Below are 144,179 nucleotides of genomic sequence, written 5' to 3'. Positions count from 1 at the left end.
ATCATCTGTGGCAAAATAAATGTTGCTTCATTTTTGCTATGTGAACTATTTCCTGTAAGTCAGAATATGAGCTTCAGAGCTATTGCCTGAAGTTCACACTTAAAGCTTGGTGTGATTAAAGCTACAGGGGGTTGCTTGACACAAGCGGAAGGGCTGCCTTCAACATTCACTGTTTCATGAAAAAACAGCTTGAGGGAAGAGAAATGACATCTTGCAGCCACAGGGCAAAGGCATTTCACTAGAAGCAAAGTCAGACACATTTTCCCTAACAGATAAATTTTAATATATATTGTATTGAAGAATAATGAATTTGGTCATCAGAACTCATTGTTAAGATGTTTTGTCTAAGCCAGCCTGAACAGGGCTGTTCATCTATTTCTGATTAGTAGTTTGATCTTTTTTTAGCAGGGTTTAAAAAGATACACAAACATCTGAGTTCACTTCTGGCCTACCTGTCATAGTGGAAAGCCCTGGAGCAGTAGGATAGGTGGACAAGACAATATTTAAGCTTCTCCTACAGGCTTGCTTGCCTGCTGCATAATTTTTTCTTGCATATAAACTAATTGATGTGCCCAGTTAAAAGCCACATTGTTCACGATGAGAGAAAACACAAAACTAGAATCATTCTCTAAGTTATTCTCAGTTGTAGAATACACTAAAATTGCATTAAAATAACAGTATTACACAGCATAAGCACTGCTTCAGGGCTTGGGATATTTACGGACTGCCATGCAGTAGGTCCCTCATTCTTACTTCAACTTCACATCTTCTTTGGGAAGAATACTGCTGTAGGCACTGCATAGACAGACAGGCAGCTGCCTTCTGGGATTCTGCCACACAGTTTGCTTTCATCACCAGAGTCAGCAGCTTGAAGAGAGAGCAGTCAGGATTAGACATGGCTCTGAATAACATCACTTCCAGCTAAACAGAATCTCTGCCTGATTGCAGTAAGAAGCTGGAACTTTTCCCCAAAACAGAAGCTTCATACAGTGGCTCGCATTGGGAGTTTCATATCTTTCTTTGATCATTCCCCCTACGAAGCTGAACGAGGATTTGTTCCAATGTTTATAAGCATCTGCTGTGAAGCAGATACTCATTTAACTACTTAACCCTGGATGTACGCCTAGAAACAATCATATTTTCATTTCTTCCAAGAATATTATGTCTCAGCCTTTCATATTTTCCCAACAGAACTAATGAGATCATAAATCATCTTCCTGGCCCTCTAACATTACTTAAAATATCTCACCATTTTATTTTGTGACATCCAAGCACCATCGGTTAGCCTTGCATGCAACTCTAGTTTAAGTTTGCTTCTTTCATTTCTGCTTACTTGTTTCCAACATAAAATGAGAACAATTATTTCAAACAGCAGAAATCAGCATAAACTCAAGCAACAGACATCATTACTATCATTCAAGTGCTGGTTGAGCAGAAGGGAGTTTCTTATTTGTGACTCAGGTCCTATAAGGATATGAGTTCTTATCAGGCTTATGATCACAGTCAGTCTAAATCAAAATTGTCAGAGCTGCCCATTTAAGGCATAAGAGGTACTATGCTAATTGGATCATATTCTGTGAGCTACAATGCATGGTATTGTTACATGAAAGTACTTCTGCCAATCTGAGGAAGAGATAAAACCACACCTTCTATCTTAGGAGTCCATAAATTGACCACATCGCTAAAAAGAGAGCTAGAATAAGAGTAGCATGACCATTCACTTCCTCCCCCCACCAAGCAAGATTTCTCTTTTGGCAGGCTGTTCAACACAGACACAGGTATTCAAAATGTCCCTTTATTTATTTATTTTTAAAGTAACTCATTGTAACTAGGCCAATAGTCCCTTATGGGGACTTGATACACCTTGAGAAGTACTTATTACTGTTGGGACATTGCTGAAGGCTTTTGCAATGTTACCCTCTTCCTTTCTAACTCTTTAAAGTTAGTTCATTTGCAGAGAACAACCTATGGTAACAAATACAGAACGCCTATACAACAAATACAAAAGATACCAGTCTTATGTAGGACCAAGTCCTTTTCAAGCAGCTGCCTTCCAATCAGTATATTCTACATTATTTTTAAATCAATTGAGTGCATATTCTTTGTTAGGTTTAGTTACATTTTTCCAATCAGACACTTCAGCTGAATATCTGATATCTGTGTGTCTACAGATGAGTAACACTGATGTTGCCCCAGTGCAGGAAGAGCATTTGAGAAAGGTGCAGTCATTAACACCTGCAGTGAACTCAGGGCAAACACACCTATCTTTCCTTGTGCTGCTTGGCAGACTCAAGCAAATGTTACCTGACATTAGATTGTCATGGCCTCTCTCCCCAAGGAGATTTCTATAAAAAGGCAAGGCTTGTGTTCTTCAAGGTATAACATTCATAATTAAAGCAAAATCAGGCTGCAGAGAGTGCAGTTTCAGTACCATTGGTACCTTGAGAGGCAAAGACTACAAAGGATTCTTCACATTCAAGTTTTAAAGTGGTAACTCTTCCCTCTGTCTCAACTAATCACAACCAACAGCTCTCCAAATAGCCCAAGGCAATTTAGAAGTACCCAAGGGGCCCTCTGCTTTGCTACAGCTATGTAGATCTTAACAAGTCTGGAAGAAAGATGGGCACATGCAAAGGATTTTGTTTAAAAAGCTCCTGCATAAGCCAGAGACACATCCTAGTTTCCCACATTAATTTCTCCAAGAAAGATTCATTCACAAGCAGGCTCTCCTAACACCACCCACTTACAGGAAGCCTATAATCTCACACTTTGGGCACTGCCTGAACAGGGTGGGATTTGGAAAGTGCCTGGCTGGCACTTGGAAAGGAGAGGCATTGCTCTCTAGTTGTGCAGGATGAATGCCACTGAAGAACCAAGGTCACAAGTGGTCAGGTCCAACGCATGGCACTGAGCACTGGGACAGTGACACTGCTCTGACAAGTGTCAGATAGGGACACTGTGGCTTCATCTTTGAACACGTGACACATTGGCAGCTTCCAGGAAATACAAAATCCAAGAATTTCAATAGTTACCTGCATGCCCCTGAGGCAAACGTAGAAGAGTAAAACAAGAGATTCCAAGTTTCACCTAATATTTTGAGCTCCTCAGGCATAGTGTTCATATTGTCTGACAAGTATTTAGTGCTACAGGCTTTCAGAAAAACACTTTATTTGTAGCAAGAACCAAACAGACAGCAATTCTTATCCTGGTGCACTTCATTAGGAAAATCCAAACAGCATTGACAGCTGTGGTCAACAGGAAAAGGAAAAAGCACTAAAAAACATTTCAAGGTAGAGATAGAAAAATATTGTTTTCCATTTTGAACATAGCCCCAAAAAACAGCATTCCCTACTCAGAAAAGATAAGGGGTCATGAATAAAGCAAAACATTTACCTTTCAAATGACAAACAGTTTAAAAATCAAAATATTTTAATAAGCAGTAAATGGGAAACATCTCCTTACTTGTTTACTTTGTTTTGACTAAACTCTTCTACAGAGGAATGACCAGCTTAAAATTTTGTGTAACTTTTCAACCTTGCAATATACAGAGTTATATATCCTTATACTATAGTTCCAGCAACAGATACAACACTGCAAAAAAATCTAGAAGATTTAAGAGCCCTGTGTTTCCACAATGTATTATGTAAGCAAATTACATGCTTATACAGAAAACCAGCACCATGGAAACACTGCTTCATTCTGCAGTGTATGCAGACCAATACACTTAAACTGCTAGCTGAAGAAGATTACACAAGTAATTGAGTAAAAATAGTTTTGCATTTATGTGCTAAATTAATACAGTGTTGTATAAAGCTGGCTATGGATGTTACATTGATTTTTTTGTAACTGAGAAACATAATTTGCGTAAAATGCATTCAATCTTAATGTCTTTTCATCCAGATGAAAATAAATGCATGTTCAAGAACAAAGTAAAAGCTCTTAATAAATGGTTTGCAGAATTTATTAGGCCTTTTTAATACACTCAGTACTTAATGAAGCTAGTTGCATATAAAATGATCTCCACCATATACAATTTCTGTGCATCATCTAAAAAAAAAAAAAAAAAAAAAAAAAAGTCAAATAGTATTTTACAGATTAGCTAGCTTCAAATTAACCTGGAAGTGAATCTTTCTGTAGTTTGAGACATTAAAACTCACACCGCTTCTAACTGCAATATTTCAATTATGTTTCACTGCAAACTTAACCCGCACTGGAATAACAAAGAGATTACTGTCATCTCAACTCTTCCATTTCTACAGTTCAGCATCTCAACACTGAAAGAATTTATTGTGGCATCTACTCCAAATAAGGAAACAGAACATGAGATTTCCTTTACAACAAAGCCTGCTCAGCAGAACACACGTTTCAATAAACTCTTTTAGTGAAAGGAATTTGCTCAAATTTGTGACTGGAACAGACATTTTAGGTTCATCTTGCTTACTGCTTGGAGATAAAAAGCAAAACCAGCAAGCACATCAGGAAAACTACTGCTGGATATAACTTAAAGCAAAGAAAATGACAAAACTGCAGGTTCTACCTGGAACAAACGTCTCCCAGTTTAGAACAAAATTTAAGAGGAACTCATACAGATAATTCACAAATAGGCTTTCCGATGCCTTTATATAACGCTGTTTTACTGGCCAGGCACATCTGTTGCAACTATTAAAAGGAATTCCAGGTGTTGCACTTTGCACTGCCTTTAAATAATCTAACATAACAAAGGTGGGTAGGACACAGGAAAAAACATTTAACTGCTAATATAAATATATTAAAATCTCAGCCAGAAATGTAGGAGTCCATGCACACAAGACAGTAAATTGAAAAAAACACTTGAGACTTGCCTTTTCCTTTCAACAGCACTGACACTCAAATTCTGCTAAGTTAACAATTTACACAGTATCTTACAATGGTCTTCTCCACAATCTGTATGTACTGAATCATACTGACATTACACAGCACATGACAAGCAGCAGATGCATCAAGGGAACCAGGGCTACATGCATCAAGTGGCCTGCCCAGCTAGAGGCAAACATCAGAAAATCGTTTCTGATGTATGCAGAGATACAATCAATGCAGTTAATTGTATACCCGTCATTTTGAGAGTTAATTCACAGCAAGGGGAAAGGAGGTCTTTAGATAAAATTATATACCCAGCCTCAGAAGTGACGTTAGCAGAGATTTATCTTCCAACAACTGAGTCCGTTCTGGACTGGCCTTGATGCACATGCAGCATGGTTGCTTTCAAAATGCGAGATTAATTGGGAATGTCTGCACTAGTGTTTCTATTTCCGTATTTGTGATGGATGATCAGCAATACAACTCCTAAGAAGAAGCATATGGACCCAACAGTGATGTATGCAATTCCCAGAAAGGGGTTTTTGCCTCCCATCCATGAGATGGTGCTTAGGATCATTCTTTTTCGTCCATCAAAACTGTGCACGGGATAATCTGAGAGAAAACAAGGAGTATAGGAAAACAAGAAACATGAAGTGCATTTCCAAACCTAGCCTAGTCATGCACATTAACATGCTGGATCATCTCACTCAGGCTCCCAATACAAACATCATTCTTTGAATATTCAAAGTGTAAACACTGAAAATTTTGATGACCTTTTAAGCAAAGACTAACCTGGGCACCATCAACTACTCCAAGAAAAATGCCCCAGATGTTATGCATTTTCTCTTCTCCTACAAAGAGGATAGTTTCATGGGTTTTTGAAAGCACCTCCAATAAAACAAAGGAAATACGCTCAAGAACTGAAATTTGTATTTGAGTTTTTCTTTGTGACTTTATGTTGACTCCATTTTACATACACTCCCTGCTGTTTTGAAAGGAAGAAAAATACTGCTGTAGCTCTTCAAATGATCTTCAGGAGCTTTCAAGTTTTAAGAATTCAGTAATCATGACAACCTGCCTCCTTTACTTTCCTACATAACTACCTCATCTTTTGTCTGCCCAAAAAGGAATGGCAGATGTGCACCTGACCCACAGCTCTGGACTTATTTTCACCTCTAAATTCTGCCTGCCCTAGGTTACATACTGTCATTACACCCTAAAGAGTACAGGTTTAGAATGTATACTCAAATTTCTAAGCTACCAAGTCTTCCATTCTTTCTTGTGCTGTATTTTTCTCTCAATTTCTTTACAGCATCGAAGACATGAAACTTCTCTCTCATTGTGAAGCAAGCAATTTAACTTTATGCACAGATTTGAGCAATCACTCAGCAAAAGGTTGCTGTGGAGCAAGTCTACAAATAGAGTGATCTGACAACAGCACACAAAGCCACAGGAAGAGGCAAAGTAGGCCCCAACTCCTGAATGAATGCTAAATTTCTGCGCCCCTGAGAAATTTCTCCCCTTGTATTCAATCCCCTTCAGTGTCAAAGCACTCCACAGAAAAGCAAAAGATGAGCAGCACATATACTGAAAAGTAAAAATGTACACTGCATTTGACTGTGCTACCAGCCTGAGTGTAAATGAAGTATGACCATACAGCATTTTACAAACTAAAAATAAAACCTGTGACTTAGGTCAAGTAACAGCTTTCAAAAAGACTTATCAGCTCAAGCATCACCTGAACTATGGCTATGGTGCATCTTCCTGTTAGTCTGTCTGCATTTGTATCTGCCCAAAAGTTATCACATGAAAACGCTCCCATTCAGAAACTTCAGTCTCAATCTCTCGAAGCAGTCAGCAGGGACTGCAGGGACCCACATATGTGAACAAGCTGTGCGAGACCAGGGGTGATTGAGACTGACCATACCCCTCTAAGCACTCAAGCATACTGAGAAGACACTAGTGTCCTTCAAAATTTTGCTTACTGGGCAAATTTTACACTGAAATCTTCCCCATGATTAACATGTCTTCTCACAGTGCCTCTTCAGAAGAGTGAGGTGGTATTTTTTTTTGTCCCGTTTTGTCTTCAAAAACTGAAAGAGCAACAAAAAAATCCACAGAATATTTTCATTCTTATTGAATACATAATGTAGTTCTATGTGAACTACACAATAGTTTAAGATCATGATTAAAATGTTACAAACATTAAAGAATATAAGCCTAATTCCAAGTGAAAAAAAAAAAAAAACCTTGCAATAAGACTACAAATTTACAAATCATTCCTATATTAGATTGTGTCTGAAGATCCAGCTGTCTCCACAGCATTGTGTTTTCCTCCCTCTACCCTCTTGATCAGGCAGGAGAAAATCATACACTTCTAGAAGAGTAATACCCTCCAAAAGATACTCTTAACTAGTTCAGACAACTCCACGCTTCAGATGGTGATTCTGAAGTCAAACTGACCCAGTCATTTCCTCTTATGAAGCTATGGAACTGAATTTCATGATCTTAACAGAACAAACACAGGTTAGTTCTATAAACTATACTTAGATGACAGTAATTATAAAGCTTTGTTTGATTTTAACTTCATCGGAAGTATACCCATGTAACCCACCCAATGCTCTAAGGAGTTTTTAAGGGCATTTTCAAAGGATACTGTACGTGATATCCAAAGAGTATTTTCCAGCCTGTAAGGTAGGCTGTAAGTTACTCTTCCTTTCAATGAGACGATACAGCTTACGAAATGTTGGCAGAGCAGCAGTGCGCATCCACACGATAAAGTCTTCATTGATAAAGCCATTGTTGTCAGGCTCAGAGTCCAGCATATACACTGGTTTGGGCCAGTTTACTGGTTTTGTTGTACCTAAGTTGAAACAAAAACAATAAAGCATTTCAAACACAGGACTAAATGAAGCACTAGATCACCAAAATTAATTCTAGTATCATAAAAAACATACATTAAATCCTAAGTAATATGAAGAGCCAGGCTGGTTCACTGCAAGATTACTGTTTAGATTCTAAACAGAATTCAGAAGATCACTGTTCAGGAACTTTTTATTTTCATAGAATGGCTGAGAGCGGAAGGGACTTCAGTTGGCCCAACCCCCACCCAAGCAAAGACACCCTAGGGCACTGTGCTGAGGACCATGTCCAGGCAGTTTCTGAAATTATGTGAAGAGGGAGACTTAGCAACCACTCTTATAGGGGAGTCAACTCCTTGAAAAGGTAGATAATAGCAGGACAAGGGGAAATGGTTTTAAGTTGAGGGAGGAAAGATTTAGGTTGGATATCAGTGGAAAGTTCTTTACAGAGAGCGCGGTGAGGTGCTGGAACAGGCTGCCCCGAGAGGTTGTGGATGCCCCGTGCCTGGAGGTGTTCAAGTCCAGGCTGGATGGGGCCCTCAGCAGCCTGGCCTAGTATTAAATGTGGAGGTTGGTAGCCCTGCCTGTGGTGAGACGGCTGGAGCTTCATAATCCCTGAGGTCCCTTCCAACCCAAGCCATTCTATGATACTCTGAGCAATCTATCCATTCCTCTATCACCTGCAGAGTTTCCAGTTTAAACAGCAGTGTATATCCGTTTACTCACACAACAGCACTGTCTATGGCTAAAACAAGTTTGCCCACTCTATACATTTATATAGACAGGAAGCCTTATCAAAATATTACTCTACTGTTGTGAGATAATTCTCCATTATGATCATAGCTCTTCTGCTCTACTACTTTCTGGACCATGAGCAAATAAAATTACATACAGTACTTTAGATGATGTCACAGCAGTGCTTTTGCTAACTACTGGAAATACAATTCTACACTGTATTAGAGTATGGTATCTGCCTTTCCAAGGGTAATGTCACTTTGCTAAGGTCACTTGGCTGTGACTAAGCAAGAAACACACATGCTAAACCTAAAGCTATTTTCTATCTTACATATACACACAGACCCTAAAGCCCAAAAGGAAAACTGCTTTAAGACTTTATCAGACTGTATTTAATTACATTTAACCTTACAAATGAGAGAAATCAGTCAATTTATTCACAAATAATCAGATTTTAAACAGTACTGCAAGATCTATCAGAAGAAACATTAAAAAAAAACACACCGTTTGGTTAAATAATCACAGGATTTCTTCTCAAGTTAAAGCCATGTATTACAGCAATGCACTTACTAAGATTTTCTCAGTGTTCAAGGCATAAAAATTTATCAAAAAAAAAAAAAAAAGTGATTTGATATTTGATATCCCAAACAGCAAGTTATTGAAACATCACTTAAAACCAGGAATCTTTTCCGCATCTTAACAAATTGGATTAGCTGCCAAAGCAAAACTAATCTGATGCCGAGCAACTGACAGAAAGAGCTTTTATGAAACTTCAGAAAGATTAAAAAGGAAATAACCCCAGGTTCTGTTTTACATGTTGAATGACTACAGTGAAATGAGAAAAAACAAAAATACTTCCGCATTAAGTTTGCAACATCCACTGTTAACAGACAACTTTTCCAGACCGCAGAATAGCCCTTAGCTTGGACTTCTACATAGAACAATATTTTTAATTAGTATGTTCACTACAATGTTGTCATTGAGGTAAAAATCCATGGCAATCAATGTGTTTGAAATCTTTTCTTCTTAAAATTTCACATATTTCTTACCTTGGAAGAGTGCAGTTAAATTATTTCCATCTCCTGTAGGGTTCCTGAACTTCACATTTTTATCTGTCCACCACGCAATGCCTTTTTTAATCAAAGTAATAGCAGTCCTTGTGTCATTTTCAATGTGGTATAATTCCAATGTATCTATGGAGAAAATCAAATTGGAAAACTAGGTAAGAGTGACTTTTATTAGATAACGATCCTGATAGGCAGTAAAACATCTCCAGGAAAAACAAAAACTGCCACAATCAAAAACTGTTCTGTGAGAATCCACGCAGGTTCCATAGCAATGCGTTATACCTACATACACCTATTACATCTATTCCATAGCCATAACAGCCGCTCACAACAGATGTTTCAATCCCTTGTGTGCTATCAGATTAAATTCACTGTGATAGCTATTAAAAAAAATGGTATTTTATTCTGAACATTCCAAACAATTAAGGTGTGTAAATTCAAAACAAAACAATCCACAATAACAGCCAGGATAAAGCAACAGCACAAAGCATACATAACAACACAAAAACATCTAAATGCTAAACTTAGAAGTATTACCATACCATTAAACATACTGTTGGCAATAGCCCCACAGGGAGCAATGGGTTTATCCTCGTTTGTGCGGTAGGGCTCACATTCCTTACTTGGATTCTGATAGTTAGAAAGAAAAAGGGCAGATCAGTCTGTGCTAGTTTATGCTTCAGTACTTCAGCGTGCACAGCTTACACTTACTACAAAAATCTTCTCATGAGTAAGCTTATTTACAATATTTCAGTATTCACTGCTAATCAATATGATTGATTTTTTTTTCTTTACAAGCAGGAATATAATCTAGATAAAATATGAATAAAATCAAAAATCCCATGATGGTCATTCTAAAATTAAGACCGCTTGGAAACTGTTGAAAGGAAAAAAAAAAAAGTTCTAACTGAAACATGAAGTACTCCAGCATTCTTTTAATAAAGTTCCCCTCCCCCCCAAACTCCCTGTATGCACCAGTGGTAGAGATAACAGATTGCAGTAAGTAACAAAGCTCAGCATAAAATAATAAGGTTGTAAGCACACAAACATCATGCCAAAAACAAGTGACCTGAAATCCAATGTCAGTCATCAGCTGTAACTTCCTGAAACTCTGCTTTTTTTTCCAATTTACATGCAAAAAAGGGGGAATACTTTTTGCAGGAGCAAGAATCCACATGTATTTCCACTCCCTGCCAAAACTAGGAGGAAAAGCAATCTGACTCTATGCAGTACTTTGAGCAGAATACAGAGCACTGACATTTTCCAGTAATGCTGATGCTCAGTATCAAACCTGATTCTATAGAAACAAATGCATTTAGCTGCAACATCCAAACCAAGTGTTAGGTAACAGTATTTTATACTGAAAATGAATGGGTACACATACGTACTATCATCTGAAAGTAAAAAGTTTAAAGCTATTCAATTTTCAGATGTGTTTGAGGTACTGCACTGCTGTCCACTGAACAAACAACTGCCATGAAATTACAGCATTTTACATTTTGTCATAAAAAGTATGGAATTCCTTACTGTTGTTTTCCGGAATACAAAAATTCTACAGCTTCATTATTATTAAACTCCATATTCTGCCCTGTGATAACTTATGCAAGTCAGTTGTTCATTGCCTATTAATATCAAAGCTTGAATACCTACAAGTAATGAGCTGTTGTCTCCGTTTAGTTGGCTGTCATCTCGAGATTTCACATAGCGACGGTGGTTTTGATAGAAGTTGGAAAGTCCATAATACATGAATACATTACTCTATAAGAGGGGTTTGAATTCACATAACAGATCAATAAAACACACAAGGATGCTAGTTAACTGAAAGCTGGAACTTTAACCTCTTAAATTGAGTTTACTTTATAGTAACACTCAAAGACTCAACTCTGTTCATACTGAGTACACAATACTATCCCAACAAAAGCTGGCAACCTGAAGTCAAACAATATCAACGTGCCATAAACCAGCAGCATGATATTCATCAGTACTATCCCAATACTTATCTTGTTATTATTTTGGGGGTTGAAACTAGGTGATCATTGTGGTCCTTTTCAACCCAGGCCATTCCATGATTTGCCTCCAGTTTGCAAAAAAGCACGCACCTGGTGTTGTCACTTCCTGCTGAATTCAGTTGAAGTTGTGCAGGAATAGCTCATCTACATGTCAAGTACATGAAATCCAACTAGGACACAGTAAATCCAGATGTGTAAAAGGTATCCCACTTAACACTGTGCAATTCTAGGCAAAGAGAGGCATTAAAAACCATCTCATCCCTGCTTCTGAGAAGATACACAGCCATCATATCCATGTTCATAGAAATACTAGAAACAATCCTTTAAGATAGAAACAAAGTAAGGCTGTGGGAATGCAGCTTTCCTATCACTTAGGAAATAAACCACGTTAGCAGTTCTCATTTCACTTTGCATGCAAGGTTACATACCTCAAATGAATGCTCCAGTGTGAAATTGATTGTGCAAGTACAAGGCGGTGTGCTATCCCAGGACACATTTAAACATTTGTTGCAAGGACTGGAAGGCTCTATTCCTGTATAATCAATCTATAACAGAAAAAAATATTCACATTAGTTTACAGTGGGAAAACAAAGAAAATTGATTAATAAGCCAGAGAATCAGTGTGGCATTTATTTTGCAACCTTACTGCATCTCAGTTCCAAAAGCCCTATTTGATGATCTCATGGTCCCTTCTAACCCAAACTATTTTGTGATTCTGACTACATACCATGTTTCAGCCTCAAACAAATCTGGCACCAGTGTGGGCCATTAACGCTGGGGAAGAGAAAAAAAACAAACAAACAAAAAAACCCCACCAAAACACACAGAGCAGATACTCAAGGTACCACACCATTTCCAAACACACTTCATATATAACAAGCAGATCTAAGCTGCTACACGCCTTCCAGAGAAGTCTAGTTTTTAAAAGCCTACCTAGATATTTCATAAGAAAGAAGTTCTGCATAAGAAAACTTTCAGTGCTTAAACCTAGACAGCAAAGAATCAGCTAGAAGATTTTTCAAAGACCACTTAATGCTCAAAAGCTCTCCTTAAACAAGGAAGATGAAGACACTAATGCCAAGAATAGTAAAATGCCAGATGAAAAAGAAAGATGATTGCTGTTAATGCAGCTTATCAAGTATCTGTCTTTAATAGTCTAGCAACAAGAACAAGAAAAATTACCTGAAACCTGCACATTCAGGCTACCTTTACAACACACATAATGTATCCTGAGCACCTGGGCACTCATTCTATGGCCCCCTGACAACAGAAGTCCTTGACTGCATTTCGTTGCTCTCTCCTGCATGGCTTCAGGATGCAAACAAGAGGAAATAACTGCATTGGGTTCAGCAGGTCAGCTCCATGAGTAGGACAAAGATTCCATCTGCCTATGAACTAGTATTCCTACACTTAAAAGATGCTACTTAGAATTAGAAACTCAGATCAGCACAACACATGACAAGTTATCAAAACAAAGTGCTCTGAACTACAAATCCTGCTCAGTTTTATGAAGACTGCTGCAAATGGTTTGTTCTGATTTATGGTTGTAGTCAAACATTACTGAGAATGATTTATGATCTGTCCTAAAATCCATATTAAGGTTAAATAAAACAAGCAGTTTCAAGGTTTAAGGAACAATTGAAGCCCATTTCCCTCTGGATCTTCTTCAAGGTCTCTCTCCCCATAAATTGTTTGCTATCTGTTAAGAGCTGCAGCTCTTTCTTCAGCAAAGGCGCTTTAGTAGCCTGTGTTCTGCTACCAGGCTTCTGACAGATGATACCTTCCTCTGACAAGCTCAGCTGAAACAAATCAGATTCAGGAGCTGTGAGGTGGGGGAAAGGCTTGCATCATTTTTGCCTCTCATTAAATGAGATACTGAATTTATGCATAAGTAGCTCTGCCTCTGCAGTCCTTCAAGGCTCGGTCCAGCTGCAGCACAAGGACCAGCAAGATTTAAAAATTTCACTTACATGAAGAACACCTTACATGTTCCACTGACAGCTTAGCTAAAGTAATACAGATATGTTTTCATCTCTTGACAAATAATGAAACCACTGCTTCAAGAACACAAGAACTAATGCACGGAGCCAAGGTAGAAATCCACATGACCCAGCACCAGGGCTCCAGAGAGCAATAGCAACAAGAGACCACAGACCCACATGGAGCTGGTATCTCCTGGCCCAACAGCCGGTCAGTTTGTTGATGTCCTTCTCAGCTCGCTTGTTTTTGTAGTGCAGAAATAACACAGCTATTGTGCATATGAATTCTCCAAACCATCTGTGCTCTTTGTAGGCTTCACATGCTGTTACAAATGGATGCTACTGAAGAATCATAGAATATCCTGAGTTGGAGGGACCCATAATGATCACTAAGTCCAACTCCCAGCTCCACACAGCACACAAAATCAAACCCTGTGTCTGAGAGAGCTCAAAATGCTCCATAAACTCTGACAGCTCAGGCCTGTGTCCACTGCCCTATGCAGCCTGTGCCATGCCAACCCATCCTGTGGTGCAACACCTGTCCCTAACCCCCAGCTGCCCCTCCCTTGACGCAGCCCCATGCCATTCCCTCAGGCCCTGCCGCTGTCACACAGAGCAGAGCACAGCGCTGCCCTTCGCTCCCTGCAAGGAGCTGCAGCCTCCATGAGGCCTCCCCTCAGCTCCTCTGCTCTGGACCAGCAATTACTGTCCCTAGCCACTTCTTGTATAAAAGGCATCCAATCAGTCTGGTTTGGCTTTTTTTTTTTTTCCTATATCCATCTCTGCAGATTTCACTAAGTTCTGCATCATTTTGGTGATGGGGTCACAAGAACCACACGCAGCACTGAAGATGCACACAATAGTCAGGCACCTCATCTCAGTTCCTCATTCCTAGCAGTGCCTTTGGGTCTGGTTTTAACTACTGTTAAGCAATTCACAAGTAGCAGTCGCAGCACCGGGATGTGCTTCCTGTTCAATGAGTGTCCTGGACATTGCTCAATTTGTATCACATTTTAATGTGCTGTCAGCAGTTCTTTATCCATTCTAAAAATAAAAATAGGACCACATTGGCCTTTAATAATATAGGGCAGAAAATAGACATTTCTGAAGCTTTTTCCTCATATTTCTCTCAAATGAACAATTTCCCATGATGGACATTTTTGAAACTGAGAAAAGATAGAGAAAAACCAGCGTGCACACACACACACACACACACCAATCCATAATCCTCATACACTTAAGATTCTGGACATCTTCCACATTTAAATTCAAGAGAGCTTCTAAAGGAAATCAATGGAAAGGCCACATCTCACTGCTTGCACCCACGTAAGAACAGTGCAGTTCTCAGAAACTGCAGCATCAATTTCCAGAACAGGCCTAGGGATAATATGAACTGTACACAAATATGTATTTGGGGACATCAATCATACATCCTGTTCAGTTACAATACAGCAAGCTTTCAGGCTGCTATACACACACACAGAGACACCTCATGAGGAGGCTACTGTCTGAGGTGTGTGTAAATAAGCAGCTCTGCTTCCTCCCCTAATTACATTTCTAAATGAGCCCAGTCACCACAACTCGCTTTTAGAAGCCTTGTCTCCCAAAGTTATATCAGTGGCTCTTTGGGAGTAACATCTGGAGGTTACTAAGAAAAGCCAGAGCACCAGGCAAAGACCTTTTGATGTGCAGTGGTAGCTGTGCATGCTCCCCCTCTGCACAATTTTTGCACTAAAACACTTTATAGAAAAGCATTAGAATCAAAGAACAGAACATAAAGTTCCTCCTTTTACTTGCATACCTGAACTGTTTGATCACAACATCAGACTCACAGAACTCACAAACCCTATCCCCAGAAAAATAAAATCTGACCAAACTCCAGGGGGAGGTGGCAACACAAATGATAAACACACTTGATAAAAAACTAGGAACATTTTTACCTATCTTTAATACCTTGAATCTAGAAGAGACCGAAGACTACCACCTGCTATCTCATTTCCAAATATAAGTGGCCAACACTGCTTCATAGATGCAGTCTGTCTGTGTAGGGTAGTGTTAGTTGCACTAACTGTATGTGTCAGAAGGGAACAGATGCCTTGTGGCTCCTGCTTGAGCTTTACAGCAGTACATAAGTAACTGCTAACCAGACACAGCCTTTAACATTTCATAGAATCATAGAATGGCCTGGGTTGAAAAGGATCTCAAGGATCATCTAGTCTCAACCCTGCTTTTGTATGCAAGGTCACCAACCACCAGACCAGGCTGCCCAGAGCCACATCCAGCCTGGCCTTGAATGCCTCCAAGGATGTGGCATCCACAACCTCCCTGGGCAACCTGCTCCAGTGAATACACACACAGCAGGAATCTATCTACAAGGAGTCACAGAACTTCCAGCGCCTGACCATCCTTATGAAGAAGTTCTTCCTAACATCCAACCTGAATGTAATTTACAGTTCTGGACTCAGAGGAAACTGATGAAGTTCTCATCCTTAAGGATCAACCCAGATCCAATCAGAATGAAAAGATATGGTAAATATAACTGGATAAACATACATCTCTCATAACATCAGCATAAGAATGCATGTTACTTTAATAAATAAACGTCTGTTCTAAACAAAACCATCATAAAAAGTGTTAGCCAGCTTTTTTTTTTTTTTTTTTAATGTTTCTCAGCATAGTATCCTGTTGAAAACAGGCATCTGCATCACCTTCAAAAGGGCTGTAAGGTGGCATCGATAGTCGGTGTGTCAAGAACAGAGCAGAGTGCTCTGAAGTAGCTGTGCCAACTTCCAGATGCGCATGCCCCCACAGTTCCAGGCAAGAAGCTTAAATGCAGCATCCAGACGCGGCACAACGGGCTTCAAGCTCCTATTTCCCCCTCCACTTCAGCCTTTCATTGACAGGAATTTTAGTCCCTCGGACTCTGTTTCCCAACCTCCTCCCGACACAGCCGTCACCTTGGCTTCCTTCTTTCCTTCCCCCCGCCCGGCCCGGCCCCCCATGCCCAGAGCTGAGGGGAGGCCCGATCCCCGCGCACCTCGTACTCGCGGATGTTGTTGGAGGTGACAAAGATGCCGATACCGATGGGGATGAAGATGAGGCCGATAATGAAGAAGGCCGGCAGCACTGTGCCCGCAGTCAGGATGGGCTGCCAGGCGGGCAGGCGCTGCTGCTTGAACGCCGTGTTGTCCGGCTTGCGAGTCTTCACCGCTCCACCACCGCCGGCCGCGGCCCCGCCGCCAGGCCCGCCGCCCGCAGGGTGCCCGTCCGCCTCCTCCTTAGCGCTGTAGTTGACCGCCATGACGCCGCCCGCCGACACCGCCGGCCGCCCCGCCCGCGAACCCACCACGTGACCGACGGACGCCGCGCCTGCGCTCTCGCGGGACGGCGCGCGGTTGATGACATAACCTTCGCGTCCCGGCGGAAAGAGATCGCCGAGACGAAGCTGCGCATGCTCAGAGCAAGAGCGGTGTCTGCGCAACGGCAGGACACAATCTGTGCGCTCATTGTCTCCTTCCGCCTGCTCGGAGCGGAAAGCGCATGCGTAATGTCAGCGGGCGCCTTTCTCTATTCACCGTCCATTCTGTTTCTGCGCATGCTCATGTCCTGCGCTGCTGGTTTTGAGTCCGGTGGTTGGAATCACAGAATGGCCTGGGTTGAAAAGAACCACAATGACCATTGAGTTTCAACCCCCCTGCTGTGTGCTGGGTCGCCAACCACCAAGCTGCCCAGAGCCACATCCAGCCTGGCCTTGAATGCCTCCAGGGATGGGGCATCCACAAGCTCCTTGGGCAACCTGTTCCAGTGCGTCACCACCCTCTGTGTGAAAAGCTTCCTCCTAATATCTAACCTAAACCTCCCCTGGCTCGGCTTAAGACCATTCCCCTTGTCCTGTCACTATCAACCCTTGTGTGCGCGTGTATTTCTGAGCAACTGCTTTGTCCAGAGGGGCACAGCTCAAGGCAACGCAATGTTGAAACTGTGTATTTCTCCTTCTGCTGGTGCTTTCCTTTTAGAGTTCATTTAGCGAGGGCAGGGGTGGTCAGCGTGGCCAAAACCTGGCTGTCAGCAAGCAATGATGTTTCTTTGTGATTTTAGAAAAATGTAATGCAATGAGTTTCTGAGCAGCCGGATCTAACGGTGTCCCTTGCAGTGCTGTTGGACTAGGTGACCTTCAAGGGTCCCTTCCAATTCAACTGATTTTATAGTTCTATGGATTTCATGTGTAATCAATGCTCTTTGGCTGCAGACGGGAATAGTTTCCCAAAAATGAAGTGGGATAATCAAATACACCAACAGGGAGCGCCGGGGAGGCAGGCGTCTGGTGAAGAGCGGCGCCGTGGGGCTGTGCAGGCTCCTGCCTCTCCACGGGCAGCACAGGAAGCTCAGAAGCACTATTTTTTATTTATTTATTTTGAAGCATCTAAAATTTGGGCTCTAATGACTTTGGGCTCTAAGCAGTTATCTAGGGCTCTCATGTGAGACACTTCCCTTGTATGTGCTGCAGCTGTATCTCATTCCTGATGTATCCCTCTGAGCTTCAGGCAGCGAAGCCCCTTCCCCTGTTATAACCCTTTTCTCTATTATCTTTTGTCTTCTGTCATCAAGCCTGGCGACTTGTGCTGCCTCAGCCTCCCAGAAAATCCAGTGAGGGATCAGTGAGTGTAAACCTGTGGCTGTGAGGTGACAAGAAGTTTCCTTGGATGCTGCCAGGTTCAAGAGGGTCCTTTTGTCCTCTGCATTTTATTGACTACTCATAGAAAAGCATCATGTTCCCTCCATGCCACTCTGTCACCTCCTGGACACTCAGCTTCTTCATGGACATTCAGCTTCATCCATCAATGAAAGATCACCTCAGTGCAGCCATCACAGTAGCCCGATGGAAAGGCATCCCTTCATCTATGCAAAGACACAGAGGACACCACAGGTCACCATGTTTTGCAGTCCTAATTGGGTTGGTGCTGGGAACTTTGGCACGAGGTTCATCACGTGGGGCCTGCTGTCATGTGGCGTGAGAACCAAATACACCTTCTTCTTCTGTGTGCAGGTAGATACACTGGGCACAAGCTGTCAACCCTTGGGGAATCTTACTTCCATTCTTTAGAGAAATAAAGAACATCAGCTTGAATACTTTGATATTTAAGGGCAACTAAGCTGGTGAGGATTCTGGAGCACAAGTCTCACAGGGAGCAGCTGAGGGAACTGGGAGGCTCAGAAAAAGACCTTATTGCTCTCTACAGTCACCTGGAAGGATGTTGTGCCAAGGAGCTCGGTAGCTTCTTCTTCCAGGCAATAGCAATAGAATGAGAGTTAACGTTGCCTATTAGGAAGAATTTTTTTTCAGGAAGAGTGGATTGAACTGCATTGGAACATGCTGCCCAGGGAAGTGGTGAAGTCACTGTTCCTGGAGGTGTTTAAGGAAAGGGTAAATGTGGTGCTTGGGGACTCGGTTTAGTGGGTGATACTGGTGGTAGGTGAATGGTTGTACTAGGTGATCTTAGAGGTCTTTTCCAACATTAGTGATTCTGTGATTCTGTTATATCTCTGTTTTACTTTATTGCCTGTAAGCTAAGGTCTTGGTTGAATATTATTGCATAGGTTTATGCTAAGGCAAATTCATTTAAATCCAAGCAAGTACAACCTACAAAGTTCACACTCATGAATTTTTACACTGAGGTGCTGTGCAATATAGTGCACTTCAGATTGATTTGTGTGCATTCGTAAGAAAAACAGGTACAGAACAAAAATTACTAACAAAAATATACATTCATAGTGATCCTTCTTAGTATGTGGGAAGGTAATCTAATTTATTAGGTCTTCATTTTGGCAGCTGCGTTGGTGGTATAGTGGTGAGCATAGCTGCCTTCCAAGCAGTTGACCCGGGTTCGATTCCCGGCCAACGCATACGAAATTTTTGCAGGCAGTGTTCTCTTCAATCCTACTTGGAGAACGGGGATCCAGGCAGACAGAGAAGAACAGACCAGTTGAATGAATTGAATGGATGCATGATTGATGTCATGCCCAGGGCTTTGGGTTCTGTGATCTAGGACAAACCTTAAGCAGGATAGGACACAACTGGCCAGGAGGGGTAGAAATATACTTGGCAGCAAGCTGGTACGGCTTATCACCAGGATTTTAAACTAGATTTGGTGGGGATGTACTGCTGAGCAACAGAGAAGACTCAGGGAACACTGTCACTTTAGAAAGCAGTGGGGGGGATAACCTTGGATTTGTCCCAGAAGTTTTTGGGAGGGCTCTGCCCAGAAGGTAACGTGGCCAAAAGCCCTGCTGAAGTGCCTCTGTATCAATGTACAACGTGGGAAATAAGCAAGAGGAATTGCACTATGGTGAAATTGGAAAACTACTATCTTATTGCTATCATGGAAACATGGTGGGATGAATCACATAACTGCAATGCCATGACTGAGGGCTATGAGCTTTTTAGAAGGGATAGGTGAGGTAGGAGGGGTGGGAAGAAGTGGAGTAGAAGTGCAAGGAGCTGCCTCTGAGAAACAGTCATAAACAAGTTGAGAGCTTGTGGGTTAAAGTTAGAGACTGGACTAATAAAGGGCATCTGGTGGTCAAGATCTACTACAGGCCACCTGATTGAGGCCCCCTTCTTGCTTCATCTGCAAGAGACGTCATGCTCACAGGCTCTCATTCTGGTAGGGAAATTTGCTGATGACACCAAGCTGAGTGGTGCAGTTTACACAATACAAGGGAGGAACCTGGACAAGCTCTAAAGGCAGGAACATGAGAACCTAATGAGGTTCAGCAAGGCCAAGTGCATGGTGTTACACTTGGGTTGAGGCAATACCAGATACGAGTACAGACTGGGAGAACTCATTGAGAGCAGCCTTGCAGAGAAAGACTTGAGGGCCCTGATAGACAAAAAGCTGATTTCAAGCATATTAAATCCACACAAATGTTACAAAAATGACTGTAATGTAATTAATCTAAAAGGCCATCAATTGGCATTTACTTTTTAATTGTATTTCATTAACTCTCCCTGAACGATCTTCTTCTGGCACTTACTCTATCACATTGTCTTCTTATTTCTAGGAAAATGATGCTCTTTAAAATAAAATTTAAAGAAATAAAACTTCATGCTGTTATAACCACTAATGCAGAGAGTAGTCAAGTAAGGCAAATAAAAGTGTCAAACAGATTCATTCAGTCAGCCAATCTACATAGGTATAAACAAGCATTACGTGTAAAGCATTCAACATAGAACTAAATGTTGCTGTTCAGAGAAAAGAGCTAAAACTGAGCATTTTCACAGTAGAAAGTGGAGTGTTCAGGGCAGTAACCTCCATTTTCTATTTCTACCATCTTTTCTACATTACAGATTGTTCTACAAAACAGAAGATTTTATCTCCTCTTTGTATCCAACTGTTTTTCACAATGAGGCAAATGGAAAGCACAGTGTAGAAGAGTCTTTTTCTAGAAGCCAAAGTATGTCAGATTTTTTAATAGAAGTCGTATCTTATCACCTGTATTTATACTAAAATAGGGCTTTGAAACCCCTATAGGCAATTACAGTATTTTAAAGGAAACGCAGATCCTTCACTGATTTTCCATTGCTCAAAAGTTACTGCTCTCTGAGGTCCAAAGTGGCTTCTGCTTTGTCTTATCGTGAAAGCACTTCATGATCACTTCCTTTTTAACGGTAATGATTGTAGAAATTCATCCCATTTTTAATCTACATTATTACATTTCTTCCTGAGTGCCCCCAGAATATCAACCAATTATGTGGCTAATGCACTTCCTTAATTTGTTTTAGATGCAAATCCAGATTTGGTAATGTGCAAAATGGCCAGGAACATAAATACATAAGATGAAATACACCTGTCAGAGCACCCTTTGCATTTGTGAACTTGACTGACTGGATGCCTTAGTGAAATACTTTGCTGCCTGCAAAATACCAGAAGAGAATTTATTATTCTATCTGCATAAAACAGCATTGTTGATGCCATAGTGTATGTCAGCAATGATCATTTGTGACCAGGGTTGCTATTATTCTTTAGAGTGCTGCAGTTCATTATCATACATTAAAATCTAAATGATTTCAAGTACACCACGACTGTATTAATGCTTTAAACAAATCTTTATTTTTTAAAAGCTTAAAAACTTAATGCATTTGCGAAGCCGTAAATGTCTGTGTATTTGTTTAGGGATCATAAAACAACAGAGGACAGCTTATGCATACACTCATACTGAATCAGCTTTATATTAAAATCCAGACAAGGAAAAATACTTTATTCCTTGATTGGGACTTTTCAAATCCAGACTCAACTTTGAAGTATGATTGTACTTAGATTTTACCCATATGTAAAAGTTCACGTCAGGCTTGTCAGTGTCACTTTCAAATACAGGGCAGTTTCATTCCAGGTGAACTCATGGATAGTTCTTGATTCACAGGTGGTGTTTTGAAAATAGGAGATCTGGGGTCAGTACTACATTCATTCTACTGCACCGCAAATTGAAATGTGGCACACGCTTAAACATGCTCTGAATTCATTACTCTATGAAAGCCGGAATATTGAACTCACTCTAAAATACTGCTTACAGACACAGCTATGTTTATTGGCACACATTATCAGGTGTAATTAAAACAAAACAAAACAAAACAAAAAAAAAAAAACAAAAACAAAACAACAAAAAAAAAAAACCAAAAAAACACCACAAGCCTCCTTAACAAACTTGGTGTACCAGCTGAAGCTTTGGTGTAGTGAAAAGCTATACCAGGAAATGAGTTTTGCAAGCAGAAACAGCATTTGTTTTGTTTAGATTATCCAGTAGCTCCCTTGCATATCAGCTAACTCTTCCCAGTGCAGGTCAGCTCCACAAAAGTCCATCCAGGTCCCAGATTGTCCTGGTTCTCTAGAATTTCAGTACTAAGTGCAGAGCTCATATCAAGAGGAGCCAACAGCTCCCATGGTTGGCAAGCAAACCAAACCACAAAGATCAAATTGACTACATACTGCTGCATTATTTCAGCTTCAAAGGTAACTGGCCTACTCTTCTCAGTAGGACACTGAGTTAATGCACTTTTTCTGGCATCCCACATTGCATCTCCTGCAAGCAATACTGTTTTCTCTTCTAAAAAACAGTTTATCCCAGTAGCATTTACAATTTAAATAAGTAGCATTTTAAATATGTGCCAACAACTTGATTAAAAACAATTAATTATGAACTGTATAAGAAAAAAACTCACCCCACAAGGGTTTTATCCAGCTTTACGTGTAGTTCATTCAAACACCATTTTAAGTATAGCTGCCACAGAGCTCTCTGGGTGCTATTTGAAAAGCTGCCAGTGTAAAATGCACAGTTCACCACATGGCATCTCATTTATACAGTTCCATTAGTCTTGCACTGAACAATCTGATCATGTCAAGCAAATGTATCTGCCAATGCAGTGAGAGTACCAGGTTAGAAACAATGATGTCATTAAGCACTTGGTGACAGATCCCTCTTTGTATCACAAACAATATTAGAACCAGTTTTACTACGCACATCACTGTGAGACCGCAGTGGAAAGCAGTCAGAAAAATTAACTTCCAAAGCTGTACATTCTGTCCCTACACACAAAGACACACAAATACTGCCAACTTTAGAAAATTAATTTAAAATTGAAACACTTGATTACATTTGCATAGTTGTGAAAATTTATTAGTTACAGTGTAATGAAAATCAACTTTTTTTTTTTGGTACAGGCATAAGTAAAAACATACATTATATAGAAAAAAATCACAGCTTTAAAAACTGGCTTACATCGTCTAAAATGAGTAAATCTAGTTGTATTTCAAGGCATTGGACTTTATACTTAATTTTATGCCAAACCATCACACAGTGCAAGACATATTCTGCAATAGTAGAAATTCCATACAGCAGTCATCAGAGTATTTAGTCTCACAGAATCGTATGGTAGCAAAAAATTGCGCCGAGTATTTTTCCATTTAAACAGAAAATACTGTTGAAATTATTTTTTCATTTCTTTACATTCTCTCCTCTACAAAAATATCAAATTGCAAATTTAACAGTGTATTCTACAAACAAATGCACCACGGACAACAGGAATTGCAACTTTGGGACAGTTACTTTACAAAGTGTATTAAAAAAATAAATTATATGGCAAACAAAATCAAGCACGTGCCTCAGGCTTTGCAAATAAAAGTGAAATTCAGCTGGCAGAAAGACTGCTTATCTCCCTCTGGCTGTATCAAAATACCGTTCTTAAAGCTCTACCAAGAATACATAAAATCTAATGGAAGCAGTAAATACTCCCATGAATAATCAGTAGCACAAGTGACCCTGGTGTTGATGGTAGAGGGCTTCTACAGTGATCCGTCCAACTGGTAAGGAGGGTAGTGCACACAGAGAGAATACTGGGGTGCTGGTAGCTCATCTAGAGCTCATGCGTAACTGGTGAATGATGACACTCTCTAAAAGAAAAGAGAGCAAAACATTTGGTTTTATGAAACTGGAAATAAATTACAAGTTACTATCATGAAGAACAATTACATTAGCAAAGTGCTTTTTTTTTTTTTTTCTGGAAATACCTTGCAGCCTTTCTCTAACGTCACTGTCTGATAAAAAATGCTCTGTTTAAATGCTGCAATGGGAAACCTAACTAGTACCATGCTAGGGCTCTGGAGCCCTTGGCTCCCACTTCACTGTCAAATCCATCACTTGGAAAAAAAGAATAATACAGCTGAATAAATTGAACCACAGGAACACTAAGGCTCAGCCCCACACCTGAATCCTGTGGAGGACAATTTGGGTATCTTGAATCCTATCTGAGCAAAATCATCAAAAACCTGCTGGCGATTCTGAAGTGGGGTTAAGAAAGAGGTACGTGGGCATTTGTTTTTATCTGAATTTTCCTTAGAATCTGATGCTGCTTTTATTCAGCAAGTCTGCGGAATTTTGCTATTGCCTGGAATATAAATTCCAGCCATATTATGCAAAAGGAAGTATTTGCCTTGTTTTTGAAAGGCCCAATTTAATTTTGTCCTGAGTGTAACACAAGAGCTCTCTGATTAATTTCGAGGTTCTTTTGAAATGCTGGCTCACAGCTTGGCCTTCAGCTTTTCTGTTTAAGTACACTGCTCCAACAGGCAATTTTTAATAGAAGAATTTAGCTATCAGCCAATGACATTATCTCTGAAAATAGGTATTTTGCACACTTCAAATAATATAACTGCACCGATGCTAGCTAGAAGTACAGTAACATGTTTTCATTAATACTCATTTTTTAATTGAAATGTTGTTGGTTTTTTAAGATTCTTTCCTCTCTTAATAGCCTGAAGACTTTTCAGAAAGTATGCAGCCCAAGAAATTGTACTAACCGTGCCATTATCCCCTTAGACATTTCTGTTGACTTTGTCTGCTAATACCTGAAAGGTGCTTAAGTAAGTTACATTAAAAGAAAGGTCACTGCTTTTTGTGTACTCGTTATGCCAGAATGTTGCCACTAGATGGCAGGTTCCAGTTAGGTTTTTTATGTGTGTTGACCGAGAAAAGCACAGCTAAGGCAACATCCAAGGAAATAAGGTGTGGCAAATGAAGTAATAGATTTTCCTACATGAAAGCATTTCATTTTTATATAATTTACATTCAGAAATGATTTTCAGGAATATGTGTGTGCTTATTCTCAGAAATTTGAGCAATTAATATTAAAGAACCGCAAACTATGGCAAGAAAAAATTACAGGCAGAGCTGTTCTCTAACTTCATGCTCTTGAGGAATATTATGCAAAAAGCTGCATTTAATGTCAGATTATAACGTCGAATGAAACCTCCCATTCGTGTCAATGGGAGTCACGTGAATTCTATAGGAAACACTTTTTCTTAATAATCAATTTATTCATAGTTTAATAACGAAATTCTAAAAACTAAATGGACTGTAGAAAATATCATTTTCCTTGTGAATGCTCAATACTGAATGAACAGCAAAAATACAGTTCGTTTCTGAGTCAGCTGTCCTGCAGACTAAACATAATGATTTTTTAAAAAGTCAGAAAAATATTTAAAAAAATATTTTCCAGTTCTAGTATTTACTTGTTCATTTTTTTTTCTCACACTCATTTATATGTATGGACCGGGTTTTTTTTGTTTGTTTGGTTGGTTGGTTGGTTGGTTTTTTTTTCCTAACAATTTATTTTGCATTAAATTGTTACATATAATATGTATATGTATGCATTATGTACACAGAGTCATAGAGAGGTATGGGTTGGAAAGGACATTTAAGACCATTTAGTTCCAACCCTCTTCTATAGGCAGGGACACCTCCCTCTGGACCAGGTTGCTCAAACTACTACATACTACATACTACATACTACATACTACATACTACATACTACATACTGTAGTTACTAGAAGAGGTATTCAAACAGTTATTAAACCGAAACTACAGTAGGGTAGATTTTGTCACAGTTCTGTAGGAGTAACCTCTGTAGGAATATGGTATCTGTAGGATATAATTACATACATTTTTCTAGGCTTTTAGGTCTGAATATTTCAAGGAGCTATCAATTCACTTAAACGCAAATGAAGTTATTTTAATGACAGGAAAAGAGAACAAAGATACATAATAAAAAGGATCAGTCTGATTTCCGTCTCCCCAGTGTAAGCTGGAATATCTCAGAGAAACACAGCATTAGCAACTGGCCTATCAAAAATACCAACTCTCATAATGAAGCACATCAACTGACATTTTAATGTATGTTTAATGTATGCATGTAAGTTTAATTTTTTCTTACAATATATACAAACAAAAAACACCAAATGATACAGAAAGTTGCGCATCCAAGTGACAAAACTAAATCATCTGTCAGTATTTCTATTTTTATAATCCCGTTGAAAAAGAGTTTTTAAAGTGAGGAACCATTCATACCTGAATGATTTGTACCTGAACGATTTGTACCTGAATTTCAGAGCTGACAGCTCTGAATTTGAAAGTAGTTAATCCTCACTGCATCTTCCAAAAAGCTTTGTAAGGGCAGCATAGGTAGTAATGGAGATCAGAAGTTAACATCTTCAGTGAGAAATGTTGAATAGAGGTCTGTCAGAGTATGCTCAGTCAGAATTAAGGGAAAGAAGGTAACTCACACTGATGAAGGGGAGAAAAACATTCCCCTAAGAAAAACATTCCCCTAAATGAAAACAAGTTCAAAAGATGAGCTCATTGAATCTTCTGTCAGCAAACTGCAGGTTTCAAACAGATTCAATGAAGTTGGCCATTGATAGGAACATATAATTGGTCTGAAAATTGTCTTGACTGCTGCAGATTATGCCAAGCACCTGAAACACCACAGGATGGTAGATTGCTTCTTTAAAGACATGACTTTCAGCTTCTGATCAGAATCACAAAATGTTCATGTAAATATTGAACATGTTTTAGAACACGTAGCACATTTCAAGCAGTAACATGATTTGGCATCTAACTGGCATGAATCAGCATATTCATGTGACTTCTGAGAGTACTCAAATGCAACTAATTGCTATGGTGATGTATATTCTATGGGCATATTAAGAAAAGTAACAAAAGTGTTTTGTGCTTTTTGAGGAACCACATTAATGGGTGTCACAAAAAGGAAAAAAAAGTGGGCAAAATAAATAAGAATCTGTTTTTCTTCTACTGTTTACTTAGTATGTTTAACAATATGAGAAAGCTCCTCTAAAACATTAGAGATGAAGTTTTGTGCTCCCTCATTTTCAGTCATACTTTGACTGAAAGAGCAAACATTGCTCTGCTCATGACCACATTAGCAATACTCATCCAGTAACAGCATTCAGGTGACAGGATCTAATCTTGAAAATGCAGCAGAAAACTTTGTGGTGGGTCTAGAACCAAAATCTCACACATCAGTGCATGCTGATCTGTATCTTGTCATGGATGCGTTGGCTCCTCTCCTGTTCTCCTGTCGCTCTACCTAAGCCTTATGGGCTGGGTATGGCTATGTCAGCCAGAACAAATAATTTCTCCACTTCTTATTGAAGCATAACCAAAATAAAAATGTTCATCTGTTCCTAGTGAGTCTGAACTTCGACCGTTTTAGCACTAGCATGGGTACAAGGGAAAAAGCTGATGTCAGAATTTAGGTGCATGCTAACCTTTTTTTATGTTGCAAATATGGATGTAGATTAGTTAACATCTATTACTGACTTATTTTCTGATTTAAAGAGATGAGGACAGAGATTGCAGCAAGAGATGTTCAGATTAGATACGGTATGTTGAGCAGGAATGCAGAGTACAGTGCTGTAACTTCTGAATCCCGCCGTTCCTCTGCGCATTAGGTGTCTTGCTAAGCCTTGCCAGAAGCTCCTTCCTCTTTTTGGCACTCACAAAGCAGCAGCCATCTCATGAAAAGAGTAGCAGATCAGGCCCTTTCTCTCAATATCCTGAAAATATTTGAAATGCTTAAAAGTCAATGAAAGAAATGGAAATTTTCATTTGCACAGATAGTCCATGTTAAGAGCAGTATTTCGTAATGTGGGCGCTATGGGTTGAGATTTTGCTTGTGTCTGATGGGATTCAAATCTGTACTTCCTCTCTTTCAAACAGCACTGTATTTATCATTGTTATTCTGAGTGCATTTTGCTATTGAAACTCTTCCACTTCACTGAAAAAATCAATACAGGGAAAAAGGAAAGGGAGAGAAAGAATGAGCATCAGTAATTCCTGGTGATCACCTGGGCAGAGGAAGCTGGTTTTCTGCACTGTAACCCAGTCATGGTAAAATACGCATAAAGAAACCCCGTAAATAAAGGCCCGATTAATTTCCTATGGATTTATGTCTGACAGTTTGATTCTTTGGTGCTTAGTAAAATCTGAGGTCTGAAAAAAGCTTGTCCTTGTGGCATTTCTGACATCACTCTCTTGTGTTTGTTCTTTGATGTTGCTTGAAGGTGAGCTCATGCTGCATTCTTTCACACAGTGGGGTTCTGCTAAGGTCTTGCTCCTCTTCTCAGTCACCCTTTTCATTAAACGTGAAGAACTTCTTATTCTGGGGACCTCTGTTGCTTTGTCAGGTTTGGCCAAAACTGGTGGATGTGTTCAATGTCATTCATTGACAGAGGACAGATGGAGGGATGGATAAACACAGACATTTCATCTTAGAAGCCTTCTTTTCACAGAAGGCCAGGCTTAAAAGCAGCCTTTGGATCAGGGACCTGAATCTAGGGGAACTTCCCCCATACTTCAATATCCTGATCACTCAACCACTCTTTTGTTTCTGCTCAATGAATACGGAACTCCTCCATGCAGAACAGCACAGCCTTTACAGAAGGGAACGAGAATGCCATCGTCAGTCTCTCAACTGTCAGTGCTTGCTGAATTTGGTGGAGCTGATTGGAATTACCTCAGGAACTGCTGAGAAGAGGGTCCTGACTCATGCCTTTGAAGGACAGGTTCAATCAAAAGCTTGTTAAAATAAGTAGCACTACTACATATCCCTGTGGTATGTGATCTATTAGGAGATTAATGATTCTACAACCACTTTAAAACAGCTACTGGTTTCCCACACCTTCTCCCTTTCTTTTTCTGGCCCAAGAGCTTGCATTTAGGCTAGGTTAAAATTAGACTTCATGTCTGTTGCTAGATTCCTTTTAGTTCAGATCAGTTCTCCAGGCAAGTTGAAACACTTGTGACAACTCATGGGTCAACCAGATGGAAGTCAGTATTATCTCGGGTTGGAATTGCCAAGGACAAGACTACAACTTCTGACTCTGGTGGTTGGTTATGTCCTGACTTTGAATGACCATGAAATTGTGGCTTTATTGTTGATTTTATGTCCTAAAAGGACATGAATACCTAGAATCTGGATTTCAGTTAGGTTCGGAGATTGCGCTTCTAGGGCCACAACACTGGTAGGCAAGTGCAGCAGCAGAACGTCAGGTAGATCTTCAGCATGTCTCTGGTGCTCAGACAATACAAGGAAAGCTGGGAGCTGAACTGGAGCATTATGGACTCTATTTAGACTTGGTTGTCTAAATCACCCTTTGGAGCTGACCTACTGAACAGAGAACCTTACTATAGTCACTAAAAATAGTCTTCAGATTCAGAAGAAATTCAAATAAAATAAAGACAGTTAAGTTTCAACTTTGAAGACTTCTGAACTACAGGCTTTCCTTTTTTTAAAAATAATAATAATAATAAAAGTATCATTACCTTACATTCTTTCTGCCTTTACAAAACAAGAATCTCAGCTCAGTCAAAACATGTTAGAAATGCTGAATACAACAAAATACATATCTGTAGCTAACAGTCAAACTAGTTGCCTGATTCCAACTCTTCAATTCTGCTGGGTTGGCTATGGAGCAAACGTTCTTTTTTTTTTTTTTTTTTTTTTTTTTTTTTGTTCCCAGGAAAAATAACAGCATTCTTGGTCTGACCTGTCTGGAATTTCTCAAATCTGTCTCATATAATCCTTCTGACTCCATAGAGCAGTTCCTAGCTTGTGTCTGCAGTACTGGTTCAGCTGTGCTAATTTGTGTGTGTCTTGGATTTCAGGTACTGTAAGTCTGGCTTATTTCTTCAGGTGAATTAGTTTCTCAGATCTTAGGCAAAACAAACCATTTTTTCAACCACAGGCACACTTAGAACATTGCCCTGGGTAAGGCAATGTTAAGTTAACTAAGGAATAGCTCGTTTCTTTGAAAAAAGGATATGAAAAGGAAGGCTTAAGCCAGCTGTAGTTCATCACTGTAACCACATTAGCTTGGGGCTCATGTTTGCAGCATTATTTAAATGATTGTTTTGAACTAAAGATTTGTTTGAGTGCCAGTGTTTAGAGGGTCTATCCAGCTAAAAGCTCTTAATAAGTTTTCTTCAAACATCTGCTTAAAAGTCTCTGTTACAAATAGAACAGTAAGATCTCAGTAACCATTTACTGTCAGACTGAGGCTTTTAACCTATAACAATTAGTTGAGAGGGTCTGATGCACTTCTGGAATGGTAACTCATATCGCTTGATAATTCCAGTTTCCAAGTTTTATCTGAAATAGTGAGAATTGAGTGCTATGAAAAATTTGAATCTGATTTCCAGGTGCCATAGGAAACAGAGCCTTAAAATTAGCAGGTACTGAAGGTGCTGCACAGATGGAGAAAAGGAAGTCTATTTCTTTTTCTATGTGACAGCAGCTTTCGTATCACAGACAAAATGTCCTTCACGTTAATAATAAAATGTCAGCTGTATTCTGGGATAATGGCCATATCTGGATCTTAAATTGGAGAGCACTGCAAAGTGCAGACTGAAGATTAAGCACTGTTTGGATTGAATATAATTTTGTCGACCTTTTGTGGCAGATTCTTCTATCAAATTTCTTCTCTCAGACAGAAAGCTATTTAATATTTCACACACTGGTGCATTTTCCTTTCCGTGAATTGTATTTATTATTTATTGGTAGTCTTCCTGCTTTTCCTTCTGAAAGCTATTCCTAACCAGTCCTTTACAGCTTTCTGTAGTGGTTGAGGTAAACAAGCTTTAAAACCAAAATTTATCAGTCTGCTCAGTTTCTTTTTTTTGCAACTTTCTTCTGTGCAAATTGATCACTTAAAGGAAATGCCCTTTAATAACTTTAGCGTTATTAAATAAATCACTGTAACAATCATCAGTATCCACACCATTTCCATGCTGGAACAATTCCTTAAAACATGCTTAAAAATGCAAACATACAAATGAAGAAACCAAAAAGAGAGAAGAAGAAAGATGAATCTCCATGGTACTCTGAGGCAGTCTGTACTTAACACAAAATACTTCAAACAAGTGAGAACTGACCATAAAGGAGATCATAGAGACCTTTTTTCTTTCCCTGACCATACTTGGAGTATCTCTTTAGGTAGCAACTGCTACCATCAGTAATCTGTGTTGACACTCCCTCTAACACATAAGGATGCTTGACAGCTCAAGTTTATCTACAGAGCACAAGTCCATCTAACAAGAAAAACTGCAAGCCCAGTGATGTCAACTAAATAGCTTCATAGATTTTCATGGTTTTTGGAGCATGCACAAATGGACTGTATTGACTGTAGTCAGATCAATGTTCCTCTAAGGTTTTTTTTTTAAAGACTAAACACCTTTAGGCCTACTTCCTTCATCTAACCCCAGAGCTGGCAGTCTAAGCCACAGAAGAGAGACTCAGCTGTAAGCACTAACTACAAGTGTATTAAAGGTCTTGAAGAAATACATAGCTGTTTAGTGCTGCTGCTGCCTAAATTGTGCAACCTCCCCATTCCCCTGAATTTTGTCACTGCCTTGAAAAAGAAGCACAGGTGAGAAAAGCTGATCTACAGGAGAAATTCCTAGATACAAGGCTGGTCACAACCTGTGGTCCCTTCTTTCTGCCTCTGCTGTATGTGAGACGCTAGCTTTTATTGAAATAAAAGCTCAGGTCCCTAGGTACCACAGCATCTAAAAAATGTGGTTATAAGCAGGTGCTCCACACAGAAGCCAGGACAGAAAGTGATCTGTTATGATGGAAGACAGTTATTTAAAAGTGATCTTCCTTCAGTCCATTAAAAAGTTACCAAGTCAAGCATTAAGAATTCCTAGGCTGGATTAATAACTTGGTGAAGTTGCCCATTCTCACTTCCCAGGCTGAATGTATTCCTGATGTACACTGCCTTTTCGATGGTTCTTTTCCTCCTTCAATAAGAAAACAAAAGGATGTTGTTTACTCAAGTAAGTAAAGGATGTTGATTACTCAAGTAGTCATCACACACACTCATTAGTTGGTTGTGAGTGACAGGTGAAGGGCTTCGTTAGTATGGACAATCATGAACAACTCCACAGACAGGGGGCTGTAGTTCATGGTAGCAGTAACAGCTGCAGAACATACCCCCTGAACCTGCCATCAGCCCTGACCCCCGCCCAGGGAGCCAGAGCCACTGGCTGAAGATTTCTTCAGTTCTATTTTCATAGACTGAGTCTCGGCACGAGGCTCGAATTTTGTCACATTTCCTGCTCCTGAGGCTGCCACTACTGGCTTTCCTGCTTTCATACCTTTTGACACGGGAATACGGGTGGGTGTAGGTCTCAGGGATGACCCATCCTGTGCTGTCTGCAAAAGAGTCACACAGAGAGAGAAATGACATGAACTGAGGACTTCCTCTTCTCACATATTCTCATATATTACACTTTTTACAGTTTCTTCATTTACTACTCAAGAAACAATGTCCTAAATCATGCCTATCGGCAAATGAACGTTCACATTTGAAATGTATCTGCAGCAAATACCACTAGAGCAGGGCCAAAGGTAGAAAATCAGAGTTAAACTAGTCTTCCAGAGCGGGGGACCAGCATTTTAGATCAAGATGTCATAAGGATGAGAATCCCTGCAAATCTCTGATTCTGCAGCACACCACAATGCAGGGCTCTGAGCCAAGGCCAAGCTGTCAGACAGGCACAAGATTAGCATCACACGCGCACACTGATGAGCACAGGCCCTCAAAATAGAATAGCCACATAAGGCTAATTTGCTAATTGCCATATTTTCAGAGCTGGGACAAACTCTCTCAGTCACATAAATAAAATTGAACTTTGCTTCCCCTAGTTCAGTGGGCCATGGCTGGGGCTGGTTGTTTCTGCACTGGGAAGTACAGGGGTAGAAGGAAGCAAATAGGGTCAAAACAGAGCCAAGATTTGGATTTCCCTTTCCTGTTGCTGTAGGAGAAAGGATGTGGGAAAGAATTCTCCTTCGGGAGTCACAGCCACAGCTTGCTGACCTCTGGCAAAGGCAAAGCTTGCCAGGGCTACCTCAAGGCAGGGCAGACACAGCCATTCTACCAGCTCAGTCTTGGCAACAACCTCCCTAGCACTCTTATACTCAAGTTTGTGCACTTCAGAAGAATAAACCAGAGCTCAAAACAATTTTAATGTTTCTTTATTTTGGAGAGAAGCCAGCTGAGGACCCAGTCCCCTGCCTGGAGCTGGCAGATCTAACACCATGCCAGCCACAGATCTGTGCCCAGCTAGAGTTCCAGTCACAGGCCATGAGGCCTCCTACAGCTCTGGGAATGGCAACCCATATCCATGTTTAGGCAACTGAATTTCACTCTGTAAAGATACAAGGAGCACTAGGATGGGACAAAAAGATTCAAAGAAGATAACACATCTTTTCTGTCCAGATAATGTTGGCCAGAACTGGAAGCTACTCCTTACAGACCATGATCTAAAAGAAATACTTGTAATTATGACAGTTCCGAGAGAAAAATGTCTTTTACCTTCTGCAGCATGCAATATAGACACAAATGTTAACAGTGAAAACTTGTGCATCTCTGTTGCAAGTCAAGTTTGTCTTTTTAATTTTCAGATAATCAATAAAGACCTTTCTCATTTCTCACAAATGAGAACACCTTTCATAAGATTCAGAAATCCTAGCTAGAACTACCTGATAAATGACTAAACCTTGCAACTTACAGCATATAAACAAAATAAATTTCTGAAGAAAATTGGATTAGAGGACCAGATCGATTCCAACACATATTCATTTACTTTAGAGTGTTTTTTAAAAACGCTCCACAAAAAAGCATTCTCTCTCACAGTATTTCCAGCCGGTAGCATCAGAGCCGTCTGTCTGCACCCTGAGTATTCAAAGGAAAACTATTCCTTAATCTTCTAAGAACAGTTCAAACCCCTATGTGTACACACACACACAAAAAAAAACACAATTGGAAAACTTGAATGCTGTCTGCCTGGCAGGCAGGAAGCCATTTTCAATAACTAAAAGCAACATTTACAATAGTAGTCTGAAGGCTAATATGGAACTCACATGTAGATGTCAAAACAAGTTAGGCCCATACAATTCTGTAGGGCAAAACATGCAAATGCATTCCATCAGCCTTGGAAAATATGTCAACATCCCAGGGAACCCAAATGACAAACATCTTGTGCTCCCTGAAAGAACTCCACAGTCTGTAAACATGAGGCAATCAAATGAAGTAGCTGGAATCCCAGGCATTTCTTCAGCTTTATTCGCATGTAAATTATTAACGAAGGATTTGGGTGCTTTCAAGTTACTCATTTCAAGCCTAAATCGCTGGAAATCACTGTGAAAAGAACTCCAACTGGCTTTAATTTTTTTTTAGTTTCCTTCATTATGGCATACAAACATGTTGATTCTATGGAAGCTAATGCCCACTTTGCAGACAGCTGCAAGAGCATTTTGTGTTTGTTAAGCCAAGGAAAACAGCACAAATGTAGCTCTTCTGCAAGTCGTCTCCTTTGGCAGAGTAGCAGTGGAAGCAGGCAAGGGACACGTTTCTCTACAGCAACGTCTGAGGCAGAAAACACATACAAACGTCTGCCTCTTGGTGATTCCTCCCAAGAGCCAACCTGCAAGCAATCCCCTCCAGCCCCGTGTGTTCTTAGGCTGTATCTTTTCTTCTGGTTGATGCAGGAGTGCTCTCAATTCTGATGCAGCCAGCAGGGATCGCTTCACAGGAAGGCAGGGTGAAGTTACCAGGCTCAGAGCTGGCTATATGTGCTACTGGAACACTACAGTCGGCTTTACTGTACTTGATGGATACACAGAAGGAGAGAGAGTATTAATGTATGTGATCGCTTTTGGAATATTTTGATAACAAAGGTGTGTTTTCAGCATTTGTTCTTGATCAGATCAGAGACCAGCTTGCCCTAGACAGAAACAGTCCAATTCCCTGGCTGACATAAAAGCATCTACTGCAACTTGAGATGCTGTGGGCTATTCAAGCTATCTGCACAGGGCCAGGTGATATAAGGGGATGTAATGAGACCTCTGATAAAGCAGCGGGAAGCTAGGTAGGGTACTTGAGAGTGCTTAAAATAACACAAAGGAAGTATGTTTAGGTGACTAAATCATGAAAGGCAGTTACCAACAACTGGAAGCTTAGGGGTAGGTTTGGGTTTTGAAATCCAAGTGGCTATGGTTATATGTTAAACACTGAATTCAGTCTAACTGGGGTAGCCTCCATCACATCAGCATGGGACTGAAGGATGCAACAGAACTCCTGCCTTGGAGGTCCAGGGAATCTAAACAGAGGCTGTAAGAAGGGGACAGACTCTTCAGTGGAGTCTGTTGTGATAGGAAAATGGGTAATGGCTTCAAAAGAGAGCCTCTAAAAGAGAGGAGCATATGAAGAAAAGGTTTTTTACAGTAAAGGTGATGAGGCATTAGAACAAGTTGCCCCAAGATGTGGTGGGTGCCCCATCCTTGAAGACATTTAAGGCAAGACCAGGCTCTGAGCAACCCGATTTATCTGTAGATATCCCTGTTTATTACAGGGCAGTTGGACTAGATGAAATTTAAGGGTCCTTTCCAGCTCAAATGAGACTGTTATTCTATGAAGTACCCCAAAACATTGAGGCCCTACTCAGAGAAGCCAGTGAGTTCAGATGCCAGGGGAGACAGTCACAGAGAGGTACCTCTTTTGATTGATCTTTTTGGTTGACTGCTCAAAATCTTTCCAACTTACTTTCAGGTGCCTGGTATTTCTTTGGACTGTGGTCCCCTTTTCTCTATGTCAAAACTGTCACAGACAGAAGGCCTAACTAAGAGAGACAGAAAACTGCAGCTACTCTACCGTACAGTTTGCTGTTAATCAACAGTAGTATCCCTCAACTTCCCATCTGCTCCACCATGAAGCCGCTGTCTCTGGTTTTGGATTTTTGGGCACAGACACCACAGGCTGAACCTTGAACAGCACCACATGTGCACTCTAGAATTACTTTCACCTGCAGTACTAAAGATAACTCTATAAATTAAAATTGGAAAATGAGTTAAATGTTTTCAAATATAAAAATAGTAACTCCAAACTTGTAGTGACAGATGAGAGCTAGAAATTTCAGAATTCCCCTTTGTACTGAATTAGGATATTGTAAAAGCTACCTTGTAAGAGAAGAGGTAAGAAAAAAAAGCAAAAGCAATGAGCTGAGAATGCAGCTTTGTTTCAGTTTGTCTTCTTTGATTTTATGAGTTCATACCCTCAAAACATTACCAATGTTGGTTTCTTCGAAGGTCAGTAAGTGATTACACCTTGTTTTTCCTGACCAGGGGTGTTGCAGGTGTTTATAAATCAGCCATTTGCAAAACAGATGGTGAATCTACAACTTCTGTTTTTTTCAGAGGTTAAGGAGGAAAAAGTACAGTTGAGTTTGTTAGAAGTTCCCTGTTAATCTGACATGGGCCTTAAAATACAAAGGAAAGCATAAGATAAAATAAATCATATGGTTGAGCCATTCCCTTACATTCCAAATCAGGGATGAAGTGATGAAAGAAACTATTTTAGCCAGATGAAAACAAAAGAAAAAATGTTTTGTCTGCCACAGTCCAGTGCATCACCACAGAAGAGTCAACCATCTAGTAAAAAAGAATGGGGAATTCTCAAAAAAAGGTTTTCCAAACTTCTGAGAGACAAAGGAGTTTATAAGTGAATTAACTTGAGACTTTAAAAAATGAGCAGTTGGTTGTAGTATACAGAAGTCCCTGTAAAACATCTCCAATGTTGAGCAGAGATTGCACATGCAATCCCAAATAGATCAGCATGGCAAATGCAGGTTTCTATGAGTCATTGGCCTTAAATGGGAATGGCAGCATCTCTCTAGAAGCGTAGAAGTGCTTCCGTATCTTTGAAGGTACTTTAAATACATTTTGACATTTCAGCTTGGACTGAGATGACTAAAGCATATGTTACCTGAGTCTACTCCTCAATGACATGGGCAAATGAACAGGGCATGACTGTTCAGTATTTGTCAAGCTAAAAGAAAGAGACTGTAACCAACTAAGGTATTGCAATAAAAGGTAACAAACAAAAAACCAGCATTTTTCTACAGCCCACAGAGAAATTCACTGCCCTATGATCTTGTGGAAACAACAGAATAAGCAAGTTCAAAACACAGAATAGATAGAAGAAAACTCTACCACAGTCTGTTAAACACAAAGGTGGCTACAGGCTCTGGTTCAGAAAGAAATACTCACCTACTGCCAAAAACTGGGAACAGACACTGGGGAAAACATTACTCTCTGTTTATCCACTTAAAATAATCTTACCCTAACTGCTACAGGCAGCTAAATAAGCTTTTGGATTAATACAGTACTGCTGCTTTTGTATGTTGGTCAAATTCTTCTTTCCCAACTAAAACATTGCAAAATGATGTTGAAGTCCTAGTAAATCTTAAGGGAGGGACAGGACTATCAAAAAAGGGAACCAACATAGACAGAAAGCAGCAAAAAATGTGGTAGTGAAAGCACTTAGAAAAGCTGGTAACGTTGATGGGACAGAAAGAACTTTGGTATTCACTGGCAAGAGACTTGGAGCACAAAACAATGGTACCAGGTCTGGCTGTTCATTTCTACAGAGTCCAGTATTACAGCAGATGTTAATTAAGTTATAAATGTAATTATATTCTACCAAAGAAATATCAGCCTGCACTATTAGATGCTAAGGACTTTCCAGCTGGGCCAAAAACCACTAAGAGTATTATCAGAAGTCAGAATTTGTACTTAGCAGAAATTGCTGTCATCTTTATCATTCTTTGTCTATTTCTCACTTGGAATTTTACAGGACTTCCATTATATTCAGTAGCTTTGCATGGACTTCCTTTCAAAGTTATTCTTTTGGGAGCTAATGCCAAAAGTATATTTAGGGGCACTTATAAACAGGAAGAAGCCCAAATTTTTACATGAGCAGATAGTGATAGGACAACATGGAACAGTTTAGAACTAAAAGAGGTAAGATTTAGGTTAGATAATAGGGAGAAATTCTTTACTCAGAGGGTAGCAAGGTGCTGGAACTGGTTGCCCAGAGAAGCATTAAAAGCCAGGATGGGTCCCTGAGCAGCCTGATCTGGTGGGGGCAGCTCTGCCCACAGCATGGGGTTGGAACCAAGTGGTCTTTAAAGTCCCTTCCAAACCAAGCCATTCTGTGATTCTGTATCATTGTCCAATGCTGGCATAAAATTACCCATTTCCATCATAGGCAAATTCAGATCTTATAGCTAAGCTTATATCTGAAACACATGTATGGCAGCCTAGAGTTTCTCCTCTTCCCACTCATGCTTTCCCTTTTGGTGTCTTAATCCCAAACTATGCTCTCCCTTCTCCTGACCATGAAGGTTACAAAATGGGACTGTGCTGCTTACCACGGACTGCGTTCCTCGTGTGGAGGACGTAGTTACAGGTGTTATAGTGATAGTACTTGTCACCTTGCTTGCTGCAGGCCGCGAGGACAGGTTGTTCCTGGGTGACCGTAGGACAGTACCAGTGACAACTTCTTTTTCAGCTGCTATGTTCACTGGTCGGACTGTTATCACAGGACTTGCACCATCTGGTGCAGCACCAGGAGAGCGCTTAAACTGGGAACCCAAATGGATGTGGATTTTGTTGTCTTCTGTTGTAATAATATTGGCGTTGGTGTTGTATTTACGGATTGGAGATGGGACAGTTTGCTTTTCTGGTGTTACTTTGAAAACAGCCCTTCCCATGGTCATGTCTTGTGACTGCGGAGAAACAGAGATTTCTGCTGGTGCTGCGGATGTTGATACTGTCATAATCTGAATTGGTGATGTGGGTCTGTCAACGAAAGGTACTCTACCTCCCTCTGGAGACTTTTCTCTGGAGAATGTCGTTATAGTGACTGGAGACATGGAACGGTCAGGGCCCAATGGACTTTCACTGCCTTTTCCTTTTGAAGGCATAATATTTGGAGAGGGAATGATGGTTATCCGTGGCTTCTGATTTCCCAAAGTAGGAATGACAGTGGTACTTGAAAAGAATTCCTCTGAGGTTGGGCTGGTTATTTCCAAAGTAGCTGTGCTGTTCTCATGGTCTGGTGTCACCCGAATATGAAGAGGCTGACCCTGCTTTGGTGAAAGGACAACCTCCCCGGGATGTGCTGTGCCACTGTGGGCTCGGGCTCCTTTGTCTGGAGTTGCCTGAGCCCCATGTTCCCTCTTTCTCATCCACGGTATCCAAGATTTCCTCATCGCAAGTTCATTTGCTGCTGGAGGGTATCTCTCAAGAACTGAAGAACGCTCCATGGGTTTTTTCAGACCCACCTGTCGCAGATTGCTCATTATGTGGTTCTCCTCCTGGAAGGATTTCTGTATAAACACAGCTGGAGTTTCTTCTTCTGCTGCTTCACTGCTCACAGCATCTGTTTGCACACCTGTGGATGTCACAGGAACATCAACCATTCTTCGTCCATTTATGCTGGGCCTCAGAGCGCGGCTGTAACGCTTAGAAAGTTCTAACTCTCTCGTTAAATTCAGAACTTCCTGCCCCATGCTCTTGTTTTTATTTTCTTCTTCTATAAACCTTTGCTGCAAAACTGAATAATCCACTTGGAGCTGAGAAAGCTGGTCTTCTTTGTTCATCAGTTCATGAATTTTTTCCTTAAGAGCTTGAACTTCTGCTTTCAAATCTCTGCTTTTAGCCTCTTCCAGACGAAACCTGTGCCTCAACTCTGCCTCCTGGCTCACTGCTTCACCTTTTTCTATTGCTTTGTTTTTGGCAATCTGGAGCTTCATCTCTTCCAGCTGTTGAGAAAGTAAGTTAGCTTTATCTTGCTCAGTCCTAAATTTCTGCTCTAGCTGATCGTATTCATCTTCTGTCTTCATCAAATCTCCTTCAACCACTTCCAATTGTTTGAGCCGTTTTTTCAGTCTTTCAATTTCAATAGTGAGTTCCTTAATCTTGTTGTCCTCCTGACAGCCATGCTCTGGTCCTTTTCTGGCTCGACCTCTTGTAATTTCTCTCTCCACTTCCTCCATACCATCAATTCTTTTCTTTAACAGATCAAATCGACAGCTCAGTTCTGAGGACTTTTCTTCTTCACTTTTCAGTTTAACAACTAACTCATCCCTTTCTTTCGTCAAAACAGACACCTTTTCCTCCATTTCTGATTTCAGTTTCAAAAATTTCTTACTTTCTTCTATCAGTTTCTCTGTTACATCCATAACTTTCCCTTGTTCAACTTTAAAATTCTTGTTTAGACCCTCAACTCTTTTTTCTTCCTGCTTTATTTTTTCCATCATATTTTTCCGTTCATCAACCAACATTACAGTAAATGACTTCAGCTTTGTTAGGTCATCTTTTAAGCTTATTTCAGCTTTTTCCAACTTGCTTTCTGATGCCTCAAGGTCTTTCACTCGAGTCTTCACCAGTTCCAATTCATTTATCAAATCCTTAGTTAAATTCTTCTCTTTCTCCAAGTTTAAGTGTAGCTGAGTGCATTCAGACTTACTTTTACTGAAAGCCTCTTCCAGTTTCTCTAGTTCTGACATTCTCTTCTGCAACTTTTCCACTTCAAGTTTCAACTCTTTGTTATGGTGCTCTTCCTCTTGCAGTTTATTTTTCAGCTCTTTACACTGGGATTCGGTTTTTGTGATCTCTTCATCTTTTCCCTCCATTTCAAGTACACGCTTGCGGAGGTTTTCAACTTCTGCCATTAAACTAGAGTTCCCACATTCCCCTTTTGCTATTTTATCTCTTAGTTCCTGAAGTTCCTCCTCAGCTTTTTGAAGACTTCTGTTTGTTTCCTCTAGCTCCTCTATTCTGCGAGTCAACCCAACCAATTTGAGCCTTAGCTGTCTGTTATGTGACTCCTGATTAGCCAGTTTAGCAGTCATCTCCTCATGTTCCTGAGAAAATGACGATGTTTTGTGTTCAAGTTCCGTTTCTAACCGCATCAGCTTTTGTCCATCTTCTTTTGCTTTTGCAGTAACAATTTTAAGCTTTTCTTCTTCTTCCTTTAGTTTTTGATTTAAATCTTGTATTTTCTGGCTTTGTTGATCAAGTTGTTCAATATGCATTTGTCTCTCATCCACCAGCATGAGTGCAAATGATTTGAGCTTGACTAGTTCTTCTCTTAGTTTATTGAGTCTCTTTGTGTGTTCTTTCTCCTTTCGGGCTTGATAGATCTTCTCCTGCTCAAGAAGTTTCTTCAATCTGAAACAAGTTAGAACAAATGGATTAAACTACAATATGTGTGTATTTGGTACATTTCTCAATTTGGTGTAATTCTCTATTTTTAATTCACTTTCACCAAGATTCTTTTTATATCCATCAATAACCTCTGTCACCTTTCAGCATGTAACAACCTACCACATTCACATTCCCCAGCCAAAATATCTTAAATCAGAAAATTAACTGAAAACTGTATCAAATCATCATGAATTCAGACACTGAAATTTTATACATGTCTAGACAGGAGAGACATCAGTTTTTAATTCCTTTGCATTTATTTCTCATTTAGGATGACGTTGGTAAGGATGTATCATATCCTATCAGGATAGGTATTATCTACTCACCAATCCATTTTACTCACTTTTTTTTGCATGATGGCTTCCTCATAAATGTCTCACATATATAAAAGTGTGAAAATAAGATAAAAAAGGAAAACCAATTGCTATATGTAACCGTACACAAATGCTTATAAATGCTAATGATAAATATAGCAGCTGGACAGAAGATTATGCTAGCACATGACTGATAACCATCTGGGCATCAAAGGCATAAGAAATTAGCAGTAAGAGAAATTTGCCGGCACAGTGATAACAGATGTTAAAAGGTTTGTTCTCCTTGTCACACTGCCATTTACAGTAGCAGATGTTGTTGACTACAAGAGTCATCAAACCTTTGGCTACAACTAACCTTCGTATTTCAAGAAATACAAAAGCACAGATCAGATCAATCCTCAGAAAGATAATACAGACCTACATTTTCCAGCATGGAAAATTGCATTAGCCATTACCCATGCAACATTTCAGTAGGGAAATGAAGCACACTTCCTATTTTATATCTGTTCATATTGCAGATACACTGACATAAAAAATAAAGAGTGACAAGTAACAGAGGGATATATTCCTTACTAGTGCATTAATGCAAAAGCAGCAGTATGATTTTAAAAAGAAGACAGATATGTATGGTGAATTTACTGTGAAATGACACATTTTTCAAACCACTGTCAAAGCACCAACTTTGGTATAAGGAAGTGTAATGTAATGATTCAAATCCACTTGCTTTGCTCACCCATTCATGAAACAAATTTCTTTGTAACTGTAACTCACAGTGAAGTGATAACAGCAGAGCAATTCACCACCGCAGTTTCAGTGGTAGCAACTGAAACCCCCAAGTTTCAGCAAAGACCAACTTTATCAGGAGTGAACTCCTGCCCTGTAAGTGGTAGTGGCTGAAGCACGGGTACATATTCGCTCTGCTGCCCCAGGAATTAAGTGCTGCAGAGAGCTCTGGGACACAATATGTGCACCAGGGATATCTCCTGAACTCACCTGAACTCTAAGCTCATAAAGCCAGACAGCTATTAATGTTTCACTCCTCATCCCTCAGGGACCAGAGGGAACAGGAACTGGAATGAAAAGCTATGAGAAAAGAGAAGGAAGCCAGAAAGCAGAACATGATACACTAGGTAGGGAAGGAGAGGGCTGAAGAATGCGTTTGAAAACAAATCAGATAGGATGTGGGAGTAAGAGAATAGTAGGAACCAGCAGGAGAGTGAAAAACAAACAAACCTTGCAGCCACCCTTACTGGTCACAAAAAAATCTCTTTAGTTTTGGCAGCTCTTTGGAAGGGACTGAAAAGACATGCTGGTCTATGTATGCCTCATTATGGGTCACGTTGGAGTATCAAAAGCTAAAAAAAAACTGCTGCTATTCACAAAGCACTCACTTTTCACACTCAAGGACAAACTTTATTAGCATGCAATATATTCCCTAGCTACTTTATCACACTGCTCTATGCAAAAGTCTCTGCCAAGAACTCTCCCTATCTCTCCTAGGCTACATTTTTAAAGTAGGACACATCCTCTCACAAAATAATTTTTGCCATAACAGAACAGTGGGAGCTAGCCTCATGAGGCCCTGAGCAACCCATCTCCCAGTCATTAACTTATAAATGAGAATATGAGATCTCATAAAAAGAGAAAATTTGAAGGTGGACCCTATCAATTAAAACAAACAAACAAACAAACAACAACAACAACAACAGAAGACATCTTTGTTTTCTTTTTAAAGATTTTCCCATTTGAAAGCCTATCTGGAGATGCTGAGATCATTGCCTATGATTCTGAATTGCCAGGCTGTTCATAGGGGATGTGTGCAATTTTACCTAGCAGTACAGGTAGCCAGGATGCTATGCAGAGTGCAAAGCAATTCACTTCCCAGCAGCCACCTGTGAGCCTATAGGGCTGAGAAAGCCCATCCCTGGAAAACAAAAGAAATACCTGTTTGTTAATCTGAGACAAAGAAATGCCAGGGATGAAGCTGAGCAACACCAGAAGAAAGCACATCAGCACTGTCACCATGCTGTGCCTATCAGGAGGCTCAGAAGTGTGGAATAACTGGATCTGCAGTGTGGGAAAAGCAAAAATAAACTATCATAGCTGTGACAATACAACCTGGTAACGTAGCTTACACGTGCATATTGAACAGGGTAGGAAGCACCATGGAGTATTTTATGTGCCTCAGCTTTTAGAGGGTGGAACCAGACTGCACAGGGTCTGAGAAGAGAGCTTTCACAGAAGCCTGATGCTTGATGGCACTTCTCTTTTCCACATCCAGGAAAACTACTTCTTTAAGGGATGGATGGGGCACATCTACATCTGCACAGGTGCCAAATGAATCAACAAAATCTGTGCATTTTCAGTGTTATTTCTAGCCACTAAAAATAATGCTGAGTTGAAGCTTGCTCCTGCTTTTCTGTCTCCTGTCTAACTCTTATACCTCAGCAGCTAAACCAGAATTTCAGCAGGACTGCAAAGTGGTATTGCCTCATCCTGACCCTCACAAACGGTTTGTTATCGGGCTTCTCATCTCACTGCTGCTGCTGTTTGCTAAGTGACATCGGCCTGCGTGGGCTCTGCTAAAGGCTGAGAGCACTGCAGAGACTCACAGCACGCGTCCTTAATGTGTCATCTAGAGCATTAACTGCATTCCAGGTTGTCAGGAGGTTGAAAGCACCTGCATTTAGAGTCAAAACAAGCAAAAAGGAAAAAGGGGGGGGAGGGGGAGGAACTCACAACACAACACTTTAGTAATGAAATGTGAGCTAGTGAAAACAATGACAAGACAATAGTTAGGCACTCTGATCCCAGTGCCTGCATTTGCTGTCTTGGTTTGCTTATCTTTTTTTAGAGATGAACATAACTATTTGGATAAAGTTATATAATCTATAGCCATCAGTATCAGTCTCATGGGCTGAGCATCCAGCCCACAGTGGGGGTGAAGGCAGATCCGCTTAGTGCTTTGTGACAGCAGATCTTAACTGCTGCTTGTCAGTGGAAAGCGTTGATGATATCAGCACAGCACTCTCCTTTTCCCACAAGTTTCTCAACTCTTTACAAGGGTAGATAATGGCAGGACAAGGGGCAATGGTTTTAAATTGAAGGAGGGAAGATTTAGGTTGGATGTCAGGGGGAAGTTCTTTACTGTGAGAGTGGTGAGGTGCTGGAACAGGCTGCCCAGAGAGGTTGTGGATGCCCCGTCCCTGGAGGTGTTCAAGGCAAGATTAGATGGGGTCCTGGGCAGCCTGGTCTAGTATTAAATGGGGAGGTTGGTGGCCCTGCATGTGGCAGGGGGGTTGGAGCTTTATGATCCTTGAGGTCCCTTCCCACACAGGCCATCCTGTGATTTTGTGATTCTGTGATTCCCTACCTATTATATCAAAGCATACAGTTCAAGTCACATGTTGAATGCAAGACCTTCTGCTGCCGTGAGGGTCCAGGTGCTCTTCCCTCTCCTTCCTTTCTTTTGCTGTCAGCAGAAGGAAAGCTGGTGGGAGTGCTGCAGTGGGGTTAAGGACATGGAGACACCTGTAGATCAGTCAGCTTGAAGAACAGGAAGACACAGTAGTGAGGAGAGAGCAGCTAAAGACTTGGCTTTAACCTTCATGAGCAGTGTGCTAGAAACTGCCAGCAAGGGTGAAGAGGTGAGTGGAAAGGTACCAGCCCTCCGTGTCCCCCTTCCTGAGGGTTTGAGGCTGAAGGGCCTTTTTGCTTCCCCTTCCCTCCTAGAAGCTTCAAATGGGCTGGGATACCAACAGCTGCTGAACACTCCAGAGAAGTGGCCCTGCTACTGTTGTCGAGCTTATGCGCCTAAGTTCTGTCCTACCAGTCCTGAATGACTTGCTCAGGCTGGGGCTGATCACTCTGTCAGGTCTAGAAGGCATTTTTTCCATAAAGGAAACCTGGCCAAAACCATACAGTTTCCCCCCTCAGCTACATGCTTGCTGCCAGCAAGTCTGGCTATTATGTCAGTGTGTTTGTAAGAGACAGTACTGGATTACAGTGCAGACTTGGTTTGTAACACCAGCACATCGGCTGTGCTGGGGAGGTGTCCAACATCTCTTCTATGGTTACAGACTTAATTTAACCACATGCATTGTTTTTCCTGCTTTACTTCAGTGTATGTCAAATTCATTCACTGAGGCGCATAGGAGGAACCCCACAGTATCATCTTCACAGCATCTGTCCTAAGACTAGAATGAGACTTCACCATGAACTACAGCTTACAGGTGGAGAATGATGCCGTGGTGGCTCATAAAGACAATAACTTCATACAAGAAGAGCTTTGGTGGGTTTTACTGAATTTTAGATGGGACTTAGTTTATCTGTAAACAGTAAAAGATGTGGGAGCAGCAAGAGCTTAACCAAAATCAAGCATTAGGTGTTGTCTACATTTGCAAAAGAAATTACAAGCAGTGATAAGTAAGCACTGTCTTGCTTTCTAATATACTTCATGAAAACATTTGAAATACAACTTAGGAAACTGGGAAGTGCTGCCTAGTGCTGGCTGGTAAGAGCCCTCCTTATCTGGATGAGGAGCTACAAGATATGGTTTAGTGGCTTGTAGTAGCAAGGGTAATGAGAGGATGGTTGGACTAGATGATCTTGTAGGCTCTTTCCAACCTTATGATTCTATGATTCTTCAAGGTGGCACACAGTATTTTAAGAAAATATAATGAAGTTTCAAGTTACTTAGAGTAAGATGCTCAATGATTTCCAAAAACTGTGCATGACCTGGTACAGGAACATTTAGATCCCACTGTGCAAGAAGGCTGAGGTGAGCTTCCAAGAGATCTCCAGGTATTTAGCGAAGAACCCACAATAGATGTAGAGTGATCCAGAGTGATGTGAAGAACCTACCGTCTCCTACCATCGATTCTCCTACCATCGAGACAGTGACAGCAGAGTGGGAAGAGGCTGGAAAGCAGGTGAGACCTTTGGGGCACCTTTTAACTGAACTCTTATACAGCCCCAAGGTCCACAGAAATCCAGCACAAAACCAGATCAGAGATACTACTCCTATAGTACCCTCTTCTACCATTACAACTCCCACACATTTCTTCTGATGGGATGCCATGACTTCCACCCTGCTTTGTGGGCTGTTGAGACGGTAAGAGAAGCAGCCTGATGAGAGTGGGATGGGCTGGCTGGCAGCTGGTGGGGGCAGCTACCCATCACCTGAGCCAGTCTGCAGTCACTCACTGTCCTGTGTGAGCCCTGGGAGGCCTTCCCTCATACCCACCTCATGCCCACCTTATACTCGCCTCATGCCCACCTCAGACCCACCCTATAGCCACTTCACACCCAACTTCATGCCCTTCTCCTATCCATCTCATGCCCACTTCATACCCAGTGGCAGAGAGAAGATGGGTGACATCAGGTCCTAGGGCAGGGAAAGTCATTTGTTTTGCTTTCTCCTTCCTATCCACCAAAACTTAAAGCCAGCTAGCAAAGAAACATGTGCTTGAATTGCTGTGGAACTTGCTACGGAACTTCTCAAGCTGTTTGATAGTTTATCTGACATCAGAATCTATCAACGCTGAAAACAAATAAAACTTGTAAAAAGAACAGTTGTATATCTGGTGAACCTAAGGAGAAATTTTTGTGGCTATCCTCCATGCAAAATTAAAGTGCAAAAAAAAATCACACGCTCTTCACTGCTGAATGAACTTCTGAGATGTGACTGTATCAAAGCATATCAAAAGCAAATCAACACTCTTGCTGCTTCAGAACTACATGACAGTTCCCAAATGATACCACGGGAAACATTTTCTCGATCTAAGAGTATGCACAGCTTGTCTTACATTGTAATTTCTTCTCCTCTTTGCCAATTTCTAGCGCTGACGTTGTACAAACGGAAATTTTTCCACCTCCCCGACATCCCCACCCTGCTCCAAATCAAGCCATCCACACTGACGCCCGCCTTGCTCAACCTGCGGCTCTCGGAGCCCGAGAGTTCCCGGTGCACCTGCGGGCTGCATCCCCACCTCGGCACGGTCCCTGCAGCTCTCCCGGCCCGGCCCGGCCCGGCCCCCGCTCCCCGCTGCTGCCCGCATCCCGCAGGCGGGCGGAGCGCGCAGGTACGAGAGCGCCCGGCACCGCTCACGGTAAACACAGCGAAACGACAGCAAAGATGGTAAAAGTAATGGAAAGGAAAAGTATGAAAGGAAAAGTAATAAAAATGAAAAATAACAACAACAACACAAAGGAAAATAAACAACAAAAACGAAAATAATGGGAAATGATGATTAAAAAAAATAGTACGTATTAAAGATAAAAACAATACAATAAATCGCAATGATCTTACCTTATAATTGGGCTTTTTTTTTTTTTTTTTTTTTTTTAAAGCTACCAAAATAAATCACCTGCAGCCACCGGGCAGCCCCCGACGGAGGGACGGAGCCGTGGCTCAGGTCTCCCCGTGTCCCCGCCGCGTCCCCGCCGTGCCGCTTGCGGAGGGCCGCGGCGCCGGCCGGGGCAGAGAAGGGGTGGAGCGGGGAGGCGGCGGCCGTGCCGCGGGGCCGGGGCGGCGGCCGCGGGGCGACGGCGGGAGCAGGGGGGCTGCGAGGGGAGGGGGCCGCCCTGCCCGCCCCCATGGTGGGCTCCGGGCGGGCTGCGGGCGGCACGGCGGCGGGCGTGTGGAGGAGCCCGCCTGGGGCCGGGGCTGAGCTCGGGGCCGCCCGTAGCAACGCGGGCCGCGCTCCAGGCCCCCCTGCCAGAAGTCTGTGCGGAGGAGTTCGCAGCCCCGCCGGACGGGCAGGTCGTAGGCGAGCGATGGAAAAGCGCTCATGTGATGTCGGAGGGTGCTGCTTGCCCCGAGCTGAGCTACTACGCACAGGAGAGGTTCCTCGATTCAGTCCACGCGTTCCATCGGAACGGGGCTGAGCTGCAGAGCAGGTGATGGAGGCACGGAGGCATGAAGAAACCCTCTGGGGATTTGGTGCACGTGCATATTTGGTTTGGGAAAATCGTGCATAGCAGCAAGGCCAACCGAGATTGTGTATGAGGTCTGAAAGCACCATTCTGCCAGATCCCTGTGATAAAATGTCTTCAATCGCCCTTTTTGTTCCCAAAGTGACACAAAGGGATTTGGGGATTCCCTCAGTTTTCCTGATAGCTCCATCCATTGGCCACGGTCACCTGTCCAGCCTCAGCAGGAGAACTGGAAACCACTATGCTCTTCTCACCCCCCTTCTCCTTCTCTTTTATTTTTCACTCTTCCCCTTCTCACTGCTCACCCCCTACTCTTGGGAAGCCTCTGCTACCCCAAACCGCTTAAAGCATATCACATCATATACAATTATCCACAAAAATGGGCCAGCGTGCACTTACAATTTGGGGAAACTATTCAATTCCTTTCACTACTTTTCCTTAGGACCCTTGCCCTTGTCAGTATGCTGGCTGAGCAGCGTTCATTTGCAAAGCAGGTGCTTGACAATTGATTCTATGCTCACAGTTCGAGGCCCTATTTTCCGCATGCCCATCAGGCTGCTGGGCACAGTTGCAGGTTTCTGAGTAGGAAACAGAAACTCCACGGGGTGGGGGCTGGTGGGGACACTGGCTGCAGGGTACTTAGGACATGACAGTTGGGTCCCAGCCCTGTCTGCCTCTGAACCCTGGCACATCCAAGCCCCAGCTCCAGCAAGCTGCCAAAAATGGGAGTTATGCTCAGCGTAAAAACGTCATTATCCATGCAAATCAGCTTCGTGTGACTTTACAAGTGCCATGGAGGAAATGTGTCACATGAGCTCAACAGGGGTCAGGTCACATTTTCCAGGGAAACACACATCAGCCTGAATCACGCTCTCCCTTTCCATTCTCCCCTAATTTCATGAACTAAACACTTTCTAGAATGAAGCAACTTTCTAGAATCTCTGCTACAGAGAAATTGACACCTCCTGTATGCAAAACTGATGCATCCCAAGATATTTCTGTCACTTTAGTGTCACAGGAAAGTTTCTGCACAATACCCACATTTGATTATATAATTAGAAATTACCACAACCTACATGCCTCAAGCAGACAAATGTTCTGCTTAATCTACTTACCCTGTCCTTACATGTTTGCTTTTGCAGACCTACTAACTGTTCTGGTAGAGCTACACATTATTTAACAAGGGAAAACTACACATACACAATGAAAAACACTAAAATAAATATTCACTATTGAAATAGAACAATGTGGCATGTAGAGGGATCACAGTTTTTTGACCCTGTAGATCACCTACATAAAAGTCTGTGGCACGAGTTTCAAAATAATTGACAGCAGTAGCAGGAGGGCAGCCTCAAGGCAACCTGCTCCCAGAAGCACTGTGCACTCTGCAAGCAGGTTTCAGAGCCAGCTACCTGCTGGCAGAGGATTTGCTCCGCTGCTGCTGCTCCTGGCTCAGACCCAGACCTGGCTGGCTGCAGTCTCTTCACTCCCTGCACAACTGTCACAGTCCTGCAGCACCTACTGCTCAGTCCTGGCCTCCTCCTCACCACTCTACTCCATTTCCAGCCCTCACTTCTTCCAAATTCACAGCCTTCATAGATGTCCCTTTCTGTCTGCCCTAGCTCTTCTTTCTTCCATTCCAGGGATGTCAAGAGGATTCTTACTCAATATTTGTATTAACAGAGGAGCTGTGTGTCCATAGCAGCCAGTTTTGTACAGATATGACTTAAAGATGGGAAAGCCACTGCAGGTTCAGATCATCTTAAAAAATCTGACCACTCACAGCAGCCATTTGACTCCTGTCTGTACCACACACCTCAAGGTGTTATCTTTATCTGTCACCAATTTGGCAGCAAAAATCAGCAGCCAGAACAATAGTATGCTATAAGAAGATCAGAAGGTGATTGAAGGCACTACTAACGTCCTTACTAGGCAATCTAGTAAGGGACACATTAAAGGTAATACCCAGAGTATGGCTCAAAGCCTGTTCCAGTCTAAGCCACATCACCCTGGTGTAAGCAGAGTCACAAGGACACCAATGATGGTGCCAAATTCTAAAACTGACTGATTGAGGTCAGAGTGGACTCTGGAGATGTCTAATCCAGGCATGGGCTGAGAGCAGGCTCAGTCAGAGCAGCTGGCACACAGCCTGCTCCACTTGAGTCTTAAAGACCTTTGTGGATGTGGCATCAAAGACTCTCTGGGCAATCTGTTTAGGGCCTGATCAGCTTCATGCTGAAAGAGATCTTGATTAGGTCAGATCACAGAGACAAGGTGACGTACACCATACATGTTGCTTCAAGGTAGTCACCACTGACACCTGTGACCATCAGCAATCCTGAGAAGGCACTTAGGACTGACCACCAGCTTCTCCAGCTTACTCTCTAACTCAGAAATAAAAGCACATGAAATGAGATGCAGACACAGAAGTTGTCTGGATGTGAGCCGACAGTGCAAGACAGTGCAGAGAAAGCAGAGCACAGTAGTGGCATACCTACAGTCTGCACTAGCTATGTTTGCATCGTCACCAGGCCAACCCCTTCTGGTACCCAAGACAACGGCAGCACTTGAGGTACAGAAGACATCTTGTAGGATGTCACAGTGAAGGCCAGCTAGACCTTCAACCTCCACAGCTTTTTTTTTCACTGGGAAGACACTGTCCAAGAACTGCGTTCCCGAATAAAGCAGTAATTGTAACATTGTAGGACCAGATAAGAAAATCACAAAAAATAAATGCAGGAGATTGAATAGATAGGAATTCCAAATTCCCGCTCAGCCCCGAAAGTCAGAAATTGCACTGTGCATCTCTGAAAGTCAGAAATTGCACTGTGCATCTGGCTCTCTGCTATAAAGGAGAGTAACTGGGAAGCAAAAGATGGAATTGGTTTAACTATTTAATGATGCGCTAATAGCCTACACATTTCTTTGACACGTTGCGCTCTTTAAAATGCACTGAACTGTGCACAGCAATGGATTTTTCTTGTAGATTGTAGAGGCTTGTAACCAATGATAGCCTTATTATAAAATTTTCTGTAAGTGGGGCTTTGTAATCCTTCCAGGGACTCCCCTATTCTCTGTTGGCTCTTTATCTTCAGTGTAGCAACATATGTAACATTTATGAGGAAGGCAGCCTTTGCAACTCCCTCCAAGTTTTCTAATATGTTGCAAAAAGTCCAAATATTTCTGTTTGTGCAAAACAAAACACCTGGTTTGTGCTTACACACACAGAAAAGTACCCTCTGCAGCTTGCCAGACTGAAATTTTTGTTTATGAAACCCCAAACTGAAAACTTTCCATCACTTCTCACTTTTTCATTTTGGTAAGTCAAACTCATCTGGTTAAGTCAAACCTGTCCTCCACTTTCTATTTATGCAATTGCCTGCTCTGAGCTTAAGAGATACAAATTCAGTGCCATTTTGATAGAACGTGAAAACTCCAAATATTGACGGAGAGCAGAGGCTGATATTAATTTGCTGCTAAAGATGATACCTTGTGCCTTCTGAACACAAATAAATAATGAAGATAGAGGTAACAAATTCTTGAAACATGACTTTGTGGGAAAAGCCTGAGAAAAAAGATTTCGAGTTGGACTCCGTGCTGTTATATCTCAAGCAATATATTTTATACGGCTTACGTCATGCACACTAAGAACTTAATTTGGTGAGCTACACTGACAAGTGGCTTTGTTCACCTTTGTTCTTATTTAAAACAGGTTGTTCCATGCAGCTGTTAAAAAAGCCATGCACGCACACACATGCACACACATTCACACACGGGCTTTTTTATTACTCCCCAGATCTTTCTAAATATGTAATGCTGCTTAGATTTAAAATTCTTTTTCTCTTTGCAGCACGAGAATTGCCCTACACCAGGATTTGCTGCCTTTTATGGAAGCATGATCCAAAAGTTTAACAAAAGCGATTCTGGCTTTGTTTTTCTTTTGCACATTTTTTGTCTTCTGCTTTTCTACTGTTCATCATATTTGTGTGTATCATCTTGGAATCTGGGAAAGATCAGTATCTCCAATATTGCACATGTGACTCAGATATTTTACTAAATAAACAGAGAAAAATTAACTACTTTAACTATTGTATGATCATTTGGTGCAAACCAGTTCTGGGAAGACCCAGTGCCTATGTAATACTGTGCCAAACAACATGATTGATACGATGACTTCTGCTTTATTTTTGCTACATCTTTAGATAAGATTTTTTTCCATCCTTACCTCTTCATCATCTTCCTTCCATCTGCTGTCCACCCATCAATCCCTACTGCACTCTACCTTCCCCAATACCTGGTAGTAGTGTCTGGAGTCACTGTGACAGGAGCTTATGCATAGGAGTGTTTACAAGTAAACAAGTGGAGAGGCTTAAAAATCTAGATTTAAGAAGCATAATCGTCCATGTAATTGCATGCACTGTGCTAGCCAGGTTTGGTCTCAGGCTGCACTGTACAGCAGCCAGGTGGCCTGAGAACAAGAGTTTGCTCAAGTGGAGTCAGTAGAAAGGATCTCTCCTTCAGTGCAGGGTCTCAGATTTTCTTAGAAATGCAGGCACTGCTTGCAATATTTTGTATTACATTTTGCCACCTTAATCACAGTTTGACACAAGGATAAAGCAACATGCGCTTATAATAACACACAGAAATAAATCATCTCATAAAGATTCCTTTCTGATTTTTAAACATGAGCTCCTGTGAGCTCCATAATCACTGATTTATCAAATAATGAGTCCTCAGTAGAAATTTCAGATGCTGTGCAAGAGAGTAGTTGGCTGCTGCTCTTAGGACTTAAACTGAGACTGATAGATTTTAACATCAGCACTGAGTAATCCCAGCTGTCACCACATCTTAATATGCCATGTCCCAACTGTCAGTCTGAAGAGCTATGAAGGTATTTCTGATACCATTCATGTCAGGACCCTCAGCTTTTGCCCTGAACACAAAGGAGAACACACCTGCCCCCCATATCTGTCTCACAACCACAGCTTTATTCATGCTTTTTGCCCCTGTGTTCTGGAGTTACACCACAAATAGGGAGGTAGGGGAGAAGTATAACACAAAATTCCTTAATCTATACAAAATTTCTCTAGTGCCACATAGCTAAATCACACAGCTCATGCATTTGTTAGGTTTGCTGCTTGCATCGTGTCTACTGAGAGGCAATTATAGCAGAGAAGGAAAGATGAGAAACCCTACATGTAAATCTGATCTAGGGACAAATCTATATTTTGGTCACCCTAATTTGCTTGCTTCCTACCCTTGGAAGATCTGTCATCTTACCTGAGTTCCACATCTCCATTACAGGTTATCTGGGATGCCTGGTAACACTTTTTTACCAGACAACAGTATGGGGAGGCGTATTCTGGGAACCAAGGAGACATGAGCTGACCACAGTGCTTGTTTATGGATGGGAGCCATAGCGCTTCCACTGGAAGGAAGAGTTGCAAGGGACTGCCTCTAGAACCAGCACTTGCTAGCTGCATTAATGGCCCAAGAAGTGGCACACCTGATTTTATTCTTTTCTGCATTGCTTTCCGTGCTGCTTTAAAGTGTTACTGGATCAGGCAAGCATACTGGTAAGCCTGTGAGTCTGGATGCATAGAACCCATGGGCCTCCCATCACTCTAGACCTACTGGTCTACAGCAATGTTAGAAATCTATGTTCATGATGGCACAGCAGTCCAGTGACAAACACGGGCAAGATGTTTTCCCTCAACTTCTCCACAGCCCATACGCCCTCCCCAGGACCTTCTTCACACCTCAGGGCAGCTGAATGACACCTGGCAGGGAAGGTGGCATTGCAAGATAGGAGGTCAATCTCATATAATAAGCCTGGATCATAAGCTGCTGCTCCTCACAGAATCACAGAATTGCAGGGTCAGAAGGGACCTCATGAGATCATCAAGTCCAACCCCTCTGCTAAAGCAGATACCCTACAGTAGGTTGCACAGGTAGGCATCTAGATGGGTCTTGAATATCTCCATAGAAGGAGACTCCACAACCTTTTGGGGCAACCTGTTTCAGCGCTCCATCACCCTTACCCTAAAGAAGTTCTTCTACATGTTAGTACAGAACTTCCTATGTTCAAGTGTTAGGCCATTACTCCTTGTGCTATCAGTACACACCTCATAGAAGAGCCTGGCCTCATCCATTTGCCTCCCACTTCCCTTCAGATATTTATAAATATTTATCAGATCCCCCCTCTGTCTTCTTTTCCCCAGGCTGAACAGACATAGGTTACTCAGCCCTTCATACAGAAGATGCTCTAGGCCTTTTATCATCCTGCCTGTACTTGCCTTACAACTTTTTTTCCATCACCTCTGCATCACTCTCTGAATAACTGCACCACTGATGTGTCCTGGTCTCACTGATTGTGTTTATTGACTTTTGACTTCCACTGAGCATCCTTGCTTACAAATTGGTGTTATTTTTCAAAATGCTGCAGTGGTGCAAGTACAAATGATGCCTCACATAACAAGAGAGGCAGCGGTTTGGAAAAGCTTACAGCCTCCTTGGTAGAATCACTAGACAACACTGACCAAAAAATGATTCAAAATAATTCAAAATACGTATAAAGACATCATTTGTCTATAGAAAATGTGATAAAATAAGATTGTCATAAATGCTTATCACCATAAACAAATGGAGACAGGAGTTATATAAAAACATAAAAGAAATAAATATTGTTGATGATTTATTTTGCTGAAGAGCAAACTCTTATTCAAAAGACATAATTCCACTGAAGAAATCGTAGTATGTAATATATTCACATATATATAATATTACATATTTCTAACTGTATACTTTTGTGGATATGTGCAGACACGCACAACATTTTTAGAGTTCTTACTCGGAGTCTCATTTAACCCACTGATCAAAAGGAGCTCTACTGACTTCAAAGGAATTGCACCACTCCCAGCTTTGTGCTCATGGAATCCAGACACAGGTCGGTGCTTTTATGGATTAGTTACTTTCTAAGAGCCAAAGAAGCTGGATGGAGAGAGCTCAGTGTGCTAATGATGGGCACAACGCAATAGTGCCTGCCAGCAACAGCAAGTTGTTCCATTGGGCTGTCAGGTGAGGACATGAGCCAGTCACACCAGGACATGGGTGTCTCTACTGAAGGATTAACACAAAGCATGAGCTCTGCAACAACTGTAAGCAGTAGCACTTTATTCCCCCTTCCACCAGAAAGGACGGTGTTCTGACCCTCTATTTTTGGAAACCAGGGTTGTATTCCATTCAATCATTTGCAAAATGAAAAAATGTTGAAAGCTATGCATCATTCTAAAATGAATTAAGTCACCAGGAAAAGCCTGATATTGAAATGATGAAAAAGAATACTTCTATCCATTTCTAATTCCTCTGAAAATAAACATTCTAAATGGAACTGTAAAGGAACTTTCATCTGTGATATACATACTTGTCATCAAGAGACAGTTTTTCACCTATGACATAATTGCTATCATCACAGAAGCACTGCTGTCACTCTGCCATAGTTTAGCTTCATTTTCTGCTAATTTCTTTGTCTCCTCTCATTAAGGCATTTCATATGTAGCTACGTTATTATCAATCGTTCCCTAGCATAAGCAACTGGATAATAGAACTGTGTGAATAATTGATTTTTCAATTCCATAGCTGAACCAAAAATTCAATAAGTAATTATCAAAGAAAAAGAAGGGAAAAAAAGCTTTATTTTTCTCTCTAATTCGAGTGAAAAAAATGTTTCATATGGATTTCAGTGAAACATTTGCTCATCTTGAATGAGACTTTTCCTTCCATCTCTGTCATTTTAAGAAAAGCAGCAGACTAAGAGAAAATTAGCACCACTCACCAAACCAACAAGTGAGATGTCTTCCCTTTCCAGGAAATGCAGAGCCCTGACTCTGTAACTTCCTGTGTCTGGGAAATGTGAATGCCCAGGCACTGACCTGCCAGGACATTCTCACCCCTTGTATGGAAAGAACTCAAAAGTATGTAAGCAATTTGTAAAAGGTTACCTGGGAAGAGTGGGAACACATCTCCTTAGGAGACCAGAGGAGGCAGTGTGACTGGGATGGCATCCTCCAAGAGCTGAGTTCAGATTCCATCAGGGTTTGGATCCCCCAGTCCAAGTGAGCTGCACAATCACAGCATCATTTGATATGCTCTTTGAATAGTCACCAGATTTTCTTTGGCACTGTTTGTAACAATCTTCTTATAACTAAAAGGGCCTTTGTAAAATAATTTTTTAAAAAATAGTCTGAACACAAACCATGGCAATACAGTATTATCATCATAGGTGCTTTATAAATATGAGCTGAATTATACGTTTTGTGTTCTACATTCCTTTTTCCTCACATTTGCTTTGGAAATTTCACAGGAAAGTCTAGTTTGGATTTTTGCATCTCCTTGTTTGTTTTTTTTTCAATTTGGCATTAAGATTTTTCTTCATATAAGCCTTAAAAGGAAATGAAATTGAAATGGTGCAAGTATAAAACTAATTACTGCTAGCCTTCACCGTTGTTGCTGTGCCTATAATCTACCAGCCATTATTTGTCAGTGTTTTCCAGAGGTCTTAAATAACGTTATTGCCTCATGGTACTTGGCACTTAAACTCATAAGTAGAAAGGACTTCTGCCAAAAATCTCTTATGGCTGACTTACATAGATATGAGAACACACCAGGAGCTATGCTGCGTCAGACTGGGCCTGTTCATTCCCAATATTGTGTCTTTAATTATGGCTGGGGAGATGAGACCACAGAAAGGACTAAGGCAGGGTCCTGCCTGTGGCTTCAGCTCACCCTAGCTGCCCCAACTTCCTCCCAGGTAACTGGGATTAATTCAAAGTCATGGAGCCTCATTCAAAGCCTCTATTGATTATCTCCACTGTTCAGAATCCACACTTCTGTGTGAAAGGAGGACTAATATGGCATGAAGAGGTAAAATCACTTGTTCAGGTATCCAACAGCAGTACTATCATTAAGATTTCAGTTTTAATTAAGAATTAAGTTTTAATTAATTTCAGTTTTAATTTAATTTTTGATCTTACTAACTCCTCAGGTGAGACCTTGAGTCAGTTTCTGTTTCCATTAATGATCTCTGTCAGTAGCCCTGTCAATTATGCCAAACTCACAGAGATTCACTTGAATCCATTTCTCTCCTAGTTCTCTTCTTTCTACCTCCTCTTCACCACTGCTCTTGGTTATGTTCTACTATTTCAGCAAAATTCTCACAACTGCAAGGAAAAGGTACTTGAGACCCGCCTTTGAATGACAAAAAAAGATGTAAAAAGCATTGCATCTGTTTAGGGATAGGAAAGCTCCTGTATAGGCCTACCGAGTAAGAACAGCCTGCAAAATCAGGTGTAAAATTAAGGTACTTCATGCGAGTTAATGGAAGTTGTTTAACTGTGAGCAAGCCTTGAATGTCTGTAGGACATTAATTTACATTATATGACATATTCTTTGCTAGTCATTCTGCATATCTCTGAGCAGATAAACTTCCATTTAAACACAAAGCAAATGTTCAACATGTTCAAGCCCAAATACCATTCTAGCATATATTTATACTTGTAAATAAGTGGTATCTGTATAAAAAGTTTTAAATTTCAGTGAAACTTAGCATGTCCACTGAAATCTGTTTCTAATATCTCTGAATGAGGAAGCAATTTTCCTAACATGACCCTAATTCAGATTTTGTTTTCTTTGCCTAAAAAAATAACAACCTAAAAAGATGGCCTCAATGGAGCTGTGAGCTGATATTTATTTCAGCAGTATAACTCTGAAAAATGCCAAAGGCCCCTTAAATGTTGAAACTGTTACCTATTGCACCCTGGACAGCGTTCGGGTCCATGAGCAGATTTTGAGTGAAGCAATTTCTCCCCTCCCCCCGTCTGACCCTGAGAGCATTTGAATCGATGCTTTTAGCAAGCAAACTTGCTAGCAATAATGAACTACATATAGTTTTGTATAATAATTCTCTCTCAAGGGCTGTGAAGCTGGTGCCTACTTAGTAATAATTTTGGAAGAATAGCTGAAACAACACATAATGCTTTTTTATATAATTCCAGAAGTGACTGAAAGACTGGACAGTTTTGAGGACTATCCAAGTGTGAAGAGATGGATTTGGACTACTCCCAGCTCATGGCAAGCCTTGCATTGTGTAAGACTCAAAATACTTTCCCATTGTTTCTTCACAGTTGAATGTGGCTGTTTGTTCTCTCATTTTTAAATTACCTTTGGAGCCATTTTGCTGGAGCCTGGGACAAAATTCATTGGTCAAAACACAAACTTTGAGTAAGTCTCAAGAAATAACAGCTGCTGCCTTGCAGTCAGCTAGAGCTGTAAAACAGGACCTGTAAAATGGACGACCTTCACATTTACTTAACTGTGTAGAAATGGTATTTGTCAGTGCCAGTTTCTTTTTCATTTATTTCTTCTAATAGACTACCACAGGATCTGTAATCTGTGATCCTAAGAATATATTGCAAGGAAAAGAATAAAAAGTGTTTATCTCTGTTATTAAACTGTTTTCCCTACCTTATAAGATTAAAAGTTTAGAAATGCAATTACTGAAAAGTAGACAGAGAGTGACTCAGTGCTTTACCACAGCCAGCACTGTGCGGTAAGATGAGTAACTACTGTAGGCAGTGGTGAATTCCCACAGTCCCATTGGGCTGGCTTTCCCTTTTTTTGGGTCACAATTTGGAAACCAGGACAGAGAAATAACCAACAGATGAGAAAATCTAGTCAGAGTATGAACATGGCTAAGAATTCTTGGAAAAAAAAAAATAGCACTGAAATAAGAATTTTTTTTGGTAAATAAAATTAATTTCCAGACTTTAAAGGAACAAATTGCACAGTTGCAGGTTAGAGTCTGTGCTGTCTGTTTTCACTATGTACCTCACCCTAATATCTCTGTATGGGGCTACTCTTATCATAGAGTTTGGCCTTAAGCTGATAATCTGTAGAGATTTATTAGCCTTGAACACTTCATACCTTTGACTTGATTTTTCTTTAAACAAGTAATTGACTGATGGATGTTCTGTTCTGTTGTTTTTCTGCCAGCTTCATTATTTCAGTCTCAATAAAAATCAAGAGAAAATGCAAACTGGAAAGGTAATACACACAAAATCTCCAAGTGATTCCACACCCCAGCCTCTCTGCTTGCTTGGGTCCAGTAAATAAAGGGAAGCAAAAATGCCCAAGTGCTCCACGGAGAAAGGCTTGGTGCTGCCGTCTCGTGGGAAAAGGGAGAAGGGACACTTGGGCAATAAAAGCAGAAATGTAAAAAGGGAAAACAAAAGAGGATTTTCTAAAACTTGCTAACATCAACAGTCCCATTTTTTGTTTAAAGACGGCTGTGCGCTTTATTGCTTGCGGATCGCTTTCCTTTGCAGGTGATGCGGGCCCAGAATTACATCACCAGTGGAGCAGCCAAGAGCATCCTGGTGCCAGGATGACTGAAGCTGAGAGGAATGTATTATCACAGACCGCAGAGGGACTCGCCAGTGCATTCCTTGCTGGGGGTGCTGCGATGGGGGAGGCAGAGAGGAGATGATTTTACGCAAAGGCTGAAAGGAAACTTTGTAGAGGAAAGATCTGGGGTCATAGTCCTGCTGTCTCCTCTAAGCAGATCTAATTATGGCTGTGTACTTCAAAAAGAGGGTTTGACTAAAACCAGATTTAGCAGGGCACTGCTCAGGGAGCACAGAACGAGTCCTCTCAGTTCTGCCTTTGAGGAAAACGCAGAATGCCTCAGTGCACTGGGAGCGCAGACACTTTGGTTGTAAAGAAAGACTTGAAGCCACAGCAGGAGAAGCAAGAATGAACTTAAAATCATCACTGCTTATGTGAACAAGTGATATCAATGCATTCATACAAACAATGCTAATGTTAGACATCAGGTGTACATTTACTGACAGATTGTGGGATGTAGTAGAAGACTCAGCAGTTTCAAGGACAATGCAGGAAATCATCAAATCATAGAATCACAGAACGGCTTGGGTTGGAAGGCATCTTAATGACCACCCAGTTCCAACACTCTCCTTTGTGCAGGGCTGACCTCCACCAGCTCAGGCTGCCCAGGGTCCCATCCCACCTGGCCTTGAGTGCCTCCAGGGATGGGGCATCCATAGCTTCTCTTGGCAGTTGTGCCAGGGTCTCATCGCTCTCTGAGTAAAACATTACTTCCTAACACCTAACCTAAATTTCTCCTCTTTCAGTTTAAAACCATTCTCCTTGTTCTATCACTACTAGACTGTAAAAACGTGGTGCCTTTTCCACTTATAAGCTCAAGTACTGGAAGGCCACAATGAACTGTTGCACACAGCACCCTCAATAAGTTCCAGCAAGGCTTTGTTGCCACATGTCACCATGGCTGTGACAAGCAATGTCCCATGCCTCCAAAAGAAACTCCCTCTTCCCTGATGTCAGAAGGCTTGCAGACTTTCTGCTGTCCCACAACATTGCTGAGGCCGTCCCGACCACAGGCCTCTTTCTTTGCCACTAAAAATCAAGAGGAATTTTTCAGTGCTTTTATTAGGAACAAAATAAGCTGTCAACAAACTGGATTAAAAAAAGACTACAAGATGAATTGCTCAAAGCTAGGCACCTGACTGTCTTTTAGAGTACAGCCTTAGAGCCACACTGTTTCAGTTTTCAATACTTACAAAAATGCAGAGGAATCCTAAACTCTGTGCGCACCTAGCAAGCAAAGGTGAAGAGTAGAGGTGGTTCAAGACTATACACTAGTGAGTAGTTTCCAATCTTCCCTGGCTTTTCTATCCTGGTGTGTGGACATGGGACAGAGGGAGGAGGACATGGGAGGAGGACCCTAAGGAGAGAGGAACGTGCGCACTTGGTTTTTTGCATTTTGCCACATGCCATCTTCTTTCTCCTTGGTCACTACTAAGCTTAATGTGATTTTTCCCAACTAGTGCATTGAACAACATGGATTAAGTAGCAAACATCAGGTTTCTATTGTCACTCGGCATAAACCAGAGGCACTGCAATTCTTCACCTACAGTACAGAGGGAACGGCAACTAAAGCTGGGGGACTTGGATGCTCTTAAAGATCTGCTTTCAATACAAGTTTAAACTCAAATTCTCCTTTTCATTCCTGTTTTTCCAAAAAGAAAAGTAGGGTGTGGGAAAACTGGAGTTTAAAAGACACAAAAGAGCAGTAAGAGTATAAAAAAAAAGCCCCTGGGGATAGGACTTGATATCTTTGCAGTAATAATGTGAGACAGAAAAGTTCTAAATCAATTCATTAAGGGATACTGGTTCAAAGCAAACAGTCTATAACTTAGGCTGCTTAATGGTCTTCAGGAACTGGAATAGTAAGAAGGCAACAACTGACAAGTTAAAGTGAATTTTAAATGTAAAGAGAAACGTAAATGGTATTTTAACACAGCTTTTACTTTTGTAGCAATTTAGTTGCCTGTATCTCCACACATACACAGATACTCACCGCAGTGAAAAAAATGTCACGTAAGAGAATTACATATGAATAACTACTTGGAAAGACAGCAGATTTTTTATTTTATCTTACGGGAATAAAATTGTTAAGATATAGACACATTTTTGTCCTTTAAAGTTTGCCAATCAACACAGGAAATCAAAGAATCAGAAAAAGAACAGCCACTAAACCAGGAAATACGGTCACTTTAGCTCATGTGCCACCTACTCATAGCTGGCATTGAGCAGAGCTCAGGAAATCCACTGAACAGTTCAACTCCTGGCTTATTGCAATAGTCCACCATCAGACTGTGGTTTCCTCAAAAGCATTTCTTCTTTCAACTCGCTCTAAGTATTCTTCTCAGAGGTTTTTTTTTCTTCCAAACTTTGTGGTTAGATATTAAGCAGTTTGGTATGTGCATGAAATTTCATATTGAAAAACTCAGGCTGTTACTGAGTGCTCATTCTTCACCTAAGTTAGGTGTCCTTTCTTTTCTGTGACTTAAGAGAACAACTTATTCGTACAGTGACAAACACTTGAAGGAAAAAAAAAATGGAGCACACAAGCATGCTAGATATACAACTGCAGGCAGTTCATCACAGGCTGAATGTGTTCTATAAAATATGAACATTTTTATTTCCAGAGGAATGTAGAACTTGCCTGAGGCACGTTCTTTCAAAAACATGAAAAATAATGCAAATTGTTTGTGGCTTTATAAGCCTAAATGTGAAAGGCATGGCAAATTCCCTGCCATGAGTGTGCCAATATCCAAATATGTGGTTTTCCTTACCCAGTCCTCCTGCTGTGACACTGTGCCCCGTCATTCACAAAATGTGCCGCTCAGCTGAACAAGCCAGCCCAAACCTTAGCCAACACAAATAACATCTGATCTCTCAAAAGCTACCAGGAGATGAACTCAAAATGGGAATGAATAATACAAAACAAATTCATTTTTAAGTTCAAGCACACACTGAAAGAATGTTCAGTGGTACTCTTCCAGCTCTAGACTTGCAAAATAATGTACCGCTAGCGTGAAAGAAGTGACATTTACAAATGGATTACATGAATTTAGCGCCATTTAAACACAGAAAAGACCAACCTATGTCACTGCTGAACTTAAGGGCACGCTTTGCACTGTCTTGGACACTCACCTCTCTCGCTCCTGCTCCAAGAGGTTGGTAAAGTCATCGCTCTTGTTCATGTAATCTGTATGTTTATGCTTCTCATTTTCAAGCTCATAAACTGTGCGGCGATGGCATTTTTCTGCCAAAAGGAGCTGTTCCAGCATGCGTCGATATGTCTCCTTCTGCTTTTCTTCAAGCCTGTCCAGCTGGATTCAGAAAAGGAGAATAGGCTGTTTCAGAGGTCTCCTGCTTATTTCATCTGATTTATTAACAAACAATGTCATGTTTGGTAAATGTGAGTCCCACAATTTTACATCTTGCGCTTTACATAAAACAGTGCCTAAAAATAGGAGTAATTGTCCCATAAAAATAACGATTTCTTTGGACAGGGTGTTTGCAATAAACATTTGCATAGCTCTTGGGTACACAAAGAACAGGACTTTGTGTAGTTATAGGGTAACAAACAATACTGTTGCAGTGCAGAATGCCTCCTATGATGAGGTGCTGCTCAAAATTTCCTCATTTCACATAGGAACAGCAGCAGCAGATCTCTGGGAGGGATCTGAACCCTGAGCTCAAGTGCATCCATGGGGACAGACACCCAAGTGAGTAGCATAAGGTATAAGCTCAAAGCTGAAATTTGAACTGTGCATCTTCAACACAGTTATACGTTATACCTGTACAACTGCTGAGATAAAAAGTGTGAACAGGCCCTGCCCATCTTCTGTACGATTCCCCCTCTGCCCCAGCTTCACTGGGCAGCTGCTGTTTCACAGGGTACCTCTGCAAACCAAGGGAAATAGGAGAGCTGGAGGGCAGCACTGAAGCAGCTTTCCAGAAGCTGAATGTGACAGTCAAAAAAGAAGTGATTGCATTTTATAAAGGAGTCACGATATCTTTTGTGCACTTAGGAATTTTTTATACCACCCTATTTTAGCTCTCACATAACCTCTGTATGCCTAGACACGACAGAGATTGATGTACACCGAGGTCCCCTAGCCAGTATTTCATGCATGCTCTTAAATACTAATTTTTGCCTTTCTTACTTATTATCACCCCTTCAAATCCCAGAAGATACCACGACGAAAGTGAATAGTATAAAGGCACCCAGGGTAGACAATTTCTGGTGAAAAAACTGTGTGTTCTGAACAGAAGAACTATGAAGAATTGGACAGATGCTACAGTGTGTTGTATGGCATGTTGTTGCATGCTCTTTTTCTGTGCTCTGGACTGTTATGAAACTATGACCATGACCAATGGTTGCTTATTTTGGCACTCACAGTGGCCTCAAACATTCCCAGATCTATTCTAGCTTTATTTATTATATATATATTTATTTATCAGATTAGATTTTAAGCCAAGAGTTTAAATCCTTGGCTTAAAGTCCTGCAGATCTCCTTTAGGGGCCGAACTAACTTCATAGCCCTGGTGGTGAAGAGACAAGATATGATTAGGGATTTTTGATCCTGTAATTATGGTCAAAATCAATCTCTGACGGTATTCATTTCTGAACTATGCTAGTGCTCTACTATGTCACAGAAAAGGACTTGGTGATACAGGTGGATTGATGGCAACGTGGACATAAGTCACCAGTGTGCTCTCACAGCCCAGAAAGCCAACAGTATTCTGAGCTGCATCAAAAGCAGGTCGAGGGAGGTGATCCTGTCTCTCCACTCTGCACTGGTGAGACCTCACCTGGAGTACTGCATCCAGATGTGGAGTCCTCAGCACAGGAGAGACATGGATTTGTTGGAGCACATCCAGAGGAGGGCTACAAAAATGATCCAAGGAACAAAACACTTCTGCTATGAGGACAGGCTGGGAGAGCTGGGGCTGTTCAGCCTGGAGAAGAGAAGGCTCTGGGAAGAACTGAGAGCAGCCTTTCAGTATCTGAAGGGGGCTATAAGAAAGAAGGGGACAGACACTTCAGCAGGGTATGTTGTGATAGGACAAGGGGAAACGGCTTCAAACTAAAAGAGACGAGATTTACAGTGGATATAAGGAAGATTTTTTACAATAAGCACAGTGAAGTACTGAACAAATTGCCTAGAGACATGGTGGATGCCCTGTCCCCAGAGACATCCAAGGTCAGGCTGGACAGGGCTGTAGGCAATCTGATGTAGCTGTAGATGCCTCTGTTCACTGCCGGGGATTTGGACTAGATGAGCTTTAAGGGTCCCTTCCAACTCAAATCATAGAAAAAAAAAATCATAGAATCACAAGGTTGGAAACAACCTGCAAGATCATTGAATCCAACCGTTCTCCCACTACCATTGCTACCACAGGCTCCTAAACCATATCTCATAGCTCCTCATCCAGACGCCTCTTGAACACTGCCAGGGATGGTGACTTCACCACTTCCCTGGGCAGCCATTCCAGTGCCTGACCACTCTCTGAGAAAAAAGTTCTTCCTTATGTCTAACCTAAACCTCCTCTGATACAACTTGTGGCCATAATGTTTCTGTAATTCTGCATTTCTAAAAAAAGAAATGCAACACACAAAGATTTTATTCTCTCTTCCCTGCACCAGCCCTAAGGAGCATCTAGACTATTTGTGTTCAAACCCTGTGATTTTATTTACCCTTATTTAGCAGGTTAAGTTAACAAGAATATTCAATTTTCCTTTGATTTCTTGTCATTTCTACCACCATTATATTATCCTCTGCCATATTCTGCATAAACACAAAATGCATGCAATTTCCCTTCTGGTTAGGAATCCCCCTGCACAGACTTGAAGATGTAAACTGAGAAGCTTTTACCTCTGAAATTGGTTTCTCGTAGACATCTTCTCCTATAGATTTTTCTTGGGCGAGGATGGCGTCCCTGTGTAGCACTCTCAGCACACTCTCTGGAGCTGCAGAACCATAGTGAGCTTCTAAAACTTCAGGTTTGGTTTTCTCTGTCTTCAGCATGTGGATCACATCCTCCCTTGCCTGTAACATAGAAGATCAGTACCATAAGCCAATCTGTTAACCAACAGGGGAAACGTGGAAAATCGGGGCACTCATACATACAGACTGCATACAGAGAAAAAGTAAAAATGAGAAGAATGCTGGGCTGCCAATGCAAATTCAGAACTTTGGGAGATATCAGAGTAAACACAATCTGTGTAAGCCAAATGCACTCCCTGTAGGCATTATTTATTCTATTCCTTCTTGTCATTACATTTGAATGCCATGGATTTTTATCTGGCTTGAAACTAACGCCAAGGAACATCATTAATCTTGACATGTTTTTTCACTTATTTTGTGCCCTTGCTGTTCTCTGACTGCATTTAGGGGATGAGTAAAACAAGCAGCACAAATGGGCTGAATTAATATTTTTCAGACAGCCTCACATCAAATATTTCCAAGTAGCCTCCTACCTGACTTTGTGACTATAAGTTATCTTCAAATACTTTAAAAAAAAAAAAAAGTTTTCTAACTTTTGCTTGCTTAAACAAAACCCCTGGAAAGAAAATCCACAAGGGATGTCCCAGGTTTCCTTGGAGCATGCATCTCCCACAAGCCCACGGCAATGGAAAGCAGAAAGGTGCGGCACCATTTTTTCTCTCCCCTCCCCTGCTCAACCCATGTGAGCCTGGGAGACAAGTCAAGAGCTAAGGAAAAGTTCAGATATTTTAGGAAAAATCTCTTAGAAATTCAGCTTCAGTATGAACAATGACTATTTAGGATTTATGAACTGGCCAACGCTTCATGTTTTCCAGTGTTCATAATGGCACTTGGTGTAATCGCTGTAGCAAATCCTAAATCTTTACCCAATACCACAGAGACATCACAGCTCTGCAAATCACCTGCTCTTAAAACGAGCATGGAAACAATTGCAGAAAATGGCAAAGACCACTCAATCTTTCCTTAATAAAGTGATATGAAAATAAACAAAAAATGAGTTTGAGGCAAAGATCATGCCAGTCAGTTGAAAACAGTTACCTGTAAGGTAGCCCTGTACAACACTTTGTAACCGCAACTGAAAGCCTTGCATGCAGTTCTGCCTACAAGATACAAATAACTGACTGGAATGGTAGAGAATGTTTTTTCAGCATGAGTGTGGAAGAGAGCATCACTCAAGGATGTCACAACTACAAATGAATTATGTGAGCTAGTCCCAAGGAATGCCTGTACACCTCCCTGCATCATGTCCTGGTAGTATGCTGCTCTCAGAAAACAAAAAAAAAAAAGAAAAAAAAAGAAAAAAAAGTTTTTTTAGGAAAGCCTGAGACAGTTGCAAGAACATATTATATATTTTTTTTTACATGTCTGTAGAAATAACAGCTATTTTAATGTCTTCATTATTAAGAGGTTAGTATTTCCAATCTGAGTGTTTTTTTTCTCCATGGTGAATGAATGTAATAATCATCATACACTCTGGCAAGGCAGAGAATAGGAAACCTCTCCCTCCCCAGTCACCTGGCTGTCAGACAGCGACTAAATTGGGTTCCTCAAGCAGATGGTCCAATCTTCTTGGCTGGTTTGCACCTACCACTGAGTCCATTAAGTGGCACCTGGGGACCCTGGCCTCAGTTTTTGGGCCATCTGTGTCCTGTCCCAAGGCACACTCAGTGTCTCACTGTGCGCCTTAAGCGGTGATCGGGGCCATCTCTGTGCAAAGGGAGCGCTGAAAATGTGGGGACAAAGGGAGCAGCACTGTTCCGCCCTGTGCACCAACACCAAAGATGCACCATGCTGAAACCTTGACTCATTTTGGCCCTAAGCACAGGAAGTGTCAAGCCCCATTTCTCAAGAATGGGTCTACGTTGGAAGACTCAACTAGAAAGGAGGGAGGGAGGATGAATTTATTCTCTCCTATTGCAGCTATCAGGCCCCATATGGTGTAATTAAACATTGAGAGGCAAAGCAGAGACAACCCCGGCTTGGTGATTTAGTGTCGGTAGGCGCTGGCAGAGGAACCTATTCCCAGCGAATGTCCTAGCGCCTGTCCAGGTTTTGCATACTTTCCTTCCAGCCTCATTAGTCTTTAATCATCATTGTCTGAAACAGAACAACTTCAGCAGGTGAGAATAAGTGTCCTTGAAACAAATTTGCCAGTTAAGAGAAGTTTCTGGATGCTGCAGTTTTGGGTCCCCAGGAGCCAGTGGGAGAGGAGCTGGGAAGTAGGTGGTGTTAAACAGAGGAACTAAACCCCTAATCAAGAAAGAAGAGGTTGTCCAAGCTCTGTCAGAGCTTTGAAGGACACTCTTTTCCACAGCATCACAGAACAACAAAATGGCTGAGGTTGGAAGGACTCCTCCTATGAAGAAAGGCTGCGCAAACAGTTCTTGTTCAGTCTGGAGAAGAGAAAGCTCTGGGGAGACTTCATTGTGACATTCCAGTACTTAAAAGGAGCTTATAATTGGAATGAAGAAAGGAGGGAGATATTAGAGGAAATTCTTTCACTCAGTGTGTGGTGAGGAACTGGAAGAGGTTGTGCAGAGAAGCTGGGGATCTCCATCCCTGGAGGCTTTCAAGGCCAGGTTGGATGGGGCCTTCGACAACCTGATAAAGTGGCTGGCAACTCCTCCCATAGCAGGGGGTGTTGGAACTAGATGAACTCTAAGGTCCCTTCCAACCCAATCCATTCTATGATTTATGATTTTATGGAAGCCATTTGGTCCAAACTCTGTGCTCAGGCAGTGAAACTCAGAGCAGGTTACCCAGGATCAGGTCCAGTTATTCATTTCATCATCTCTAAGAGCTCCAGAGCACAGTGCAGTGCTCTGGAAACCCTGAGCAAAGAGGCCCCTTGCTGCAGCCCAAGGGAAGGATTATCCAGCCCATGGGCACTCACCCACTCATGTCCTCCTTTGTGGGCAGTCAGGACTTGGATCACAGGCACATGATAAGATGTATTCTGCCTTTTCTGGGCTTGATCAGTGCTCCTATCATTATCTTTTCAAATACTCTGTTCCTGTAACAGTTTGTAAAACTAATAAACAGACACTCAGGTTGCTCATACTAATATTAATCTCATGCTAATAATAAACTGGAGACAAATTTGTTTTTATTTGGTCAGAGTCAAGCCCCAGCACTGAAAGATTCTGCCATGCCACCACCCCAGGTCTGGGCAGTTACATCCTATCTTCCCAACCAGCCTTGGGATTTACAGACTCCAATTAGTCTCTCTGACACCCCTCAAGATAAAAGTACATGGAAGAAACTGCAGGACTGTATTTTTCATGATTTCATGTTTTCTTCAAATGACAAATTTTCCACTGAAACCAGAAGAGAACTCATAAGAAAATGTTTTCTTTCCATGTATAGAGAACAACCATCACTGAACTAAGCTTCAGGATATAAACCATTCCCAGATAACAAGTCAGCATAATACTGTGGAGAAACACTTAGGCTACTTCAACACACACACCTGCAAAGAAGTGTGAGAGGTCCCTCTTCCTAGCTAGGAAGAACTATACTGGCAAGTTGCTTCTACTTCCATATCTACTTACGGCCCTTCCTTGCTCCAAAGCACAACACAGTTTAGCATAAATCGTAAGCTCGGAGACAAATACAAGGAAGAGATTTCAAACTGGAAGTAAAGGTGTATGTACATCACAGAGTAAAGGTTTTATCCATTTTGGCTGAAGAAACATGGTGTTTGACACAATAAAGCCCTCTCTCAAGTCCATTTTTATTTTATGGAGGTGTGCTGATGAGAGAGAATATTCAGGCATGAGATGGCCACACACTGCAACAGCTTTCAACAGAATTACTTGAGTAAGTCCAGAAAACTGCAAATATCCAGAAAAGCTCTTAAAAGTCTAGGTGCAGAATTAAGAAAATAAATGCATCTTCCCTTACAGTTCTTCATTACTTAAATTGTCCTGAAAACACTAAGATAAGCTTCTATTTGTACTGTTGATACTGTGGTTACTCAGAAAATAAAGATGTTTTTTCTGTTAACAAGTGCTATCAAACAGTTGATCCACTGAACAGTAGGACTGATTGAGACAGATTAATGAACAGGTCATCTTAGAAATACTTATCGGGAAGCACAAAAGGCCATACAGGTTGAGAAGTGTTTTTCTACACTCATTTTCTACAGGAGCAAAGTTTGCTGAGAATTCATCAAACTCTTTCTGCCACCTCTGTTGACAGAGGAACTACATCAAACTGTATTGTCTAAGCCTTGTTCTGTCCTTACTGCAGGTGCCAAAATCTAAAGGATGATCATCTCAAATCTCCAGTGCATCCGCTGAGGGGCTAAAATTCAATGAAGTACTGCTGTTCCACACAGCTCCTCCTGCTCTGCTCTGCTGCTCAGTTGCTGGTGTGTATACTTAAGTTGCAGGTCTGTGTTTCTACCTGTGAACTCTCTCAGTACACAGCTCTCTTCTCTTAGGAGTACTTACTGCACGCTCTGATGGAAGGCTGACATGGGACCACTCTTCACACGGTTCCCTTGAAATACTCACTTTTTGGCAGAATAAAAGAGAAAGGCTTTCTTTGGCTTACTGGCCAGAGTGGAGAAGGGGTCTGAGTTCCAAAAGTTCTCACTTTAATACGTGCCTAGTAAAATACTTAAATAATATAGAAAGGATGTAAAGAAGTCCCTGCATAAAATTGAAACCATTTAGGAAACAATAGCATGACTCTGCTGCTTGTAAAAGGGGACTGGCAGCCTAGCAACCAAATTCTTGGTCAATGGAAAGACTGTTACACAAGACCAGCATTCGGACGTGCTTCCTCCTCCTGCCCTGCCCTGCCAATTTACCACAGCCCTCTCTCCCCATTCCCACAGTCTTTGGCCTCTCCCGTGAGACCGCCAACAAAACTTAGCACCCACTAAACGGGGAATTTTTGCAATAGCCCATTTATCACCTGGGAAATGGGACTGGGCTGCTCAGACTTGTTTCATGTAAGGCAGCTAATAAATTGGGAAAAAAAATCAGTTGCATTCGAGATGGACTGAATGGACTCAAAGTAATCACTGCCAGATGAGAATAAAATCCAACTCGGAATCCTTCGCCAGGCCATTTCCTAAACTCTTCTCCCAAATTTTGTTTGTTCATAAACTGCATTCATGCAAATGTACAGTGTTACTGCTCTGTAAATCACCCACCAATACTATTTCCCTCATAGCTCAGTCCTCCATCTAAAGTACGCCTAATGACTTCAGAGGGATCTAAATACTTTAATAGTATGAAGAGAATCCTCTCCATTTACTGAAAGAAGTTTTGAAAACTCAGGTCCAGAAACAATGTTTACAGGGAATACACATATAGAATATTAGCAAGTTCTGATACTTACACCTTTTTTCTACGCACTTTTTTCCTATTTACCACAGCATTCTGTTCTGCCTGCAGAAGTAAAAGCACCAAGTAACAGAGGTTTAATGCTTATAAAGTCAGGTTTTTCTTGCCAGTGATTAATGGCAAGAAATATCAATCAAACCACAGACAGCTTAACTTCTTACTTGTGTTGCTGGTACTTGTATTTCACACAGTTCAGGTTATTAATAGTGCAGCAGCTGCCCTGTATTACATCAGAAACTAGATAAGGTCACAGGTTCTCCCTGCAATGTTGTAATCTTGCCAGTGGCTGGTTTCCTAAATTCCAGTAGACTTTAACAACTTTTCACCTAGAGCTAACAAACATCACGACCAAGGCATACTTCTAAAGGAAATGGGGAGGATGCACTCACACTGCTTTCTGCACTAACCAGGACATACTCATGCTGTGTCACAGCCAGGGCAGGAATAGTCTTGTGTCAGAAAGTTCCCATTAGAGACCTCAGAGAGTAAATAAAGCGTGTTTATTTACTCTGATTTTGTGAAGACAGCATCTTTAGGCAACTGTAGCTGAAAAACTATATCTGCAAAAGCTCCTAACACAAACCTGCTTTTAAACTTAGTCACTTCCCTTTTTTTCTTACTTTAAAATGAAATTCAAACAATTAAAAAGAAAGCAAATTTTCTTTATTTTTGTTTCATGATACTATGAGCACAAAAATTATCCTGCCTACTGGAAGGATGCTTCTGCTAAAGGTTTGCTTCCCCAAGCAATCCCTCCACACTGCTACAGGGTCTGGGTATAAACTTGCTTTCAGGGCCATAAGTATTTAGTGTACAATGGACACTTCAAAGCTGATAAGTTAGATGCTCTACTGTGTATTGCATCATGCAAAGCTCCTTTTTGCGAAAAACTCAAGAAATACTTTTTCTCTCCTATACTGGATGTCTGAAATAGCCATGTTCACAACACTCATCTAATGGTTGAAAATGATGGCTTAATGACATGGTCTAATACTATTAGGACAAGGGGGGATGGCTTTAAACTAAAAGGGGAAATTTCAGTTAGATTTTAGGAAGAAATTTTTTACTTGGAGAGTAGTGAGGTGCTGGCACAGATGCCCAGAGAATTGTGGGTGCCCCATCCCTGGAGGCACTGAAGGCTAGTTTCAGTGGGGTCCTGGGCAGCCTGAACTCATGAGGAACAGCTCTGCCCACAGTAGGGGATTGGAACTGCATAGCCTTTAAGGTCCCTTTCAACCTAAGATATTCTATGGTTGCTTCTATGATTTTATGACATTAATGCATTGATTTTCTTTCAAGGAAGACACTTGCCCTTCATCTTAGCGAAATTTCCTAATACTTGAAACTTTGGAGTTCATGTGCACTAATTTCTTTTAAGATTTCTGGACTCACATTTGTGTGATTTGCACTGGAAGTAAAGAGTGCGTTCTGCACTGAAGAGTTATTTTTTTTTGTGCAGAGGTTTAGTATAATACATCAGGAAATGCAAGTGATCTCTTGTGACTGTAGGGATATGAAACAAAGTTGACCTCACTTGGTCACACTGTACAGAACTTTCTGGCCTTGTACAAAGCCCTCAGTATCATCATATGCAGTGCACCACCATGGTCTGAGTTATCTTACAGTGATAATAGAGAAAGTCCTCCTAAAATCAATACTGCAGGAAAGGTACATGACAGACCAGCTCATCTGCTGCATAAATCTTCTGAAGTGGCTCCAGAAGAATTACATCAGAGATTAATTTAGTCTCTTGTATTTAAAAACATCCTTGCTAAAGATTGCAGTGCTGGGGAGAAGCAGCACTGAGCAGTATAGTACTTCTTGCAGCAAGCTTTGAAACAGATCAAATGAGCACTAGAAGACATCTGTCTGTTATTTCCTGCCCACACAGCTTTGTTCTGCTTTATTGCCAGAGAGCTCCATGGATGATGTCACTTTTTTCTGAAGAAAACAGGCCACCAGAGCCTTTCACTGACATAATTAATTATCTGTAGTCTGGGCCACAGCCAGAAAATTCCCATGGCAAGGCCCCGACAAGTATTAACTCCACGCCGCTTAATGTTTTCAGAGTTATTGGGGTTTGGGATATCCTGCCTTTTCCCCAGAAAGAGATTTTTGCTAATAGTACCAAATCATGGGATGGTTACTGCAGCATGCAGAATTATTGTGCCACGATCCCATCAGCGCAGAGAGATGGGTGCAAGAGGTCACTGTCAATCATGCATACAACTCTGCATGTTGGGATGTGCTTTACATGCTTCAGGAATGAATCGCAGAAGCTAAACCCGCTGGTTTGGGTTTACCATATCCAGTCATACATCTCAGCCAACATTAAGCGTATAATAACATTTTGCACATGATCTGAAGCCCGGCAGTAAGCAGAGGCCCCAGATTGATGCAACCAGTCAATAGGGAAATGGAGGAACATCTGTTAAAGCACCTTTTTGGACACTTGAGCAGGGAGAATTGTTCATGACAGCACATGAAGAACTGCATTCACAATTCAGAGCTGGTGTGTGGCTGCTGTTTTGCAGTGCACAACCTAACAAATGAGGTAATTAACAAAGCAGCTTTAGATCTTTGAGCAGCTGTGGGAGCACTGCTCACCACGATGTTTGCACAGGCAGAGAGCTCCCTGGTTGCAGTACTTCAAATCAAACGTGGAAATCTCCTGTGGCTCCAGTCCCTGTTCTGCTTTATTCATGTTAAGGAAATGATCTGCAGCTTTCCATATCCCAGATGAATGGCAGATCTCGAGCCACTGCAGCGGTATAGGAAATTACTAAAATCATAGCACATTTCACCCACATTAAGGCAATCTTTATAGCTGGATTTGGGTAGTAAGGCTGTATTCCTTTAGTGATCACAATTTATTTTGTGATCAGTTAGCACGTATTTAAGAGGGGAAAAAAAAGATGATTTATGAAAGGATAATAGAAAAAGCAGTAAATTTCCTTTTTCCTGTGTTATCATCTTTCCTTTAATCTTATGGCAACCAGTCTGGACCAAAACCGAAGATATCCACTTTCTGTTCATGGACCTCTTTCCAGTGACTACCACATACGACTCATGATTCGTTGATTCTACAAGGACTTACCTACCCTCTCTTCAAGAGTAACAAATCCACCCGTGCATTTTTTTCTACAGTGCTCTGGCTATCCTCTGGCAGGAATAATCACGTGTGGAGAAGGACAGGATGAAAGACAAGCTGGTGCCGCTGGGGACATAGCCGTCAGGATGACGGCTTCTCCCACAGAGGCTGGAGCATAACCCAGAGCAAGCTACCAGCAGACATAAATGTGTATACACGTATAATAAACTGTATACACAACTTTCTCTTGTCCAAGCATTTTGTTGGCTTCAAGAAGCTGTTTTTCAGTGCTCTGTGCATTATTTTTAAGTTACTGGTGACTGATGAATGGGCAAATATAGTAGGACTGCATTACAGCAAGCACTTACCAGCATAGCCGCTTATTTAAATAGAGGAATCATCAAAGGAGGGGAGTGAGCTCTCTGAAAAAAGTCACTTAGGATAGACAAGGAAAGGCACAGAATAAGGGCCCTTGCCCATGCCCTTGATGTTTCACAGCCTCCAGTTGCCTCTGAAGTCCCTGGATCTTGCTATGTCTGTCCTTCCTCGTGCCCTCCCCACACATCATGTACGTATCCTCTCCTTTTTCCATTGCTCTACTGCATTCCCAGGAACAATAATGGAGTTTCTTAAAATGCCATTTTGCCTGAGATGTTGAGGCTGCCTAAACCAAGCTTTCATTATAAACCTAACTCCATCAACACTTCTGTTTCCATCTTAAACACAAAGGCCACAAATGTCTGGAAGTTACCATCTAACTGTACTTAGGTCAATTGGTTCCACTAATTTTGCTGGTATGGAAGAAGGCTTTTAATCTGTTTTTTTGTTTGTTTGTTTTTTGTTGTGTGTGTGAGTTTGTTTTGTCTTGTTTTCCCAAAGAAAAACAATCATTTCTAGGATAAGAAACATTCGCAAAATCCAAACCATTCCTGTCTTAAAGGACTTCCTTCAATAATCTTTCAGCAGTGCATCAGTTTGGGTGCCACGTGTTTGCAGCCCTCAGACATAATCACTGAGCTCGTTTTACTTTGGACTTTATGCAAAATTCTACACTGAAGCCAACAATTTCGCAAAGATGTGGCAAGACACAGGATGCTCTGTAGGGCCAGCCGTCTTCTATGTGAAAATGTTGCATTTCTTTCGTTTTAGTCAACCAATAGGTGGAGCCTTTAACCCTAGAAACAAAACATTTTCTCAAGATAGTCATGTTCCCACAATTGTTATATAAAAGCTTATGTTTGTTTTTATTAAGGCTCATTTTGGATGGAAAATAATCAGTTTTGCTCTCAAGAGCTTATCTGATCCTCAGCTGGAGAACAAGAGACTCAAACTCAATAAACACACAATCGGGGCAGCAAAGTTAATAAAACTCAGCTACAACAGAAATGTTAAATTAACAACTGGTGACTCAGAGAACTGGACAGCAGCATGACACATAAGACATATGCTCATTGCAGGCTTTCCCAAGAATCCCAGATATTTTAAAGCCCTGCATCTAGCATTTATTGCAAATGGACTGGCCGTGTTCTTTCCCACAGTGTGAGCCTTCCCCCAAGAAAACGCAAAAAGATATAAAATTTCTCATTAATGTTGCAGTGAGTGTACAATTTATATTGAGTAAATGAAAAAAAAAAAACACCAAACAACAAAAACAAACACACAGTAAAACAACACCAAACCAGTTAAATGATATTAGCTGATTAAAATGATTTTAAAAAGATTGGATAGGAGGATCAGTAAAGGATACTGATCCCAATGGAAACAAGACAAAAACTTAAAGTTGGTCCAGAGCAGTACTTTCTGTATGGTTTTGGAAAGAAGATTAGTAATTTTTTAACAAACACATTAAAAAAAACACCAACACCATCAAACCAATCTGCTTATCCCCTTCCCTCCACTCTAGATGAGATGTTCAATGGAATGGAGACACCTGCCAGTTACTCTTCCCTCTTCTGGTCCTCTAAGCCTATGCAACATCTAGTTCCAGTGAGTGCAGTTCAGGCATAAGCAAAAAAGAATGTTAAAGCATCTTTGTGGAAGAGGTTTTCAGCTTATAGCTGTCCAGTGAAAGTGACATTTTAGTAAGGATAATGATTTCAAAAACATAATTCTAAAGCAGTTTTATGACCAAAAAGATCATTATCATCACTATGGTTGATAGCACCTCTGCCCTTAATTTCAGAGGGAGCAGGAAATTGCCTGAATAGCACAATTTAACTCCTTCAGTATATTGCCTTATCTGTTTTTTATCTCATAATACAGCAGGATTTTTTTTTTTTAATTTAATTTGTAATTATTGTGACTAGCTAGACAAGATCAGTATCTCTTGCATTTTGAACACAAACGATTGCAAACTACAAGAAAACATGCTGCTGAAACAAAACAAAAACAAAAACATATCTGGCTACAAATTACTGAATGAAAATAAGAGCATTTGTGGTCTGAAGTTTGCCTTAAATTGATTTTTTGTCCTGCAAAAGCCTGCTTCACTAGGAAAATACAAACAAACAAGGAGTCAGACAGATGGGAGAGTGTTTTTTAATTCCTCATGGTGATACTCTTATGCCAGACATTTTTAGGATGCAATATGGGTACCATCTTAATTCTCTTCTTTTCTCTGTTCTATTTCCATGTTTCTAGCTTGGATCCATTTATCGCTGTTGCATTCCCCTTTTATCACACTCATTTTCTTCTTGTCTAACCTCTTTCTTCTCATTCAATTCTCCTTAAGTTACTTCTCTCTCCTCACATTACCCCTACCTTCATTTTTTCCACTGCAGCTCTGTGCATGCCAGGATCCTCTCGGGGGGAATTTGAATTTCATCTGTACGATATGCTCAGAAAATCCTAAACTCTTCCAAATCCAATTAAGACTTCACAGTTACAAATACTTAAGTTGCTCCACATACACTCTTATGTGGCTGTATATACTGTTTTCACTCAGGCTTGTCTTCAGATAACTGTAGCTGTTCAGGTTGTAAGATATGGCTAATGACCATGTGGAAGCTCTTACCTCTTCACTTTGCTATGTACTCTTTCCCCTAGATCAGTGCTGTGGCATCTTTTCCAACTTTCTCCTGCAATTTGAATATTATCCAAAAGAAACATTTCTGACTTCCACCCATCTAACGAACACCCATCACTCAAATCTTCAGGCAACTCAATATTCAAACACAACAATTCAAGAGTAACAAGAAAGGCACTGAAGAAAAATATGGGAATTTGTACAGTGTTTTTAACCAAGAAATATTGAGGGGGCTGTCACAATGGTGCTTCAGCTTCTCAGGAAACCCTTGTTTCCTTGACAAAGAATTGCAACAAGCAAAATATGTTCAAGGAATTGTGTGAAAGTTTACACATAGCAGCAAGAGGAAGAAGATACAGAGAAAAAATAATACAACTATGGTTATAGAATCAAATTCTTTCATGTGTCAATCATACTACCAAGTGAAGGGAGGGTCAAGTAAAGCCATTTTGGCATAGAAAAGGAAATATTAAAATCAGTGTACAAAACACTATGCACAAAGTTCTAGCTGCAGAAATTTAAGATGAAGTCAGGCACTGATCAAGGGATGATCAAAAAAGTAGGAAGCCTTTTCTGCTAGAGGAGACTAAAAGAAGGTGACACAGCTATCATAGAAAAGCAAAGGCTCAGAGGGTGTGTGCCTGCCATCTGTAAACACAGCAGATCTTAAACCATAGAGAGACAGGCAAGCTATTTAAAAAGTGATTGGCATCTAGCACAGATTTCATAAAGTTTCACTGGACATAATTAAAACTGGACCAGAAATTAAAAGAAAAAAAAAAAAATGCTAAGCATTAAAGTTTTTCAGTTCTGGTACTATTTTCCAATAGAAGTAGCCAAGGTGAACAACCTACCCAGTCTTAAAACACGTCCTGATAAACTCACAATGAAGGCTAAATGAACTAGTTGTCTAAAGAATTGGTGGAGGGACTTGATTTGCAGCAGATGAATGTTTTTTGCTTGTCAAGGGCTCTAAGGAAAATGGGTCAATGAATGCACATACAATATGAGAATGAAGAAAACCTTGAATTAGGAAGTGGCAGAAAAGCAGAATAAGGAAAAAGGTCAAAACTGGAGAAATAAGAAAAGGGAAAGAAAACAAAAGAAGGGGAAGAAACTTTTCTTAGGAAAGAGAACAGAGCATAATTATAATAGAATAAAATGTATTAATAAAATATGTATATGTACTAAGAGAAAATAAAGTAGAAAGCAGGAAATGGAATGATGAAATATTTCTCTTTTCCCCCTTTACATTTACAAAGCTTAGTTTTATGATAGAAAGCTGATAAATGCTAAAATATCTTTTAAAATATTAGCATGCTATAGTTAGTATATTACCAAACTCATCAAGGATCCTGCTGTTTGAGTTTGTTATGAGAGAGGATTTACTTTGTGGCAGGATGTACAGCCACCTGTACCTAAGTATTTCCCTAGCGCCATCCCAGAGAGAACAAAACAGAGCCCTCATCCACCTCTGCAAATCCTTCCCTGAAATGCCCAGGGCAAGGAGAAACTCACAGCAGCCTGAGGCAACTTCCTTCTGGGTCAGCCAGGTAAGAGCTCTTCCCCCACATGGTTATCCTACTTTAGCCAGCAGCAACCAGACTTGTAACTGCCCCTCAATAACCCCTCCAGCAGCTAATAAAGCTGCCAGTGCAATGTGCAGTTTGATAACCAGCAGCACAAACACAATTAACTTACTAAGGCAAAGGTCCTCCAATGTTGTCAGGCCTATGAGAAGCCAGCAAGGTTGGCCAGGGACTACAGCAGACAAGACCCAATGTAATTCTTGGGCTTTATCCCAAGAATCCTGCCTGCAATCCTGTCTTCTAGATCTCCCTGTTCTGATCCTTTCCTTTGGCTTGAGGCTTGCAAACAAGCCCTGACTGCCACAGAAAAGGAGCTTTCCTTCACATGTGGAAGGTCCAAACCTTAAAACCAATTCCGTCCTCTCAATATTTGGTAGTCTTAATTGCATTGGACTAGCAACCTCAACAGAATGACCAAATCAGACTGGCCATGACAAGAAGGTTGCCAAGCCAGGGATGGGGATACTGGTGGAGTATACCTTCCAGTACAGCAGATGCTGCTCCTCAGAAAATAGGAGACATCCTCTCCTGTGCACTGTTACTCTGATGCTTTGGGTAAGCCCTCAGAGGAACCATCAGATGAAATCTTAAATAAATACAAATTGAAGGAAACAGTTTCTTTGACACCAGAGTCATTTGGGCTTGAAGGAGGGAAGTCAAGCAAATGGATTTACTTCTTAATATCTGCTACACAGTGTTTCCTCTCAGAAGTAAGTATGAAACCAATCTCACATTAAACTATTTGAAACTCTGAAGACTCCTCACGTATTGTGTCCTATGGTTTATCTATGTTTAACCTGTATTTTTTACAGTCTCATTTGCAATGTGTCACATTTCACATACTGCCCATCCCATACACCAGGTACCTTACCACATATCTCATGCACCCCCATTCTACTGCCTCTGAGGAGCACCTCTGCTCCACCACAGCAGCTACCCGAGGGAGTGTGTCCGTCTGTCCTAACTCATGCAAAGGACCTCAGTGGGAATGGGTTTCTGAGCTGCAGGAGATGAATGCCATTTCTGCATTGGAGAAACACAATAAAGCATGGACTATAACAAAGGCCTGAAGTGGATTAGTTGCTCATATTTTAGTTGGTGTGAAACATAGAAACCATCTCCCAAGCTAGTCATCTGTCTACAAAGGCACAGAATCTAGCTAAGAATTATTATTATTTTTCCTTGAAAAACTCAATGATCTGCAGTGGATGTTGTATTTGTAAATGAAATTTTATAATTGTTCTTTTCCCAAACATGCAATAAAAGAGCAAATCATAAAAATATATGAACACTGTTGCTCATTTCCCCTCAGACCCCTAACCAGGTAATGTTGAAAATCAGTTTTGATATTGCTGAGATGTGCTCAGCATACAGGAAATATATGCATGACAAACACATGGGCTATTGAACAAAAATCCGTGAGCCACAGATAGGACTGTATCATCATTGTGGAGATTCACACTGTCTGCGCTGCTCCGTAATTAGTAACATTTACATGTTGGTTTGACTGAAAGCCTGAAACAATCATACAAATTAACACGGTGCCTTCATGGTCCAATGTATTCTACTGATACTTGAAATTTTATGTTCAAATCAGTTTGATAGTCTTTAAAAACTGTTGTTTTTTTTTTTCCCTTGCATAGGAAGAAAACATCTTCATGGAATTTTGCTTCTGTGTACTCAGCATGTGTTTAGAAACATGTAAACACTGTTTTTTTAATATAAGCAATAGGATCCTACAAGAGAAAAGACACTTGACAGAGCTACAATGGCTTTAAAAACAGTTCCTCTCATCAGTCTATTTGCTTCTCCCTTTCCTTCTGAGACTTGTACTTAAGAGCTCTCCTGTCATGAACATTAGGACACATTTTCATCACTGCGGCTTCTGTGTACTTTTTTGCTCCTTTCATTTTCTTACAAAATAAGGCCTAAGCTACAGTGACCTCAGCTGTTGATGAAAACTTTGTCTCCTCTACATGCAGTGAGAGTATAAGGCCCAGACAGGAAATCTGACAACAGGCAAAGTTGAGTCCAACTTGGCACTGGAAGCTAAAATAAAGGCAAGCTACCTGAGGTCATTATAATGAAGGAAAAAAAGAGACATAAACATCACTGTTGGGGCATGCTTACACTGTTTACTGGCAATTTCACCTTACAAATTACAAAGGAGAAATGAGGTCTCACGGTAGGGACTCAGAACTGATACTGGCAGCCGTATGACTTGTGCCTATAGTTGCTATGATGTCAGATGGTGTGCACAGTGAGCCAAGCATATGAAACATATGCATACATTAGCAGTTTATGTTCCTGAAGCCCATAGTTGCCATGGCCATTACTTCCCTAGCTGAGATCACTGTTTGGAGTGTGCAAGGCAATGTCATCCAGCACTGCGTTGGGTAGTGCAGATCATGGCTGCTGAGCTAACAGTCATGGTATTTAATGGCATTCTTTCTATAGAAATAATTGGATGACCCTATAAGTACAGCCTGCTGTTATTCTGAAAACAAAATCTTCTCACATATGCCTATACGTTGTTTGCTTTGCCAATGTTGAAGTGTCTTCAAAATAAACCACAGCCTGATCTTCCACCCCAACAAAATGCCAGCCAGCCACCAGCGACGTCTGTACAGATTTGAAAATGAAAAGCCACGAAATGACTCAGTGTATTAGGTCACTGTGACAGCCAGGAGGTAATACCAGAGGATTTACTTTGGCTGGAGCCTGCCTTGGCTCATCTTCACTTGCACTGTCAAAGCCAGGCTCTCATGTCAAAGCCAGGCTCTCATCTCAAGCCAATGAGCTATAGCTTGCCCACTTCAGCAACAGTTCACCAGGTATCATGTAAATAACAAACTCAAACAGAGTTTTTTTAAATGAAATTATAACTCATGAATAAAAACCAAAATGATTCCTGTCCCTGACTGTAGGGAAGCAGAAAAACAGATTCACTTTACAGTTATTGGAGCGTTTGTCCTCACAGCTGTCCTGTGATGCTGGGATACTTTAGCAGTGCCTAACATCTCTATAGGTTTTGTATTTAGAGGAATATCCCTAAAAATATTGTGCAGGGCAATGGATTTATAAGCTTGCTGAGAAATTTCAGCCCATATTACAGAGTAGATGGCAGCTATCCCCACCTTACTCATGGGGATAATGAGAAGATGGGCAGTCCTTTAAAGGTTGCATAACTTGGCTCCAAGGTGTAAAATGATGGCGAAGATCTAAATTTCCATGTATAGAACAGGAGAGTTACTCAGAGATAAGAATACAGACCATAGTTATTGCAACCCAGGAAACATTAGTGACTTTCCTGGAATTCCCTTCCAAGACCAAAATGATGGCTTCAGGGTAAAGGTTTCTGAACCACACAAACATCATACATTTCTAATCAGGTTTGGCTTTATTCTATCTGAATGATAGCTTCATCTTTTAGGAACTGGCACATATAAGCTTTTGTATAAAGTAAAATTAAACACTGTGAATGTGGGTACTATTCTGCAGTGATACAAGTTTTTTTTTTCCTCCTGAAATCGCATTCAACATATTTTCTTGCTTTTGTCCACTTTTTCACTGTAAAATGACTGTTCTCTGTCTTTGCAACACAATTATTTACTTTGAAAACGTATTTCTTGAAACTCAAAAGTACTTTCTGGTAACCTGAAGTACGATGAAATGGCAGTTGCAGTAACGGTGTAACTAAGGTGACTCACATACCAAAGAAATTAATTGATCACTTCTAAAACATCTGCTTTATGATATGATGGTAAGGACTCCAAAATTAAAGTAAAAACATTTTAAATGTGGGTTTCAAGGAAAAATAAAGTATGAAATACTAAATAATTACGGTTAAATGGAATAAAAGCATTGAGACAGAATGTTTTCAAACACAATGGGCAGTTGTTTTCTGCTTGTCTAAATGCAATAAAAAAAACACCATTAAAGTGGAAATAAAAGACGGGATAAATTAGACAAGCAGTCCTATTGCAGAAAGGGATGAATAAGCATGCAAATCAGGACAACTGAAAGCTTTCCAGTGAGCACTGCTCCAGGAAAGAAAACCAATAGGCAAAGCAGGGGATATACAGAGTCCAGGCAGAGAGAGCTTTGGCTGAGACTTGAGCAACCCCCCTGATATGTGCAGGGTCCTGGGCCATCTTGAGTCTTTTTCCAGTATTACTGACCTTACAGATTTCTCCCTTGAATGTTTGTATTAAAGACTGTAATTACACTCACTGTATTTGCTTGCTTTGTTCTGAACTAATTCCCTTGTGATTGCTCTGCACCTCTTTCTGAGATCATAGAATCATAGAATCATAGAATCACTAAGGTTGGAAAAGACCTAAAAGATCACCCAGTCCAACCGTTCACCTATTCCCAATAGCTCCTACTAAACCATGTCCCTCAACGCAACATCCAGTCTTTCCTTGAACACCCCCAGGGTCGGTGATTCCACCACCTCCCTGGGCAGTCCATTCCAGTGCCTGACCACCCTTTCTGAAAAGTAATACTTCCTCATGTCCAGCCTGAATTTCCCCTGGCGTAGCTTGAAACCATTCCCCCTGGTCCTATCACTAATGACACGAGAGAAGAGGCCGACCCCCAGCTCACTACAACCTCCCTTCAGGAAGTTATAGAGAGCAATGAGGTCTCCCCTGAGCCTCCTCTTCTCCAGGCTGAACATTCCCAGCTCCTTCAGCCTCTCCTCATATGGCCTGTGTTCCAGACCCCTCACCAGCTTCGTTGCCCTTCTTTGAACACGCTCCAGGGCCTCAATATCTTTCTTGCAGTGAGGGGCCCAAAACTGGACACAGTACTCGAGGTGCGGCCTGACGAGTGCTGAATATAGGGGAACAATCACCTCTCTGCTCCTGCTTGCAACACTGTTTCTGATGCAAGCCAGGATGCCATTGGCCTTCTTGGCCACCTGGGCACACTGTCGGCTCATGTTCAGCCGAGCATCAATCAATACCCCCAGGTCCATTTCCTCTACAAAATCAGAAGTCCCTTTTATCAGTTCTTACAGGTTTGTAATTTCTCTTGCTTCACTACCTGATATAAAGATGGTAAATAAAGCAGTACTTTAAACTGTGACTGTCTTGTTAAACACCAGCTAGCACTGCTCTCTCCTTATAATCCTTTGGCTTATATTTGCACGTCACAGTCTCCTGAGCCCTGTGATGGACAACCTAAAATGTATGGATAAAAATAGATATAGATATAGTAAAAAAAGATGTTTAATTTACCTGTAGTTCTCCTTCCATTATACTGAGGAGTTTTATCAAGTCCTCTTTAGAAAACTCTATGGATTTCTTGTTCTTTCGTTCACTAGGTCCAGGTGATTTTGAGTGCCGTTTGACAGTTGCTGAAACCATGACCTCATCTTCCTTCCGATGAGGTTTGTTCTTTTTCTTGGCATCATCCTGGAGTTTTTCGTTCTCTGCATGGCTGATGACAGGCTTGGAACTGGACAAGTGCCCGTTAGACGAGCTTCCTCCGCCTTGGTTTCGGGATCTCATCCCTACCTAGAAAGAAATAAGCATTTTATAAACAAAATTACTCACAAAAAAACCGCAGCAGAAATACTGTCTCTTGGAAGAACAACAATCTTATAAATACTGAAATACACTGTTATACTCAAGGGAAGGGCACAGAACGCTCAAACATCTCAACGATTTTGTGTGTGGCAAACACTGAATCCAAAGCATTGGTTATAAATTAAGACAGTCCTAAAGTAAGGGTAACCATGTTTGCCAGTATGTCAAGACATTGATATGAGTTACAATGTATGGAGCATTAAGTGTTGCAGGAAGATGATAAAGAACATTTTCCAGAGTCTTTTTCCAAAAGTCAACATTTTGATCATTCACAATCTATCACTATAAAATAAAAGTTTGTTGTAGTAAGTCTTATTTTAACGTCAGGTTTACTTGAGAGACAAGAATGCAATTAAATTGTTTAAAAGCATATTTCTTGAGTATAAATTCTCTATGAGAGAGTGCAGTGACTACCTGATGACAATGGTCACTCTACAGTCTCCTTCTGCAAAGGATTGGTTTTATTGGTTATATTAGAGGTAACTAAGAAAACTTGGGAAGGCAAACTCCATCTTAGGCTAAGTACTGTCTGAGGTTGTTAGGCTACAAATGCCATGAAGCAAACCGGAAAAGAAGTGTGGATTGAGAGCGCAAGAGGGCATGAAAACATTAAGAGCTAAATGGCAGAATCAGAGCAGTCCTTCCAGAAAATTAGTTTTTCTCCAAAAAGTCAGGTCTTGGTTACTGACCTCTCACAGCTCTGTTCCTTTAAGCATCTACACTACATACTGAGCCTATTTCTATCCTAGGACATCAAACAGTGACAGTAAATGTTCCTGGGCTCTGGTACTGGACCTTCTTTATCACCAAATTGTTGGCAGCTCGTTAGCACACTTTTGGTCCAGGAGAATCACCACAGTTCCAACCAGCACCTGGCCCAAGCCAAGGACTAGTCCCAAAGACCATCCAGCTGCAGCCACTCTGTCCCAAAAGAGAAGAGTTTAGTAGTGTGAGCAGATACAGATTATGCTATTGGACCTCACGGACAGAATGGGAGCTTTGGGATCATTTAGTTTACAAGTAACATAGTGTCACATAAAACACAGCTGCTAAAATCACCCTTTGTATATCATCTTCACCAAACAATAGTCTTTTTGGATCCCATTAGCAAAATCAAATCAAGCCACTTGCCCTTCAGATCTTTTCATAGTTCTCTTTCTTACCAGTAAGCCCTTTCCAAGTTAACATATATGCAACACATTCAACGGAAACTAGACTAATCTGCCTGTTTTCTCCTCCAATGAAAAAGTTTTCTTTTTCTTCTCCCTTGACAGTGAAGACTTGACCAAGAAGGTTGACATTCCTTAAAGGCCCATTTACCCTGTAACCTTTCATCCTTGCCACTGATTAAAAATGGCACAGAAGACAGTAGAGATTCATCAGTGTGTATTTCAATACTTATCAATATTAAAAAGATGCACAAAACATACTCAGACATGTTTGTTCATGGATCCATATTTCAATTCTGTCACCTTCCTATTAAATAATAGTTATAGTACATCTAGGACTGTAATTGTCCTGTCATTATTGTCCGTTAGGCAGTCTTGATCATTGCTTGGGATCAAGCTATTTCTGCCATACAAAATAAAAGGCAATAGTGAGTTTAGGCTTGGTTCAGGATCAAAGTCAAAGGTAAAATGTAAGGCAGTGTGAATTTAAATTAAGCTGGTTTCCTAAAAAGTCTTATTTGAAATGGCTTATATAACAGTCAAGGGAGACTATCAGAAGTTCACATTGCCTTACTCCAATCTACTTCTGTATATGGTCACATCTTCTGCAACCTTAAGGGTTTTGTGTTTTTTTTTTAAAGCCAGTTGACCTAAGATAATCAAGAACACTAAGAAGGCAAGATTTGTGCAGAAAAGTATCTTGTTTTGGATCAACTACAGTCTGAGTTGCTGGAGCAAAACAAAGAAAAGAAAGCTGAGGAAGGGCCTGTATGCCTGAAACTTGCCTAGTTTTCATATCAGTAGATCAAATGAATAATATTCCTTTGCTTCCAAATCTTTCCTGTCACTTAAATTCACCTCTAGATTTAGTTTGCAGCTTGTATGTTAGTCAAACAGATGCTTCTCAACATTGTTAACGTCACACACTTCGCTGATAAGGATCTCAGAGCAGCAGACTGGAGCAAATGGAGCAAACCCTAAAATACATTGACTAATCAGCTTGGCTAATGTTATGCTGGGCTTGTTGCAGCTTGCTACTTATTTGACTCAGGCCAGTGTTATAAATCTCTTGCTCAGATTAGCTTTGTATTTTGGTAGTTTCACACTCAGCAGGAAGATAGGATTTTTATTATCATTGGTTACTCATGCCTTTACTTCATTAACTTAATGGAACTCAGCCAACAGCCTAAGCAAGGAGCGAATTTGACCCAAAGTTTTAGAGTGCAAGAGTTTCATGATGAGATTCCTTGCATTGTAGGTCTGCTCCTATCCAAACAATGGGGGATACAGGTATACAATGGCCTTTCACTTCCCGAATGCTTGTGTAGTATGTTTTTCATCAAATAGCTTGGATTAAACACATAAATTACACTTTCTAAAAACAGTTCTCCATTATAGCCACAAACAATACCTGAGAACCACAGGAAATCTTTTAGGTCTCAGGTTTGTAATGGAAAAATAAACATTGTACTATGTTTCCTCTCAGATAGGGACTTTCAATTTGTTTAACTTTAATGGGTTTTTAACTTTCCAGCCATACTTCCTCTCAGGAGAGAGCACTTGGGATCCAATCTGTCTGTATTTTCTGAGTATTTCCTTTTGAGTCCCTGTGGGCCACAGCCTCCAGCTACTTTCATCTCTTAACCATGGCTTATTTTTCATGGATTACAGTGAATGGCCTTGTGGCTCTAGAACATCTTACACGTTTTAAGAATGAATACTGCAAGTCTCTCTTACATGTGTTTTCCACTGGAAAACAGATTATTTCATTACATTGCTTGGTAACACGTTGCGTTAATGATCCCCCTGTAGAAAGATGACAGCCTGAAGGTGCACAAGAGAATTTAAATTTAACTCATGACTAGTTGAGATACAGCATAATCACAGAATCACAGAATCACAGAATTGTAGGGGTTGGAAGGGACCTCCAGAGATCATCGAGTCCAACCCCCCTGCCAAAGCAGGTTCCCTACAGCAGGTCGCACAGGTAGGCATCCAGGCAGGTCTTGAACATCTCCAGAGAAGGAGACTCCACCACCTCCCTGGGCAGCCTGTTCCAGTGCTCCGTCACCTCACTGTAAAGAAGTTCTTGGGCACATTTGTGCGGAACTTCCTATGCTGCAGTTTCCGGCCGTTTCCCCTTGTCCTGTCTCCACTCACCACTGAAAACAGTCTGGCCTCGCCATTCTGCCCCCCACACCTTAGATATTTATAGACCTGGATCAGGTCCCCTCTCAGTCTTCTTTTCTCAAGGCTGAACAGACCCAGTTCACTCAGCCTTTCCTCATAGGAGAGATGCTCCAGGCCCTTCACCATCTTTGTGGCCCTCCGCTGGACTCTTTCCAAGAGATCCTTGTCTTTTTTGTACCGGGGAGCCCAGAACTGGACGCAGTACTCCAGATGAGGCCTTACCAGGGCAGAGGGGGAGGATCACCTCCTTTGACCTGCTGGCCACGCTCTTTTTAATGCACCCCAGGATGCCATTGGCCCTCTTGGCCACAAGGGCACACTGCTGGCTAATGGCCAACCTGTCCTCCACCAGGACACCCAGGTCCCTCTCCGCAGAGCTCCCCTCCAGCAGGTCATCCCCCAACCTGTACTGGTGCATGCAATTATTCCTCCCCAGATGCAAGACTCTACACTTGCTTTTGTTAAACCTCATCCGGTTTTTTTCTGCCCAGCTCAAACTATCAACTATCAACTAATCAACTATCTGCGCTGAGCTGCCTATGCCAAACTTCATGTAAACCAGTGTGTCACCCTGTCACACTGTAACTCGGGACAGCCACTTTAATCCACCTGTCCCCGTGGGAACAGAGATAGCAATTCATGAAGCTTTGTAAAGACTGAATAGTAGACTATAGCTTTTTAAGTATGCTAATGAAGAAATGACAAATACATATTTAAAGTGTGCTTTAACTCAGTGCAAATCAAGAGAAGTCCACGAGGACAAATGACAATTTGTGTTTTTTTCAAAAGTCATGAATGCAGAGGCACAGTAGCTTAACCAACTGTATGGAGTTTTGCATCAACTAGCTCATTAGATTATGATTGTCACTAAAGAAATCAAACCTTCGTAATTCATAAAATTTATTTGAAATTTGTAGATTTATTTTGCAGCAAGTCTTATGTCACACTAAGTGTGTCAGTGTGCTACTCGGGGACACTGCCCTTAATAGCATTACTTTGTATAAAAGCTTGTCAAAATCAGGGCAATGACCACAACTACTCTTGTCTTCAGTTAACAGTGTTGATACTTTTCCGATCTTATCCAAACACAAAGGTGTTGTATACTGAAACCAGAGGTGCAGGTGAACTCAAGCCTAAACAATGACAGGAAAGGCTGGAATTCACATAGTAATTTCCAAGGAGTTTGGGGATCAAAGTCAATGGCATGATCCAGCTGGTCCGCAGTGCTCTAGGACTACAAAGCAGCTGTAAGACTGATTTCTAATTAGAGCAGTGTGAAGCAGCCAGAACACACCAGTGATCTTGGCTGAAATACAGTGTTTGGGAATGAGGCCCAATATTATCATTCTGGATATCCATCTGCATTTCTGAAACCATCAAAAACATGAAAAGTTTCTGACCAGTTGCACAACATTATTTTGGTCTCCCAAACTTGGCAGATTTGTTGTTTCACCCCAGTATCCAATTTGGTACTGGGGACACTGCCTGTCTAATGATGCTAACAAATGTTCTCCTGCTGTCCACCCTGATCACATCTCTGTGTCTCATAGCATTCCTAATTTGCTAAAGGTATTGTGATCCCTGAAGAAATAGCTGGTATGATTTATAAAAACTTTAGCATTAAATATTTAATTCTGCTGTGGTTTTTTTTTTTCCATCCTTCCTCATATTGCACATTAAACTGGAAATCTTTCCTAATAGTCTCCAGTCAAACAAGAAGGCTTTATATGATCAGTCACCTTAATTTCGACATTTATTGGCTACTCATTTCAATATGTTCTCACAGCATTAGTACTTGGCAGGGGAACTCTTCAGTCTCTCTTCTGCTTCCCTCGTCTGTTAAGCTATAAGCATTAAAGACAAATGCTATGATTATTTACTTGAGTCTGTATTGTTGCTTTGGGCACAAATCCTTCAGTTTTCACAAGTTAGCAATCCACACAAAATTTTATGAAATAACCTTTATGTTAGTTTTACTGACAGAGGGAGGAAATCTGTGAGGAATTTGCTGAGTAGGATGTCAAGAGAGGGCAGTCTGCTCGCTGTTCCAGACTTTTCCCCCGTCGACAGCAGTTTGTTCTCCCCACAGCTCTTTAAATGATGGGTAAGATTAGGCTCCGTTATTTGTGCTGTTACAATCAGAAAATGTATAAAGGTTCTTTGAACTTAACATGTAGTCCATCCTGCTAACTGGGCATGCTGACTTTGGCTTGGTAGTGCTTTCTCCAAGAATAATAATAACAATAAATAATAATAATAATAATAATAATAATAATAATAATAATAATAATAATAATGTAATAAATAAATAATGTTGATTTACAGCCATGATATGGCTGTTGCCTTTGGCTGCAAATTTGTAGTCTGCAGTTCAGTTGAAGATCTAACTGATTAAGATATCACATGAAAGTGTTGGGTTTCTGACAGGCCAACAGTGAATTGCAGGGTCAGTGCAATTGGGTTATTACTGAGCCAAAAAATTGTTCCTCAGCTGTGGCTTTCAGAGCTGTATGATGAGGAACTGCATCTTTCAGGGGCTGGACAGGCTGCAGGAGTGACACAGAGTGTGGTGCAGAAAGGCCTGGTATGTGGCAGAGACTTCTGTCCAAAGACTGTTGAGCAGCACCAGGAGTGAAAAATTAAAAAATGCTCCAAGTGAAGATCAAAGCAAATAACTCCCTGACAAAACCTGAAACTTCCCATAAATGGGGAAGAGAGCTGGACAAAATGTTTAAATAAAATCAGTCAAAATCTGCAAGCAATAGCTACCAACAAAGCAAAACAAAAAAAGGATGACACCTTCTCAGACTTCAGGAAGAGAGGAAGATAAGGACATCAAACTGACTTTGTCTTAAAAGCCTTCAGTAGGGTCCATCCCACATGGGGATGGATGGCTTTAGCCCCAGGAGATCTGGATAGCCAGAAAAAGGCTGTCTGGCCTCAGCAGAGTGGTCATTACAGGACAAATATTTAGAGACAGCTGTTCATGCCACCTCAGACACTGGCTAAAATTGCTATCAGGTAGGCAGTTTTCCTGAACTCTGTGTTTGTTACTGCTGTTTTGACTGACTTGAAGAAAACAAGGGGAACCAAAGTACCAGTGGGTTCCCACTCTCCCTCCCAGGAGAGTGGAGACTGATGGCTGAGCTGTGCTGCCCCATTGGGCTTGGGTGCTGTGCGAAGCAGACATGTGTCAGACTGCAAACAGTCCGCAGCTCAACAGTGTGCCAGGGGAGCACAGACCTCATTCTTGATTTGCTCTCACAGATGAATCCAGTGTTTGTTTCAGTCATGCTGGTCAGAAGAGATCTTTAAACCAAGTGACTAATCCAATGAAGAACAGAACAAATATCTACCCTTAGCAGTTCTGGAGTTTCCTGAATTTCTAAACTTTGGTTAGTGGAGCACTAATCATTTTTCTCTTGATTCTCCCATGGTCTCTTGTCCTCACACAAACCATGACATCTGCAAAAGCAAACAATGAAAGGCCTCTGCTCCTTCTGACAGTATTATGCATTATATGTGTACTTTTGTGAGAGTTTGCACTAGTTGCTTACCCTCAATGCTGGAGTTTAGTACAGAAGTATAGGTACCTTATGAATCAGAACAGTCTCTAGTCAATGAACAGCCCGAATAACCAAGCTCTAATTATTATGCAGACTAGGAGAGGACTTGCGGCTACTATGCAACACTGCTGCCTTCATCCCGTCACCTGGTCTGCCTCCAGAGCAGGAATAGCACTTATCATATAGGTGTGATGAGCAGCACCCAAGCACATGTGCTGAGACTCATGCACTGAGGATGAGATGTTAGCATACACCTTCCTGCTGATACTGCCTGGATAGCAGGACCATTTGTCAGCTGCACTACTGCCTGCACTCAGGAGAGGTGGAGAGGTCATGGTGTTGTTCAGGGATCTCGCACAGGACAGAGACAATGCAACATGACAGAATAGTGTCACGGTGCCTTTCTCATTTTGGGGTACAATACATGGAGTTGCATGGGCAGAAGAAATTTGTGTAGCTTTAATTATAAGAAAGAAGGATTATTTATCCCTAACAGAAGTAGGATAAAAATGCAGTGACTTTCAGACGCAGAACATGCACTGTTTTCTTCTGTCAGGCCACTGCTAGCTCATTAATCCCTGATCTGTTTTTGTCATTTTTTTCTTTTATGCTGCTAGCAAATAGGGTAGAACAGATAGGGTAGTCAAAGTTATAGCAGATATACTTGCTGAGATTCTGTAAAGCCCTTTTGCTTCATCAAATGTTTTTTATAGCTCCTAAAATTGATTCTTACAACACTGGAGCATAATAGCACATGGATTATATTCACCAAAGAGTATATTCATAATATTTCCATAATTGGAAAAAGGAATGAGAGGGATAAGCATGAGTGTTTGAAAGAAGAAAAGAAAAAGATGTCCGAAAATTCCATATTCAAGTGCCATTCTGAATGGTTATAATCTACTTGAAAGCAGAAAATAATTTCACAAAGCTCAGAGGAAACCCAGTCATCACTAAGGCAGATTTATACTGCTTTAACACCATTTTCTTAATTCCAAGATAAACTCTTCTCTGGCTAAACTACGGCACAGCTTTACAAATAACATAGTTTATGCTGGTATAATTCCATTAATTTTGTCATTTTCAGACAAACTTGTGGTTTCAGCTGGAATACTTTTGCTTGAGTAACACATGCTGACCAAACTAAATAGTAACATAGTCTTGTTTCACAGAAATTCATGTCTCCCAGGCTTCATCTGGAAAAACATCTTGGATACATGAGGCATGAGGAATGATAAGCTATTAGTTCATCATAGTCAAAGAAAATCCTCCACTTTTACATACACTTTAACACTCTACTTGTGTTTTGATTACTGTGCTTCCTGGTTGCCAGAAGGTACAAACAGGAGTTATGGAGAAGATGGCTCGAGTAACTCACAGCACTAGATAAACATGCCCTTGGGTCCAGTGAGGGTTTAGGTATTTATTCACCAGATTGGCTGAAACAGACTGGCCAGGAGCAAGCGAGGTGGCAGAAGTGCTCAGTCTTTGTGGTGCAGACTTTCTAGCATATTCCAACTGAGTTGGAAGGGATGGGAAGCTGGCTCCCACTCATCCCTCTTCCCAGGCTGTTTACATCCTTCTGGAGTAGCTCATGCCCAGGACTACTCCTGATGTGAAGGAAAAAATCTCCTCCAAAAATTTTTGGAGGAGAAAAATACCGCTGCTTGTTGGGTCTGCAAAGCTCACACGCAGCTCATGGGGTCTGTTCAGTATCAATCATGGGCTGCTCAGCATCAATCAAGACATGGCCACCCTTCAAGGGCTGGATCAGCACTGACTCTCGTTTGATTATTGCACCTTGTAGAGCTTTCAGCCCTTTCGGTTATTCCATTTTGATGGAAAAATCAAACTGTGAACGTCAGATGAAGATAAAAATTGCAGTGTCACATCAGTTTCGGTTTGAATCCACTGAACATTTGTTTTATCACCTGACAGCCAGAACATGCCTGGAAAATGGTGAGGGAGGTGATACAGATTAGCTGGCCTACCAAAGATTCTTCAGTTCTGCAAATGGATAGTCTTTGGTGTTAAGTAAACATTAGTCATTTCTGTTTTGTTGACAGTATACAATCAAGCTTACAACCTCCAAGATCAAACAAGAGTGATGTTATACCTCTTTTGAGTAGTTTTTAGAAGATCACTGTCATTACAGCAATGCATTTTCTGCTGCAAAAATGGCAGAAAACTGCTGAAAGGAGCACTGGGCAGGAGCTAGCTGATAATCATCCTGGCTTTTGTCCCCAGGTACCTTGTCTCTGTCCTTAGAATGACCAAGCAAAATACCTAAAACCAGTTTACCACTGAAGGAACACAGCATGGAAAGTCAAGTCAGTCTGCGGTCCTTGCAGTTCCACTTAAACTAAAAATGTATTTTGACAAATGACACAGCAAATAGGGAACGCTCTTAGAAAATAAGGCAACTATTATTAGCTTTCTACAAAATCTATTTCAACTTTTCACTTCAAAATTATATTTCATTTCAAAGTTAACTTGGATTTTACTAGGTGTGAGACAAGACAAAAAGCAAAGTGTCCCAAAAGCTAACTTCAAGGTTTGGGACTAGGGTAGCATTTTGTGTTCCTTGCTGACCAGACATGAATCTGTTTTCAGTAACTGATTTGCAGATTTGCAGAGCTGTGGTTTTACAGAAACTGGTAAACAACTGTAGCTATATTTTGCACTTGACTCATTTTTATTTCTCGTTTTATAAAAATAACAAAAAATAAAAAATAAAAGAATGAGAAGAAGTACGTAGATATGCTCCCAGATTTTACAGCAAAGAAAAACTTATACACAGGACCTGTATCTTCTACAAATATTGTCTCCAAGAGACAACAGTGAAAAAACACATCTGCAGCATCTCAAATTTCAGCTGTCAACCAAAGCAGGGAGCAAGTTCCAAAACTCTCTCAGTGACTCCTTTGTGGGAAGTTTCAGTTGTTGATAGACATAGAGTACCAGCCTGCACATGAATGCCTGAACTACTGGTGAGAGGTGAATTTAACTCCTTTCATTAAACAGAGCTGGGATCCACCTTCCAAGAGGTTCTCCTCTGCCAAGGCTAACTGGTTTCAAAACAAAGAGTTAAAAATTCCCCGACACTAAACACACCCGTGGGCTTCACTATCAATTTTGGTGATTTACAATAATATCTTTCCAGTTGAAAAACAAAAAAGAACTAACAAACAAACAAAAAAACCAAGCACGAATTCTCTGGCTACATGTATACTGGAGATTAACCATGGCCAGGGCTGCTCTCTGCCTGTGAGGCCAGCTGTCCTGGAAAATCCTTCAGGCTCTTAAGCCCTCTTAGCATCCATAACATGCTGGCTGCATCCACACTGCTCAGTGGGAATAGCTCCTATCCCTCGCTGACTCCCAAAACACGCTCTGAGATGGTATGGGAGGGTGTTAAGCGACCCGTTCAAAAGTGTGCCAAGGACTACTCCAGTTGTTTAAGAGTACATTCACTTCTCACTATCCGTGCTCATGCTCTGGCACTGCATAATTTCTAGCCTGTCTTTTTCTCTCCTCCACAGCTTGCTCCTTTACAAACAAAGGAAATGGAAAACTACTCAGCTCTGCAAAGGGAAAGTGCAACTCGCCATAAATACCGAGAGAAACGGAGAGAAAATAAGCTGAGGGTGGTGGGAAAACAGAAAAGAAAACATATTTTATGTAAGTTAGGTCAAGGCACGCAAAAGTGTACAACTCATCCTGGAGATGTATTTTTAAGCTAGGACTGATGGATGGTGGAGCAATTTGCTGCAGCTGAAGGCTGCACAACATTCTCACTTCTTATCAGGCTTTTTATGGCTTTTGCTGGTCTTGGTGACACAAAATTTGAGCTCTTCTGCTACATGAACATGACACTGATAAAAGGACTGCACTGCATGGCTCCAGTGACTCTTGCATTACTGAAGGCCCTGGCTTTCAGTTGTCATTACCATTTGTACAGAGGTGAAACGAAAGGAGAGTCTTACTTCATTCCTGGCAGTGCCAGCCAACTGACTGTCATTATTTCCCTGTATTCCTGCAAGCTTTCCACTGACTTAACATGTGGTGAAAAAAAAAAAAAAGCAAAGAAGTAAATGTCAATCTGAATGATTTAAATAATACCAATGCTGACAGGGAGCAGCACAAAAACCTTGAGAGACTTCACCTGGGCATTGATAGTGATCACATTTTCTTCAATGGTTTTCCTGTGTGGAAACCATTTTTAGGTGGCTCTCGTAATGTCTTGGCTTCAGAATCCCCAGACAATTTTTTTTTTTTTCACTTAAAAGAATGAAGTTAAACAGTTATGCTGCATCTACAGTTTAAGCTCAGTTTGATCTTTTTTGACAATCCTCTCAGTGTTAATCTGCTCAAATTTTTATCTGGCTTTTTAGTTCACCATAAAAAGTCAGGCTTAACTGGAAACACAGTAGAGCTGCCTTCAGTAGCAGAGGAAAAGAGAGGAAGAGGCAAATAAATATCCCTGTCTGGTCTCACAGTAACAAAACCAAAATTCCTTGGCTTGCCAGAACCTCTGAACTTCTTAAAATGCAATTTCAATGAGAATAACATTAAATGAATTGCATTTACCTCACTGTAACTAGAAAAAAAAAAAAAAAAAAGGAAAAAAGGATTGAATTTTCTTTCTTTTCCACTAGTTTAGAGTAAAAACATCTTAGCTGCTTTTCTTAGAAAGTAATTTCAGTTCAGAGCCATGAAAATATATTAGAAGGAGCAACTACAAATGGAGTGGGTGTTTTACAAGCCTGCCTGAAGATAAAATCGTTTGCACTGGCACAAACTCACACTGCTCAGCTTTAAGTATCTCACTTGTGTGACAGGCTTAGGAGTTTAGGTTTCATCTGCAATCTGCAATGTTTCTGAAATGGAGTCCGAGCTCTCTGAGGCTATGTCAAGACATCAGGACTGGTCTCCAGCTCAGTCACACAGCCTCACTGACCACTGCTGAAGCTTGCCATGGCTCCCGTCTATCAGAGAATGCATTTCCCATCTTTCTTTCTATTGAAAAAAATGTGCTGTGCAGAGAGCAGCGGAACTCCAGCCTCCTTGTGAGAAGGCCTGGTTGTAGGACAGTGCTGCATCCTACACCTGGAAAGCTCTGGGATATCTCCACTTTGCACCTCAGAGAGAGTCTTTAAAAAGTCTGTGCCCCTCATTTGGGCACTGCATTTAGCTGGCTGATAGACCAGAGCTGGATGTATAAATGCAGTATCACGCAGGCTGGTTTTGCTGCTGGGTGGAGCGGCAGCGGCAGGTGCCTGGGACCTCATTATCTGCACCTGGCATAGAGCCTGCTTGGTGGCAAGAGTTAGAATAGGATGGAGGCTGTGGGATGTGCTCCTCTGCTCCCTCACAATCCTTGTCATAAGCAACCCTACCAATTTCATGGTAATGGTGGCTTGTGCTTGTTTCCATGAGGTAACAATTTCAGAAACAGCAATAAGCAGTGGATCTATGTTAGATATTGTTTGATTTTTTTTTTTTTCCAGTTAGAGCAAGTGAAATACATCAGACTCATTTTTGTTAATGATGGTGTGAAAAAAAAATTTCAAATACCTGTTTCCTATGAAGTGTATGGCAGAAGAGCAATTTGGTTCTGAGCATTGCTGAAGGGAGCTGGTGCTTCTAAATATTACAGCCTTGTAATGCAAATTGAAAAGATTAATTTGACCTTTCATAAAAAGAACAAAATGTTTTTCGTAACAAAAAAAAGCTGAGGGGAGGCGTACATAGATCTAATTTGTAAATGAGGCAAGAAGCCACATAAGAAAGCAGCGTACAGAGAAATCACTGTTTCTCTTCAGTTACTGAAAAACTGTCTGAGAAAATATTTTCCCCAGCACTTATGTAATGTCTCAGCATTACTTATTTGTTTACTTAAGTATTTTTCATCTGCCTTCACGGAAGCATAGGTGACTGAGAAATTACTTTGGGTTGCTTCTCCCCTATGTCGTGTGGTGGACCTGTGGCCTTGGCAAGGAGTTGCTGTGGGTGATGCTGGCAGTAGCTGCTGGCTCATGGGGAGGGAGCCAGCCCCTAGCCCACACTGCATGCGGGGTGCTTGGACAGACAGAGATTTGCAACGACCAGAGGATGGGTGAACCAGGACGACAAACCAGCAGCACATGAGGAAGGCTGACACTGCTGGCTATTCGCAAATGCATTGGGACAACTTTGAATAAAATATCCTCTCTTTCCCAAATTGTTGGTAAGGATGGGAATAGATCTTAAAAAGCAGTAAGGACATTAGATGAAATCTGATACGCTATTGATCATGTGGAGAAAGACTATGTGGCTTAAACAAGAGCTTAATGCCAGTTTTCCTAGGCATAAATGATTGTTATGATCAAAAGCTTAATCTTTCCTTCTCTACCTGAACTGCTCAAACTGATATTATTAATGCTTTTAATAATATCATTATCAATATAATTAATATAATTAATGCTTTTAAATTTCTCACCTATGGTTTGGGAAAAAGAAGATTAACCTGTTTTCCTCCGTTGAGGATGGAAATTCGCCTCTTGCCATGCTTCCTTTTTTTTTTTTTTATCTTATTCTTTCAGCTATCTTAAGAAACAGGACATAACCTCATGTGCTCATTTTTTGCCACTCCACAATTTATTCTCAGTGAGAAAAAACCTTACTCAGGTTTCTATCTCTCATGCAAATATCAGGATGAGCTTTCAGTACAACCTCCTTCCCTGCACGGCCTACCGATAAGAGCTTTTCCTTATCTGTATGAGTTCACATGCTTTCAGAAGGGATGAATGTTTTTTTCAGACCTGCCCAGCTGAGTTAGACCACAGCACAGGGACCTGAGTGGTGAGCTCAGCTCTCCAGGAGAGCATGCTCAGAGCAGCTGAGCCTCTGCTGAATGTGCTGCTGGGAGCACTTCGGAAGGATTTCAGAAAAGTCAGGACAAAGTCTTTGAGTTATAAAATACATGTATTTCTTGACTGAATAATTGAGGATATTGTATACCTTAAACCTGAACGACTCTGCTAAACAAAATGCAATTTGAGGAATACATTCACTTATTGTTAAAATACTTATCAGCTAGGAAGCCAAATTAAATGTATCAATTCATGTTCATTTCTATTCAATTACTCTTACTTTTATCTGCAGTCTTTTAGCATTTGTACATTACTTTCTTAGAGAAGCCATTAAACTCAGCCAAAACCCCAAAATATTATTGCCCTCCACATTAAGTTCTATAACTCATTTAATCAAAGTTAATTTCAAAATCTGATATCCTACTACATATTTTAAATTCATTCCATACAACAACATTGAGTGTATGTCAAAGAGTATAAATACTAAAAACAATTAACCATTGGCTTTCCACTTGGCTCTGGGACTATAAAACTGACCTGAGGTGAAATTAGCATATTTAGAAAGTCTCTGCATAGCTGGGAGCTTGTCACATGATTGGCCTGAGACGGCTAAAGAATTATAATTAGAGTAATGGGAAAGACTAGAAAATAAAAATCTTGTCAGAACCCAGAGTTGAGCATTATGCCCCAGACTGCTGTGTCAGCAGCACACACATCTTCCCTGCACTCAGCACAGCTGCAGTATGAAGTAATGTTGTGTACTTGGCACTTGACTTCTACAGGTAGCCAATTACACAGTTGGCTACCTCATCATGGCTGCCACGGTTGGCTGCCATCCCCATGTAGTAAACAACAACAAAGCTGGAGAGATCCATGTGCATTCCTGTCACTTAATCATCTCTTGTACCTTGAAGAGGTATTTCTAGAAAGGAAAAAAACCAAAAAAACAAAAAGAAACCCAACTCACAACAGAATTGTTCTTTCCAAAAAACTGAAAAGTAGCATTTTATTTGGCTTTCCCAAACCTCACAGAAATTTTTCCAAATTCCTAAAAAGATGGAGGATTCAGTGGCTTGTTTAAGTAATGGAATAGTTATTGGACCTCATAATACATGCACATTTTCAAATAAAAAAGAAGATACTGTGGGCTTTTAATCTGATTAAAAAAAATTAAAAATCTGTTAACTAGAAACACATCATTAACTGTTTGCATTCACATCAACTTTGTACCAGAGAAAAATAAACTTTTCTTTGTGTAATGTTATTAGGTAAAATAGTAACTAGGTAAATTCAAGAAATAAACTTATTTATGTTAAGTTAATGGAAGTTAGCATTATGAGTGACAGTATAAGGAGGATTATACGATTTACTGCAGGTTTCAACGAACTAAAAATAGAAAGGCTATACAAGCCATACAAATTGCACAATGTACAATTTGCAGTTCCAGGAATATTGTGTGTGCAATCCTTGACTACAAATGGAGTTGCTTTCGGCCTGTTAAGACAGATCTTCTTGGGCCATAATTAATATAGACAATCCCAAACTTTCCAAATAAGTCAGATATTTCATAATATGAAATGATATTGGGCTTAAAGTTGTGAGATTTTTATAAAACCACTTTTTGAACTGAGTTCAAAATTTCAAGGTATGTTCCAGCACTGTGAAACATTTTAAAACTGGAAATAGAGTTTACTGTATTACTAATGTGGTTCTAGCAACAGGGCTTTTGTAAGAGAGGCAAAATCCCAAACAATATGAGACACCCAATGTAGTCATTGGAGTCTGCGGTTCCTGCTGAAGAGTTCATCCTTTCGATTACTCCTGAATGCAAAGTGCTCATTATTGTCTCATAATACCTGGAAGTTTCAGGGAAAAATAACTGAAATAATAATTCCTGAGGGCTTTGGCAGCCCTGAAATTCAGATGAGCCTCTGAAAGGCAGCAAGTCATTTTGTTCACCTCCTGGAGCTGACACCTGCAGGAAACTCAAGAGGTGCTTTCCAGCCATGCTACTGAAACAGCAACTCTTAAAGGTAACTAATTTAGAAATGGTGCTCCAGGTGGCAGCCATTCAGCCCCTGGTGTACAGCAGTACCTGTGTTGAGGGATGCTTCCAGGGCAGGGGCTTTGCTAGAATCTAGTTCTGCACGGGGGAGGAGGGGGTTGAGGATGGAGCTGTCCCTGTGCCATCACTCTGCTGCTCCCACCTGGGGCTGACTGGAATTCCTGCTGCTCCCTGGAGAAAAGATAAGGCTCAGGGACTGCACACAATGACAAAATGGAGAAGAGCATCTTACGCTTGTTCAGCCTCCTAGCCAGCTGGCCAGCTGGAAAACATGGGCTTCCAGATTTAAAATGGTTTAAAAACATATATGTTTTTTTGTTTGTTTGTTTACCTTAAAGATTCCCTTTGACTTTATCAGTGTGTCTTCCAAAGCCAGTGCACAGCAACATGAAGAATCTGGACAATGCATCTGGCAATACTATATAATAATACCAATCGAGGCAATGAAATCTCCTGCTGCCACCTGAGAACTGGTGCCACAAACTGAAGCTCTCTGTTTTAATTTAGCAATCAATGTCAAGTAAAACTCTCCATCCGAAAGAGAACAACTTTAACAAGTGAAGAAAAAAACTGGTAGATAATGTGCTGAGTTCCTCACCGAGTGGACTAGTTCTGCAGAATAGACACAACTCAATTCAATGCAAAGATAAAATAAACCACAGAGAAGTAACCCATCTTGCTCAGCCCATCCTGTAGTCCCACTGCACACTGTTTGCATATTTCTAGCTGCTCATAGGGAATGCATGACCCTATTGGTTGGCCAAGCTGGGCAATCAGCAGCACAGCAGAAGCTGCAAACCAGTTTCTTGCAGAGCTTGCAAGGCAAATAAAGACTGGGAGCATGGTGTCAACTCCAAAAACCAAGGAAGTGTAGCAGACGCGAGGAGAATTAGAATATTGGAGGGTACACAGGGAACAAAGTCATAACACCAGAGGAAGGAAAAATCTCAGGTTGAAAAAAAGTTCATTTGTGATTTGATTAGTCTGTGTAAGCACGCAGAATCTGAATCCATTTTTCACCCTCCCTGAATATTGCCCCAACTTTCTCAAACATGCAGTGCAGTTATTTAATAAGCAATGCTTAGTAGGCTAAAGCAACTTCAGTGACAGCATGGGAAGAGCAGAGCCAGGTGGACCTGTGCAGTGTGGTGCCTGTGAAGGCTCCCTGGAAGGGCTGAGGTGCCAGAGAGCTTCTGAGGGCACTGAGAGGATGGAGCTCCTTCCTTTGGCAAAACATTTGGTCAAGGAGAACATGGTGTACTCAAAGCTGTCATCTTTTTAAAGAAAAAAGTAACCATTCTGTTCACCACTACAGTCTGCTTTTTAAATCACAGCATTCTCCTAGTAACAATGTAGTTATACACAGAACGGTACATGGCACCTCATAATTTATAAACAAACGGTATGTGAATTCTTGCAAAGTAGCAAGTACCAGCTTGGCATTTGCAGATGACTTTTGTCCCCATTCTAAATTGACAAAACACCACTAAGTGGATTATGAATGATGCAAGGACAGACACAATAAATAAGTCTCAACTAACTGCAGTCAGTTTACAGTGATGTAAACCTCTTAAACTTGGCTACAGAGATTGTTTCACTGATAAACATATTTTCTTGAAAATCTGATTCAGAGACTTCAGTCTTGGACATCTAGTTCAAGGTGAAAGTTGATCAATTACTTATTTCTTTATCATAGAAAATTTTTCCTATAAGCATAAGGATTCAGGTTATCTCGTTAAAATCACAAGCTCTGACACACCTGACACGACTGTTTATAAGAGGTAATTTGGAGATAATTTGCATGAGGCACATAAATAACATAGATAAAATAATTAATTTTTTTCCCTACAAATAGTTTGTCTATCAAAAGAGTGAGAATTTTCTAATTAATTCAAAAAGAGGAAACAGCAAGATTATTATCTTTAAAAGTCAGCATGCAATGATCTAGAGACGATAAAGTGAGCCATGCTCTCATAATGAAGATCTTAGTTTTCAGTGCAATTCACAAATTATAAGAAATAAAGAACAGTTTTCTGTCAATCAGCTCACACTTATTAAAATTGCCATATCTACTGGGTCAAACTCTGACTTCACACAACTTGACTCTCCTGAGATTACAAAATCTGAATTTTCATCAACCTAAATGAGATAAAAATTAGATATACTGAATAATAATAATAATAAAGTGGCTTGTTTCATCGTTTTTAAAATCCTTGTTCACAGGAGACATAGTTTAAAAATAGGCCCGTTGGAGTATTTTGCCTCCACAATATATAGTCATCTTATGATGTAGTAGCTACTCCTAAATCTTCCCAAGGAGGGACAGAACAGTTAGAACTTAAATCATTCAGATCCTCTCAGATCTTACCAAACACCGGGATAAGGTGGGTGTTTAAAACTACTCTGGAAAATGCTTTTCTTAATTAAACTTTAAAATATCTTGAGATAACATTTATGGTTGTACATGACTTATTCTCCATCTTAACTAAATGATGCCAAATAAATACAGTGAGTAAAAGAAACAAGCTAAATATCACCATCTTTCAATGAAAATACTCTGTGTTACACAAAACTGTGTTAATGAAAAGTCTATGGGATTCTGCCATAGACTTGAATAAATCTGGTATTTCACTGAATCACAAAATCACAGTGGTGGAGGTCAGCTGGGACCTCTGGAAGTCATGCAGCCCAATCTTTGCTCAAGCGAAGATGCCCAGAGCAGGGTGCCCAGGACTCTCCAAGAGGAAATTCCACAGCCTCTCTAGGCAGCACATGCCAGCGCTCTGTCACCTGCACACAGTTTTCCCACTGCTTAGGAAAGATTTCACTCACAATGATCACACAAACACATCAAAACTGCTCCTAACTACCCACTGAACTGACCAAAGCAGAAGCTTTGCTGCTCCACTAGTACCTTTCACCTAACAGGGCTGCAAAAACATCCCACCTCTTGCACAGCAGGATGCCTCTTGAACTACTCTGCCCCTTCTCTGATTTTATATACCAGTCACGTAGGGTACTAATCGCATGCACTAAGTGCATTAGTGTATGACATCAAAACATGAGGTCTGTAAAAATTACAGTTTAAATGAATAAATATAAGTAGGTTAATTTTTGTTTATTGCTCTCAATGCAGTACTGTGAAGTTACTGGTTCTCTGTAGATCTGTTTTGGAGAAACTCACTCAGCTCTTCAATTTCATTTATAGTATCCCTTGCTCCCTGGTGGAGCACATTACACCGTTGACTGCAGAACCAAATTTAGCATGAAGAAAGCTGAAATCTTTGGTATGTTAGCTAATATATTCTAACAAGATCTTTGATGAAATTTCCCTTCTTACCAATGTCTACTTGATCATACCGGTGACATTTTGTCTCATATGTGGACACTTGTATGAGTTCTATGCCTTCATTTTACCCAGTTACTCTCAGAATTTTTCTCCACAATTTCAGTTCCATTCAATTTATTGCCAGGGTCCTAAGTGCCCAGGACGCCATGTCAGCCCTGGGGCTGTCAGCCCCTATCCCAGCGAGGACACAGCAGGGCTGGATCCAGCTCCCCACACCAAGCCCTGCCTGGCCATGGGCCCTGCCCAGCCTGGCCTCAGCCTGTCCAAATCCCCAAGGAGATGCCCAGTGCCACCACTCCCAGCCTTGGTCCTCAGGGAGAAACCACCCATGTTGTACCCAGCACACATTTACTTAATTGTGTACTGAATTGCTTCTATCTGTGGTTGGTAATCTCCTGTGTTCCCGATTAAGAAATTGCTTGTGTATTCATAAGCATTTCATTTTCACTCATCTTAGCATGTGTGTACAGCTTAAACTGAGTTTTCCTACAATGCATTGTGAAAGACCTTTTTTTTCCCTTGTTCTACAGGCACAGAAAAGCTAGAAGGAAACTACTGTGTTAATTCCTATGGGAGAAAAAAAAAAAAAGATTTTGTGGAAGCCTCTCCTTCAAACTAACAGTAGCCTCCTACACCACAGTGACCGTGGCTCCAAGCTCTGTCAAAGCAGGCTCAGCAGTTTCAGTATGAAACTTCTCATCTGACTTTATGAAACCATTGATTCAGTACGGATTTAATGCAAAACAAAGAAAAAAGATAAGATAGCTGTCACAGCCTTAGCAGTTGGGAGTTGGGAGTTCCTTGAACATTTCCAAAAAGCAACAGAACAAGACACCAGGGGATACTGGATGTGATCAAATATACTTTTCTATACTGTCCTTGGAGGTGGTAGGTTCAGGTGTCCCCACGCTCTTTGCGTTCCAGTGCCTCATGTCAACAAGGACTACAGTCCACAGCACTCACTCCAAGGAACCTCCTGCCACTGAAATTTCTTAAACACAACATGTGAATGCAACTGTGGCTTCTCTGGGAAAGATTTATCATATTCTAGGTAATATTAACAGGATTTTTCTCAGTTATTACTGTCAAATAAACTTTCAACATCACTCCTTCCTTCAGTGATTACTGTCAACACTGTAATCAACTGTATACTCTGCTGGCTGAAACTTGGATCCAAATCATGATTTTCATTGATTTCCCAGCTTTCAATTAAAGCCCTAAAATCTTTGATACTGCAATTTCAATCAGCTGCTTAGAGAAAAAGGAAAAAACAAAAACAAAAATAAAAACAAAACAAAGCAAAACAAAACAAGACAGAAAAACCCGAAACATTCTTTGTAATAAAGATCCACTTAGAAGACTTCAAAACCTTTATTTAATCTCCTAACTATTTGGCACTGCACATCCTCGCAAGCTTGAAATTATTATTCTGTTTGATCTGGGTTCTTTTATTATGCTATTATACAAGACTGTTGCACTTTGTCATTTGTAGCACATTACCTCAGACTTGTTCAGGTACAAAGATGGACTTCTATGGTGATTAGGGAATAGGGAACCTATCATATGAGAAGAGAGAATGAAGAGCTTGGCTTCTTTAGCCTAGCAAATAAAGGCTGTTAAGGGATCCAGTTGCTGTCTATAAATATATCTATAAAATCAGGGAGATAGAAGAGCCATTTACACTATATGATAGTGTTGGCAAGGGAAACCATGAGCCCAGCTTGGCAACATTTACTCTATGCCAAGGTTCTCACTTCTAGCAGAGAGTAACAATTTTCTAGCTGGAGTAACAGCAGCAAATATTCTAACCATAATTACAGTGAAACTTGGTAACTTATGAAGGGGATTTACAAACTGTGATTATTGCAATAGTAGGAGAATAAGTCTGAGGTCCCATTAGTCTTTTCAGTCCTGTATTCCTGTACAAAGTACATAATATAGATTCTGTAACCTTATACCATGCACACTTCAGAACAAGATATTACAGCATATTTTATATGCTTCATACTATTTAAAACAAAAGCAAATCTGTGCAACCAAGTCTAGGGAGCCTGCTTTGGCAGAGGAATTGGACTGGATGATCTCTAGATCTCCCCTTCCAGCCCCTACAATTCTGTGATTCTTTGAAAACAAAACAAAACAAAAAAGTCTCCCAAATAGTTCAGCTTAGTAAAAGTGTTTGTTTAGGACAGTGGTAAAGCTTAAGTTATTTTGTCTCCCACGACAACAATAAATTCAATACAATATAAATGTTTTACAAAATAAACATCTTTTACATTCGGCTCTCCATCAGTGAAATTCCTCAGATTATTGATAATTAGTTTTACTTGCCTTCCAGCATTAATTAAGATTTATTACAAATTTCATGCAATATTTTATCCATGACTTCGCATCTGACGTTCAACTGTTACTTCTGGTATTCTGCTCTAAGCTATAAATTAATTAAGGACAAGCATGTTTCTGTACTAATGCATTTTGTGCTGGAGGGTATCCAAAAGATATATCCAAAGGAACAGAATTATGATTGTTTCTCATTTACTTGGGTCACAGCATGAGTTGTACGCTTTGTTAAAAAGAGAGTTGTCTGCTTTTGGAGAAACTGTACAAAACTCTTCTCCCACTTAAAAGAGAGCTCATGTTGAACTTAGAGCAAAACTACTGAAAAAAAATAAAAGTACAACAAAAATCTACTTTCTTCAAAGACAGCAGCATTTTTACATATAGTCAAATTCTTCCTCAGCACACACACACACACACACCTCACTCTGCAATGGAACGAAACTGTAGCCACAATGGAGTAGTGCATATTTTGACTTTTCCATAGCTCCTATATGAAATTTTGAGAGGAATCACCAACATGCTATTGCATACCAAGTGTATTAGTACAGTGAAGGCAAATTTTACTATAAAGATGCCCAAAACATTACTATAAGATTTTGTTAATCTTAATTTCACTCATCCTACTTCCACCTAAGGTGGTTTCATAAACCTAGAAAGTTTTAGTAGTTTTGTTAGTAGATTACCAGTTAACAGAAACTGCAACTAAAAATCTCTCACCATTTTCTTGTGAAAAAATGCTAATTTTTTTCTTTACGAGGAGAGTGGTTAGGCCCTGGAACGGGCTGCCCAGGGAGGTTGTGGATGCCCCGTCCTTGGACGTGTTCAAGGCCAGGTTGGACGGGGTCCTGGGCAACCTGATCTAAATGTGTATGTTTGGTGGCCCTGCTAGGCAGGGGGGTTGGAACTACATGATCCTTGAGGTCCCTTCCAACCCGGGTGATTCTGTGATTCTGTGATTCTGTAATTTCAGCTCTTCAGCTTCAGCATGACATGCTCAGAAAGAAAGGATCCAATAGAATGGAAAACATCTCTCCATTATCATCAGTTAAGGGATGGCTTAGGACTTGAATTACTGACCTTCAGTACCTTTCTTTATCTTACATAAAAATATGTTTTAAAGCATACTGTGCTTCTGGTTTAATGAGGATGCAGAAAAATAAGCACCCACTTATGTATGTGTTTGTCCACATATCTTTATATGTATTTTTTAAATTATAATTCTGTTGTCTCTTGCTTTTACCATGTGTATGCTCACTTATGCATTATAAAGGAGCATCCATTTATCTTCCCCAGCCTCCCATTATTCACCATCCCCCCTTACACACTTTATTTATACCTTTTTCTTTCAACAGCACAATCACAGTTTCACTTTTCACTCTTACATTGCTAGTGATCTTCATCATAGCATCACTTTCTATACTCTACATACTTTTAAGGACAGAGTCAGAAGGGCTATGCATTTTTCAAGTTCCCCATTTACCTCAGCATTGCACGTGACATACATACATCTCAACAATCTTGTTTCCTCTTTAAGATGCTACTTATATCTCAAGGAAAAGTACTCCTTGATTTGAATAGAAACTGCCCAGGTGTTCCAAATTCTGTAGGGAACAAACTGGCCATACACAGATAGAGAATGATGAGCTTTCGGAAGGCCGAAGTTTTGAAACACATTTTGATGCACAGCTGAATTTACATTTTCTGATAGTAGTTTCTGAATTTACATATCCATAATTCAAAACTTGTTGCTGAGATCTATTTGCCATCAGATTGCTAATTTGTGATTTCTTCCTCTCACAATAAAGTCAGCGTCACCTATCAGTTTAAAGCTTAATGTCCAATTGCTCTTCCACTATTCTATCATAAACACACTATTGTAGTTCTAAAACAGTAACATGTTGGATTATACTTATCTTTATTATTATTAAAGTCTTGGGGAAAAAAAATGATGGTTGGGCATTTTCTAATTTTCTTTCTCAAATCTTGATATTTATTTTACTGTGTAAAAAGATTGATTTCACTAAAAATCATTTCCACATCCAACTGAGGTGAATTGATTGAGGCAAGATGAATTAAACAGGGCTGATGCACTTAGCAGGAGCTGATCAAAATGCAGCCTTTCAATGCGCCTGCATGACAATGGGCTAGGCTCATAGAACTCCATATTTTCTCATGAGTTCCCTGTTGTGTTCTGTAGAATGAATTAGAGGTTAAGATGGAACTGCTAAAAGACACATTCATGTAACAAAAGCACCGCGGTACCTTGGCACGCAACCTTAGAGTGAGCTGCCAAACAATGTCAAGGTAAAGATAATGAACTAATTTAATAAGTCAGTCAGTGAAGAGATAGTATCTAAGAAAGTCCTAGCAGGCCACATTATTTCACTGTGCTTTATTTCTCAGATACAAGAGAAGGCTTCATTAAGGAATCTTCAGCTCTATAGGCTGTAATTCTACTTTATGACTGGTATGAGTGCAGTAAAAGCTCCCTAAGGACAGCTGCTTTCTCCAATCCTCTGAAATACTAGAGGTAAACAGTCTAAGGGATGATCAGAAAGACTATGGTACTAATTCTAGAACTTGATCCCATGGCAAGAATTCACACACACAATTTTTATTTACTAGCTGTGAGAGGCAACCCTGTTCTCAACGCTCTCACAGACTGATCTGATCATTTCTGTGCATTGCACTGGTCAGCAGACATTTGCTGTCACCCTTGCTTGTCCATCACTCCATGAACTGTCTGGGTAGGAAGCCAGGAAGGTGGATAACTTTGTCTCTTTTCAACTGATAGAACTCTATTAGAAAATTAGTCTATGCTTCTGTAGTGTCCTGGCACCTGCTCTGCTTGGCTGTTGCTTTTTGGTTTGTACAGGCCTTCAAACAGTCTCCGCAGACCAACAAACTGAGGTGGTTCTTTGTGTGTTGAACAGCAGATATGAAGACCTCCTTGTCTCTGGATTCACAAGCTTACGTGGCTTAGAAGGAGACAGAAGAAATACTTGGGTGGAACACTCACCGATGCTATCAGATAAATCACATCAGCTTCAAGCATCTCTAAAGCTGAAAACAGCTGGAGGTGGGAAGAGTGCTCAGAGGAAGATCTACATCCCTGTCCTATACTTGCTCTCCCTGGCTATTTGTGTTAGGCCACTTGTTTTGTTTGGGTGTTTGTTTGTTTTTCCAGGTCAGAACTGCCACAAGTTATGCAGTGCGGTTCCCTGCAGTTCACTGAATTGCAGAGGTTGGCTAAGAGAGAGTGCAAGGCTTAGACCTACCTTGGGAAAACTAATCAGTGGCTTACTGTGAACTTAGCATACTTCATTGTTTTCATCTGACTGCTTATGACAGGACGTAGAGCCAAAGCTGTAGGATGTGATGCTCAGCTATTTTAAATGACTATGGGTTAGCTGAGATCTTTGAAGCAGGCTTAGTAATTCTGACATGAAAAACATGTTGTTAACTCACCAAGGATGCTTCCATCAGATTGTTTCGAATGTAAATGTTACATTTCTTTTTTTATCTGAATGCAAAATTCTTCCACATTTAGAATAAAAAACTGTAATTCATATTCTGCAAAAACACAAGTTAATATTTTCCTCAGCTGAGGTACACGAAATCATATCTCTTGGCAGGTGCTCTGGAACTGGCTCATGTCAGCCTTAAACCACAAACATTTCTTGTCATTACTGGGCAGTTCAGATGACAAAGCTGTTCCTGCAAATCAGTATTTAATGGGCCTGAAAATAAGAACAGAGCAGCAGGGAACTGCAAAATGTTATCTCAAAAGCACTTGCCTCACCCCTAAATTAAATCCAAAGTCAACTGTTCCCACGGACAGAAAGAAGGGCAGAGAACATTGTTTGTCACTGCAAATGAGTTGCATGCCACACCTCAGATGTCACAGCACCCTTTTCCATGTCTTTTCAGTTTCAGTAATGCCTCAAGCAACTAAAATTAAAGCTGAATAACTTGAACAAGGAGGAGCTTAATCTTACGTATATTTAGAGAGTCATGCTTATTTATATAACAATTGTTCCTCAGAAACTTTTCAGCCCAATTACTGCTGGAGTTGTAATTTTACAAACACTGTATCCAAATCTTTGTTAAGCCAGAAAGACTACTTAAGATGTAAGTACTGGAATCATTGGCTACATTTTCCAAGCTACAATTTAACAGTGCATTGAATTGCTTAATTGCAGAATGGACCCTGAAATCATTAGCGATGCTCATAGTGTATGTCACTTAGCCATTTTGCTCAAGAATCCCTTTCTCATGGCAGAGTTGGTGAAACATACATCACTCAAAGCACAAAGAATACAGGCTGTGCTCTGCTTTATGTCAGATGATTTCATCAGCTTTTGGAGAAGGACCTTGAATAAGGATGTTGGCAGATACAAGTCCTTTTGGTTTGATTTAAAACTGCAATATATTAATTTTTAATTGTAGGGAAATGTACATTGTACATGGGGGCGCTGGAAATGTGCAAGAAAAGAGATGGTCTTTTGGAGGCTCTAAAGGCACTGTCACCATCCTTTCACAGTGGAGGAAAGGTAAGAGATTCAGACAGCTTCAAATCCTTACGAGTTCCTGCACAACCTAATATAATCCTAACGTTACTCCTGCATATAACAATATGGAAAGCTTTGTTGAGCTGCACAGTCATCACATAAAGCTTTACACTCCCTCATGCTGGAGCCAAAGGTACAAACTGGTCACTTGAGTTTCTGGTTGGTTTATTGGCTGGTTCCAGTTCAGCCTTTGATGTATCATTGAATTATTATTATTATCTTCTCTGACAGAGCTTAGAATTGCCTGTGTGATATTTTTACGGTTCTCAATGAACTGCAGTTCAATAAAAGTCAGTCCTTTAAAACCACATATGGTTAAAATAAGCATTTTTGCTAGCATTTTTTTTTTCTTGCTCACATGTTTCATGTCGAGAAGAGATAAAGCCAGTGCTATAAAATTCTGTGTGCTGTAGCTAATGCTAAGCTCTGTTTGTCCACGAGGAACTTGAAAGAATCAACAGAATATTATTAGCTTCATCTAATCAGATCAAAGTATCATCTGCTATGCTCATCAACAACAGTAGTCCAGGAGGAAGCATTTGCCCCCAGGCTTTATTAAAATTGTGTGGGTTGTGTGTTTTTTTTTTAAGGCTTTTTTAAAAAACTCATCTAATGAAAGAACAAGGAAGCAAACATCTGAAGATGAACAACAGAAAGCAAATGTTCATTCAAAGGAGATACTAAAATAATGCCTAAACCAACTTAAAAAAAAAAAAAATTTAAACATGTCATAAATTTTTTTCCAGTATTAGAATTTTCCACTGTTGGAAGTTCAAAATATTCTTGGAAAGCAGACATCCTATCTGTGATCTCAGAGAAGTCTGTTTCAATAGTAATAAAATATTTGCTTATAAGACAGAGATTTCATGTGATTGTTCAGACAATCCCAGGTACCTGAAGTGTTCAAATGAATACAACATGAGGATTAGGTCTGAACTTGTAGGTTAAAAAGGGCTAGGGCAAAATTTTGGCACAGACAACTAGCAGTCTTCCTGGAATGGCCCTGGAATTAGCACTGGCCGGGGACCTGCCTGGACAAGTGCTGGCAGATTGGACACAGCCAACCTGCTCTGAAGGCCAGGCAGGTTTAATAATGTAGGCCTGAACAAGCAGTGATAATTGCACTCAGGGTTAGAGAATTGACCCTGGCAGTGTCTAATTTGCTGATAACAAACATAACCAAAGTGCCACCCAAAAATTCTCAACACTTTCTGCATGGCCATTACCACACTGCTTTCAAACAAGGACACAATTGTGAGAAGTTGAAATGCATATTGTTGCTCTACAAAACCACAGCAGAAATGCAAAGCCCTGGTGTTTTTTTTTTGAGAGGGGGACAAGCAAATGAGAAGTACTCAGACAGATGGTACAGTCAGATGGAATGAATTCCTGAGGAGGATCTCAGCAGAGAGAAGGGGAACAGTGAGCGTGGCAAAAACACGGGAATAGCAGCTGCCATAGATGCTCCTACAAAGTAAAACAAGCTGAGCAAATCGCCTGAGGAGCATGCCCTCTGCCACATCCAGAGGGGAATACTGAGAATGCTGCTTTGCAGGGAAGCGTGGTGCCACACAGATGGGAGGTGTAGGGCAGCTGCTGGAATGGGAATGAAGACCATTTCAAAAGCTCACAGACGGAGTCAGCCACAGTATACGTTGAGACCCAGAGGATTGTCCAGCTCAACAGGCAGCGATGAATGCCAAAGAGAGCAATGACAGAGCTCAGACCACAGAGAAACATAAGCTGAGATAATGTTGATTCTGAATGAGTCAGCTGGAAATGCAGATAAATTGCTAGTAAAATCCTATTTGCAATGGCAAAGTGCCAACAGCTGATAGTCACCCTCTGCCTTCCAAAGAGCATTTCCTTCCCATGGCAAAGGTGGTAGCTGATGCTTCTCAATAGCAAAGAGATCCCAGCTAACAGGAACACAATGTTATACAATGGCTTGTCACAGTGCTATTCCTCCCCACTCTCTCCCTTCCCAGAGGCAAGGGTAATCACGGTGTCCACACATTTTTCCCCATTGTATCACAGGGTGCTGAGGAAAAATGGCTGAAACAGGAAGAAGATCCATGACCTCAGCTTTTGCATTGTGGTATCAAATGAAGAAGTAAAGGTGGGAAGGGCATGGCTTAACCCTGCAGCCCTGAGATGAGGGTGTTTGCTGGGAATGGGGTATGTGTAGGGCAGCTGCAGCAGGTGAGATGTGAGGAACTGAGACAGCATGAGTGTACATAGGCTACTTTGAGAATTTAGCTACCAATCCCTGTCATGGGATCTTAGTGAAATACTTTTCAGTGACCTTAGTGAAATACTTTTTTCCATGGCTCTTGGCCTGGCCTCATTTTTTCAGGGATGGCAAAAGTCAGATTTCTGCTGCTGAGCAGTTCCTCAGCTGAACTTCAGTAGATTTATCTGGTTAAAACTCTTCAGCAAAATGGTTATGAGATTGCTTTTCATGGGCAAACAACTTTTTTTTTCCCCCCTCATTCTTGGAAATACTTGAAGCATTCTAGTTGGAACTTCCAAAAACAATTCAGACTCAGCCAGAAGTCCAGCTTGAACAACTGAAGTCTGGCAAAGCTGTAAGCAACTGCATTTCATACAATATTCAATTTTTAAATGAAAAATTGTCAGACAAACTAACTGCAGAGCAAGCTGATAACAAGACTTATCTGTCTTCTCTTCTATGCTGCTATGCTACATTAGCAAGTCAACTGTCACACCTGGCTTTCAAAGTAGTGTAACGTTTGCTCACATTCTAACTTCCAGTTTTCATCTATTGCTACTTCACAGTTGATAAGCTATATCTGTTAACATGATATCAAAGCATGATAACAGAAATCTTTTAAATGCATCTCTTTGCAGAGTTTCAGATTATTTTCTAGGTCAGAGAAATCTGTGTAAGCCACACAAAGATTTGTATGGAACATTCTTGCTTTTCCCAGTTTTCCCATGACTTTAAGAACTTGAAAAGAAAAATTAAGAGAAAGTATCTGAAGCAATTGACTTTTATCAACTAGTTCTCTTGCTACAGTTAAAAAGATGAGACTGAGAACATACCTGTGTTCATAAGACTTATCAACAAATCCATCCCATTCCTTTTGTGTTAAAAAAATCTCACCTATTTTAAAAGATGCTAAAAATAAAGGCATAGTTTTTATTGCTATAATTCATATATTCATGAAATTTTTGTTTGTATAGAAAACATCAGAAGTAGTAGCCGTTCTCGCATTCACTGCTGTATTCTCTGCAGATTTCAGTTTCTTAGAGAGGACATGAAAAAAGAGAGATTTGGAGATTGGTGAGCATACACAGTACCTTCTCAAAGATGCCCTTAGAAATGTCTTAAGTATACCTTATAACAATTTCAGCCAAGCTTACTAAGTTTTATTTTTATTTGATCTGCAAATGACCAATTCTGGCAGCACTCTGAAAATATATTAAAAACAATGTAACATCTGCAATTCGTGTGTTTCTGACTGTAATGCACTATGGCAGTATTTTTAAGACGAACCTGACACTCTGCCAGACTTCTCTGTGATGTCCTTGGGAATTCTGACCTATTACACAAGAATGACGTTTTGATGCAAGCTGTTTAAGGCAATATTTCTTTCCATAAAGAAACAGTTTTGATTCTATGCCTTGCGTAGATGCAACACTACTCTTCAGTTAGAGTCCAAAAGATTCTGCTGCACTGTCAGAACTGCATAATAGGACATGTCTGCCACCCTTGAGAAGCCTATGGAAAAAATAATTGCACCAAAGAAAGAGATTTATCATCAACCAAAAGTAAAATACATAAAATACGTACACTAGGTATTTCTTAAAATTGTCAGTGTCTACATAATCTAATAACTCCACTCACAGAAGCTCAAACACAAGAAATCTAGGTTTTTTTTTCCCTCGTATTTGCACTGGTAGATGTATTTATTTATTTATCAGTGATAGCTTTGTACTTAACTATTTATATATATGAAGAGAAATGGGATTACAACATCAATTCCCTAATTTTCCAGCACTGAGTCAGTTCTCATGGCCTAGAGAAAAGTAGAGAATTCCTACTACCAGTAGAGGAAGTAGACTGCCTAGTTGGACCCCGCAGCTGTAATGATGCTGAGTGATATCTTCTAATAAACAATTCATTCCACCTAAAAGGGCAGTTTTGATTAATCTGAAGCAGATTTGGGTCAAATTCAGTGTACAGTTTCATATATGAGAATAAGCTGTAGGAACTTTGCTATTTTTGCTTTATTTTTTTCCTATACTAAAGTCAAAAGATGCCAGAGGTAATATGAGAGTGAGGCAGAAATCTAAGAAAATTGTTTCTTTAATATCTTTTTTCACTAGCCTTTCAAGTCCAAATACTGTTTAAAGTTTTTACTATACGGTGAAAAAATGGTTGAAATTGCCTATATGATTCAAAACAGGTATTTTGACATGACTATGTATTAGGTCGGAGGTAGAAACAAAAATTCTAAGACTTTGCATTTAACTTTAAGCCACCTCAAGCTCTTCCAAGAATGGGGCATCCACCACCTTTTTGGGCAACCTGTTCCAATGCTTTACTACCAATATTATAAATATGGTAAATATTATATCCAATCTAAACCTCTCTTCTTATAGTTTGAAACATTTCCCCTGTCCTATAATAACATACCTTGCTAAAAGGTCTGGCCCCTTCTTTCTTCTACCCCTCCATTTAGATACTGAAAGGCTGCTCTTATGTCTCTCCAGAGCCTTCTCTTCTCCAGGCCAAACAGCCCCAGCACTCTCAACCTGTCCTTGTAGGAGAGTGTTCCATTCTTTTTGTTTATTTTTGTGGCCCTCCTTTGGATGCGCTCCACCAGGTCCATGTCTCTCCTGTACTGAGGACTCCACATCTGGACGCAGTACTTCAGGTGAGGCCTTATCAGTGCAGAGTAAAGGGGCAAGATCACTTCCTCCAACCTGATGGCCATGCAACCCAGGATGCAGATGACTTTTTCATGGTTCTTTCTGTTCTTTAAATTTTGCTAGAAGTGCCCCATAGGAAAAACAGTATTTTGCTATCTGCTAAAATATTTAATCCAAACAAAAACTACTACACCTCATTGTAAATCCCAAAAAAATATAACATTTACTTGGTTTTATTTTAGGTTCAGTTAACTATCAAAAAAATATAGATATGTGCACTGCCTATATCAGAATTAAATTTCTTGGTAGTCCTTTGAAGGACTAACTGAGCAATGTCTCCCTCCTACAGTTATTTCTGTGGCTGACTGTTTTTCAAACCTACCCTCTATTTAGTTCTTCCCCTCTCTTACATTTTTGGAGGTTGAGGGGCAGAACTTGGAGCTCTGGAACAACTAGAAAAAAAGAACATTTCAACATTTATATCTGGGACAAGAAGTATTATATTTGTGAAAATTCTCTCTTGTGCGCGAATCAGTACGCTATCACTGAGTGATAGAATAGCACACTTTTGTGAACCAAGGAATCAAAGCTATATTTATTAACCATGGTAACAAGTACAACTACTACTACCGCAAAACATACAAGGTAACAACTATTGTAATGGTAACAAGTAGCAACTGACAGATCGCGTAGCTATATATATTATTATTTTTTATTCACAGATTCAGAAGCATATATATTTACTTAGAGTGTGGGAGGGGATAAGAAGCAAGGGAAAGAAGAGGAGCTGTCGTTGCGCCATTAGCAATTGCTGCATGGCTCACAGCCCAGAACATAGTCCAGAACATGACATGACTGCAGCCATGGTGGGCTCCTGCCCACCACCCTTGCTCTGGCTGGAGCTGCCTTGAGGCTGGGAAATCCTCTGGCACTTTGACTATGTCAACTCTCCCTTGGCTAGCAAATACTCCTCTAGTATTTCATAAAACTCGCAACTGCAGTCTTTTAGAGACTAGCTGCATCAATTACTTTATTCCTGTATCCCTTTCTCACTGACCCCACTCATGTTCTCTGGTGTTTGCACTTTGCTCCGTGAAACTAATTTTTTTAATGTGTATGTGGTTCATTACGAATAACCAGTATGACTAATTTCATAGTTACACAGTTGTGCTGTGATGCAGGTAAAGCCACAAGGAAGCCAGAATTTTCAGCCTAAGTAAGGGAACCTTACAGGGTTGATGTTGGGGTGAACTGAAATGCTATCTGTCAGCTGTAGCTGTCAGCAAAAATATTAAAGAAAGAGCAGCTGCATCATACCCTGAGCCGGGGAGTGGAGCAATCATTGCTCCAAATAGATTTTAGAGTCAGATGGATTTTTCTTTTAATGAACCCTGTTAATAGTCATGAACTGTTTATTTTCAAACCTCACTTGAGCCAATTGTTAATACCACTGCTTTTAAAATGTCCAAAACAGCAACAACAAAAAAGCTCGAAATGCAAGCAAAGAAGAGGTATTTAGAATGGGACTTACTGAAAGATACGTTAATATACAATTTGTCATAATTATTCTCAGCTTCTGTATCCATAAATTTGCCCCCACTGTTTTGGAGTGTAAGTGCTGATATGGGAATAATACTGATACAGCAATAGAAAAATTACAGCCATACCTCTCTGTTGGAAGAAAAATTCTTACTGTAGCTTCTGTAGCATTTTTTTTCTTCCTTTTCAGAACACTTCATTAATAAGATACTTAGCCATCCTAGAAATATTTATTGAAAAATAACAATTTGCAGTCTTTTCGGGCAGGGATTAAAGAAAATAATAAGATACAGCTTCTTCTGGATCTTGAATTCCAAGATAAATGTAATAATGGTTGTGGCAGAGTGTTATTGTTTACTGTTCAGAAAAATTTATGCAATAACATAATACTGTTCTGATTTTTGAGCTGCTGCAATGAAATACAACTAGACAGGGTATACTGCCATGAGTCAGGAAATCTGGATGTTCCTGGACAGAAGCCAAGGGAGCTTAGACACATCAGAAATGTGATGCATATGCATCCTCTGGGGGAGACACACAGAGTTGTTTTGAGCATCTTAAGCTTCCTGATTCAAGCAGCAACCAAATGACCACCTTGAAACAAAATTACTGGCTATTTTCAGATTCCTTTGTTTTAACATCAGGAAAACAAAAATGAAGTGGGCTTTCCAGGGGAGCTTAGAGATTAGCTATTAGGCTCATACTTGAGACAGCAGGTCCAAGCCCTCAAGGTTTTACTTTGTTCTTTCACTATTATGAAGAAAACAAAAGCAAACAAACAAAAAAATCCCACCAACAACACACACAAAGACCAAGCCAAAAAAAACCACAAATTCCAAAAAATCCTTGAAATGCATAGTTTACTATGAGACTTAAAATTTCAAACTCATTGCCTGCTAAATGCTCTAGGACCTTCTTGTAAGAGTATGGATAAGAAGTTCCCCTCAGCACAACTCTAAATCATTTGCTGAAACTCTGCCGCATTTCAGTACAGTGCTATGGCATGTATACAACCCCCTAGCACTTTTAGAGTTTAGAATGTTAGCATGGGCTCTTATTTTTCAAGGGAAAATAACTGGTTCCCTAAATCAACCTGGGGATCACATAAATAGGTATTGTTGGCTTTGTTTCCTTTACACTCCCCATTTCTGTAGGGAAATATAACCAACACAGACTTTTCACTATTCCTACCATTTCTCAGTAGCTGTTTTCCTTCTCTTCCCTCAATCCTTCCCCATGTCTCATCACAAGGAGGACTACAGCTTTCACTGCACTTCTTATTTCTGTCAGAGGAAGTTCTCACAATAAAGAACTGGTCTTCTCTTCATAAAATCCCTAGAAAGTCAATTTATTGCCCAATTCTCTCTGTCCACAGGAAGGCTCTGAAGTAAACAAATAACCTGCAGATCTCCTGCATTGCTCTGGACTAGATTTGGGCCCATTATTACAGTTATCACTGCTTTTAAACTCAAGCAGGGCATATGACATGGATGGCTTGGGCTTCTCTGTGCTGTGCTTAAGCAGCTGTGCCTGCAAACCTTGGCCAGTCTTTTATATGCTGTGGCAAATACATGAGTGTTGGACTCCTTCCTGCTGCCAGCCTCACTGTCTCCCCTGTGTAATGGTATCACTAGTCATGCACATTTAAGATCTCGAGTTAAGCTTAAGAAGTCATGGGTTCAAGAGATTTTAAAATAATACATCATGGAGTCATGTTGGTGGCCTTTTGGTGTCAGATCATCTAGAGTTTGTAACATTCAAATCTTGAAGCTCTGATGGCTGTACTTTTTCGTGTTTTTTTTGTTTGTTTGTTTGTTTGTTCTGTTTTTAATTTTATCTGTTTTTAATCAAAGCTGACAGACATATAATGGCAACATAACTCCTAGAGTAAGTCCTTAATGAAATGCCAGTTGCTGAGAGAGCCATCTGAGCTGCTACTCTAACCAACTGGGCTGGTCTGAAAACTCAAGCTGCTCACTGGTCCTGTAGGTGCCAGGCAGCATTGCTGGCCATTCCTTTTCTCCAGGAGCTCTCTCCTACTCCAGTCAGTGCAAAAGGTTGGTGAGCATCCCTTCAGCCCAATGGCAGCTCTGGGATGCCCTACTACCAGCTGATCCGGGACACCAAAATGGCAGCTTGTCTTTCCCCATCTGCCTTCCCTCAAGGACCTTTTCCTTCCATACAGTTTTTTCCTCAGCGTCTTCAAAAAAAAAAAACAAATAGGTCCCTACCAATACCACTAGAAATCATGGGAATTTCTGTTACCTTTAACTCTGTAGCATTTTTTAGCGAAATAACAACATTCCCAGAGCTAACACCACCTTCTTTGCCCTGTGTGCAACTGCACCTGAATCCCTGAATCTCTACATATTTTCACTAGTTTGGTTCCTATTTTGGCATACTTTTGTTCTCGTAGCTTTCTAGTCACAACTCTAGTCCTCCTTTTTCTGCTGTGTATAACTAATTTCTTGCCACCCACAACTCAGGGCACAGCTAAGCTCCTCTCTGGAAAGCTCCTCTAAAAATACGTATTCTTGTCACTCAGATAAATTCAACTGCTATTCCTACTTCTCCTAGTAGAATCTGGTTTCCAAGGAAGGCTATTTAAATCTCCTTATTCAAAGCTGTTGACATGATGTTCAACGCTGCAACATCTCAGGGTGTCAAAGTCACTGCTATATTTATCCTTGTAACATCCCAGGTGTTATTAAGAGTGTAGAAGTAAATAACTTGCCAGGAGTCATACAAGGAGCCACTGATATGAAAGTTAGACATTTAAACAACCTCCCACTGTCCATCGTGTAGCACCTGACATTTTACAGTAGAAGTATCTGAAAAGGATAAAAAACAACATTCAAACACAGTATGAATATTTTGGCAAGGAAACCTGAAATTAGCAAAGCGTTTCTCATTAATAAGTAATCTATCAGATGTCATGTCACTCTTACAGTCTATTCCCTGCAGTGCAATTTAGTCTTTGTTTATATAGTTAATGATGGATGTATCTAAATTAACTCTCCTTGTGTGCAGTCATGCTTGCCACATGCTTAGATACTCAATGCTGTCTTGGCATTTTTGAGCTGACAGCACTAGTCCACAGAATTGGTGTCCCCACTCTGCTTATTTCTTAAGAAACTATCACAAAACTTGATGTTACAATCAGGGTATTTATTGAATACTTACAGATTATTTGGTTTATCCCTGATACATTACTTCACGCATTTTCTTCATGCTACAGGAGAAATTTATTTTTGTGTCCATACTCAGCTCCATGTATTTTTCTAGTACTTCATCACTAGTCAAAGAACTGTGGCAGTACAGGTTGCATGGCTCACAGATACGCTGAGCAGGGACTAGAAATTGGTATCACTACAGCGAATCTGCATTTCTATGCAACTATGGACTTCCTTATAACATAGGAACTATGCAACTTCCATTGTCACAGGAAGGAAGTGAAGAGGTCCTCCAGGGCCTTCATGTATTCCTGTTGCGCATTTCTATGTACAAATAGATCAAATGCTATCAAATGCTATTTTTATGTAACTCCCCATTCTCATAAAAAGAGGTTTCAAACTAATATTGTGGTTAAGAAAATATTTTCTGAAAATGGGAAAGTCAGTTTAGTGATTTTTTTTTTTCCAACCCACTGTGTGAAAAAAGAAAGCAGCGCCAGTACCTTCTACTGGGATACAAGCACAATGGAGCAATAGAAGATAATGAAGAAGAAAAGTTAGCTCAACCCTTCCAACAACCAGCAGCTCTCCAAGAGAAGTGCAATCACTGTCCCGAGAGATACTGCTCCCTTAGCTGCTAACGGTTAAATGAGGGTAAGGAGGGGTGGGTCCAGGCTCCATCCTTTCTGGTCACTCAGGTATATTGCTTGCACCTAAGCTCCCTGGGTTAGCCATGCCTTCTCACCTGGTGTTCAACCACTGGTTCAGGCTATGACCTGGCAATTCCACTGCACCTATAATCTACCTTTAAAACCACTGGCCATATCGATTCAGTGTAGGGTAGTTAAAAATGCTATTATCTGATTAACATGTGACTTAGATACCCTAGCATTTAAAACACTAAGCTTCCTGGTCTAGTGTTAAAGTACTTCTCATCTGTCCTTGCCCATTCCAGTGTTTTTCAGAGCATGGTTCCTTCTTCCTAAATCTCAGTAGCTTTCTTGCAATCCTAACTACTGCTGTAGCATATGGGCAGCCTGTGTTCAAGAAGGGTAACATGCATGACCTGTGCGCGTGCAGATGATGTAAGCTCAAGCTCTTCCCTTATGAAACAAGTGTTGAGTTTGCTCTAGCCAAACACAATGGGATCTAAGACCCCTCTTCACCATCAGCATTGAAATTTCCCTTGTTTTTTTTTTCTATTCATCTGTACTGATGATGGCAAACTTCTAGTTACAGTATCCAATTTTAGGAATATTACTTGCTGATTCATCCAAGAGAAACAGAATGCTCATTTTCAGTTATGAGAAATCATATATGGAAAATCTGTCTGACCATCTCTAAGCTCTGACCACCGTTTTGCCTTTGCAGTATGCTACAGCAATCATCATCAGGTAAATTCAGATACTTCCACAAGTAAGTGCCTTTCCAGACCAAGAAGAGCCTAAGCCAGTCTCAGGTTAATCAGACTCCACCTAGGAATCCTGTTTGCCATATATGCATCGTGCTCTCTTCCTATTTTGGACATAATTAGAAATAGATGTTCAGTAAGAAAAGTGAACTCAGTAGTTGAAGGCAGTCTCCAGGGTTTCCTTCCTAAGTGTTTTCTCCCCTTATTTGCTTATTCTCTACTATATCTATGCCGCTATTTCAATTGGGTGAAATGGAAACATAAAACTAGAATATAATTTTTTGTAGAAAGATAGCATCTGAATGGAATAATTAAAAATATTTGGTTCCAAACAGAATGTGTCATGGATGAGAAGACTGCTTTTCAAAAGCTGTTGTAAGCTAGGATAGCAAATTAAAAACAACATTGTTGGTTCTTATTATTTTAGGACATAACAGCAAACACTAAAAATTAAGTCCCAGTATTAATTCATTTGCAGTTTTCAAATCGTTGACCAAAGGACTGTGGCTTATGTTGTTTCTAACCATGTTTTATTATAGCATATGGATGGAATACACTGATTATCATCACCAGCAAAATATTCCTCAGCTAGACACATTCAGAACTTTCTAAGCCAAATAGGATGTAAGACATTAAAGTACTTAACATAATTGAAAATAATCAAAGACTCGAGCAAACTGATCAAACTGCAGTTAGTCCCACTTTGAGTGAGACTAAACAGCTTCTGGTGGTTCCTTACATCTAAATTCTGGTGCTGGAATTCCATGGCAGCTTCCTTTCAGAGGACGCTCAACTATGACTCTGCCTTTTACTATTTGCAATGCGATATCTTTTGTGACTTGGATTCCAGTTTTTGGCTTCTGCCACTCAAAGCAAGAGTGGTTCTCATTGCCAGCTGCCTTATAATATGCAGTTCCTCTGGCACTCAGAAGCTATGTTGCCACGTGTGTCCCGCTGCACAGAAGGGACGTCTTGTTCTGTGTTGTTTCACATGCTTGAGGACATCTAGCATGGCATGATTCCCCTCCTTCTGCCTATTGCCCAGTGTCAAAAATCACAATGTTAATTTTTCTTTAAAGAATTTTACCAGACTGAAGAATTGAAATCCTTATCCACTGAAATACAATTCAAGATCGTGTTATTAAATAAGTCCCTCGTGAAAGAATGAAAGAAGGAAAATTAAGACATGGCAGAAAATTTACAGTAGTCTTTACCTTAAAATGTAGATCCAGTAAGGGTTTTTGCTCCCCTTTCATGTACGTTCTTGCAAATGGTTTTTAAATGAGTATTTTTTCAAGAATCTGAATTATGTATTTTAAAAGCAAGAATGTCCTTTGAGTCACATAACCAGACAGGATATTCATAAAACCTCATACTATCTACTACGTTCACAAATTTGAACTTGAGGATAAATTGCGTATGTTTTCTTTAGTGTGTATTTGTTGTCACAGTAACTGCAATTTTCCTAATAAATGGAAATTGCATCGTTTCCTTAAGTATTTAGGTTATTGCACTGAAATAGCATCATGAACTCACCGCCACTTCTCTTTCCTGTTGTCAGGCTGGATCTCATTTAGTTACAGGAACAGGCACTAAAACAGGTTAGTTTAGATGTGTGATAGATATTAGTTGTTAGATATGTGTGCATTAGAAAGCTGAAGTGAGTCTGCTTAGCCCCATTACATTCTATGACTCATGCATGTGTGGGAAAGACCTTCTTTTCACAGAGATCTCTTAGATAAACAAGGCAAGTTGGCAGCAATTCGATTACACTGATGTTAAGCATCTCCTGCTTTCTGGTGCATTCATTTGGTTTGTATTTTCTGAAAAATGCAAGCAGTCTGATAAACTCTAATGAAAATTCTTGTACCAAGGACACATGACCTTTCATTTCAGTTACATTTTTTTAATGGGAGCAGCCTTAAAACCAGTTCCTAAAAATTCCTGTTCTATTATTGCAGTAGAATCTACTTAAAAAAAAAAAAAAAAAAAAATACAGAAAAACCCACGTTTGTTAGTGAAGCTGTATCTCTTGTTATCCATGGCCATAACACACTAGCAAGATAATCTCTCCCACTTTCTCAACTTATAAGCTCCTAAATACTGTGGACTTTGAAAAGAAAATTGATTTAGCTTCCAAAATATTGGAAATTTTTGAACAGGATAAATTACAAAATATAATACTCTTTCACACCATTTCCCTCAAAAAGAAAAGCAAAGAAAGCATACCTTATTGTATTAAAGGACCATTAAAGTATATAAATCAAAGCAATCTTTACAGTATTAGAGAACTGCTAAAGCATACAAATAAAACCCAGATAGTTTTTTGCAAATCCATTGAGGCGTTTGCTCATGTTCTGAAAACCCACTGCTTTACACTGAAGGGAGTTTGTTCACATCACAGATCATTCATATTTTAATTGCAGTTTTATCATCTTTGAAATGAAACTTACTCAGATAATGTTCAACAATCTTAGATTCACACACCCCTTGGCTTGTGTCAGCTAACAGCAACTAGATGAGTTGCCCATTTAAGGGAAAAACTACAGGCTCCAGCCTATTTCCCTGCACTTCACATGTGTTTGTCCCACTCCTTCAGCAATTCATTCTGTAATGCCAAAAAGCATTTCTTCTCTTACATCTACTTGTGCCTTTAGGATATATGCTCTTAATGGTAGGAATTCTTTCATTCTCTGTATTTGCAAAGTGTGTAAATCATTTTGGAAGCAACCACAATCGATGCAATTTTACATATCACCTTTGAAAAAGATTTATAGTCCAGTTGAAGCACAATGAACGTGATAGGGCAAAGCCATCTTGAGTGTAAAAAACAAACAAAAAAAAACAAAAAAATTTGTGCCAACTTGGAAAGACTCTGTTTGCATTGATTACTTGCAAACAACAAATTGAGTATTTGTTGTGTTACGATACTAAGAATAAAAAGTAATGTAGAAAATGCAGATTATCTGCAGAAGCTGAAGGAATGGATGAAAATATTTTAAAAAAACAAAACAACACAAACCAACCCCAAACCTCTAAGCAACTTTAAACTAGAGACAAGATTTTCACAAATCCAATAGGCATCACACAATCTGCAATGCTGGATACTCCCACTGCCTCTCCTGAACAGGAAATAAGAAAAATTTTTCTTATCCTTTGGACACCAGTACCTCAAAGAACAATTACAGGATTGTGTTATAAGTTAGTTTGTTTCCAGTATCACTAACTTGGTACAAAAACCAACTACTGATTGAGAAGAAGAGAGATTAAGAAATACTTATTATTTATAAAGCCAGTATCAAAATAACCTGTAATTCCAACTTCTCATCAGTTTAATGCAATAAATGATTTCTGAAATTTGCTGGTATAATGCATAAAATTAGGAAACAACTTTCAGCAGAAAAAGCTGGCAAAATGAGAGAAAAGGCGAATGAGCAAAAGAACCAGAATAAGATGACAAAACTGAAAAGTACGGGTATTTGTGCTTCTTGTAAAGAAGTGCTCAAATTTTAGCAGGTAACAGCACTATCTTGTCACATACATGTTTTTCTAGATTTCAGTTCTTATTTCAGGCTTTAAATATTAAATACTGTTGTTAAAATGGGAAATATGAATAGTTGAAGTTCCTTCTAATTTGTTTTTTTGTTTCATCTGGTGTATTCACAAACATTATAGCTCTATTCTCCAAATGGCATTTTAGATATGTAGAAGGGCAAAATCCCTGCCCCAAATTCAAATTATGTATTAAAATAGTATGGCAAGCTGCAATAGCAAGTCTTGAGAAAGGAACAAAAGAAACAGGAAATGAGAGAAAAAGTAAAATGTCTCTTGAGAAAAAAAAATAATAATTGGATAGTAATAGAGATGATATCTTTTGTTAAATGCTCTTGAGAAAGCAGAAAATTTACCTATTAATTATTGAACACCAAGACCTGCTCATACTATACTTTAAGGAAAAAACACGACAGTAAAGTGGTGAGGTTTGAAGATGAACTTCAAGTCTCAGAAATTGGTGTTAAAAAGAACCAGACGTTCTATAAAGAGATTGAATAACTGAGGTGATGACAAATTACTCAGTTTAGATGCTGACTTTTACTGTGACTAGATTGGTTAAAAGAGGTCATAAATTGGAATATTCTTATTATGAAGGTGAAAGAATGAGACACAGGCTGAGCTTAGAAGAGGATTCTCAATGGGAGGGAAACAGTCTTTAGCACCATGAATGGCATCATTCATTTTGCACAGCTATGGGAATATAAACAAAATCAAAATAATATAATAGGAAAAATAAAAGAGTGTGCTTGTCTTCCAAGAAAATCTCTGCAAAGGAGAAAATTGCCAAAACCGTAATGACTTTTTGATTTGATATAAAATTGAGCTTGGTTTCACAGTAATCATTAGTAGAATTGGCTATTCTTCAAAAATGAAGCCATCTGTTGAATAGCCACATTGCATATTCCAGAGATTTGATTGGAAAATCTCAGCGCCTCTTTGTGGACACCTGTTGAGAAGAGTAATTTTAGCCTCCTCCTCCATTTTGAAATGGAAAGGAAGACAGATGTACATAGAATCACAACTCCATGTGTTAGAATTAGAAGTTGCTATCAGAAGGTTCAAAAGTCTTTTCATTTGATACAATTTTGCAGCTAATAAATTTGCTGTTAGCAGTTAAGAGCTTGGCTGATTGTAAATTGTGCAAGAAAATTAAAATTGTAAAACCATATGTTACACCGAGCAACAACTAAAAACACATTTTCCCACATTTTGTCATTTAAATGTATTCAGAAGGTCAAATTTGCCATTTCTCCATAGTTTTTATCATTTGCCAATTAATTCATTGAAAATAAGAAACAGTAACATTACTCAAAGTCAAGATTACAAGAACTGCACAAATCATATCATCTCAGCTTTATTTCTTATTGTACAGCTTTTTTTTTTTTTTATGAAAAGCAGAACTTTCTCACGATGTGTCTATATTAAAAAGTAATACCAAAGTCTCCTTCTCAGATTCAGACTTGGGATACCATAGTGCTGTAGTAATTCCACAGTAATCATTATCACATTAAATCATGGCCACCAAAATGCATTCCTATTTAGTGCTTAAGTAGCGTGCCCCTGGCTTTGAAATGAAATGCAAACTATATGACTTTTGCTTTCAAGAATTTTTCTCTGTTCTAATTTATCTTATTTTTTCATAGGCAGTCACATTCCCAAACACCAAGTCAAAGTTACTTCAGAGCATTGTATTTTCATCCAATCTGTAAGCATGTCACTGCCTCAATGTGGTATTAATGTGATTTATATTGTATGCAGGCATGAACCTAGAATTATTCAGCTAAAGCAAGACCTTCTCCTGTAACTGAGGCAGCCCGAGTCCACAAACTGTGTGTCAAACTACAGACAGTCAGTACAGACTCAATCCATTCCTTTCTTAGGACAAATATATTTCAGCTGAGACAATTCACATAAATCTGCAAACAGGGTTTTTGCAAGGGTTAAGTGCATTTTTAAAATATTTGCCTTCATAACTAAATTTGTATTACATTAATAATCCTTGCATCTTTTAAAAAATCATGGGTACTGAATGTATTTTGTTTGGAGAAAATGGCTTTAAAAGATGGGGGGAAATTCATTCTTCAATTGACCGAACAGTTTTTGTCAGTTTAGTCAAAGCAAATCATACAGAGCAATTCCTCCCTTAAATTACACGACCATTATGTGACCATAGGACATTCAAACAGATAAACAGGCTTCTATTGTGCTGTTGGGGTAAAAGATCTGAGAACTGGTTTCTTATTTATGTTCCTAAACGAAACACTTTAACAGCAATACCCCAGCTCAAGCATACTGGGTTATAGTAAATGTAAGGTCAGTTTTTAGGAAGGTTGCATTATGCAGCTACTCAGTCAAACATAAATAAATATAAATTGATATAAATAAGTGCAAGAGGAAGAACCAAGAGCTGTTGTCACAAGGGTAGTATGAAAGGTTCCAGGTGTGCCTGCATGCTTGGAGTTGTTACGGAAACGAAAAGAACAAATGTCCTAGGTCACAAAGTATTCACTTAATTTAGTTGCCGAACTGCTATTTTCTCTTACTTGTCACATGCTGTCACTGCTTTTTAATAGCTGCTAAACTGTGACTGGTAAGGGGTGATATGTATTCTATTCTTAAAGCTTGGTTTGTCTTCTGTCAGCACATGAGCAGATATAAGAAAGATACAAGTCAAAATATGCACACTATTTTCATATTACTACTAGCTACTTGATTCTGCTTGCTCTAAGAACAGTGAAAGTTATTTGAGCAAAGTTTTTCTGTGACAAAAGCATAAAAGTAAACATCCAAAATGTTTATTCCAGCTTCTACCTACTGAAGTTTCCAAATCATGCAGAAGATTGACCATAGAAGGAAGCAGACAATAATCACTAGGAAAAAAAAAAAAACAACTTGTAAAAAGAATGCCTCAGAATGGTTAGTTCAATCTTACCTGTCAGCAGGAACTTAGGATGTATCCTTTGCACTGCAAGATTGCAGTAGCTTGTCCCACAGCAGTAGCCTGATCCAGCCCAAGAGAACAAAAAGACAGGAACTTTTCCCACTTTTCTGGGTCTACCAGCAGCTGAAGTAATGAAGGAAACAGGGCAGAGTACTAAGGACCGGAGTTGCTTCACGCAGAAATCCCAGGCAGAAGAAGTAGGAGGTATACTCTGTCTGTGTCTCACCCAGACTTTTGTTTAAAAGTTTTTTCAACTGTTGCTAGGTGGTGTTAGGCTTTGGCAGTTTAGTTCTCAGATTGTATTTCCCCTCTTCTGGTCTCTTCACACAGTGTTACAGCAATGACTTTGTTGAGCTCAGCTCGCTTGTGCTATATTTAACCAGTGTTCTCAGCAAGTCAAGCCTGTCAACAGCTGAGAAGTTTGGAGCAGGCTTTACTGAGTTCCTCAGCTGCTGAATTATCAGTGGATGTAGCACTACACAGCCCAGCTACTACTACATTCACTGAAAGATTGTGGGGAAACTGTCAAATCCTTTTATGGACTTCCAGTGACTTCATGGGGGTAATTACTATTTAAAGCACTAAGTACAAGATGTGTATTTAGGCATGTATTTTAGACTGGTAGAGAAAGAATACTTGTGTTCACAGCAGATGAGTTCAATTATTTATACAGTGAAGATTTTCCTAGGACATGTAGGAAGTTTATAATTTGAAAGGTATGCACTTCACTTGAGGAAAAATTACATGCGGGAAGAACTTTTTGCAGAATAATTTTTACAGAGTTTAAATATGTTAAGGTGACATAAAGAGAAATTAATGAAAGGCTTAGCCTGGAAAGTTTTCAGTGTGATGTTTATTCCAAAGATAACCTTCTTCTTTTAGACTAAGAACTTCCTATAGAAATTCATACTCTGACTGAAGAAAAGTAAAGCCACACAAGCCCTCATTTGATTGATCTGAAGCAGGCAAGAAGGAGCATTAGGAATATGTCACTCTAGCATTGTGTACATTTTGGTGTATCCATGCTTGCTTCTGGATCTAATTACTGATGCTAATTCCAAGTCATAAGTCTCTTAATCAAATGATCAGCAGGAACATCAGACAGCTTTTCAGCCTGCAGACAACCATACATTAATGTTCTACAAATAATTTGCAGTCTTAGAATCCAGAGTAAAGTTCTGGAGAATCATGCCACAACAGCCCCTCAACATCCCTGGCAAGGAAAACTGCTGACCCTAACAATTCTTTTCTGACCTGAGTCAAAAGGGGCTCTTTTAGAATGACTTACCTTAGTGACAATTTGCCATATTCATCTAGGGTTAAATGAAGAGGCAGGACAGAAAGAAAGGAAGGAAGAAAAATGTAGAAAGATACTAAAAAATGATTTAATTACTTTCATACTTGCACCTGGAAACATGCTATCCTTTTCAGAGCAAAAGCAAGAGATTCAAGCAAATCATAACACTCTTTGTTGACACTGGGCCACTGTATAGATAACAGGATGGACAGCAGAACTGGATCATGCTCTTTAGGGTGCTTTCAACATGTAGGAACCTAATTAGCCACAACTACATGAGATGACAAGGGCTGAGCACAAGCCGTTACGGGAAGCAGCTGTAGCTTGGTGCTGTCTGTCTCTGAAATGAGACAGAATTGCATTTTGCTTGATTTGTGTTATTTTCTAAACAAGGAAGGAAGAGTGAAGGAAGACGTTCATTCCCAATGAGCTTATAAGGAAAACATGTAGTAAATATTAGGTATTATGTCAAATAACTGATATTTAGACATGGATAGTACATTTATAAATGTCCCAAATGCTTCCATTGTATGAAATATATTTTATTTTGGAGACCGAGTAATAAACACTAATTTCATGTTGTCCATTTAAATATTTAACTTGGACAGAATATCTAGAATGTACAAAAATATAAACACTTCTATTTTACAGAAAGAGCTATTTGGAAGATTACTGTAAGAACAGATAATGTATTGGCACAAAGCTTGCTGTTGCATGCTTCCACTTTGAACTGAAGTGAGTTACACATACCCACATTCTAAATTTGTTCTCTTATAAAATTAGTGTACATCAATCAGATGAGTAACTTTTTGATGACTTTGGCCTTAAGTTCTTACTCAAAGTGCAATATGAATAGCACTTCATTCACCTACAAAAAATTAGGAAACAAAACAATTAACTCGGCTCATAAAACTCACAGAAACCAAATAATTCTCAGCATTTCTCTCCCATTAGCTAGTGGCATACTCACTGTGTGGAAAACAATGCAACTTCTAAGAAGGCAATCTCTGCTGCCAGCCCTTGTGGGTGGGTTTCAACAGTGACCTGCTGATGCAAGGCTGCTACTTCTGGTACACTTGCAATCTTACTCTTTGGCTGTGCACCAAAAAACATCAGTACTATAAAAGTGGGAATTTCAACAAAATTTTGGGAAAGCAAAAGATTTTGCATGTGAATTCAGGAAAATACAAGGACTACAAGGACATTTGCATAGGAAATAATGCAATTAATCTGCATTACTGAAGCTTGTAATTTAGTGTGGTATAAAAATGTTTCACAGTTGCACGTGTATGTATGTAAATGTTTTCCCTACTGCCTTGAGAGAAAAAGATAATTATAAAACATAGGTGATGGAGGCTGGAGAATAAGAAGATAAATTGAACTACAGAAGAGATGTTTGAGCTTGGCATCCATCCTACATGAGGTCCTACTATCAACACAGACCACCCTAAGTCGTAGCAACATCCTATAACTATATCTAGAAGGTATGACATCTCCTAATTAAGCAACCAGGGTACAGGAATCCAATGTAAATACCTCCTCAAAAGACAATTATGGAAGCCAAAGTTCTCAGCATTATTTCAAACAAAAACCCAAAGCCATGTAAATCAAAGGGGATGGAATTTGGCCTGAGCGAGTGAACAAGAGGAGGAGCAGGTCCTATTCCCACCTTTGGAGATAACGTTAGACAGATATGGAAGACAGACTGTCATTGTTCACAGTGCCATATTTATCTGTGCTTACTTAACCATAAAATGGAAGGTGTTTTTTTTTTTTTTTTTAACCATAGCTGCTCTAGGGGAATTCATGACTATAGGCAGTAATAACTGGCAGAAAATCCATTCTTTTTTTAATGACAAGATCAAAACGTATTTCTTCTTCTGACCTTATTGGTCTCTCTTGACCTTAAAATGCGTGTCTGTAAATATGCTTTTTCTGAAATGTGTACAACACTATTACTAAATAATTTTTATTTTAACTCTACATCATTTAGTACATGACTATCATTCTCCTAAGCCATAGGGCGTGATATCTTCTTCCTTTTCAAATGTTTTACATGATAATTAACTAACTAGCCCAATACAGTAGAAACAATCTAAACAAATGCCTTATTGTTTCCTGAAAAGCTCTACTGTGGATGTAATTTGGTGAAAGCATCCACGGTCAATATTTTATTACACTGCTCCTTAAAACACTTTGAAGGGTAAAGAGTCATCAGAACTTTAGTTTCTGAATAATTAATTTTTCATTTGCTTGAAGGGTAGTGTGCCATGGTCTTCTGACACGCTTCTTTCCTAATTCTTAATGTTCCCTTCCATAAATGCTATCTTCTTATAGGTTGCATTGATGCTTCCAGCTTTGTATAGTCTTTCAAGTCTACCTGGCAGGCAGGGTGGTTGATCACGTTGTGATTGCCATGGTCTTGGCTGCATCTCCTCAGTCTTTATTTTGAGAAGGGAAGGGTTTTTTTTCTTCTTTCACTTTTGCTGATACTCTTGTCACTTCATGAAACTGATACTGCTTTTTAGACATTAGATCAACTGTAAACCTCAGATTAAGCATCTGCTTTTTTAGAACCAGAAGATAAAACGTTTCTGCCATTTAGTTCATAGATTTCATTTAGCTATCTCTTTTGATACTATTGCCAAATCAATGAAACTAATAAAACTTGGTGATGTTCTACAACCCAAATATCTTGCCAGATACACAAATTCTTTTCCTAAGGGAAGTTAAAAAGTAAATTGTATAATTAACACTGCTATTTCTGTTTTACTTATACTTTTTTCTCCCTTTCTTGTTATCTGCAAAACAGATACAATCAATCTTAATTTTGCAAGTTGTAAGCATTTCAGATATATTAAAAAAAAAAAAAAAATCAACACCTTAAGATCCTTGCCACAGCCACAAACTTCCAGGAACACTATCTTGAGCTTTATAATTTTTCCTGTAATATCTTGCTTTATCAAAATATAAAAATAGAGTGTCTTTCATTTTGATTTATCATATGTTGTCTTCATCTATACTCTATCTTCATAAATAATTTTTGTCTTTTTTTTTTTTTTTTTTTTGTAATTTTAATAAAAGAAATGTTAAAATGCTTGGATATTTCATTTATTTAAAATGTTTCTCCATTCTGCCAACAAAAATATCACCATTTCACAAGTCTTTTCCAAATGAAATAAACATAATTCAAAGATTAATACAGACAGATACACAGCCACAACAAGACTGTCAGATGGCCTATCAGGCTTTGAGGGCACGACACCATCCGTGACAAAGCACAGTAAAAATAGTGATAATATTATATCATGTTTGGACACTTAAGTCTGAAGCCCCAAATCCTGTCACTCATTCCCAACTGGGTCAAATGGAGAGAGTCTGAAGCCTGGGGGAAAATGCCTGCTCAGGTCTCTGGAAATGGAACAAATCTGCTCATTTGCTCAGCTGCCACACCCCAGGAATGGTATGCAACTTGCTCAAAGACTGTGATAAAAAATGAGCTGAAGATAGATTGTTTTTAAGGCCAGAATAGACTATTCTGATAATCTAATATAGTCTCCTTCACAGAATTTTCCTCAAGAACAGCAGCAAATTGCAGTGAATTAAAGCACAGCTTTCAGAAAGATTATATAAATCAAATAGGGATAATCTGAAACATCAACATACAGTGTAGACCAACAGGTAATTATTCTTACTATTTCAAGTTAATGAAAACTTTACTATTTGTTTCCAGTTTGTTGTTGGCTGACTTCAGCTTTCAGCCCATTCAATGGGTAGTCAGCAACACTCAGCCTCTCTCAGTCTGTGGAATTCTAAACATTTTTCTGCAGAGATTAACAGTCTTGTGGAGAAAATCTAAGTCTACAGAAGCTAGACTTGTTTTTCCTGTTTTTCTGTGCCCCCCTTGGAAACAGTGCAGAGATGTCCTTGGATCACAGAATGAAAAAGTTCTCAACTACTATTCCCTGGTGAAGTTACTGAAGACCAAATTGGTTATGAGGCTTCTCTTTTCCAGACTAAATTCAGTGAGCTTCTTACTATCCCTTAGCAGCTATTTGCATATTGTGAAAGAGTCCGCTCAAGTTGCCTACAGCTGTTAAAAAAAAATAATCAAATAAATAAGCAAGTACCGTACTTGTGCAAGCCTGTGATCCCCATAAAGGACTTTAGGGTACTGGAGCATGGCAAGCAAGAGAGGCGGCGGATACAACCCCTTTCAAGGCCAGGCTGGATGGGGCTATGAGCAACCTGGTGTAGCTGTAGGTGTCCCCATTCATTGCAGAGGAGTTGGATTAGATGAACTCTAAGGATCCCTTCCTACTCAGATGATTTTATGATAAAATTAGCTCTCAGATCAATATGGGTAAATGCAGATAAGTTTAGATACAAGTAATGTACTATTTTGAGGATTAAATATTTCCTTGAAAAGACACCTAGAGTACGTTTCATGAATAATCCCACTGAATGACAGTAGTCCTGTATCTTCTCAAGATTTGTTTGTGCATTCTTCATCCCCAAATGGATTCCAAAAGAATTGTTACCAGTTACTGTAATTAATTTGAATATCGCTTTTCATTTAATATTAGTATGAAGCTTTTCTAAAGATCTATGTGAAATAAAAAACAAACAGTTGGAAAGGAACGTGAAAGTAATTATCAGTAGCACAAATGAAAATATCTTATAAACACTTACTTTTAATGAAACACAAATTTCACTTCTTTTTTTTTAATGGAATATGGCCAAACAAAACATTGTTCTCCTTGTAGTTCAGCTTAATTGTGCTCAGCCCACTTAGCACTACACTCTTCAAAAAACCTAACAAGCTGTGAATGAGAAAACTGTAGCTTAAGCACAGTCCATTGATCGACAGCTGTTTTATGCAAGTGTCTGGCCATTTAGCTTAAAGATGGCTTCATTTCTTTCTACTGCATTGTCTTTGTTAGTTCAGCAGCTAGTAGGAAACTGACATTATCAAATAGATGTAATTTCATTCTTGCAATTACATGGCATTACAGGTACCACCAGAACTTCTCAAGATATTTTTGCTGTAGATGTCCTTTTTACCAGTTCTTTCTTCTCCACATGAATTTGTCATCTTCAAATGAATTGCTGCAGTCTGAATAGCACCTCTGCCCTTACGAACTGTCCCGCTCTCTTGGATTTTAACAGGAGGTGAAGCTCTGCTTTGGACATCCCCAATAGCACAGTGCCACCTATCAGTACCTCAGGGTTAATTCATGGTAAGAGAGGACCTGAAGGGGATTCTTTTCAGTTGTAACCACTTTAGCGGGATCCACTGTTCCATGGCTTGGCTTCATGTTGACAGGAGGAGGCTCCAGACACCAGCTGCTTCTCCAAAAAGACACTGGTTTCTGTCACCAGCTCAGTTGCATGGACGTGTCAAGTCCTCACTGTTCATACCTCACCTCATTTCAGACGTTTCAAGCTAAGTCTCTGACATCATCAGTTCTCCCACAGATTTCATTGGCAGAAGCCTAAATTTATTGTTACATTATTTGTGGAGATGTAGAACTAAAAACTGCTGAGGAGAAAGCAGTGGCTAAAACACAAGTGAGCAGCTCAGTAGCTTCAAAATACAGAACTTCTGGACATCCCGTCCCTACGAACAGGTAGGCTGAACAGGAGTAGCTGTTCCTAATTTTGTTTCCTAGGTTACCTCAGGACAGGATGCCCAGAGATGAGCCACGGTTGTGTTCTGGAATGTAAGTAACTGTCCAACTAACCTTTTCATGAAGAACTGCCTCTAGTCTCATTACTGAACTGTGCACACACACGTCTCAAAGACAGTCACAGTATTTGCAAAAAGAATTTGTGCGCACTGAAAAGGAGAACAAGATAGGATAGGGTCAAATCCATGCTTGAAGAACATCTCTGCATGGGGATGGAAGCAAGGCTTCAAAATCCAAGATTACATTCTCTACAAAGATTCAAAGACCTGAAGCTTGAAATATAAAGAAAATGAAGATATATGCAAAATAGCTTACTACTGTCAAACAGGTCAGCAAACAACAAGCCCTGTTCTCCACATATCTCTTGACATTTGCCATAAATTACACTTTGTGGTATTACTTTCACAACTGCAGGGAGGAGGAATCTGCCAAAGCACTTATTTCTACTTCCTGTTATTTAAGAATTTGGTGAACAATAATGAGGAGTTAAATCACTGTAACATTCATTTGCATGAAGACACATTGCTTGCTAGTGATACTCAAAAATGAAATGGTCTTTCAAAATGTCTTATTTTAAGTAGCAATGTTGAAAACAGTTCTCTAACCACATAACATCACTGGGGAGCATTAGGGGGAATTGCTTTGACTTATTTGTTAACCACTGGAAGAGAAAAAAAATGTAGATAGCAGAATTTTGACAGTAACAAGTGAGAATGACAGCAGGATTATTTATCTACTTATTCATGTATTTATTTGTTAAAAGCTTTTATTGCTTTAGGACCAATTTTCCCAGTAGTACTGTTATTAGTAATCAGTCAACTGTTGCAATAACAGAAAAAGATCAAACTGTAACATATTTGGACTCATTATTAAATCTGTAAGTTAAAGTAAGTTACTAGAGTTTCCTTTCAGTCCTTGTAAATTAAAATGCAGTTTTTAGAGAAATCAAAGTGATGTGAATGCAGATGAGATGGGGAATCCCTAGTCAATAGGGCAGAGTGTAACTGCATGGTGAAGAAACCGTGAGAGGGGATACACAGAGGAACCAGTGCTATAGCAAGAGCACTGCAGAAAAGCAAAGCAAGGCATATCTGCCTAGAAACAGAAAGGGAGAAAAAATTAAAAATAGCTTAGATATTCTGTGTCCACTAAACTGTTGGTTTTCATGATACAAGCAACCTCAACAGAAGGAGGTACATACCAGCTCAAATGGAAGCAAAAAATCACAACTGATAACCACGTTGCTTTTCTTCCTTTTTGTTAGCTAATTTCAGTAGATCTATGTTTAACTAACTCCTGAGTATTCCATCTTGCAGTACTCAAAAAGCACACCAAAACAAATAAGACTGAGCAGAGAAACTAGAGCTAGTACTGGCTTCAAAATTTTGTAATAATTTTTTTTTTTTATTACTTGCTTTACTAGGGCACCTTTTTCGTTGCAAATATTGCTTCTCTCTACTTGCAATTTTTATGTGTTTATTTTAAGATGGCACAGAATCACAGAATGGTTGATCAACAGGGATATCTGGAGTCATCTCCCGATTCTTCTTCAAGCAAAGGCTACCCAGGCACCACGTTCAGACAGCTGTGAATATTTCCGAGGATGGAGGCAATGCACAGAATAAATAGCACATCAGAGATGAATTTATCTCACCTATATCACTCATGAAATTAGGCGTACAGTCAGAGCTGGTTCACAGTGAATCGTTTTTATTGTGAAGATATGTTTAATCATTTGTGATGGTCTGAGTATCATGAGAAGAATCTGCTCTGCAGCACAATTCCACATCTTAATCATTTTCCCAGAGTCACAATTTACATAAATTTAATGAGTGTATCTAGTAGTATTTTTCATGTGCTATCTTATGCTGTACTTTTTGAAAGCAAATAAGGTTTGGTTCAAACTAGAAAGTAAATAAAGCTAACTCTAAAAAAAAAAAAAAAGATAACTCTTTTATTTCCCTCAAAATTCCTGCAATTGTATTAATTTTTATGCTTCCAAGACTTCTAGTGTGCTAAGACCTAAGCCTCAGTACATTTCTAAATAAAATAAAATCAGGGAGCAATGTGCATTGCTGGTTGCTCAAACTGATAGTACTTTCACTGAAGTGAGGTAGGCCTTCCAACACTGAAGAGCACAGTATCTGTTTTTGAAAGCTGATATTTAACTGCCCAAGAAAAGTCCAATGAATTTTCTGAACTGCATATTTAAATGATACTGAGAAAACAGATGATTCAGTTATATATTCAGAGCTGATACACTCTGCTCTACCTCTGTCATATTATCCCTAGAAAGTGTATTAAGCCTAAGATAGCCTTAACAAGAAACAGATCTCTTTTTGGCAAGTATTACCCTCACATTCCTCCTTTTACAGAAAACAAGAGGCCAAAATTTGCGTTTTGTGTTTCCTTCTCACATATATACCTTTAAAAATTTAAGTTTATTTTATCCTGTTTTTCCCCACAACTCTTTCATATTAAGTAAATTTTCTTTCTCCTCCACATGTATGCAAATCTTTCTAGAAAGTCAGGAAGGTCCTCCTGAACCTCCAGTTATTCTTCTCTGTTTCTGTCAAAAGGATGCCATCCAGATCATCCATTAAGTTTCTTCTGCACTGCTTCTTTTTAGGGTTGCATGTGTGATAGACTGGGATATAATCTGTTTTCCAACAGATAACAACTCTCCAGTGCACCATCACTGAGAATCTTCTAGGGGCAGTTTAGCCTTCAAGAAAACAAGCAGTAGATTAAAAAAAAGCTAATACTCACCAGACCATGGTGACATATCTGGCAATTAACTCAAGCAGAATAGAACTACATGACCATTTTGAGTTAAAAATAAGACAAATCAGAAAAACATTGCAAAACAAGTAAAACAAATCATTCTCAACAGAGAGTTGAAAATGTGCTGAAGCAGAACCTGAACATTTAATGACAAGATTAATTTTGCTGTTGCTGAAGGATATGGCTGGCTTGTCATATAAAGCTGTAGCAGCTGAAGTCTATAAAACAGTGAAACCAAAAAATTGCATGCTTGTCAAAGAGAGGAAAAAGAGACCTCTGCTTCCTTCACCTTAAATATCAGTAGGAATTGTATCTTCTCTGTTGAACAAAAGCAAAACCCTGTAAGGGAAACAGGCAAACAAACCAACCAAACAGGACAGGGACGAAAACAGGAATTTTGTCTAACCACTGACAAAAACAGAAATGAATGAAGAGATAGGATGGGCAGTTAATGGCTAAGTGTATTTAGTGTAGGAATGCAGAAATGCCAGTGATGAAGGCTAAGAACCTGCCTAGACAAAAATGACTGTCTTGTGCTATCAGTTTGGCTTACAGTGCCAGCTGACAAACACTGTTAAACACATCTCTTCAAATCCCACAAAAATACTCTTCAGTAGGCATGTGAGTTCCAAGCCGCCACCTGCACTGAGGTCCATTTCTGCCATTTGTAATGAAATCAGAAACTTTAGCATAAAGTGAAAGTCACTAAGACAGGCCTTAAGCTACAAACATGTTGAATCCATTTATTTATTTAATAAATACATACAGGAAATTATATAAATACATATAAGAAACCAGTTTGCCTCCAAACATATAATTGAACTTCAAAAACCATTGAATCAAAAATCATGTTCATGGATTACTGTAATATGGGAAGAGAAATATGATGGGAAATAATGAAACGGGGATTTTTAATAGCTTTCTTTACTGATAATTGAATCCAGTTAACTACTACAGTGAAGTATAAAGTAGCTTTTTATGAACACAGATGACCGTAAGCATTCCTGAGAATGCTTGAGAGAAGCCTGAGAGAGAGGAGAGAGAGGACAGCACTCATTTCAAAAAGGCCAAAACATTGCATGAATGTTACGTTTTCGAAGCATTTTTGTTTTTGGAAGAGAGGAAGAGGCAGCATATCTCTGGTTGTAGTAAATGTGTTGGATGGGCAATCTATATTCTTTCCATCTGATTCTGCACATCTGATCATATTGTCACGCAGGCTCTGTAAGCCTTTAGGAAGTACAGGGAAAAAAAAAAGGAGAAAAATAAAGAACTGTTTTGTATTTACTAAACAGCATGTTTGGAGCAGCCTCAGGAATGTCAGTGTACAAGGCAGAAGCACAGAGTCACTGAAACTGCACTTGCATGGTGCAGCAGTTTATCCTAGCCCTCTCACGTCATTTAAATACCTAGAACTGATGGACAAGGCGAGGCAGGAAACCGACATGGCTCAGCAAGGACCTGCTGAGAGAACTGAGAGCGAAGAAAGGGGTGTACAAGCTCTGGAAACAAGGCTGTGTCACCTGGGAAGAGTACAGGGATGCCGTCTGGACTTGCAGACATGGGATCAGGGAAGCCAAGGTGCAGGCAGAACTGAACTTGGCAAGGGACATGAAAAACAATAAGAAAACCTTCTACAGGTACATTGGCCAGAAGAGACAGGCCAAAACGGGCATACCTACTTTGGTAAATTTAAAAGGAGAACTGGCTTCAACAGATGAAGAGAAAGCTGAGGTGCTGAATGAGTTCTTCACCTCGGTCTTCACTGGTGGCCAGGATTCTAGTCTTTTTCACGTCCCTGAGCCCTGCATCCCCAAACCTCTATGTGGGGACCAAGGAGGTAAATCCCTCCCCACTGTAAGGGCAGAGCAAGTCCGACAGTGCCTCCTTAGACTGAATGAATACAAGTCTATGGGGCCGGATGGCGTGCATCCCAGGGTCCTGAAGGAGCTGGCTGAGGTGGTTGCCGAGCCGCTCTCCATCATATTTGAGAAGTCGTGGCTGTCAGGTGAGGTCCCGGACGACTGGAGGAAGGGTCACGTCACTCCCATATACAAGAAGGGGAGCAGGGAGGACCCGGGGAACTACAGGCCGGTGAGTCTCACCTCCGTGCCTGGGAAGATCATGGAACAGATCCTCCTGGACAACATGCTCGATCACATAAAGAATGAGCATGTGATCCAAGACAGCTAGCACGGCTTCACCAAAGGAAGATCATGCCTAACTAATCTTGTGGCCTTCTATGATGGAGTGACGGCATTGGTGGACGAAGGGAAGGCGACCGATGTCATTTACCTGGACCTGAGCAAGGCCTTTGACATGGTCCCCCACCACATCCTCATCTCCAAATTGGAGGGAAGTGGATTTGATGGGTGGACGACCCGATGGATAAGCAATTGGTTGAAAGGCTGCAGACAGAGGGTGGTGGTCAATGGCTCTATGTCCATGTGGAGGCCGGTAACAAGTGGTGTCCCCCAAGGGTCTGTCTTGGGACCGGTGCTCTTTAACATCTTTATTAATGACATCGATGAGGGAATTGAGTGCACCCTCAGCAAGTTTGCTGACGACACCAAGCTGAGTGGTGCGGTTGATACGGTGGAAGGAAGGGATGCCATTCAGAGGAACCTCGACAGGCTGGAAAGCTGGGCTCGGGTGAACCTAATGAGGTTCAACACGGCAAAGTGCAAGGTTTTGCATTTGGGCCGGAAGAACCCCAGGCACCCGTACAGGCTGGGAGGAGTGGTCCTTGAGAGCAGCTCGGCAGAGAAGGACCTGGGGGTCCTGATGGACGAGAGACTTAACATGAGCCAGCAGAGCGCTCTGGCAGCTCGAAAGGCAAATGGGATCCTGGGCTCCATCAGGAGAGGGGTGGTCAGCAGGGACAGGGAGGTGATTGTCCCTCTCTACTCGGCTCTTGTGAGGCCCCATCTGGAGTACTGTGTCCAGGTGTGGAGCCCTCAGTACAAGAAAAACATGGAGATTTTGGAAAGGGTCCAGAGGAGGGCGACTAAGATGATCAGGGGGCTGGAGCACCTCCCCTATGAGGACAGGCTGAGGGAGTTGGGCTTGTTCAGCCTGGAAAAGAGAAGGCTGCGGGGTGACCTCATTGCAGCCTATCAATACCTGAAGGGAACCTACACCCAGGAGGGGAGTAAACTCTTCAAAAGGGCTGACAATAGCAGGACTAGGGGAAATGGATCCAAGTTGAAGGAGGGAAGATTTAGGTTGGATGTTAGGGGGAAGTTCTTTACAAGGAGAGTGGTTAGGCCCTGGAACGGGCTGCCCAGGGAGGTTGTGGATGCCCCGTCCTTGGACGTGTTCAAGGCCAGGTTGGACGGGGTCCTGGGCAACCTGATCTAAATGTGTATGTTTGGTGGCCCTGCTAGGCAGGGGGGTTGGAACTACATGATCCTTGAGGTCCCTTCCAACCCGGGTGATTCTGTGACAAAGTTAATCTGGGCAAACACTTCATTGAGGAACAACTGACAATTTGTGTGACACTCCTGCACTAACGAACTATTAATCTCAAATTCTCAGGATGCAAGAGTTGAAAATAAGGTGGGTATAGAGTGAGAGCTACATGTGAGAAGCTCCATTAGAACAGTAGGAAACAACACAGCTCTTGAGCAGCTGCCTGCTACACTTTATCTTCTTGATTATAAGGGATTTAGTGGAAGTTGAGTGTAGTCGAGTTACATAATAGCATAGGACTGCCAGGATCTGAAGTTAAAAGCATAACTCGGCTGCACAGAGAGAAGAGTCTCCACTGGGCTGGAAACAAGGGTATGGGCAGACCAACATTGCACCCTAGAAAAAGGGAATCATGTCCCAATGAAGAGCTGTATCTTCGAGATCTTTCTCCATTAAATCAAGTGAAAGCTTTACAGGGGCTCAGTGGGAAGGTGTCTTTCCATTACTGTCTTCAAGTAATGGACAGAAGCAGGAGGGTTTTTTAGCAAATAGCCTCTGACTGTTAAGTCACTTTTTTTAAACCACCGATCCTAGCTAGTGCATGTCCTTTGATTCTATCCCAGATTTTTTCTTGGATGCATTACAAGAACGAATATTTTTGGAGTAGCCTATTTTTCCACTAAAATCTGTACTTTCTAAAGATACCACAAAGCACAAAGTTCTGTCCAAACATATATGGGTCAAATATATTTTAAATCCATTTATAGAACTGAATATGAGTTTATCTTGTCCTTTCTGTAAATATTTCTCACATCCCAGATCTTGCCTCAGGTTTCTTTAGTGAATAAGTAAATACAAGAGTAGGTAGCAAAATTTCTTCATATTTTAGTAATTCTCCAATATCATTATTTTCTCAAATTAGAATTTTGTAAATATTATGAAATTACCTACTTATGACAACCAAATAAGCACATCCATAACAAACAGTATTCATAAAGAACAACTTCAAAAACAAAGGCAACAGATTGTTTTAATACTGAAATTGAACTATTGAAATAGAATGAAACAAATCAAACATATAAAAGGAAAAGGAGAAGCACCAAAACGTTTGTCTGAAAAATCCCTGATGAACAAACCCTCCCAAATTCCTCTTCTTTGACTTCATGACAATCATTAAATTAATTCCTCTGCATGTAAACATTTTTGTTTTCTGTTTAACTGCCAACAAAACATCAGCCTTCACCTCACCTTCACAGAATATGGAATCAAAGTGATATATATACATTTCCCTGAACGGCCCACAACTTCTGAAGCTTCTCATTCTTTCTGTAGTACACCTCATGGTAAAAATTCAATGCACTTTTTGGTTGTTTTTTTTTTTTTTTAAACAAACAAACAAACATCTTTTTATACTATAAGAAGATGTCAATAAATTGCATACAAAAAAAACATTCCCTGGTTTATTCACTTGGTACCATAGTCCTATTACTTTAAGAGAGTTTTGTATCCTAGAGGAAGTCCTAGAGGAAGGATGAAGAAATAGGGCTGGATCCTCTTTAACCCAAGCTCTCATTTAAGTCTCCATCACCATGGTATCTATACAGTGGATCATATACATTATGATCAGCTCGGGATTCAGCTGTACTAATACAGAAATCTATACTGTTGATGAACGCTTCTTGGCCAGCTATCCAGACTTCCTGGGCATCAAGAGAAACAAGCAGTTCTAAAGTGTAGTTCCTCCTTTACAAACACAGCCTGTGAAATCCCTAGAAGTATTTATTTCTCTCCACTGACAAAATGCTGAGGTTAAATCAGACTTCTCTGATGTCTGAAATTAGCTGATAAACACTCACTCTTGATGTCTTAGTTGCTTTGTGATCCTAGGTATCAGTCTCTACCCTGAAAACAGGAGGATTGTATTTCTTTCAAACTTTTCAGTTTTCATTCAACCATCTATTTCAAACAGCTAATTTTGTATTTCTGGACATTTTCCACTTTCATTTTTTCATTATTTCTTCAGCTCTTCTGTCTAGTCAAAAGATTATGACACAAGCAGACATGCAACAAGACTGCTGAGACCTATTAATAAAGGGTCAACAGAGTTGTCCCTGTGAACAAATGCATTTAGCTAAATAATTATGCTTTCCTCTGAGTTTCAACCCAACTTTTCTACTTGAACTTGAAGTAAACTATCTCTGTGGTCATGCTTACAACAGCTGAAGCCAGTATAAACAGGGAAGGGCCAAGCACAAAAACTAAAACTTCTTGAAAGCGTCCTACTTATCTCAGGAAAGACTTATTAATTAGATCCAAGTCTTATTTATGTCAGATTTTCATAAAGAGCATTTCATCATAGTCATATGTATACCAAAAAAAAACAAACAAACAAAACAAAAAATAGCCAAAAAGACACCAGAAACACCAGAAAAAAAATCAACTGCTTCAAAGATACTTTCGTCAGTAGCAGAGATGGTGAAAGAATAGATTGTTTACTGTAAGTATGTTTGAATGAGATGTTACAAGGTTAAATTAGAAGTAATGTATACTTTCAGACCTTCTGTT

At 40.2% G+C, this 144,179-nt stretch overlaps 2 protein-coding genes across 3 annotated transcripts; both read right to left on the bottom strand.

Annotated features, from left to right (window-relative positions):
* Positions 1–5,254: 5,254 nt before the first annotated feature.
* On the bottom strand, positions 5,255–16,788 carry TMEM30A (transmembrane protein 30A; the record flags this gene model as incomplete). Its single annotated transcript, XM_079550599.1, has 7 exons — positions 5,255–5,448; positions 7,493–7,699; positions 9,482–9,625; positions 10,042–10,129; positions 11,150–11,257; positions 11,937–12,053; positions 16,525–16,788. The coding sequence occupies 7 exons, from the start codon at positions 16,786–16,788 to the stop codon at positions 5,255–5,257; spliced, it is 1,122 nt and encodes a 373-aa protein (XP_079406725.1).
* Positions 16,789–23,891: 7,103 nt separating this feature from the next.
* On the bottom strand, positions 23,892–84,732 carry FILIP1 (filamin A interacting protein 1; the record flags this gene model as incomplete). 2 transcript variants are annotated; one of them, XM_079550003.1, is made up of 6 exons in its annotated part: positions 23,892–23,932; positions 32,493–32,550; positions 38,607–41,412; positions 63,291–63,469; positions 66,023–66,196; positions 84,460–84,732. In XM_079550003.1, 6 exons carry the CDS (start codon positions 84,730–84,732, stop codon positions 23,892–23,894), a joined length of 3,531 nt encoding a protein of 1,176 aa, XP_079406129.1. The 2 variants fall into 2 exon arrangements, with proteins under 2 accessions (XP_079406129.1, XP_079406128.1); XM_079550002.1 differs by lacking the exon at positions 23,892–23,932 and having other exon boundaries at positions 32,344–32,550.
* Positions 84,733–144,179: the final 59,447 nt, after the last annotated feature.

This window comes from Tetrao urogallus (genome assembly GCF_951394365.1).
Source record: "Tetrao urogallus genome assembly, chromosome: 2".
NCBI lineage: Eukaryota > Metazoa > Chordata > Aves > Galliformes > Phasianidae > Tetrao > Tetrao urogallus.
Note: the sequence above shows the minus strand (reverse complement) of the source record. Positions and strands in the feature narration are given on the sequence as shown.